The sequence below is a fragment of the Vulpes lagopus genome, chromosome 6 (assembly GCF_018345385.1).
Source record: "Vulpes lagopus strain Blue_001 chromosome 6, ASM1834538v1, whole genome shotgun sequence".
Taxonomy (NCBI): domain Eukaryota; kingdom Metazoa; phylum Chordata; class Mammalia; order Carnivora; family Canidae; genus Vulpes; species Vulpes lagopus.
This window is the reverse complement of record NC_054829.1, coordinates 469,519-596,534: the sequence shown is the minus strand read 5'-3', so window position 1 is coordinate 596,534 and position 127,016 is coordinate 469,519. Positions and strand designations below refer to the sequence as shown.

At 63.0% G+C, this 127,016-nt stretch overlaps 5 protein-coding genes, 1 long non-coding RNA gene and 2 gene segments (V, D, J or C); 5 read left to right on the top strand and 3 right to left on the bottom strand.

Moving 5' to 3' along the window:
- The first annotated feature begins 983 nt into the window (after positions 1-983).
- CRIP2 (cysteine rich protein 2) lies at positions 984-6,382 on the top strand. Of its 2 annotated transcripts, none has more exons than XM_041758618.1 (8): positions 984-1,497; positions 4,528-4,622; positions 4,739-4,796; positions 5,000-5,140; positions 5,216-5,284; positions 5,363-5,457; positions 5,678-5,735; positions 5,820-6,382. In XM_041758618.1, exons 1-8 carry the CDS (start codon positions 999-1,001, stop codon positions 5,885-5,887), a joined length of 1,083 nt encoding a protein of 360 aa, XP_041614552.1. In that variant the 5' UTR covers positions 984-998; the 3' UTR covers positions 5,888-6,382. The 2 variants fall into 2 exon arrangements, with proteins under 2 accessions (XP_041614552.1, XP_041614553.1); XM_041758619.1 differs by lacking the exon at positions 984-1,497 and adding an exon at positions 1,963-2,101.
- Positions 6,383-12,082: 5,700 nt separating this feature from the next.
- Positions 12,083-13,403, top strand: CRIP1 (cysteine rich protein 1). Its single transcript, XM_041759388.1, has 5 exons — positions 12,083-12,232; positions 12,829-12,923; positions 12,998-13,055; positions 13,127-13,173; positions 13,277-13,403. The coding sequence occupies exons 1-4, from the start codon at positions 12,193-12,195 to the stop codon at positions 13,165-13,167; spliced, it is 234 nt and encodes a 77-aa protein (XP_041615322.1). The 5' UTR covers positions 12,083-12,192; the 3' UTR covers positions 13,168-13,173; positions 13,277-13,403.
- A 139-nt stretch (positions 13,404-13,542) lies between these two features.
- Positions 13,543-22,853, top strand: TEDC1 (tubulin epsilon and delta complex 1). Of its 2 annotated transcripts, XM_041759385.1 has the most exons (8): positions 14,171-15,125; positions 15,201-15,297; positions 15,677-15,879; positions 16,072-16,227; positions 17,352-17,450; positions 19,849-19,935; positions 20,286-20,453; positions 21,239-22,853. In XM_041759385.1, exons 1-8 carry the CDS (start codon positions 14,985-14,987, stop codon positions 21,560-21,562), a joined length of 1,275 nt encoding a protein of 424 aa, XP_041615319.1. In that variant the 5' UTR covers positions 14,171-14,984; the 3' UTR covers positions 21,563-22,853. The 2 variants fall into 2 exon arrangements, with proteins under 2 accessions (XP_041615320.1, XP_041615319.1); XM_041759386.1 differs by having other exon boundaries at positions 13,543-15,297.
- Positions 22,854-23,966: 1,113 nt separating this feature from the next.
- LOC121493486 lies at positions 23,967-26,711 on the top strand. The gene is made up of 5 exons (XM_041759387.1): positions 23,967-24,282; positions 24,756-24,905; positions 25,132-25,191; positions 25,663-26,016; positions 26,163-26,711. The coding sequence occupies exons 2-5, from the start codon at positions 24,882-24,884 to the stop codon at positions 26,466-26,468; spliced, it is 744 nt and encodes a 247-aa protein (XP_041615321.1). The 5' UTR covers positions 23,967-24,282; positions 24,756-24,881; the 3' UTR covers positions 26,469-26,711.
- A 5,413-nt stretch (positions 26,712-32,124) lies between these two features.
- On the top strand, positions 32,125-38,189 carry TMEM121 (transmembrane protein 121). 3 transcript variants are annotated; one of them, XM_041757959.1, is made up of 2 exons: positions 32,125-32,214; positions 36,793-38,189. In XM_041757959.1, exon 2 carries the CDS (start codon positions 36,947-36,949, stop codon positions 37,901-37,903), a length of 957 nt encoding a protein of 318 aa, XP_041613893.1. In that variant the 5' UTR covers positions 32,125-32,214; positions 36,793-36,946; the 3' UTR covers positions 37,904-38,189. The 3 variants fall into 3 exon arrangements, with proteins under 3 accessions (XP_041613893.1, XP_041613892.1, XP_041613894.1); XM_041757958.1 differs by lacking the exon at positions 32,125-32,214 and adding an exon at positions 34,942-35,049; XM_041757960.1 differs by lacking the exon at positions 32,125-32,214 and adding an exon at positions 35,196-35,286.
- Positions 38,190-80,852: 42,663 nt separating this feature from the next.
- Positions 80,853-82,204, bottom strand: LOC121493640. Its single transcript, XR_005988518.1, has 2 exons — positions 81,247-82,204; positions 80,853-80,974 (listed from the first exon to the last, which is right to left on the bottom strand). It is a non-coding gene; the product is annotated as an uncharacterized LOC121493640 (long non-coding RNA).
- A 1,478-nt stretch (positions 82,205-83,682) lies between these two features.
- Positions 83,683-99,487, bottom strand: LOC121493310. The segment is given in 11 exon segments: positions 83,683-84,074; positions 84,276-84,608; positions 84,842-85,147; positions 94,230-94,315; positions 94,751-94,830; positions 94,919-95,058; positions 97,015-97,347; positions 97,422-97,742; positions 97,834-98,157; positions 98,353-98,687; positions 99,477-99,487. Coding segments are annotated over 11 exon segments (2,661 nt in total).
- Positions 99,488-116,768: 17,281 nt separating this feature from the next.
- On the bottom strand, positions 116,769-121,594 carry LOC121492980. The segment is given in 6 exon segments: positions 116,769-116,852; positions 118,474-118,604; positions 120,034-120,357; positions 120,460-120,789; positions 120,915-120,956; positions 121,264-121,594. Coding segments are annotated over 6 exon segments (1,002 nt in total).
- Positions 121,595-127,016: the final 5,422 nt, after the last annotated feature.

Genomic DNA, 127,016 nt, shown 5'->3' with positions numbered 1-127,016 from the left:
CCCTCTGTGGGACCTGTCCCAGTGACCCCTTGTCTCCCGTGGGGGTAAGGTGCAGAGCTCGGGGCCCTCACACAGCGGAGCTGAGACCCCCTGTGTCTGGTGGAGTCGGGGGGTGGCCTGGGCCTGGCCTGGGACCCAGGCGGCCAGGTGCCTGGCTCCGGTGGTCCTTTGGCTCCTCTCCCACCAGGGCGGCCAGCATAGCTGGGTCAGGCTGGCCCCCCACCCAGCTCCTGGCACAGCCCTGCCCCAGCTGTCCGAGGATTTCTGCCCAGAGCCGCAGGGCCAACCAACCCCCAGCAGGTGTGGAGTTTCCAAAGTGAGAATTTGCTCAGATTTCAGCAAATACGTTGTTCTCAGAAATTCTACCTCTGGGCATACCTCTGCACCCACCCCTGCAGGCCGGCAAGACGGGGGCAAGCTGTCTGGCCACCGGAGAGAAGGGTCTGGGGGGACACCTCTCACTCTGTGCCACGCCAGCTGGCCTGGAGGAGGCGAGGCTGGGCCGGGCACTCCTGGGGTGGGGCCCCCTCCACCTTCCTCCCCGAGCTCTGCCTCCTCCTCCCCCAGTCCCAGCCCTGATGCGTGCACATCTCAGCCACGGAATTAAAATAGAAACTACTTGTGCTCCCCCGCTGGAGACCGATAAGGGAGCCCTGGCCTCCCTGGAGCCCGTGATGGGGCCCCGTAAGGTGACAGGCCGGGGTGTTGAAGATATGGCCCACTGGCCGTGTCGTCTGTAGCCCGGGTACTCCCACCCTGCCGGGGACAGTGGTGGTGGCTCAGCTGGGAGCTGAGCTGACAAAGATGAGCTTCCTGGGCACCTCTTCCAAACCCCGGGGGGTCTGAGAATGGGGTCGGGATCCCTCGGGCCCTCTCCCCCCCCCCGCACACAGACCCGCAGAACCTCCAGAGCCCCCGCCCGCCGTCGAGCCCAGCCCGGGGTCCCTGCAGCAGAGCCTAGCCGGTCCTGTGTGCTGTTTACCACCAGTGTTGCCAGGATGCCGAGCCACTGTGGCCCTGGGAGTGGGGGGACCCCGGGGGTCTCTGTGGGCCCTGCCTGCTGCTCTGCACCCCTGCTGCCCTCCTCCATCCCGCTCGCTGGGAGCCTGTCTGCCCTGGCCCTGCCCTTGCTGCGGCCCTTGGTGTCCATTGGTCCAGAATGGCCCTGTCACACCAGGGAGCCTCTGCTGGTGCCCTGGGACTGCAGCTGGGGCGGGCGCCTGTCCCAGGGGAGTCCCCTCCGAGCTGTGCCCCATGGCTCCCCGGGCAGGGCTGGGCCCTGGGCCCCTTGCACACATTCCCTACAGCAGCCCCCTGACGCCCAGCCTCCGCGGGGAGGGGCACCGCTGAGGCCTCCCCACCCCCATCCCCCGCCTTGCCGGGCACGGGCCAGAGCCAGGGTGCGGCCGGGAGGGGGCCGGTCAGGCTGGTCGGTCAGGCTGGAGGGGACCGCAGGGTTCTGGGCTGTTGTCCTCGGGAATGGCCGTGGCCGAGGGGGTGAGTGCGGGGGGCGGGGGCCGGGAGCTGGGCCTGAGGTCTGGGTGTCAGGCCGGGAAGGGGCTGGGGGCGGGCGCCGGGCTGGGCTGCCCGGGCTGGGTGGGGTCGGCGCACCCAGTGCCCCCGCGTGTGCGCCCCGCGGCGGGTGGGAGCCGGGGGCAGCGCCCGCCCCGGTCCGGCCAGGTCCCCCCGCGCCCTCCGGGACCCGCCCCCCCCCGCCCCGTCCCGCCGCGCGCGTCGCTATGGAAACCGAGCAACAAAGGGACGCGGGGCGGGGGGGGCGGGTCCCGCGCGGGGTCCGGTGCGCGTCCCGGAGCCGGGGGCCGCGGACGCGCCCGTTGCCATGGACACGGCGCCGCGCGGGCCTCGGGGCGCGGGGCGGGGCGGCCCCTCGCGGCGGCAGGTGCGCCCCCGCCCCCCCCGCCCCCCGCCCGGCGCCGCGGGCTCCCGAGGCCCCGCCCCTGCCGCGGAGCCAATGGGGCGCGGGCGGCGGGCGGGGGGCGGGGCGGCGCGGCGGCGCGGAGACGGGCGCGGGCGGCGGGCGCGGGCGGCGCAGGGACCATGGCCTCCAAGTGCCCCAAGTGCGACAAGACCGTGTACTTCGGTGAGTCCCGCGCCGCCGCCGAGCCTTCGCCGCCCGCCCCGAGCGCGGCCCCGAGCGCGGGCGCCCAGGCGGGGGCGGGGGCGGGGGCGGGGGCCGGGGCGGGGCGGGGGGTCGGGGCGCGGGGTCGGGCCGGGCGGGGGGCGCTCCGGGAGCCCCTGCGCTGCGGCTCTCCTCGGCCCCCGCGGACACGTGGCCCCGCCCCGCCCGCGACCCCGACCCCGACCCCGACCCCGACCCCGACCGCGCCCCGACCGCGACCCCAACCGCGACCCCGCCCCGCCCCGACCCCGACCCCGGGTGGGCCAGACGCTGCGCCGGGGCCCGTCCGTGCGGGGGCGACCTCGCCCGCAGGCGCTGCGAGTCCCAGCGCGCTCCCCGCCCCGCCCCGCCCCGCCCCGCCCCGCCCCGACCTCCGCGCGGCCGCAGCAGCCCCGGGCCCTGGCGCCCCCCCACCCCGGTGCCCGCGCACAGCCGCTCTCGGGGCTCCCTCCCTCCTCCCGACGTGGCCTGGGCGGCGAGGTCCTGCCCTGATCCTCCCGCCGACCCGGCCCCAGAGGGACAAGCGGTGTCGGGGCCGCCAGGGGACCCTTCCCCGGTCGCTGCGGGGCCGGCGGGTCTGCGGTGGGCGCTGGCCAAGGTGGAGGAAGCCACTTGGCCTCCCTGCCCCGGGCGGGAGAAGGAGGTGGAGGGTTGTTTGCTGTTCCCAGAGGGGAGGGACCGGATTTGGCCGCGAGTGCTTCTGCCCTGGCTGGGAGCCGAGGGGCTTCCGGCTGCCTCCCCGGGAGCTGGCCCAGCCTCCGTCCCCGTCCCCGTCCCCGTCCCCGTCCCCATCCCCGAGGGGGCTCGTCCCTGGGGGGCAGCGTGCAGGGTGGCCCCAGGGCCCTCCTGCCAGCCGCACTGCCCCCGAGCCTGCCCCCGAGCCTGCCCCCAAGCCTGCACCCGGCCGGGGCCCTCCAGGGCTGGGCAGACAGCCGTGTGGACAGGACGGCCGTGTGGACAGCCCGGAAAACGCTTCTGCCTGCTTGGGCGGTCGCCGGTTCCCAGCAGGAAACAAAGGCAGCTCAGACCCGGCTGGCTTCTGTCCTGGGCGGGAGGCACTGGCGGAGGGAGGGGGGCCTTTGGGCTGGGATCCTGCCCATCCCCCAGTCACCCCCCCCAGCACCAACACCCTTGAGCTGAATGGAACCTGGGCCAGGACACCCAGAGTGACCTCCGAATGCCTCGCCTTTGTGTCCCGAACAATGTGCAGCAGCCCGGTGGGGAGCCGGTCCCTTCCATGCCACTGGACCCAGTCCATTCCGTCCTGGCAACCGGGCTGCTAGTGTGCGGCCCCCTACCCACCCGGTGGCTCTCAGGGTCGTCCCCTGCCCCCACGTGGCCCTGTGCTCGAGCTGGCCAGTGTGGCCTGGCCCTGGCGGCCCTGGGCTGCAGCTGCCACGGCCGCCGCTGGCCAGCAGGAGCCCTGGGAGAGGGAGCGGGGCTGGCAAGGGACCCAGGCCCGCCCTGGACACAGGACCCCATGGGCAGAGCGGCCTCGGGGAAAGGGGTAGGGCGGAAGGGGTCCCGGAGGCTGGCCCTAGCCTGGCTGGGCCCAGCAGGTCCTGCCAGGACCGTGGGGAGCTAGCACCCAGGGCCCCGAGCCCGGGGCGCCAGCAGCAGCACCCATGGGCGTCTGGGGGCAGGGAGTGAGCCAGCCAGGCTGTCGCTGCCCACCCTCGGGGAAGCCGCGGGCAGCGTGCGCAAGGGGGGCCCAGGAGGCATCTGCGGGGCCTCGGCCTCCTGCTGGAGGGCCCAGGCCGCCTCACCTCCTCCGCCCTGAGGCTTCTGCTCAGACCCCTTCCCTTCGGAATTCCGGCTTGGCTCCGGCCTTTCTTCCTGCCCTCTCCTCCACCGCCCTTCCTGCCCCGCTCTCCTGGGGGGGCCCCCACGCTTCCGCGCATTGGGAGGTGGCGCAGCGGGTGGGGTGGGGAGACGGGGGGTGATCGAGCCCTTAGTGGCCAGTCTCTGACCCTGAACGTCAGCCAGCAGCTGGACGCGGTGTGGCGAGGGTTCTCCCCATCTAGACAGGTGGACATCCTGTCCCCGGGGGTGGAGCATCCAGAGGCTCCGCAACCCCCCACGCCCCCTGCTTGCTGCCGGGCGGGGACCTCTGGCAAGTTAGGGCCCAGCTGGAAGGGTTCAGGGACCTGTGGGGGGGGCGGGGCCAGGTGTGTGAGTGTGAGGCAGGTGTTTGAGGGAGGACTAAGGTGCTAGGGCTGGGACCCCGCGTGGGCAGCGAGGGTGACCAAGACCCAGCAGGGGAGCAGGGACCCTGAGGAGCAGAAGGTGGTTCTGGCGAGGGGCGGGTGCTCCGGGGCCCAGGTGGGGGGCGGGGCAGGACGAGGGCAGTGCAGCCTGACCCCCCCCCCCGGCCCCCCTGCCCCCAGCGGAGAAGGTGAGCTCCCTGGGCAAGGACTGGCACAAGTTCTGTCTCAAGTGTGAGCGCTGCAACAAGACGCTGACTCCGGGGGGCCATGCGGAGGTGAGCCCCCTGCCCTGGGGCTGCGGGGAGCAGGGCGGGGAATCCGGGCTCCCCCACCCTCAGGCCGGGCCTGTGGCTGCGGGGGCCCAGCCCTCACCCGGTGCCCCCCTGCCTAGCACGACGGGAAGCCGTTCTGCCACAAGCCCTGCTACGCCACGCTGTTTGGACCCAAAGGTGAGCTTGGGTCACCCTCCTCAGCCTGCGAAGCCTTCTGGCTCCGGGAGGCCTGGCCCCTCCCCGCAGTCCCCCCCTTCCTCCGTGCCCTTCCCAGGAATCTACCCCAGCCCTCGGCACCCCCGCGAGGGCCCTTTCCCGAGCGGGTCAGTGGGGTGCGCCAGGCCGCCGGCCACTCACCCCACAGCGCCCGCCGCCCGCAGGTGTGAACATCGGGGGTGCCGGCTCCTACATCTACGACAAGCCCTCTGCCGAGGGGCCGCAGGTCACCGGCCCCATCGAGGTGCCTGTGGTCCGGGCTGAGGAGCGCAAGGCGACTGGTCCGCCCAAGGGGCCCAGCAAAGGTGGGCTGGGCTCGGTGTGGGGGGGCGGGGGGGTCCTGGGGGGCTGCCCTGCCCTCACCGCTCTTCCCCCCCCAGCCTCCAGCGTCACCACGTTCACGGGGGAGCCCAACATGTGTCCTCGCTGTAACAAGAGGGTCTACTTTGGTGAGTGACCTCGCTACCGCCGGGGGGTGGGGGTCTCCCCAGGAGGGTCTCCGGCATCACCGTCTCCCCCCTTCCCAGCCGAGAAGGTGACGTCCCTGGGCAAGGACTGGCACCGCCCGTGCCTGCGCTGTGAGCGCTGTGGGAAGACACTTACTCCAGGCGGGCACGCGGAGGTGAGGGGCCGGGGCAGGGGTGTGGGGCCGGGCAGGGGTGTGGGGCAGGGCGGCGGGCGGGTGCTGCCCCCGCTGCAGAGCCGCCAGAGGCACCTGGGCCTCCACCGAGCCGGCTGCAGGTCGCGGCTTTGAGATCTTGAAGGCCGCGGCCGGGGGGTCCGAGGGGTGTGTGGAGGCGGCAGGTGCGGGACTGGCCGCCCACTGCCCGTTCCGCCCGCAGCACGACGGCCAGCCCTACTGCCACAAGCCCTGCTACGGGATACTGTTTGGACCCAAGGGTGAGTGTGGCCAGGAAGGTTGGGGTTGGGGTGCCCTGCCCCGCCCCGCCCGGCTCCCCGCCACCTTGCCGCCTCTCCCCGCAGGAGTGAACACGGGAGCCGTGGGCAGCTACATCTACGACAGAGACCCCGAGGGCAAAGCTCAGCCCTAGGGCGAGGGCCCGTCGGCCTCCCGCCGGCCTGCTCCGGAGCCCGCTGCTCGGCCCGGGGGCAGCCGCTGCCCAGTCCGGCCCGGCGCGTCCTGCCTGCAGGCCCAGGGCCCGGTGCCGCGGGTGGCGGCCTGCCTGCCCACGCCTGTTGCTCTGGCCGCCCCTTGCCCTCTTGTGTCCTCAGGGTCTGTGCCCCTCCTCTGTGTGTCTCGTGTCCCTGCGTGTCCCTGTGTGCCCGTGGCCCTGGTGGGTCTCCCTGGGGTGGCCACCCCACACTCCCCCTCTCGCGGCCCCAGGCCTGCCCCACAGTATTACTTCTGCTTCCCTTGCCAGTGACGGCCACAGCCACGCTCTTCACGGTGTTCCCGGGGGGGCACCGAGGGCGTCCCCGCCAGGAGCCCTCCGCCCACCTCCCGCACTGCCTTGCAAGCGCTTGTCTGACACGCGGCTCACGCTTACCGCTGAGATTTGCTGTCAATAAAAGGTTTGAGGATCGGGGGACCTAGTGCTGTGTGTCTGGCTGTGGGATGGACGTGAACCCAGGACGGCATCTCTGTGTCCCATCCACGGGTGCTCCCGGCACCTGCGGGCGGGCTTCTGCTGGCGCTGGGGTCCCGCTCCCCGGGAATGCCAGCCGTGGGCACCGGGGCCCGGAGGGGTTAGCGTGGGAAAGAGCCCAGGGCCTGGCACGCGGAGGAAGGGGGGCAGGTGGCCGGAGGAGGGGCCGTCTGCGGGTGTGAGGGAGCTGGTGGGGGGGACAGCGGGCCTGGATGGGGAAGGGGTGTGGTCATTCGTGGGGGACAGAAGGCAGCGCGGGGCTAGGACCCGGGGCCTTGAGTGCCCTGCTCAGGGGCTCCTGCCCGAGCAGCGTTCCTGTGTCTGGGTCGGCAGGGAAACTGCAGTCACCCCGCTCCCCAGGCAGGCCCGCCTGCGGCTCTGAGGACCCCGCGCCCGCCGGCTCCTCCTGTCTGCTGCCCAGCAGAGGGCGCACTTGTCCTCGGCTCCGAACCGGGCTGGGCTGGGCCCGAAAGCGGGCGGGCGGCGCCGGCCCTGCTGGGCCCTTGTGCCCTGCACCCCAGGACCAGCTCCCCGCGTCCCAGCCCTGGCCCGGGCGCCTCCCTGGCCCACCTTCCGGCCCCAGGCTCCACGTAGCTGAGCCTGGCTGCGGTGGCCATTGTCCTGCGGGCAGCCAGCCGTGTCCCTGGGGGTGGATCGGCGGGATCCGGTGTCCGGCGATGCCAGGCCGCCCTCCTCCCAGGCGGTCCAATCCCGGGCCCACCGTGGGCCGCAGTGTCTCCTCCCACCTGGCCAGCCCGGGAGCGCAGCCAGAATGTGCAGGGCAGGTGGCCCGCGGGGGGCGGGGGCGGGGGACACGCTGGAACAGGTACCCCCAGGGCAGCCGGGGAGCCTCGGGCGGCCACAGGGCCCTCGGGGAGCTCCGTGGACGGCCCCCACCTACCGGCTGGGGGAGGCATCCTGAGCCCCGCCCGCCCGCCCTCGCTGCTGGGTCGGACGGGAAGCGCCTGCCCCTCCCCGAGCGGAGCTGCTGAGGGCACGGCCCGGGCCTCCCTCGGGAGCCTCCAGTGGAAACTATGCGGGGACAGACGGGGTGGGCGGCGGGGACGGCCCCGGGGGAGACGGGCCCCAGGCCTGCCCGGGACACCGCGCGCCCCAGCCCCGGCGGGGAAGGCGCGTCCCACTTCCTGCGGGCGACGATGACGCGCGCCCTGTTTGTTTCCCAGCGGTTGTCACGGAGACCGGGGCGGCGCCACCCTCGGCCTGGCGCGTCGCTAGGCGTGTCGGGAGGACGCCCGAGCCCCTGCGCTGCCCGCCGGCGCCTCGGTGGCACCCGCTCCAGGAAGCTCGGGCGAGTCGGGCCCTCCGAGGCCGCAGCCCCTCCGACGGCCGCCAGCCAGCCACGGCGCGCCCGCAGAGGCCAGCGCGCAGCCCCCTCCCCGTGCCAGCCTGCCCGCTTCACGCTCCGGCCCGCGGCGGGGCTCTGCAGCTTGGGGAGGCCCGCCCGTGTGCCCTGGCCGCTGTCCCCGGTCTGCTGTGCAGTCTGCTGTCTGCACCTCCCTCGGCCCCGCCCCCTGAGGGCCTAGACCCCCGCACGTCCCCCTCCAGGTTCCCGACGGTCCCCCTGCCGCCCCTGTAGCATCACATCCCCCTTTCCCCTGCCCGAGGCTCCCTGAGGACCCACCCAGCTGAGGCCCGCTCCCGACATTTCTTTAGGACCTGCCTAAGGACCCCGGGTCACAGCCCCTAGCCGTGGGCCCCGGGATCGGGTGTCAAGAAGTCAGCAAGCGCCGGTGACCTTGGCTCTGGGCTGCCGGGGCTGGGCCGGGTGAAGACTGGCAGGGCACCAGGGCCGCAGGTGTAGGCAGCCACTTCCCGGGGCCTGGCCGGCTGCCGGGGTGGGAGGCTGGGGCTCGGGCCCACCGAAAGGCTCAGCTGCTGGACTCGTGAGGCCAGAATTTGAGGCAGTTCTGCTTGGGCTTTGTCTCCAGGACATGGATCCTTGGAACGAGGCTCAGCTTCCGTGGGGGACGAGGGTCACCCCAACTGGCCAGACTGGTGCCCATGCGGGGCTGACTGAGGGAGCTCAGGGCTGGCGCTGCCATCCTCCGTGCCACTCCCGCCTCCAGGACAGGAGGAGCGGGCGGCCCTCTCACGTGGCCCGGGTGAGGCCCAGGTGGTCAGGAGCAGAGTCCTCCTGCGAAGGTGCAGGGCCCCAACCCCTCTCCTGCCTCAGGGCCAAGGAGCGGCCACGGAGGGCCCAGCAGACCCGCTCTGGGGCAGAACCTCAGAGCAGGCCGGGGGTCCCGGGGGACAAGCTGCTGAAAATAGGCCCTGGGAATGTCTGAGCGTCCATGACTCAGCTGGGCCTGGGGAGGGCAGGGGAGTGCACACTGGGGAGGGAGCCAGCAGCTGCCCCGGGGCACTTGGCCCTTGAGCCTTAGGAGGGAGCAACCTGGGCAAGGCAAGGGTGGGGCGGGGGGTGTGTGTGGAGGGAAGGGCAAGCGGACGGAAGGACAGAGGTGGTCTTGCTTGGTGCACCAGAACCCCGCAGCTGCCTCCCCCAGGTCTCAGGGGTCCTGGGGTACCCCCATGCTGTCCTGGGGCAAGGCGGGGCTTTCTGGGCACAGAGGCAGCCTGGGGCCAGCAGGCGTCTGCGTCCTGGCCACTTTGTGCCTCCCGCTCGGACACGGCCCCTGTGCCTGCTGGTAGCACCGGGGCGCAAGGTGGGGGAGGCCCACGGTGTCCTCCATTGTTCAGGCACCAAATGCCATAGCGCCCCCCAAGGAGCGGGGCCAGGGGGTGGGTGTCTGGGCAGGGCAGATTTGGGTCTTGAACTGGCCCCCTGAGCCAGGTCAGCGCTCCGACCCCCCACAGGTGCGTCCTGAGCCAGGTGAGCTGATGGGAGTAGGAGGCCTTGCACCTGGGGGAGGGGGGCAGATCTCCAGGGGAGGCTGTCAGGGCCCTGACTGGTACCCAGCCGAGCCCAAGATGGGGGTGCTCCCAGACATAGAGTCTGGGGGGTGATGGGGACTGCAGCTGCTGAGGGGTTCCCAGCCCCGCCCCGGGGCCCAGCAAGGTGGGTGGGAAGCTCCGGGGACTTGAGGATCATGCCGGTCTGTGGCTGATGATTTTCGAGGGTTCCAGGGAGTGTGTGTGTGTGTGTGTGTGTGTGTGTGTGTGTGTGTGTGTGAGTGTGTGAGTGTCTGGAAAAACTGTGCTGTATACGAACTGGAGGGCCAGGCGCACGGCCCTTGGCCCCCTCTGGCATCCTCCCGTCACTCTGCAGTCCCGTGACCATGGCAACGGGGAATAACAGCAAGGCAAGCTAGCAAGAACCTCATCGACCGTTTTCAAAGGGGGGGCCTCCCCCATGGTGGGCGCGGTTGGAGTCGCAGTGGGGGTGGCAACCCTGGGGCGCGGTGGGTGGAGAAGCGGACAAGGCTGGCTCATGGCCTCCCCCCGCCCCCGCCTGGAGCCTTAAGGTGGGCTGGGGGTGCAGGCTGGGTGGAAACATGGGGAAGCAGCCGGGGTACCCAGACAGACGCACTCATACACGGCTGTGTCCATGGCACCGGGACACACGTGGGCACAGCCTGGCACCCTGTGCGTGGCCCATCATCGGGGCGGGGTGGAGGCAGCCCTGCCCTGGAGCCCCAGGCCTGCAGCCAGCACCCCCGTGCAGGGCAGCCTTCTCAGGAAGCTGCAAGGGGGTACACGTGACATGAGTGGGAGTACGCACGTGGCTGGAGCCCCGTGATCCTCTATGAGAGAACCCCCCACACCGTGTCAGCAGTGGTCTGGGGCCTAGGGCCCTTCTGCTGCAGCCCCTGCCCCGATGCTGCACCCCCATGTCTACACTGCTGTCCTCTGCTGTGTCTGTTTCTGAGTGTCCATCTTCCCGGCCTCCACGTCCTGCTCTTCCCCATCTCGGCCTCTCTCCAGCTCCTGGAGCCGGGAGACGGGGAAGTCAGCCCCCCACACCCCCACCCCGTCACCCCTCCTGTCTGCAGCAGCAACAGGCCAGGCCAGGGAGACACCAAGGGACGGGTGGGGCCGTGGGGGAGGGCGGGCTGGTGGGCTTACCTGCAGAAACCGTGCCGAGGTGCCCCAGCGCCGGGCACAGGGGCAGCGTCCATGGGTGGGAGTCTGGGGGCTCTGCCAGTGCGTGGTGTACACCCCTGCTCCTGAGGGCGATGGCCAGCCAGCCACTGAGGGGTTCCCAGATGTGGTGCCAGGTGTGCAGAGTCCAGCTGTGGCTTCAGGAAGGGAGTCGGGGGCGGGGGGGCGGAGCTGGGGGTGAGTAGAGGGCAGCGTGAGGAGCAGGAAGTGAGGGTGTGGGGTATAGGGCGCCATCCTCATGGGGGGCTGGCCCTGGAGGTGGTCTCCAAGGCCCTTGAACCACAGGAGCTGCCACCCCCACCCCAAGCCAGGCTTGGGGGGGCAGAGGCCAGGCGGGTGGGGGCCGGGAGTGGGGGCGCCCCTGGTTTCCTTCCCGTCCCCCAGCGACAGCCAAGGGGCCTATGATGGGTCGGTCGGCAAAGCTGCAGTCACCATGTGCTCTGTGGGGAGGCAGGCGCCCCGGGTCCCCTTAGAGGATGGTCTCCAGCACCTTCCATGAAGATGCGGCCTGGAGAGGCCCAGGGCCTGTTTTGTTTTGAGAGACGGGTGTGTCCAGGGTAGCCAGAGGGAGGGACCCGTGGAGGAAGGGCAGGAGGGGCAGACTGGCTGGGGTCCGGGCAGAGAGTGACCCCGAAGCCCTGGATGGTGCTGCTGCGGCCCGAGGTGAAGGGTCCACAGAGCCCCGGAGGGAGGGCGCCGCTCCCCAGCAGCTAGAGAGGGAGGTGGAGAGGCTGCCAGTGACCCGCAGGGAGGACAGGGCAGGGATTCCCTGCAGGCCAGGCCCTGCCCAGGCCGGGGCTACAAGGTGGACAGGAGCCCGCGCCCCTGGGCGCTCCCACCCCGGGTGCGTGGAGGCCGCCGTCTCCACCCGGCGCCAGCCCCCACCTTCCCTGGGCGGCGGCCCTGCACTGCCCCCGCCGTGCCCACTCGTGCGCTTCCCACAGAGATAAGGAGCCCCTCCCTGGACGAGATGCCCTGGGCGCGGCCGGTCGCGCCTTCCCCGACCAAGCCCGGCCCGCACAGATCGCGGTGACACCGACGCAGGGGACGCCCCGACTTGGAGCCCCCTCGTCCAGGTCCCCGGGGGCTGCTGTCCTGTGGTCTCGCCGGCAGCGGCGGGGTGGGGGGGTCCAGGCTCCGGGAGTGAGGAGGCCGGAGGGGTGGTCTTGGAGCCGCGGCCGCCAGGCTGAGATGCCCCCGCAGCTTGTCCCCGACCCTCTGCGGGGACACGGTCGGGGCGGAGGAGCGGGCCCACGCCGGTTTGCGGGGATTTGCACTTTAGCGGTGACTCGGCCCCTCTCTGGCTCCCAAGCATCTGGGGGCTCGGGCTGGGAGCGCCTTCCCGACCTGGGGAGCCCTCTCCCTAGACCCCTGCAGCCCCCGGAGGAGCCGCCCCCTCGGTGCGTCCCCAAGGACCCCCGCGCGCCCCCCGGCCCCGTCGGCTGGCCCGGGTGCTGCCCCGAGGCGGGGGTGGACCGATGACCTTTCCTAGCTGCTTGGCCTGGAACCAGGCCCTCGGGTCCAGGTCCTCGACTCGGGGGCGGGGCGCGAGGGGGCGGGTCTCGAAGGGGCGGGGTCTTGGAGGCGCTGAAAGGCGCGCGCCCGGCCGCACCCACCCAGTCCCGCTCTCCCCTGCTCCTGCCCTGACGTGCGCGCCGGACCGAGCCGCTATGCCTAAGTGCCCCAAGTGCGACAAGGAGGTGTACTTCGGTGAGCGCCCCCGCCCCCCCACCCGGGCCCCTCCAGGGCCGAGCGGGCGGTCTCCCTGGAGGGCGGGCGCGCCGGGACCCTGGGGCCGCCGGGCTGTGCGGGGGACCCGGCGTCGGAGCCCTCTGCCCCCCGCGCTGTGTCCCCCCTCGGTCCTGCTGCTCCTCCCTGGCCCCGGTCACCCCGTTCCCTGCCGTCCCCCCGCGGCGCGCCCTGGGTGGGGACCGCGCTCGAGCCGCCCCTCCCATCGCTAAGTGGAAGCAGACGCGGAAACCGGCGCTCGGGGCGCGATCCCGGGTGCCGCCTCCCCGCCCCGCGCCCCGGGGCCCACCCGGGAGGGAGGAAGTGGGAAGTGTCTTCCCCGCCTCCGCCCCAGAGAAGGGCGCCCCGCAGGCCGCACCCCTCCGGCCGCCCAGCCAGGCCCCCAGCCCTGGCCCCCCAGCGCCCCCTCTTAGTTTGCCCTGGGGACTGGAGGTGGGCACAAGGGCCAGCTGGGACCCTGGGCGGGCGCGGGTGGAAGCAGGGGCAGGTGGGGGAGGCTGGTGTGCCCTGTGACCCCGTAGCAGGGTCTCACCCTGGGGGTGTCTGTGCCTCTGCAGCTGAGCGGGTGACCTCTCTGGGGAAGGACTGGCATCGGCCTTGCCTGAAGTGTGAAAAATGTGGAAAGACGCTGACGTCAGGCGGCCACGCCGAGGTAGGTGGGCGCGCAGGGGCAGGGGCTCAGGGCTGGGCAGCGCCCACAGCCCCTCACGGCCCTTCTCTTTGCAGCACGAAGGCAAGCCCTACTGCAACCACCCCTGCTACTCGGCCATGTTCGGGCCTAAAGGTACGCTTCGGGCCCCCACCCGCCCCCCAGCCCCTGGCTCCCCCTAACCTGCCTACTCTGTTTTTCTGCAGGCTTTGGGCGGGGCGGAGCCGAGAGTCACACTTTCAAGTAAACCCAGGTACACCCCCACGTCCCCCAGCCTTCGGGACGCGGCCCCCACTCCTCAGTGAGCTCCGAGGCTCGCGGGGCCCGCTCTCACCTGTCTCCGTGTCTCTGCACAGGTCATGGAAAGGCCATCCCCGCTGCCCACCGGGCCACACCCTTCCAGGCAGACGGCGGGCCTCATCCCCTGGCACCCGGGGCTCCCCTGTAGACTCTCGTGCCCTCAATAAAGCTGAACGCTCAGAAGCCCTGCCTGTGTGTGCTGAGGAGGTGTGGGGGGGAAGGCTGCAGCTGGCCCCTGTGACCCCAGGCCCTGCCAGGGACACTAGCTCTTCCTGCTGCGGCCAGCCTTGCTGCCCCCTGCCCTGGTGGCTGCTGTGCGGGGGACCGCCGCAGGCCGAAGCCTCCTCCACGGGGCAGGCGGCTGTGTACCCTGGAAGGCCCCAGGCGGCTCGGCTGTCCAGCGCCCGGACCCGCAGAGGTTCTGGGATGGGGCCGAGGTTAGCGCCCACACTTCAGTGGCAACATGAGGCCTCCAGCCGGTGGGCGGTGGCCACAGGGTGCATCTGCTGTGCTCACACAGTTCCGGTTTTTGAGAAGCTCTGGGGGAGTTGGGCTGGGGAGTCCCTGCGTGCTCTCCCCGCTTCCTGCCGCACCCTGTCCCCATTACCCACCCGCCCTGTGTGCCAGGCGGGCCACGTTCCCGCGGGGGTACCGCCTGGACACCACCACCGCTCTCCCCCACAGCCCTCCACTCCGAGGCCCAAGCGGCCGCCAGCCACCAGATGGGGAATTTGAGGACTGGCTGGGCAGTGTGCAGTTGGGGGGTTTCTGGAAACTCTGTCAGCTCTGGGGGCACCTGCAGGCTGGGCCACACGGGAGCCTCCACATTCCCCGCCCCCTCCCAGCCCGTCGGACTCCGGCCGGGCAGAGGCCACCCCTCCTAGGCCTCGGCCCTACCCCAGGGATTTGCTGGTGGCCGTGGAGGCCTGAGCTGGACAGTGTCGGGAGGTTTCAAGGGCCAGCTGTAGGGGGGCTCACGGGGCCTCGGGGGTGGAGCCAGAGCCCGTCTGGGGGGACGCGGTAGGAGGGAACAGACGGTGTAAGGCGAGGCAGGGTTTCTCCGGGGACCGCGGGGCGGGGGCCGGGGCGGGGGCCTTGGAGACTCAGCGGGGGCTCCGCCTCCTGCGGGTTCAGGGGCTCACAGCCAGGTGGGGCGGATGCAGGGTGACGGCTGAGCCTCCACGCCTGTGGCCAGAGGGCGGCCCAGCAGCGCAGGACACGGGTGGGGGAAGAGCCTCCCACGGGAAGGCGCAGAGCGGAGCCGCGCGGCGGGGGCGGGGCCAGGGTGTGCTCCTTGTCCCGACGGCCGCAGGGCGGGCGGCAGCCGAGGGGGCGCGGGCGGGCGGGAGCGGGGCCCGGCCTCCGGGGCGCGGGGAGGGGCGCGGGGGTCACGCCCGGGGCCCGCGTACCGCAGGCAGCTCGCCGGCTCCCAGACCAGGGCCCGGGCGCCGTCCGAGACACCGGAGACGCGGCCGCCCCCCGCGCCGGGACGTCGGGGGCACGGCCGGACCCGGGCAGGGGCGGGGCGGGGCGGGGCGGGGCTGGGAGCAGGGCGGCCCGGGTGCGCGGGCGCTGCTCGGGGCGGGCGGGGCGGGCGGGGCTGCGGCCGCCTCCGGGCTGCAGGGGGCGGGCCCCGCGGAGCCGCCGACGCGCATTGGCCGCTGCGGCGCAGGAAGCGCGTCCGCCCGGGGGCCGCGGGCGCTGGGGGCGTGTCCCGGGCCGCGCCGCGCCGCCCGCCTCGGACGCCGGGACCCCGAGGGCCGCATGGGGCGGCGGCGGGCGGAGCAGGCGCGGGCGGGCGCGGCCGGGGCCCTGCCGGACGCCGTCGCCGCGCTCAGTCGGACGCTGCCCGCCGGGCCCAGCCCCGAGACCTTCCGCCGCGCCAAGTTCGACCGTCCGGAGGCGGTGAGGCCGCGGGGCGGGCTGGGGGGGCGGGCGGGGCGGGGCGGCCACGCTGACCGCCGCCCTCCGATCGCTCAGGCCCCGCCGCTCTGGCGGACGCTCTTCCTCGTGCTCTCGCCGCTGCCGGGCGACTGCGCGCCTGCGCCCGGGGCCCCGCCGGCGCCCCCGGCCCTGGGTAAGCCCCGCCCCCGCAAGTCCCGCCCCCACAGGCCCCTCCTCCCGCAAGCCCCGCCCCGCAGCAAGCCACGCCCCCGCAGCCCTGGCCCTGCCCACTCACCGCGGGGGCTCCGGCTCCTGTGGCCCCGCCCCCTCAGCAAGCCCCGCCTCGCGGCCCTGGCCCCGCCCACCCCAGCCAAGGGCCCCGCTTCGGCAAAGCCCCGCCCCCTCGTGAGCCCCGCCCCCGAGCCCTGGCGCCCCTCTCCTCCGCCCCCAGTCCCCTGCGGTCCCCTGCGACCCTGGCCTCTGCTCGGTGGCCGTGGCCCTGCGGGGCCCCCGGAGGCCCGGGCGGGGTGGTGCCCAGCGGGCGCCCCCTGAGCAGCCGGGCCCCTTCCCAGAGGCCCAGGTCCGCCTGGTGAAGAGGGCGCTGCGCTCCCAGGGCTACCCCCGGCGGGCGCTGGCACAGCTCCCCGAGGACGGCGCCCGGGGCAGCCGCGAGCTCCTGCTGGCCCTCGCCTGGCTCCTGGCCCGCGGGCCCCTGCTCGAGCGGCTGCTGGGCCGGACACGCGTGCGGCTGGGCGACGAGGTAGCCCTGTGCCAGGTGCGTGTGGGGTGAGCGGGCATCGGGGGGCCTGGGCCAGCCCTCGGGGCCGGCCTCCTGCCCTCCCCCTTTCCGGGCAGCCCCGGGGGGCCCACGGCTTTCACTCGGGGTGGGGGGGGCGTCTTTTCTCTCTCTCCCTCGGGGTCCCCGCAGGGGGTGGGGGAGCAGGGCTGACCCCCGTTCCCTCTCCAGTGCGAAGCCCCGGCCAGTCCTGGCCCGCCGGCAGCCTGCGGGGGTGCAGATGGCCCTGTGGACATACGCCACTTGCAGTGGTTGATGGGAAAGCTGCGGTTGCAGTGGCGAAACCTGATGACCAGCCAGCAGGAGCACTGTGCCCTCTTGGGCAAGGTATTGGGGCTTGCGGGTTGGCCCCGGGCCCGCGGCCTCTCTCTGCCCGAGGCCTGTCCATCCAGGAGCCCGGGTGTGCCCTGCAGTGGCCCGGATCCTGAGCCCCAGGCTCCAGGTGTTCCGGGGGAGTCCAGGGCAGGTGGACCTGGGCATCGCTGGGACAGGGAGCCATGGGGCAGGGAGCCTGTTCCTGGAAGTCGTCAGGGGCCTCAGGCTCCGTCTGGGCCCTGGGGGAGGCGCGGCTGCCTGGGTGTTTTTCGGGGAGGAAGGTACCCTCTCCTGCCACATCCTGGGTGCGGGCTCGTGGGCAGTGGGCAGCTTCTGTAGGGTTCCTGGAGGCAGGTAAGGCTCCGCGGTGGGGGCACAGGTCACCCTTACAGGCCCACTGCAGCTAGGCTCAGAGGCCACTGGGCAGGGACGCTCAGACTCCCACTCCCACCAGTGTGGGCCCCGCCACCCAGCATCCCTGCACCCCTGTATCCCTGTACCCATGCACCCCACACCCCTGTATCCCTGCACCCTTGTGTCCCTGTAGCTCTGCATGCATGCACCCTGCACCCCTGCACCCTTAAACCCCTATATCCCTGCCCTCCTGTGCCCCTGCACCCTGCACCCCTGCAGAGAGCCTTTTGCTCCCTCAGCCCTTCTTAGAACCTGTCTCTTGCTTGGCCTGGGCTCCAGTTACTCCTCCTGCGTGGGCCATGGCCACTCATTAACCTCCGTGATGCCTTCAGGCCTCACCTTGCCGAGAAGCTTCCCTGCCTCCCAGACCCAAATGGTCACTCTGTGTCCCTGCTGTTGGCTCCGCCGGACCATGTAGCCTGTCCAGAGGCTGTTTCTCCCCCCACGTAGACCTGGCACTCAGTGAACTTAGGGAGAAGCAGGGGTGCCCCATTCGATTCCCACCATGCCCCTGGGAACTGGGTGGGACGGGGAGGCTACAGGGGGGACTGTCCAGCGCCCCTCCCACTGCAGGGGTCTCCGGGAGGGCCCTGGGCCACCACCTCCACAGTGCTGACTGCTCTCTGAGCCTGACCATGGCCTTCCCTGGACCACCTTGGCAAGGTGAGACCCGTTTCCTTGCTCCCTCCTGCTCAGCCTGGGGTTGGCACTGCCTGTTTCAGATCCACTCGTATACCCGTGGCTGCCACAGTGACCGAAGCCTCGGCCACCTGTCTGTTGCTGAGACCGAGATGCTCAGGGACCCGGAGGGAGGCCGGCAGGTGAGGGCTGGTGTGGGTCCCCCTCTTGTCTGAGCCAGCTGTGTGTTGGTGCCGTAGGACTGCAGAGACCAGAGGTACCGGGGTTGAGGTGGGCAGGGGGCTGCGAAGGAGGACCCAGCCGACCCGCTTTGATCTCTGGGTGATTGCCCAGCTCACCATCTTGCTGATGTGGGGGACAGGCACGTCCAGAGGGCCTCCCCTGGCGCCCTAGACCAGGATGCAGACCGGCTGTTGTGTGTGCCTGTGGCTGGGCGTGGTTAGGGCCCCAGGGGCACAGGTGTTTAGGCTGGACTGGCAGCTGGGGGAGGAGGCCCTTTGGAATTAAGGAAGACTGCTTGAGGGCCAAGGTCACGATGGGGGTGCCTGGAGCCCGAGCAGGGGTCATCTGGCGATGGAGGTGGTGGGCAGAGGGCTGGTCTAGCATGGCCCGACTTTGCTGACTTTCGTTTCGGTGGCCCCGATCTGTCATGATTGTTTCCTTCCCTTGGGCTGGCATGGCCAGGGTGTCCTGGGCCAGGCCCAGGGCTGGCTGTCACTTGAGGGCTAGACTCTGGCTCGTCCAGAGTGTGAGGCTGGCACCGTGCAGCCTGGGGGGCACTTGGCCAGGCAGGAGGGCTGAGGCTCAGGGCTGGTGTGGCCGCTCTTTCCAGGCCCAGCAGATCCCAGCCTTGGAGTCACGTGCTCCCAGAAGGTCCTGCATCCCGTTAGTGGGGTTGGGGTGGCCACCTGGGGGTGCCTGCCAGGCCCACATCCCTGGCCAATACCTGGCTGGCCCCGTTCAGGCAGGGCTGCACTTGTCCCTGGCCATGAGGAGGCAGTAGTATCTCGGCGACCCGAGGTGTCCTTTTGCGGGTGACTCAGCGAGGCCGGGCCTCCTGCCCCTGGGGGCCCCGGCCTGCATGCCCCCCCTCCTGTCTGACGCTGGGGCGTGTTGCAGCTGCAGGACCGCAGGTGGCGTGGGGTGGATGGGGGTCACGATCGGCTTCCTTCCCGGGTCTCTGGAGGGCGAGTGGCAGAAACCTGGGCCAGTGTACCCAAAGGACCTGCACTCCTGGGATGGGTCCCAGAAGCTTCTGGAGAGATCTGTGGTTGCTGTGGGTGGCCAGGCATGCCGCGGAGCAGCTGGGCAGCACGCGTGCTTGGCTCCGGGCTGGGCCTGCAGCCCTCTCGTGTCCCCGTGCCTGGCCACAGGCAGCGGGCTGCAGCGGGGGTGGGAGGGACTCCAGCACCGGGCCGGAGGTGGGGGGCAGCGGGGACTCATTGCGCCTTCCTGTTGTGCCTGCCCCCCTTTCCCTAGCCTGGGAGGTGGGGAGCCCCCGCGGACTGTTCTCGGAAACCACAGAACTGAGCTCGCCTGCGCACACGTGGTCTGCAGGGCGCTCCTCTCGGCCTCCGGGGCTGTGCTCCGCTAGGCCCCCCCGCTGGAGGGGCAGGGGGCGAGGCTGTCCCCATCTGGCCCTTGGAGCCCCAGGTTCCGGCTGTAGGAAGTGGACTCCTGGTTGCCTGCTGGCCGTCTGCTGCCGAGCGGGGGCAGAGCAGGGGCCCCTCCCGGCGGGGAGACCCGGGCCCCCCGCCCCCCGCCCCGGGCCGGTGTGTAGGGCGTGTGCACCGGCCCTTCCCGCCGGCAGCGTGTAGAGCTCTTCACTGGCCGCTGTGCTCTGGCCCCTCGTCCTGCCGCACAGCGCGCCTCTGGGTTCCCAGGAAGCCCGGCAGGTCTGCCTTCTAGAAGGAGCCGTGGGCACCGCCCGGCGGGTGTGCTGTGTTCAGAGAGGAGCCACAGCAGGTGCAGGCCTGTGGCTTCCTGGTGGGGGTGGCGGGGCGTGCTGGGGCCCGGGAGGGGCTCGAGGAGGCCTGACTGCGCCGCCCCAGTGACCAGCGGGCCCCCCAGTGTGGGACTCCTGGCCCCCGCCAAGCTCCTGGAGGCCGAGGCTGGGGCAGGCACTCCGCGAGCGGCAGCAGCCCTGGGGGCCGTGGCCGTCTGTGGGTCCACCTGTTTGTGGGGGGGCGCAGGTTCGGGGCTGTGTGACCCGGCCTCCCTGCCGCTGGGGTTCCCAGGTTGCCCAGGAGGGGTTCCCTCCCCCGAGAGCCCGGCAGGCTCCCCGTTCTGGGCTCCCTCACCTGCCCGCCGTCTCGGGCTGCAGCCCCCAGTGAGGGTTGTGGGGCAGAGGTCCTGAGTCCAAGGTGCTTGATGTCCGCTCCTGACTCCATGGGGACCGTGGGCGTGTCGGCCCCGTCGCGTCTGGAGGTGGGGCTGCCCTGCCTTGCCTGCCCGGAGATGGCCAGGCTGGCGGTGGTGGTGGTGACGGGCTTGCGGGCCAGAGGGACGGGCGTTGGCGCTGGGGGTCCCCGGTGGGCAGGTGGGCTCTGACCTGGCCGTGGTGTGTGGTTTGCCTTGCAGCTGCTCCGGAGGCTGGAGAGTGAGAACGCGCGCCTGGAGGCTGCCCTGGCGTGGCGCCGCCGGGAGCTGGTCTTCTGGCAGTGGATGGTACGACGGGGCCCCCCAGCCTTGAGCGCAGCCAGCAGCCCTGGGGGCACCTCCCTACTCCCAGACGGGAAGGGGTGTCGGGGGTGGGGGGCGCATACACACCCGGCCCTGAAGCCAGCTTCAGACCCGGGGCCCTCTCCAGGACTCTGTCCCGTCCCCGTTGCTGCCCAGCCCCCGGGAGCCCCGACTTCTCAGCATCCAGCCTGCCCTGGTCTCTGGCCTGCTGGGGTGACAAGCAGCTGTCCACCCATGGTGGTGGGCGCTGGCCCCATGGGCTGAGGGGCTGGGCCTGTGGTTAGGAGGCCTGGGCTCGCTGCCTGCCTCTTACGGGGGTGGGTCTCTCTCTGCAGGACACCGTCCTGGGGGCCTGCCCCCTGGAGGCCGCACAGCCCCCGTTTCTGCCCAGGATCCCTGAGTCCGGGGCTGACCAGTTGGAGATGGTGGCTCAGCAGCTGCAGGCCCTGCACGAGGAGCTGCAGGGAGCCGTGGAGCCCCGGCGGGCGGCCTGGGAGGCCAGGGTGAGGGGGCGCTGACGCAGGGACTGCGCTCTGTCGCCACGTAGCCCCTCCCGGCCCCCCAGCCCCGCCCGTGCCCTGCCCTGCTCCCCGGGAGCCACCCCGGTTGCCTCGCCTTTTCTGAGGCACCTTGAAGTAACTTGCAGGCAGGGTTTCCCCTAAAGTCTTCAGGACCCCGCGGGGGTGTTCCCAGCAGCCTGCGGCCCCTCCCGTCCGTGGTGGTGACCCCTGGAGCGTGTTTGATGTTTGCAGGGGTTTCTCCCAAGCTGCCTGCAGCGGAGCCCGCTGAGGGCCAGGGTCAGGGCCACGACTGGGGACACAGCCTCTTCTCACTCCCCCGCCCCTGGGCTGGGCTCACCTGGAGCACCAGTGCTGGGCAGGCGCTGTCCCCCTCCTGGGAGCACTGGGAAGGCAGTGGGTGTGGGAGGCCGAGCCTGACCCCGGCACGGTGGGTGGGGGTGGGGGTAGGTGGCTGGAGGGTCGGCCCTCGGCTCTGAACAGGCCCCGGGGACCTGGTGAGCTGGCTGGGCCTGCCGCTGGGCGGTGCTGCAGGCCGCCGGGTGCTCAGGTGCTGGCCGTGTCCCGGGCCCACTGCTGGCTCAGGGCTCAGGTGCTCGGGGAGGGTGATGTAAAGGCTGGACGGCCGGCACCGGGGTTGGCCCCTTCCCCGGGGAGGAGTGGGATCCGGGCCGGCAGCCCGGCCCAGGGGGCAGCTGGGGGCCTGCAGCCTGTGTCCTGGCCAGGGGGCGGCCACCCCTGGCTCACGAGCCGCCTTATCCCCAATGCAGGTTGGAGGCTTGGGGTCCGAGTGGAGCGCTCTGCAGCGGGCCACCCAGGAGGCTGTGGGACAGGAGCTGGCGGCGCTTCGGCAGGCCTGGGAGCAAGGTGGGGCCCCGGCCCAGCCCCACGGATCCTGCCGGCTGGTGAAGAGTGACGCCAGAGCCTCGGGGGGCCCGGGGCTGCGGGCTGCCGAGGTGATTGGGGAGCTGCGCAGCCGGGAGGCCTGCCTGGAGGCGGTGCTGCGCCAGCTGCAGAGCCAGTGTCGGCAGGAGCTGGCCCGACTGGCAGCGGCCCTGCCCGGCCTCATCTGGATCCTGCCGCCTGGTCATTGAGGGGCCGCGGGTGTGCCCTCCTCCAGGCGGGGGGCTCAGGGGGGGCCGGGCCCCGGGGACGAGGCAGACACAAAGCCCGTGGCTGTCCTCACCGGGCACAGCCCAGCCCCCTGGCTGGCAATACCGGGGCAGGATGACAGGCCCAGCGAGGTGTCCTTGGGCATTCAGGACCAAGAGAGTACGCACAACTGGGTTGTAGAGGCCTCCCTGCAGGGGCGAGGCCCTGTCCTGCCCCCCCCGCCCCGCCCCCTTCCAGGTTGCCGTCTGGGCGGGGCTGGGTCTGCTCAGGCCTGGGGGAAGGGGCCCCTGGGTGTCAGGCATCAGGGTCGCCGGTGCCCCTCACGCACTGCATCCGGGCCCCCACCACGTGCCCCGCCTTGTTGGGCCCGGTGTGTGCGTGTTGGGCAGGGACGCTGGCTGGGAGCCTGGGGTGGGGGGCTCTGTTCCTTTCCTGGGGGCGGTGCTGGGAGTGAGGGGGAGGCCACCGTGGACAGAGGGGGCTTTGTTCGTGAGTCCGATGGGGGAGCTGGGCTCGGCCCTGACAAAGAGCCATCTGTGTCTGGGGGACGTGCCCCCAGCGTGCCGGAACAGGCCCCCTCCATCGCAGGGGCCTCAGCCTGTCGGCACCCCTCACCCAGCGGGCGCAGACGGCCTCATCCTGCCTCCTGCCAGGCTCCCCTTGGCCCGGGGCAGCTGAACCCCAGCCTGCTGCTGCCAGCCGGTTCAGGCCCGGGGACACTTCCAGAGCCTGAGTCCCCAGCAGAACGTCCTCGGCTTTTCCTGCTGCTGAGGGTGTGCTGGAGCAGCGGCTCACGCTTGGGGCGCCGGGCTGGGCCAGCCTGGTCCCCACCCCCACCCTGGGGGACACGCCGGGGCTCCTTCTGCGCTGTCACACCAGCCAGACTGGTCAGGAGCACGGGCCAGACCAGGCAGTGGCCGGCAGGTTCCCCCTTCAGGAGAGCCTCTGGGCCTGCGCCCCAGCTTCCTGGCCCGGGGTCCCTCCCTCCAGCCACAGGCCCCCCTGCTCCTCCTCGGGGCTCTGGCTGTAGGCCAGGCACACGGGCCTCGACCCTCCGCCTGCCCTGCCCTCAGCCATCACGACCACCGGGTGGGACCCTTCGCGTCTCAGAAACGAGTCCACTCAGAACTGCCCGCCTTGGAGGACCGCGTCCGAGCCAGGCCGCCCCTGGCCCCCGAAGCTTGGCTTTTACAGGCCCAAGGAAGCTCGGTCTTACGGAGCTGTCACTTCTCAGACCGGTCTGTAGGTCCAATACAGCCCCACTGAAAACCCCGAGTGTGTCTGTGACGTCTGTGAGAGGTACTCGGGGAGGGACGGCCCCGGGCGGCCAAGTCGGGGGAAGCTGCCCGGGAGCAGGTGCGCTCTGCTGGGCTCCTACAGGTGCCGCCGTAAGCTCGCACCTGGTGGCTGGGGAAGCGCGGCCCGGCGGCCCGGCCGTAGGCGGGCAGGGGGCGCAGGGCCGTCGGCGAGGTCCATCTCCCATGGGCAGCCTCTGTGACGCTCCTCTGCCTCCCCTGCAGCCCCAGGCTGGTCGGTGACAGTCCTGAGATGCACATGACAGGACCGGCCCACAGGTGGAGGCCGGGTTCCCCACCCCCGAGGCGCCAGGTGCAGGCGCAGGCGCAGGCCGGCGGAGCTCATGTGCACGCTACGGGCCGGCCCGGCCAGCGAGGGGCAGTGGGGGCTGCTCTGGGCAGGCAGGTGTCTGAGGCTGGCTCAGCGGGGCAAGGACACCACGCTCCACTGGCCGCCACCGACGCCAGAAGCCGGCTTCTCTGAAGACTCCATCTTACGGACAAGGGAGGATGAGGCAGCCTAGAATCCCTTTGTGACGCTTGTGACCTGCGGAGACTTGGCGTAGAGGACACAGAAGGGAGGGGGACCCTGGGGAGAGGAAGCGGGTCACCATGGGACCTGGACGGGAGAGGTGGGAGGTGGCACTGGCCCGCCGGGTGGGCGCAGGGCCCTCGCAGGGCAGGGCTGGGCGGCTGGAGCCCAGGCCGGGGAGGCCCTTCCCCCCGGGGCTGGGAGGAGGGGGGACCCGCACGGCAGCCGGCCGGTAAGTGTGGCCACGGGCCCCGCTGTGACCAGGCCTCCTGGGTCCGTGAGGGAAGGACACACGGGTCACGAGGGGACCTACGAGGAGACCTCAGAGGAGGCCACACAGGCGTCACAGGGTGGGGGCCTTGGTGGCCTGGGCCCGCGGGCTCCAGGACCTGCGTCTGCTGTCCCTGCCCGCAGCCGTGCTGGCCTCTCGGGTGTTTGACCAACTACGGCGCCAACAGGGCCCGCGGGCAGCCGTGCACACAAGTGCGTCTGTGTCCTGCGCCCACGGCGACCTTTCCCCGCCCCAGCTCCCGGGTCCTGGCCCTGACCTCCGCGCCCACCGGCCGCTTCCTCTCCTTCAGCTCAGGGCCTCCGGGGCCATTGGCCCACCTTGGCTGGACCCACGCTTGGGGGCGCGGCTGGCGGGGCTGCAGCCGGTCACGTCCACATTCCGGGGCTGCGACGCTTCTCCGCGGCACTCGGGACGGAAGCCTGGGTGGGGGGCGTGGCTGGTGACCTGGCCCGGGTGCTCCCCTCATGTGTCCCCAGCCCCCGCGTCCCCCGCAGGGTGTCTGACCGCCTCCCCGGCCCTTCCCGGCTGCGCTGGCCGCCCCCCAGCATTCCCGCAGCGTCTACACACCGCCAGCGCCGGAGGGTAACCGTCACCCCGGGGGCTGGGCGGCGGGTCGAGGTGTCAGGGTGGTGGGCAGAGCCGAGGACGGGCTGGGGGACCCGGAGCCAGGAGGGCGGTCAGACCGCGGAAACGGGGTGTGCATGGGGGCGGGGCAGCGCTCGGGAGGGTCGGGGCGCAGGGGCTGCACTCTCCCGCCGAGCCGCCGATGGCTTTGTTCCAGAAAGCCCCCGTGGCCCCGGGTGAGCCGAGCTGGGCTCGGGAGGTGGTGGGGGGGTGGCCGCAGGCTGGGCCCAGGCGGGTCCAGGTGGATACGGGCTCTGGGCTCTCGCTGTCTTGGTTCTGGGGCACGTGAGCTGATGGCCCTCATGTGTTTCCCTCTGGTTTACTCAGATTCTTTATAACACCAAGGTCCCCCCCACCCCCATTTTGGGGACCATTTATATTTCTTGGTGGTAAAAGGCTAACATTCAATTTCCGACCTTAACCATTTTTAGGTGTATGGGTCAGTGGTGTTACGCACTTCCCCACCGTTGGGCAGCAGATATCCAGAACCTTCTCACCCCGTCAAGCTGAAGCCCCGGCCCCATCCGCACTCACTCCCCGGCCCGTCCGCTGCATGGATGAGGCTCCTGAAGGGCCCTCAGGTGAGCGCGCCACACGCGCTCGGTCCTGTGACGGGCTGAGGTCACCCAGGGCCCGGTCCTCATGGCTCGCCCCTGTGGGAGCCGGGGTCAGGCCCTCCGCCCTTACCCTGAGACTGAGTCCCGTCCATCTGTGGACACACGGCGCTGTGTTTGTCCTCCTTCCAGCTGTGGGGTGTTACGGATGATGTACCAATATCCCTCCTCTGGGGGGACCCCGCCTGTCTAGGTCGCCGTGGGCCAGACGTGGATGCGGTGGAGACACCTGTGCAGCCCCCAGACCTGGGATGTGAGCGGGTGCAGGGAGCACATGGGCACGGGGCTGCTCTCCTGGGGCGGGTGGGGGCTCAGCAGCGGCAGGCGGGTCTCCCCGGGTCCCGTGCTGGGGTCTGGCGTTGCCCCCAGGGCTCTTCACAGGACCCCCCTGCTCAAAAGAAACCTCTGACAGTTCCGTTTACGAATATGCATTTGGGTCCTAACAACTTGGCAGTTCAGAACAAAAACCAGAAAAAAAACCCAAGTACCCATCCACTGAAAAAAAATTTTTTTTCAAGATTTTATTTATTCATGAGAGACACACAGAGAGAGGCAGAGACACAGGCAGAGGGAGAAGCAGGTTCCACGCAGGGAGCCCGGTGTGGGACTCGATCCCGGGTCTCCAGGATCAGGCCCTGGGCTGAAGAAGGTGCTAAACCGCTGAGCCACCCGGGCTGCCCGAAAATGTTCTTTTTTTTAAAAAAAGATTTTATTTATTTGACAGAGCACGAGAGCAGGAGCAGGGCGAGGGGCAGAGGTGGAGGGGGAAGCAGGCCCGGCCGAGCAGGGACCCCAGTACCCCGAGCCGGTGGCGGACGCCCCGCCCACCGGGCCCCCGGGCGCCCCTGAAAGCCGTGATTCCCACATAACCGCACTTTCGTGGACTGCCGGACACCGTGAGGCCCCGCGCACCTTCTCCCGCCCGAGACTGCTCTGCCCTCTGGGCCGCCTCGGCCCGGCCGACCAGCTGCTGTTGCCTTTGACCCCGAGTCGGGGCAGCTCCAGAAAAGCCCGCTTGGCAGAGACCCCTGGAGGGGACGGCAGGGCAGCGCCCCGACTCCCGGTCACCCGGCAGGCCGTGCGTACCCGTGTCCTGGAAAAGCTCAAAGTGCCTTGTGGTGCCCCTGAGAATGGGCCGTGGCACCCTCGGGTGCCTCGGCACGACCCTAATGCGCGGAGGTTTTGTTGCGTTCTGCTCCCCTCCGCTTGGTGTTACGTTTTCAGGGCTCCGTCCTTGGAGCTGTGTGTCCAGCTCGTCACTGCTTCTGTCCAGTGGGTGCGTGTCCACGTCCTTCAGGCTCACTCCCCTGCCGCCCCCCGGCTCTGGCGTCACAGACTGGCCGGGGACCGGGTGCGGGGGTGACCCTCCACCTGGCTGTGCTCGCTTCCAGCCCACAGTCCCACCGGCGGGGACGCTCCCGTCCCCGAGACCCTCCCCAGCTTTGTGTGGCGTCCACAGGTTTGCAGTGCAAGGGGCACCAGGTGCCACCGTCGTCGCCTGCGCTCGCTAAGCTCTTCGGGCCCCTCTGATGCGACCGCCTGGTCGTATCCCTTCATCACTTGTGTTGGGGACTGTGCGTCTCTCGCTGGGTTGACTCATCGTATCCTCTCCATCCTGTCACCTGCTCACACGCTTGCTCGTGGGCAGGGATCTCGACTCAGGACTCGATCCCGGGTCTCCAGGATCACGCCCTGGGCCAAAGGCGGCCCTAAACTGCTGGGCTACCCGGGCTGCCTGGTTTTGTGACTTTTATTTTTTATTTTTTTATTTTTATTATTTTTTAAAGATTTTATTTATTCATTCATTTGAGACACAGAGAGAGACAGACAGACAGACACAGGCAGAGGGAGAAGCAGGCTCCATGCATGGAGCTGACATGGGACTCGATCCCGGGACCCCAGGATCACGCCCTAGGCCAAAGGCGGCGCTAAATCGCTGAGCCACCCGGGCTGCCCGGTTTTGTGACTTTTAGAAGGTTTCCTTCCACTCTTATTTTTCCCACGAGCTGTTTCAGATCATAGATTTCAAACTTCCATATGGCTCACCCCGAAGCCCGCACCTCTCAACGCGATAACCTACCTCCGCCTTGTTTTGGGGCTTCATGAAGTCTTCGTTTCCTACGCTCGTGTCTGGCTTCTTTCCGCGGCCTTGGATTCGTGAACCTCACGCGGGTTGGCTGCACGGAGCTGTCATCCGCCCGCTCTTACTGCTGCCCGGAATCCATCGTACAGACGTCCTGGCTCTGCCCTGTGTCGGGGGCCGCGGGGCTGTCGCAGCTGTTTCAGGTGACGCTTCCCCGGCCATCTGTTGCTCGCGTGCACGCTCCGTACAACCCTCCAGCCGCAGAGCGTGTCTGTGCTCAGTGGCAGGAGCCGAGGCCCGTTTCCTAGGCTGGTGCCCCGGCTCGCACCCCGCCAGCAGGGCAGAGCCGGGGGGCTTCAGCGCCTCCACGCACACTCGGCCCCGCGGCCGTGCCCTTCCCGATGGCGAGAGGGGCTGGCCACCTCGTTGCTGCCCTTTGGGAAGTGCCTGTTGGCATCTCCCCCCGTGTTTCCCCTCGGGGTGTCGTGGTTCTTACCAACATGTAGAGGTTCTTAGTGCGTCCTGGATGGGAGTCCTCCGCCCGTCGTTGGAGCTGCAGGAAGCACCTCCCTGTCTGTGATTTGCCTTCGCACACTCTCGGTGATGGCGCTCGCTCTCTCTCTCTCTCTTTTTTTTAAATTTATTTATTCATGAGAGACGCAGGCAGAAGGAGAAGCAGGCTCCATGCAGGGAGCCCGACGTGGGACTTGAACCTGGGACCCCGGGATCACTCCCGGAGCTGAAGGGGGACACTCCACCGCTGAGCCACCCGGGCGTCCCTCAGTGATGTCTCTTGATGAGCAGAAGCTGAGTCTGGGTTATACTATATGTTGGCAAATTGGATTTAAATTAAATTAAAAAGAAAAAAAAAAGAAGCCAAGACCCACATAATCCAGTGGATCACTCTTTTCTTTTTTATGGCCACTGCTGTTTGTGGCCCATTTAAGCTTTTTTTCCAACTCCAAAGTCAGAAAGATTTTTCTCTCTAGATGAGTCTCTCAGGGCTTTCTTCCTTGCTGACCTGTCCCGTGACATTGCTCTCACCTTCCTTTTTTTTTTTTTTAAAAAAAGATTTTATTTATTATTTATTCATGATAGGCAGAGAGAGAGAGAGAGAGAGAGGAGAGAGGCAGAGGGAGAAGCAGGCTCCTTGCCGGGAGCCTGACATGGGATTCGATCCCGGGTCTCCAGGATTGTGCCCTGGGCCAAAGGCAGGCGCCAAACCGCTGAGCCACCCAGGGATCCCCCTGCTCTCACCTTCCTAAACATACTTGTTAGTTTAGAGCATCGTTCGCTCCCACAGCGCTCGGGTGTCTGAGTTGTGGCTCTTCGTGCCCACGTGGACGACCATGGTCCCGGCACCATCTGTGGGAAGACCACCAGCTCCACTGCTGCAAGGTGGCACCTGCCACAGACGGCGTGCTCTGTGCCGCGGCCCTCTGCCCGCCTCCGTGAACGCACACGCTGACACTGGAACTCCTGCAGCCTCACCATAGGTCTGCGCCCGTGGTCGGTCAGTGTGTCGCCCTGTTTTGGGACACTTGGGTGACTCAGCAGTTGAGCCTTCAGCTCAGGGCGTGATCCTGGGATCGAGTCCCACATCGGGCTCCCTGCGTGGGGCCTGCTTCTCCCTCTGCCTGTGTTTCTGCCTCTCTCTCTGTCTCTCTGCCTCTCTCTCTCTCTCTGTGTCTCTCAGGAATAAATAAAATCTTTAAAAAAAATTTTGTCATCCTGTTTTACTTCACGAAGCCTTTATTTATTTATTTATTTATTTATTTTTATTTTTTTTTAATTTTTTATTTATTTATGATAGTCACAGAGAGAGAGAGAGAGGCAGAGACACAGGCAGAGGGAGAAGCGGGCTCCACGCACCGGGAGCCCGATGTGGGATTCGATCCCGGGTCTCCAGGATCGCGCCCTGGGCCAAAGGCAGGCGCCAAACCGCTGCGCCACCCAGGGATCCCACGAAGCCTTTTTTTAAAAAAAATATTTTATTTATTTTTTTAAGCAGGCCCCATGCCCGCTGTGGAGCCCAATGTGGGACTTGAACTCACGACCCCGAAATCGAGGCGTGAGCTCAAGAGTCGGGACACTTCACCGACTGAGCGCCCCGGGCGCCCCCTTCCCGACGGTCTTGACTCTTCTTGGCCCTTTGCACTTCGGTACACATTTTATCATCAGTTTGTCATGTATTGGGGACGAACTGTTGGCATTTTGCTTGCAGTTACACAGAGTGTATAGATTCGTTTGAGGAGACGGGACAGCTTTATAAATATTGATTCTTCCAATTTATGAACACAGGTCTGTCTGCTTAGGTGTAACCTATTAGTGTTTTCTGGTTTTCTGGCTGGAGGTATTATACTTGCTTTGTTAGATTTATTCCTCGGTATTATAAACACTGCGTGCAAACACGTGTGTACAGGTGTCATATATTACATACACATATATGCATGTTTTGTTTTATTTTATTTTTTTAAAAGATTTTATTTATTTGAGAGAGAGAGACGGATAACAACAGAGAGCAGGAGCTGGGGGAGCAGCAGAGGGAGAGGAAGAAGCAGACTCCCCCCTGAGCAGGGAGCCCAACATGGGGCTCGATCCCAGGACCCCGAGATCATGACCGGAGCTGAAGGCAGACACTTAACCAACGGAGCCACCCAGGTGCCCCATATGCATGTTTTATACACAGAAATTTCATTTTCTTTTCTTTTTTAAAGATTTTATTTATTCATTCATGATAGACACAAAGAGAGAGAGGCAGAGACACAGGCAGAGGGAGAAGCAGGCTCCACGCAGGGAGCCTGACGTGGGACTCGATCCCAGGGCCCCAGGATCACGCCCTGGGCTGAAGGTGGCACTAAACCGCTGAGCCACCCGGGCTGCCCTATGAATAAAATCTTTAAAAAAAGGAAAGAATTTCAAATAAAAAGCCCACAGAAGTGGTATCCATAGCTCCCCTGTGCCTTCACGGGGATTCCTCACTCGTTGACGCTTTGCCCCTCTGTTCTCCGTCTGCACGTGCACGTAACACATACACGTGTCCTTTGTGCGGTGCACGTGTTCCCCTTCTGTGCCTTTAGAGAGCAGGCGGCAGACACACGCCTGTTCCCCTTATACCCCTGTGTATTCCCGAAGCAAAAGGACGTTTCTCCCACATAACCTCAGTTCCACCTTCAGAATCTGGAAACCACTCCTGCCCAGCATCCCTGTCTTTTTTTTTTTTTTTTTTTTAAGATTTATTTATTTATTCATGAGAGAGAGAGAGGCAGAGACACAGGCAGAGGGAGCAGCAGGCTCCATGCAGGGAGCCCGACGTGGGACTCGATCCCAGGACCCCAGGGTCATGAGCTGAGTTGAAGGCAAACGCTCAACCACTGAGCCACCCGGGCGCCCCCAGCATCCCTGTCTAACGGGCAGATGCCACGCAAACCTCGCCACTGCCCTATGACGTCCTTCATGGGTCCCTGACCAGGCCTGGCTCGTGTGTGCATTTGGCTGCCACCTCTCCTGAGTCCTCTTCCATCTGGAACGTTCCTCTGTCTGTTCCTGACTTCCACGGCCAACCTGTAGAATGCACCTCTATCGTGTCCCCCGACCGGTGGGCGCGGATATTACACACGGGGTGCTGTGCCTTCTCGGCGCCTCACGCCAGGAAGCCCACGAGGCCCATCTGCCCCGCTGTCGGTGCCTCTAATTTTTATTACTCGGTCAGAATGGCACCTGCCAGATTCCTCTACTGTAAAGTTACCGAGGACGTACGTTGTCCTCATTAATTCATACCTGACTAAGGCGAAGCACTCAGTCCTTCAGTGTTATGTCAACTGTAGGGTTTTTGTTGTTGTTGCTTCTTTCTGTAGGTGCCCTTCGTGACAGTAAGTCCCTTCTGTTTCTTGTTTGCTCAGAGCGCTCCTCATGGGTGGATGCTGATTCCGTCAAATGCTTTCCCTGCATCAACTGATACGATCTTCTTCAGGCTTTTAGCTTGGTGGATGACGCTGATTTATTTTCCTGGGTTGAACCAGCCTTGCATTCCCGGGGCACCCTTCAGGTGGTTGTAGTTTTTTTTTTTTTTTTTTTTTTTAATGTTGATCAATTCTACTTGCTAATATTTTGTGGAGGGTTTGTCATGTTGGCACTAGATTCATTTCCCCTTGTGGGTTGGATTCTCCTGGTTGTTGTTGTTGTTCTTCTTCTTTTAAAGATTTTATTTATTTATCCACAAGAGACACACAGAGAGAGGCAGACACAGGCAGAGGGAGAAGCAGGCCCCATGCAGGAGCCCGACGTGGGACTCGATCCCAGGACCCTGGGATCATGGCCTGAGCCCAAGGCAGATGCTCAACCGCTGAGCCCCCCAGGGGTCCCTCTCCTGGTTCTTCATATGCAGAATAGTTTTGGATTGTGTCTTGCACAATCAAATATTACTTCGTGAATACCTGGTCTTCTAAAAATCCCACTGAGAATGCTGATATTTTTGTCTCAGAACGCGATGAACCCAGCCTCCTGGAGGGTGTGCTTTCAGCGTCGGCTGTTTTCAAAGCCTTCACAGTGTCACATGGATCGCCCTGAGTGAGCACTACCCTGTGGCCCGTGGGGGACTGTCCTGTAGCTCTACGTGTAGACTTTGCACACACGCACAGCTTCCCCTCACGCAAGAGGGGAAGATCGTCTAGGGACCACGTCTCCTCCCACAGGAGAGGAGGTCTCCCCGCTGCAGGCACTTGTGAGCCTGCGTGTCCACTGCAGGCGGGGGCAGGTGTGCGGACAGGAGGGCCACCCCAGCCCACCCTCTGCCCGAGGCTCCCTCAATCCCCGTGAGCATCAGGACGCCTGTTTCTTCCCTGCCCCCTGAGCCACAACTAGAGGGCTTCCCGGAGCTTTCTCCGTCCAGGTCCCCACCCCATTCTGGCCTTGAGGCTGGCTTGAGTCGAGGCTGGGGATACGGAGGAAGATCCTGAGACCCACCGCTCGTTCGGTGGTGCTTCCAGCTCTGGCTTTCACCACGGTCCACCTGCTACCGTTTACTTCTCAGAGCCCTCGAGCTCCACGCACTGTAGGGTCGACTGTGTCTGCTCTGTCTCCCCAGGACACGAAAAGAGCAAACCTCAGCCCATGGCCTGGGCTCAGCAGCTCTTACCCACGAGCCACACACGGCTGAGCTCTGCCGGCATGCGTGTCCCAGGCCGTCTGGAGGTAAAGCGCAGGCTCCGTGACCCGTCACCCTGAAAGCCCATCACGCACCCCGTGACAGTGGGAGCGCTCTCCTAAATGGGCCGGAGGCCGTCCTTGCACCGCCTCGCTGCCACCCTGCTCAGAGTGCCGCTGTGCCTTGGTGGGGGCCCTGGGCTTGCAATGACACGCAGGGTCAGGCTTCCCACCACCCCTCTCCGCCCTCTCACCTCCGTGGTCCCCGCCTCTGTCCTCCATGCCCCAGTCTGCTTGGCTCCCCCACCGCCCTCCATCCTCAGGGCTCCCCCAGGGTGTCCACTCTGCTCCTTTGGTCCTTACTTTAGTCCTATGAGGCCTGCTTAGCGCTCTCCCCCATCCGCTCGGTGGCGCTGCTGTTTCCAGGGCCCCGTCTCGCCCTGCACCCGGCACCTCCAGGCTCTGAAGCGTCAGGGTGCGTCTCAGTCGGGTTCAGTGTGTGTCTCTGCTGGCTCCTGCAGTCCAGTGTGGTGGCTTGTTGTGTTTGGAAAATCACTTGTGGGACAACTGAGGGCTGCAGTGCAGATCCCTGCCTCCTTGAGGTTTCCACGTGCTTCTGCTGGGCACTGGAGGTGAGGCCTGCTCGGCTCCCCTGCCGCCAAGGTCGGAGCCAGGGACCCCAGCCCCTGTGGGCCGAGCTGCCGCCCCCTCCAAGAGCTTGAGGACCAGCACACAGCTCATGGCGCAGCTGCCAGGAGTGTGAAGTTGCTCTGTGTCCGGAGGGGATCCAGGCACTGTGAGGCTCCCACGGTCCGTCTGTGGATTTGGTTCAGGCCGGCCAGGGGCATGGAGCCCAGCCTGGTAACTGCACCCGAGTGACAGCCAGAGGGGAGGGGCTGCGGCTAGGGCAGGTAGCCAGACCCCAGAGTGCAGGTGGCAGCTGGATGGAAGCCTGGCCTGGCGTGAGGTGCGTGGGGTCGGGCTCGCCATCCTGCTGGCGGCCCGGGGAGCTGGCAGGACGATGTGCACGGTGGGGAAACAAGGCCTGGCCTGGCCGTGAGGGGCTGTCTCGAGAGACACGGCTGGGTGCTGGCAGGGCCAGAGCTGGGGCAGGGCGGAGGGCGCTTTACAGCCAGACCTAGGAGCTGGGGAGGCACGGCAGTGAGGGGGGCACAGACTGGCAAGTTGGGGAAAGCGTTTGTGAGTTGAACTATGTCCCCCCGAAGGTATGTTCAAGGCCTGAGCCCTAGCATGTCCAAATGCGACCTTATTTGGAAACGGGGCCTTTGCAGATGTTGTCAAGATGAGGTCACTAGGGTGGGCCTTTCCAACATGACACGTGTCCTCATGAGAAGAACACAGACACACAAAGGCCCCATGACGTGCGCGAGCCAAGGAAGGCTAAGCATTGCTGCAGTCACCACAGGCCGAAGAGGCAAAGAACGGACTGTCCCCTAGGAACCGCCCGCCCGCCCGCCCAAGGTCCCAACCCCAACCGCTCTGGGGCTGCCCTCAGGGCTGCGGCCCTGGTGATGGAAACACCAGGAGGCAGGGGCGTGAGCCCCAGGGAGGTCAGCGCAGAGACACATGCCAGGGGTTCTCAGGCCTGGGCTTTGCTTCACTGGAGGCAAGAAGTGGGTGCGGGGTGGTGTGCGGAGCACCGAGGCAGCCTTGCAGCTCTGGGGCTGCAGACTGGGCTTCCTGAGCATGCCCTTGGTTGACGTCAGTGAGGGCGGAGGGAGAGAGGCTGTGGAGAGGGGCAGGGTGGCTGGGGGGGAGCCGGCCCCCGAGGCAGGAGGACACAGGGAGGGGCTCCTGGCTCTGCCTCCTGAGCGGCCAGGGTGGGTCTGCGCGGAGTGCCCACTTCCCCGAGTGGGACCTGTCTGCCGTCAGCCTGCTGCCCCCTCCCTCCACGCTGCAGGGGTGGCCTTCAACTCAGGCCCCTTGTCCCTTGAGGCAGGGGGCTTCTGGAGGCTTCCCTGGGGGAGCTGAGCCATCCCCGAGGCAGGTGGGCCCTTACCTGGGGGCGTGGGAGTGGGCATGGGGATTGCTGTCCTAACCAGCCCTCCGGAGGGTCTGCCCCCACGATCTCAGCACCTCATCTGGGCTGCGCCTGGGTGGCCACAGCAGCCTGCTGTCTTTGCTCCCATTGGCACGACATGTCCCTGGCCCCGTGCTGAGGGCGGGTGCCAGTCGGGGGTCCCCTGCACAGACCCCCTCAGCTGTGTGGGCCTGGGAGCCGCTCAGGGGCTCAGGTGCGAGTCAGGCTTCACCCCTCCGCATCAGGGGGATCCTGGTGACCTCCCTGACCGTGCATCTCCTCGTCTGTGGGCGCAGCTCTGCAAGAGCCGCAGCTACACGCCCCTCCTCCGCCCTAAGGGTGGACAGGCTGGCCTGGTGCGGGGCTCAGGCTGGGCTTGGTGGGGGGGAGGCTGAAGAATCCGGGACTCGGGGCCTCTTGGGGATGCGGCGCCCAGAGGCGCACGGCTCTTTCCCGTTCCCACCGGCCGCTTGCAGGGGGCCGGCGCTCAGCCGGGGCTCCGCGGCAGGGAGCGGGGTCCTCAGGCTGCCCGTGGAGGGCGCGTGGGGTCACCGAGGTGGCGGCCCGGGCGGGTCGGAGGCCCGGGGCCACGCTCCGCGGCTGCGGGGGAGGCAGGGCAGAGGCTTCCCGGTGGCGCTCGGGTCTGGGGGTCCAGCTCGGCCGCGGTCCCGGCACCTGCACGGCGCAGGGCGGTCGCCGTGGCAACCGGCGCCGCGGGGGGCGGGGCGCGGGGACCCCCACCGCGCGGGGCGGGGCCTCGGGGGGCGGGGTCTCGGCGGGGGCCGACGGAGGAGCGAGAGGAGCGGGCAGAGCGGAGGGAGCGAGGCCTCGGCCCGGAGTGGGTAGGCGCGGGGAGGGCGCGGGGCGCGGGCGCTGGGCGCGGGGAGGGCGCGGGGCGCGGGGCGCGGGGAGGGCGCGGGGCGCGGGCGGGGGCGGGGGCGGGCTGCGCAGCGATGCTGCAGGGCCGGGCGCGGGCGGTGCGGGCCGAGGCGCTGAGCCGCAGCCTGTCGGGAGCAGCCTGGGTCTGGCCGGGGCTGGCGGCCGCTTCCTGCCCGCCCCCACCACTGGGCACTGAGGAGGTGGCGAGGGGGGGCGCGCGCAGGGGCACGCGGGGTCCAGGCCGGCCCAGGACCCAGGGCCGGGGGCCAGGTTCCCCAGGGACAGGCCGGGGAGGCTGCGCGCGCGGGGGGGGGGCCGGCTGTGGTCCTTGGGGCGGGGGCGCGGGCCCCCCGGGAGCTCCCGCCGGGATGGGGTCTGCCTTGGCGTCCCCGGGCCGCCTTTGACGAGTGGCCGGGAGGGGACCGCGGGCGCCGCGGACTGGATGGGGAGGGCCTAGCGGTGCAGCGGCTCTGGCCGTTTGGCCTGGCAGGAGGGCCCTCCCCAGGCCGCGGCCAGAGGCCCGGGTGGGACGGGGTTGCGCCTGGTGGGGCAGCACGGGCTGGGGTGCGGGTGGGCCCCGGGAGCCCCTGGTCCCGTGCAGGGCGGAGGGGCAGCCCCTCCAGCACCCGCCAGGCGCGCGAACTCGGTGGGGCCCGAGTGTGGCTGCGGGGGGCCCTGGGGGGGGCAGCGGCCTTGCTGGGGCGGGGAGGGGAGGCGCGGGCTTGCAGGCGGCCCCGCTGCCCTGCCCCAGCCTTGGGGGCGCTGGTGCCAGCAGGGGAAGGCCGAGCCTTGGCTTCGCAGTCACGGGTGACATGAAATTTTATGTCCTTGTCTAGACAGGGCAGTAAACAGCCCGGGGCCAGGGGTGCGGGGCTCGGCGGGCTCCGGGCGAGGGCGCGGGGGGCGCCGCGGGCCCCAGTGCGCTGCCGGCGATCAGATCAGCGCGGAGCTGCCAGCCGCGCCCGGGCCGCGAGAGGGGCAGGGGGCCCGTGGTCGGGGGCGGGGGCTGGCGGCGGAGGGCGACCTCCGGAGGGGCCCCCAGGGAGCCGGGAGGCAGCGGCAGGCGAGCGGGCGGTGTGGGGCTGCGGCCTCGCGGCCGGGGCAGCGCTCCTGGAGGGACGCGAGCCTCCGCGGGCGACGGGCGGGGTCGCCGAGGCGGGGGCAGCAGGTGCAGGGGGCGGGCGCCGGGAGAGGATGCTCCTGGGTCGTGGGCCGCGGCGCGGGGTGGGGGCAAGGACGCCGGAGGGCCCGGCGGGGACGCACCACGGGGGCCGCGGACGCGCGTGGCGGGCAGAAACCACTTCCGCCCCATTTCCTTCCTGGCGGCGGCGGGAAGCGGGTCTGGATCTCGGGTGGGGCCGCAGCGCCCCCTGGAGGCCCCGTCCGGCTCCCGGCCCCCCCCCTGCCCGCCCGCCGCCCGCCGCCCGCCGCCCGCCCCCTGCGCGCTTGGGCGCGTGCGTGCCGCCGAGGGCCGGGGAGGCGGGGGAGGCGGGGGGGTGCCGGGGGGGGGCCCGGGGAGCCCGGGGAGGCGGGGGAGGCGGGGGGGGGGGCCCGGGGAGGCGGGGGAGGCCGAGGGGGTCCGGGGGGGCCGGGGGAGGCCGGGGGGGTCCGGGGGTCGGGGGGGGGGGCCCGGGGGTACGGGGGGGGTCCGGGGGGCCCGGGGCTGGCCCGCGGCGCGCCCTCACTGTGCCCTCTGGTCTCCGCAGGTCCCGAGCTCGCGGCCGGCAGCGGTGGCGCCCCCGGAGCGGCCCGACCGGCCCCGGCGCGCCATGCCCGCGGGCTGAGCGGCGCCGCCGCAGGGCCTCGTCCCGCCGCGCGTGGGGGCCGGGCGCGCCCAGGCCGGGGCCCCGGCGGCCGACCATGGTGCTGCCGCCCCCGGACCGGCGCCACGTGTGCCTGACCACGCTGGTGATCATGGGCAGCATGGCCGTGATGGACGCGTACCTGGTGGAGCAGAACCAGGGCCCGCGCAAGATCGGGGTGTGCATCATCGTGCTGGTGGGCGACGTGTGCTTCCTGCTGGTGCTGCGCTACGTGGCCGTGTGGGTGGGCGCCGAGGTGCGCACGGCCAAGCGCGGCTACGCCATGATCCTCTGGTTCCTCTACATCTTCGTGCTGGAGATCAAGCTCTACTTCATCTTCCAGAACTACAAGGCGGCGCGCAGGGGCGCGGCCGACCCGGTGGCGCGCAAGGCGCTGACGCTGCTGCTGTCGGTGTGCGTGCCCGGCCTGTTCCTGCTGCTCGTGGCGCTCGACCGCATGGAGTACGTGCGCACCTTCCGCAAGCGCGAGGACCTGCGGGGCCGCCTCTTCTGGGTGGCGCTGGACCTGCTGGACCTGCTGGACATGCAGGCCAACCTGTGGGAGCCGCCGCGCACCGGGCTGCCGCTGTGGGCCGAGGGCCTCACCTTCTTCTACTGCTACATGCTGCTGCTGGTGCTGCCGTGCGTGGCGCTCAGCGAGGTCAGCATGCAGGGCGAGCACATCGCGCCGCAGAAGATGATGCTCTACCCCGTGCTCAGCCTCGCCACCGTCAACGTGGTGGCCGTGCTGGCGCGCGCCGCCAACATGGCCCTGTTCCGCGACAGCCGCGTCTCGGCCATCTTCGTGGGCAAGAACGTGGTGGCGCTGGCCACCAAGGCCTGCACCTTCCTCGAGTACCGCCGCCAGGTGCGCGACTTCCCGCCGCCCGCGCTCGCGCTGGAGCTGCAGCCGCCGCCCGCGCAGCGCAACTCGGTGCCGCCGCCGCCGCCGCTGCACGGCCCGCCCGGCCGCCCCCACGGGCCCTCGCCCACGCGCGACGCCCTGGGCACGTGACAGGGCCCGTGCGGCCGGATGCGGTGGGGCGCGCCCCCAGGGCGCCGGGGCCGCCGCGGCCGCTTCTTCATCTCAGGAATCCCCCGGACCGCGGACTCGCCGCGCGCCCCGCGCCCCCGCGCCCCAGCGCGCGGACGGTCCCCCAGCCCGTGGCCGGTGCGCGCGGGAGGACGGAGCGGGCGGGGGCCTGGTCCCTGGGGGTCCCGTGGTGGGGAGCCCCTGGCGCAGAGTCTAGGCCGGAGGGGGGGCCTCTGGCATTTTAAAGACTCGTGTTTACAGTTTTGTATCCAAAGCCGCCCTGCGCTGCCTGTTTCCTGAGTCCTGCTTCCGACGGCCCGCGCGGGGCTGGGTGGGGCGGGTGGGGCGGGTGGGGGCGTCTGGGCCAGCTCCCGGGGTCGCTGGTGCACCGGCTCCACCCGCACAGACGCCTTGACGGGACTCTGCGCCCCCCCCCCCCCCCCCCCGGGAAACCTCAGCCAGGCGCCTGCCTGCGGCCTGAGGCCCAGGTGACCCCAGGGCCCGCGGCCAGGGTGGGGTGCAGGCGCAGGTGGGATGGGGAGCAGGAGCGGGATCAGGTGGGAGCTTTGCTCCCAGGTGGACATTGTAGCCTGGGGAGCCGGGGAGCCGGGGAGCTGGAGCCCCTCGGCTGGGCCCACAGAGACAGACCCCGGGAAGCCCACCGCGCTGAGGCCCAAGCAGCTTGGCGCCCTGGTGGGGTCGGGAGGGTGCCTGATGCAGTCTGGCCTGTCATTGGGAGCACACGGCACCAAGAGCAGGGGTTGGGGGGGGCTGTCCCCTGGCCCCATGCACTTGCCACGTGGCCCCGGCATCCACCTGCCAAGGACGATTCTGTAGCATTTGGGGAGGGGGCCCTCTGCCTTAGGCCTCAGGAGGCTGTCCACATGGCTGTTTGAGGATGCCTCGCGAGCCTCCTGGCTGGCGGATCCACACGCGGCAGGTGGCACGCGTGGCACCGTGCAGCCCGCGTCGTGAAGCCCTGTGGCGTGCCAGGCGTGTGCTCCATGCATTCACCCCCACCACCTGGTCACGACGCCCGCCGTCCCTGTTGCCTGAATGTGTCTAGAACCAACGGCTCCCAGGAGGGCTCCGGGCTGTGGGTGCAGGGCAAGGCCCTCTCTGAGCCCCTTCCGGCCATCTGCCCCTCAGGCTGTGGCTGGCTGGTCACCGGGTCCCCTCCGCAGGCTGTGGCTCCCCGCTCACCTCTCTGGTCTCCCCCAGCTTGAGGTTGCCTGGCGTCTGGCTTTTGGGAGTTTGCGTGCTTCCCAGCCAGGAGCCCGGGAGACCTCTGTCGTCAGCGGCCCAGGGACGACACGGTGGCTGCAGCCCTGCCCTTCCGAAGTGGACACCTGGCCCCACTCTCTGACCGCAACCTCGGCAGTATCTCTCTGAGCTTGGGGAGCCCTGGTCTGGAGCCGGGGGTGCTGTCTCCTCCTGCGTTGGCAAGTAGAGGGTGGGAGGGGAGGAGGGAGGAGGAGGAGGAGCAGAGGGGGTGCTGGGGGCAGCTGCCCTGGAAGGGCCACAGGTGAGGGGCTGCAGGGGGTCCAGCCCTCTGGGGGCAGGGGGTGGTGGGGCAGGCTGTGGGGTGGGGTGGGGGCAGTGGGTGAGGCTGAGGGCCCAGCTGCTGCACCTGAGCCAGTGCTGCTCATCCTGTCCCCACGTGGTCTCTTGGGGTATGTCCTTGGCAAGTCCTGTGGAAACAGGGATGCTGGGAGGGGTGCGTGGGAGAGGGGGTGACACCTGGCCTCTTTTGGGTTCCCCCCTGTTTTGACTCTTGCCCTGGAAGCCTGTTCTCAGAGGAACCCCTTCTGGCCCTCGGGTTGGGGAGGCGGTGCGGGGGAACAATTCGTGGGGTCACCTTGCTGTCCAGGGTCAGAGGTGGGAACTGGTCAGACTCAGCGCTGGTCACAGCCTCCCATCTCTGCCTCCACTGGCCTCCCCTGGCCGTTTAGTGCGGAGGACACGGGCCCCACCCTGTCCTGACTTGGATTAGGGGCCCGTGTGTCCTTTCGACGGTCTCTGAGGGCATCTGGACAGATGCGGAGGATGCCAGCGAGGGACCCCGCTTTGCAGCGAGGGCTGTGGCCGGCGCCCACTGTTTCCATGACCGAGCTTGGCTCTGGCTGCAGCGGGGCGGGGAACCAGGGGCGTTTGGCAGGCGTGTGGCCCGAGGTGTCTGTCCTCAGGAGTCGGCCTTGGCAACAAGGTGCACGGACCTGGCCACACTCCAGCCTGTCCTCCCCTGGCTTCCCGAGTGGCCTGCGATGGCCAGACGTGGCAGAGAAGCCAGCCACTGGTCCCTTGTGCCCCGTCACCTGGCCCCCGTGGGTCCTGGAGCTGAGCCCAGGCAGAGACCATCGCTGTGCGGGCGGGGGGCGGACCGGGCCCCGCGGGAGCCTTGCTCAGGCAGGTGGTGGAGGGGCCTCGTGAGGGTGCTGGCACTGGGCCACAGGGCCGGGCCTGAGACACGGGCTGGGTGGAGACGCCCACGGGCCACGTGGGAGGCCATTGGCACCGGGACAAAACAGCATCCCTAGGTTGTGGGCGGCAGCGGGGCGGCCAGCTGGGGCGTGAATGGGAAGGAGAGCGAAGAGGGGTGTGGGCAGCTCCCTGGGGAGGGGCGGGGGGGACCTGGGCAGTGAGGTCCAGGGAAGGGGGGTTTCCAGGAGCCGAGCGCCTCCCGTGGGCCCAGCTGCCTGTCTTGCGGCCCCTCCCAGGCAAGGTCGGATGCTGCGTCCTTCCTCTGCCCCCTGCCAGCAAGTGTCAGCTGAGGGTCCCGGGAAAAACTGCGGAAGGGTAACCGCTGGACTGTGAGCCGGGCTGCGGCCCCAGACGGGGTGTGCCCTTCCCCCTACACGGGCGCCCTGGCCAGAGAGCCCCCATTCCAAGATGCCCGGGGAGCCGCCCCCTCCCGGGATCTGAGGTGCCCTCCCCAGCGCCCCGGATGTCTCGTGCCCACCCCCTAGCTCACCCCACCGCCCGGTCCTGTCCTCAGAGGGCTCCAGCCTGAAACCTCCAACCGAGAGCTCAGCCTTGCCTCGGCGCAGGCAGTGGGGGGGGCGGGGCAGGCTGGGACCTGGAGGGCATTTGGCGCCCTGCTCAGCATGAGGCAAGCCCTCCCAGGGTGGCCTCAGCAGGTTGGCCATGTCGCGCGGGACCGGGCTCTGTCTGCGTGTTTTTCCCACCTTGGAGGGTTGGTGACGGCTCCCGGCGTGGTCCACACAGCGCCACGCTCACGTCGTCTCTAACAGCATCCACCTGCCGGAAGAAGAGGGCTGGGCCCCTCCTGTTGGCTGGAAAACCTTTCTCTGAAGTCCCCGGCGTGGGTCCCCTCAGGCCCCGCTGTCCAGGTCTGGCTCCCATGACAGTCCCTCTGCTGATGGCTGACCGCGGGGCCTGGGGCCATGACCTGTCGGGCCTGGGGTTCCACGGCGCCCCGGGTCTGAGACACGGGACTTTGTCACGGGGGCACAGCGGGAGCCCCGTGCAGGCTGCCTGGTTCCTCTGGCCACCAGCCGCGTGGGGACATGGGGAGGCCGGCGGTGTGGCTCGCACGGCTGAGGGCGCACCCTCCCTCTGCGGCTACCGGCCTCTGCAGCCACGTGGGCGTAGCTGCCCCGCGGAGGCCCTTCGGCCGAGTCGAGGCCGTGTTCATCCCAGCTCCGTCGCCGAGCCTTTCTGCGTGACGCGGGCTCGCTTCCAAGCCCCCAGAGAAGTGACACCCCAGGAGGCCACTGCGTCTCCAGGTCTGCACCATCCTCTTCACCGTGCACCTTCCCAGGTGCTCACCCAGCAAGACTCAAGCTGCTCCCGAGCCTCTGGGAAGTTCCAGGGTGTCCCTTGGCCCAGGCCACCCTGGCCGGAGCCCCGCCTGGTGCCTTCCCGGGTCCCCCCGCCCCGCCCCGGTGGGGTCAGGCCCCTGCACCTGCTTGTGAGGACCACCGCGCCGCAGACACAGACAAAACCTACACACTCTGACCTTCCTCTTCCGTCCAAAGCACAGTCATGTTTGCTGTAGCAAAGCGGCCTCATGACAATAGAACACAACTTTGCGGAATGGAACCCACGCGTGCTAGGTGATAACCTCACGCGGTAAGGCTCGTTTTGTCCCGTAGGGTGGCAGGGCGCGGTGACGGGGAGTAAAGGCCGTCAGCACCGCTGTCCCGGTCAGGATGGCCGTCGTGTCCTCTGCTTCCCGGGGCTGGGACCGTGAGGGGCGGTGGGGGGGCGGCTCGGGCTGATGGCCCCAGGCCCAGGACCGGAAGGACGCCACAAAGTCACTCGTGGCACAGTCAAGGTCAGTGTCATCTAACCAGAGGACAGAAGAAGCGGGATCAGAGTAGTGCCTGGGGGCTTCGGTCTGGGGGGGCCCTGATGCTCCAAGGAGCAGCCGGGGGCAGAGGGGTCCCCGCACGCCGGGGAGGCAGGGAGGCGCTGCAGGCAGGCTGTGCGTGCTGCTGGGGGCAGGGGGCGGAGGCCGTAGGGGCGGGCTCTCCGGGTTCTGCAGAGAAATGGGGCCGCTAGGACTGGCTGAGACACAGGGAGGCCAGGGCCCTGGGAAGCCCCACCCTCTGGACCCGCGAGCAGGACCAGGGGCGCCCCCCAGGGTCAAGGGACCGCGGGCAGACCAGTCCCCCTCCTGGAGCCTCCCAGAGGCCGCCTGTTTCCCTCCGTCCTCCGAGTGATGCCGTGTCTTCGGGAGGCAGCCGCGCACGCCCCGCAGGCACGTCTGACACACCGCGCTCACGTCCCGTGGCCCCGTCCTGTCGGCCCAGCGGTGCAGAGGGGGGACGGTGGGGTTGGCGGCCGCAGAGAGGGGACCGGGTGCTGGAGGGAGGTGGGCGCGGCTGGGCAGGACGCCCTCTGGGCCGGGAGCAGGCACGGCCGTGGAGGCCCATGGTCAGCGTCCCTCGTGCTGCTGCCCGCCTCTGTCCGCCCGTCCCGGGGAGGGTGAGCTACTCCCACTGACCGCGGACTCGGCCGTGTGCCCCGGGATGGTGGTCACCAGGGGACACCTGTGGGTCTGGCGGGCTGTCCTGGCGGCTGGGCCAGCCCGGCCTGGCGAGGCCGTGCTCCTCTGTGCGAGTCCTGCTCCCCCGGGGCACCTGGAAAGGGACCCTGGTGGGACGTCTGCGCGGCTGCCCGGCTTTCCCTCGGGGCTCGCCGAGCTGCGGGGCGCCCAGGTGTCCAGGTGGCATTCGGCTTCCGTGGACGGAGGGGCCGCTTCCTGGACTCCAAAACGGAAGCACCTAGGAGTCTGACTACAATTTTTAGTTTCCCCCCCAAACCTTTGCCGTCCCCGACGTTCCCTGGGAAGCACCCCCGCCCCCACGGGTCCTGATAACAGCCACCGAGGCCACGGCGACGTCGGCCTGCGTGCACTCCTCCCGGGCGGGTGGGGGGTCGGGTCTCCTGCTCCCAGCTCCGCGGAAAGGGGGTCGCGCTCTCCGTGTTCTTCGGCGGCTCATTTCTTCAGTTGGGGCTGTGCTGAGGGTCCCCGGTGCTGCCTTGCGTGTGGGTTAATCCCCCCGTGTGAACGCCGCCGGGCACGACGATCACCCCGGGGTTTTGCCCGCGTCGCCCTCCGGGGTGAGCTTTCCTGGGGATACGCGGGGCAGGACGCAGGGAAGGGGGTGTTCACCGTCACCACGAGAGGCCGCGCGGCTTTCCACGGGCGCCGCGTCCAGTGATGCCCGCATCCAGCCAGGAGCCCGTGGGCCCCGGCCGCGCTTCCACCTGTGCGGTTTTTGTCACCAGTGTTGCTGTCGGAAAATCTGCTGTTGGAAAAGTCCTGAGTGTCCGTGTGTGAGCCCCCCCCTCCCCGTGGGTTCGTCCGCCGTGTTCTGGAACGCGCTGTGTCCGGGTGGGCAGCGAGGCTTCTCCGCACCGGTGGGCCCAGCATGCGGAGGCCCCTGCCCTCCGTCTCCGGCCGGGAAGCCAGCGGCGCTGGGTGGGCAGGGGCGGTGACACGGTGCTTGTCTGTGCCCCGCACACCTTCGTGCTCGGTGTGCATTGCTGTGAGCTGTAGCAGGGCTGGCCTCCAGGTCCTGGCTGTGTCTGCCCGATAGGCCGGCCCCTGAGCTCTGCTTCCCTCGTGTGTTCACTGCACACGGGCCCCCCACCCCGACCTTGTGCTCTGGGCAGAGCGTGTGCGGCCCCACAAGCCGCAGGGGATGCGCTGACCGTCTTGGACGTTCTCATTTTCACCGGGTTCGGGAGAGAACACGAACGATGCACATGCTCCAGCCTTTCCACTTCGCTGGGAGTCTCAGAAAGCAAATGTTCAACCTTTTATTATTATTATTTTTAAATATTTCATTTATTTATTCATGAGAGACACACAGAGAGAGAGAGAGAGGCAGAGACACAGGCAGAGGGAGAAGCAGGCTCCATGCAGGGAGCCTGACGTGGGATTCGATCCCGGGTCTCCAGGATCATGCCCTGGGCCGAAGGAAGGCAGGTGCTCGACTGCTGAGCCGCCCAGGTGTCCCTTCAACCTTTCACTAAATCAAACAGGAATATCGTGCGTGAAATGACGAAGGCACGGAGCGGCCGGCGGAGCGTGAGGGTGCGGCCCGGAGCATGTGCCTCCGCCCGGCCTGGGCACGGAGGCCACCGTGTCCTCCCAAGAGTCAGTTCTGCAGGGTTTTACCAAGGCAGGTTGCGCTTGACGGTCACCGTGGCCGCAAGAGAAAACTGACAGTGACAGAAGCCTCGAGAGGGGACGTGAGCGAGCCACATCTTCGCGGCCCGTTTATGAGGAAAAGAATCTTTACTGTCTCGGCGACATGCGGCTGAACACGGGGGCTTCGGGAACGGCTGGCGGGCAGTGTAGACAGCCAGCAGGGGAGGCTTTGGGCGGGGCCAGGAGGCCAGGAGCGCGCGGGTCCTGCCCCGACCTCCCGCCGGGCCCAGGTTTTGTGAGCCGCACGCACGCACATGCTCCCCAGGTCACGGGGCTGTGACACGGAAGGGTGCAGCAGGACGGACGCCCCGAGGGCGCTGAGGATGTGCTGCCACTGCCTGGGGTGAGGCTCTGGGCAGGTGCTGTGCGGGCGGGTGGTCGGCACGGGGCAGAGGACAGCAGGTGGCCTCCCCGCCGGGGATGCTTGCTGGGGCTTGGCCCGCCAGTGAAGGTCACCTGGGGGGAGCCCCAGGCGCGGGCACAACGTGCAGCGGCGCAGATGGCCACTAGGGGACTCCCAAGCCTCACCTGTGCCAGGCCGGCGGGCGCCGTGGGCACCTCGGGCGGGACTCTGGCTCTGGCCGGTAGAGGCCTGGGGCGGTCGCCGACCCCCTGTTCTGGGAGGCGCCGGCCAGCGGGCTGAGGGCGGGAGTGTGTTGTGGCACCCGCCGTCCTGTGGTGCCCGGCCGCGCGGTGGGCTTGGGGTTCAGCTGGCCAAGGCCGGCCTCTTCCTGGGTGCCCGAGCGGCCGCGTGGAGCGATCCCGCAGAGCCAGACGCGGAGCGACGGCAGGTTGCTTCTGCCCCTGACTGCGGGCTGCCCGGCCGGGCCCACCTCGCTGACCCTCCAGGCCGCAGCTCGAGCCCCGAGCTCAGCTCCACGTGAGCCTGAGGCCCGTGTCGCCTGAGCCGGAACCCGGGCCCGGGCCGCGGGCGTCTGGCTGGGGGTGCGCTTCAGGGCCGGCCCCGTGGTGACACTTCAGGGCCCTCTGTGCCCGGGAAGCGTCCCGCTGGGGGAGCGTGGCCTGGGATGGTGCAGGGCGTCCTCTCTCACGCCCTGACCCTGTCACGGTGGGTCTGGGTGGGGGCAGCCGGGGCCTGCAGCCTGTGCTGTGGGCACCCGCATGGGGGCCGCCAGCCCTGCCTGGCAGGGTCGCTGGGAAGGTGGCCAGAGGTGCAGTCGGGCGCCCGAGGGTGGCTGGGCCTCTCGTGCTCACACGCTGTCCAGATTCAGTCCACATCCCGAGACACGGGAACCGGATTGCTCAGGCCCATGAGCTGCGGTGAAGGTGACAAGGCGCCAGCGTGCACGACCACCCGAGGAAGGATGGCACCGTGTCCAGCAGGTGCGGTCGGAGGCAGGAGCATTGGCACACCCGGACCCCAGGGCAGGGGGTAAGTGTGTTGGTGTCGCCGAGGGTCCGGACGACTTGAACAGCAAAACACAGAACACACAGGACCACGAGCAATACAGGGCAGGGGACAGGAGCCGCAGAAGAGCCCCGCAGGGCACGGGGCGGAGGGGCGCGGCCGCACACAGGAGCCACGGGCCTGCGGAGAGGGTTGGGGTTATTGTCAGGTCTTCAGAAATTTTAAGAAATGTTGTATTTACGAGACTTTTAGATTCACAAATCGGAAAGGCAGCCCGGTTGCTCCTACTGCGAACATCTCGTCACCAGGCGAACTCTGTCACCGTCTCCCGACTGGTATTGGAACGCTGTCCTCAGCGGACACCCGCACTTCGTTCGGATTGTCCCCTCTCTCTGTTCCGGGACCCACCCGGGACCCGCGGGACATCCAGCTCCGCTGAGGCTGCTCCGGGTGGGACGGTGGCTCCGAGGCTCCTTTCTGATGGCCTGGATGTTTGACGACAACGGCAGGACCAGGCTCCATGGGATTTGTCTCCTTTTCCTGGCACACGGGGTCACGTGTGTGGACAGTGTGGGTCCGCGGGGTCCAGGGGGCGAGCCACGGGGCGGTCCCGTGGCTCACCTGGCCGAGGAGTGTGTGCCAGCCTTGTCCCGGGAAGCGGACCCTTCGCTGCAACCCCCAAGTCTCCTGGGAGGACCCACCTGCAGGCCTGCGGTGCCCCCTCCAGTGGCTCACCCCACCCCGGGCGGGCGCAGGACCCACCTCATCACTGGGATCCTCTGCCCTGGACACTGCTGCCTCCTCCCTCATGTGTCCCTTTATTCCCCAATTGGCTCCCCGTGGAGCGGGCTCAGGGGTGCACTGAGGCTCCGGGGGCCCCCCCAGCACGCGGGGCCAGACGTGTGGGGCCCAGCTCTGGTCTCTCCGAGGGGGCTCTTGGCTGGGACACGAGGCGCAGGTGGGACGAGGTGGGTGCCCCGTGGCCCTGTGGGCTCCCCGCCAGGAGCGGGGACGGTGACCGTCCCTCCGGGGTGCGTCCAGGCCTCAGCCCAGGGCTGTGCTGCCCTGTGCCGCCCCGCTGCCCCCTGTGTGCCCCTCCAGGTGCTGGGCCTGTCCTGTGCCTGCCTGGTGTCAGGGCTTCCCCCGGGACGGCTGCCTGGCTTCGGGCACCCCCCCCTCATGTGGGATGTCCCCTCGGGGCGCAGGCGGCTCTGGGGGGTGGAGCCATGGCCTGGGGCCCTGTGACCTGTCTGGCGCAGGACGGCCACCGGGGGGCGCCCGAACCCCACGCTGTGGCCGCCCTGGGGCTGTTGAGCAGGCCCCGGGGTGGGTGACCCTGGGGAGCTGAGCCCTGTCCCCAGGCTGAGCCCCGCCCCTCACGGCCTGCGCCCAGAGCCTGACGTGGGGGCAGCTTCCCGTCGGCCTGTCCTGGCTTCGGAGCGGGGACGCTGGGCGTGTGCGGCCACGGCTGTCACCTGCGGGTCTCTCCCGGGGCTGAGAGCCGGGGGGAGGGGGTGCATCCAGGCCAGGGTCACAGCACCGTGAGACCGTGGGTGGGGAGGGGCCGGGGAGGGCTCGGGGCTCCTGTGCGGGCACTGCCAGTCCCGGGTCCTGCCGAGGGCCCCCACACCCGGTGTCAGAGCCCTGTCCTTCCTCTGGCCTTGCCACATGTCCTCCGCGGGGACGCCCGGCCATGACCGCTTGCCTGGAGCCCGTGCACCTGAAGGCGGCACAGGCATGCCCAGGAGGGCCCGGGGGTCGTTGCGGGGGCCGAGGGCTGTGAGGGGCCTGTCCTGGCTGTGGTGACACTTGCAGCATCCCAGCCACCAGGTGGGGCAGCGGCCCTCAGGCCGGGCTGGGCCTGGAGCCACCTGCACAGCGGGCGCACCTGCAGCGCCTCACTTGGCCACGAGGGTGCAGGCGCAGGACATCCCCCGGGAGCCCCTCCAGGGTGCCTGGCACCCGCTGTGGCCCGTTGCTCAAGGCTGCCTGTCCCCAGGCCCCCAGGGCCACCTCCAGTCAAAGGGCGGGGGCAGGCAGGGATCCAGGAAGCGCACGCTGCGTGGGCCAGCCCTGGGCCCCAGATGAAGGCAGCACAGCGCCCGGGGTGGCGGCCGTGCCCCCCGCCCCCTCCACCCTGCCCTGTGCCCAGTCTGGGAACAGCCTGTCCCTGGCAGGGTGGCTGTGGTGCTGCTGACAGCCCCAGGGGGGCAGCAGAGCTTGGCGGTGCAGGTGCCTGAGGCCGGGCCCTGGGTGCTGTGCTGGGGCCAGGCTGGGAGTGGGCGTGAGGGGGAGCCTGCGTGAGGCCAGTCCCGGGCACCCTGACCCCGCCCCAGGTCACCTGACCCCAGCCCCAGGTCACCCTGACCCCAGCCCCAGGTCACCCTGACCCCGGCCCAGGTCACCTGACCCAGGCCCTAGCTCATCTTCAACCCTGGGGCCCCAGGTCACTGCTTCAGGTCCCAGGCTCACTTGACCCAGGCTTCAGGTCTCCCTCATCGTGTCCCCAGGTCACCTGACCCCGGCCAAGGACACCTGACCCAGACCCTAGGTCACCGGCCCAGGCCCCTGCCAGGCCAAGCTCACCTGCACAGCCCTGGCCGTGGCCCCAGGCATCGGGGGCGCTGGCTGCGCTCCTGAGGAGCACCCTGAGGGCAGTGGTTGGAGACCTCGGGGCCTGTCGGGCGCCCACTCCTGGCCGCCTGTCCAAGCTGGGCCTGCAGGGAGGCTCTGGTTGGTCAGGCCCAGACGGGGGCCAGCGCCTTATGTGGTGGGGGTGCTGGGGCCCCCGGGACCGCCACGTCTACACACAGTGGTGGGATTTGCTGCCCACGAGGATCCACAACTCAGGGTGAAAAGGTGGCTCCTGGTTTTCGAGTAGTGACAGTAGTAGGTTCGGGGATGGCTCAGGCTGCTGACGATGCAGCACGCTGGGTTGGCGCGACCCCGAGGACCCTTCAGGTTTTCCGAGCAGCCACGAGCTGACGCGTGGTGAGGCCCCTGGCTGTGAGCCCCGCGTGCCCCGGCCCACGCTCCCGCCTGAGCGCTGCCCTCGTCGTGTCCGGCGTGTGGCCAGGGCTCCGGGCTCAGCCAGCCTCGACCGCAGGTGTTCGCTGGTGGCCGGGCTCCTCCTGGAGCACGGATGGCTCTTGGGGGCCCCCAGCCCGGGTCTCTGCAGCAGCCAGGCTGGGCGGCGTTGCCTGCCGTTCTCCGTTGGGGACCCCGGCGGCCCCGGCCCAGGAGGGCACAGATGCCAGCGCCCGCCTGGGCCACGGGGGAGCCCCCGCGGGGTGTCGCAGTCGCGGTCTTGCTGCTGTTGTGTGCGAAGGCCCCCTGTGGGCCCCGGGCCCCGAGGAGTGGCGGGGCCCTCGCGTCAAAGTCAGGGCCGCTGCGGGAGCATCGCAAGCGCCCCTCTGTCCACATACGTGCTGTTTACTTATTACTGCCCCCACCTCCAGGGGCAGAGCCAGGAGGTACACAGACGCCCGCACCTGCCCTCCCCGCGCCCACAGGTGCCTGCCCGCCGGCCGCACCCCTGCCTCCCCGCGGGGTGACCGGGCGTGCAGGGACGGGGAGGCCCCGGGGCCACAGGAGCACATTCCAGGAGCAGCGGCCCAGGTGGGAAGCCGCACACCTTCGGGATGCGCACACCAAGGGGGAGCCTCGTGAGGTCGCACCCACAGCCCCAAGGCCTCGTAGCAGAAACGTCGGAGCCACGGATGCGCGGCCACCCCGGACCGGCTGCACCAGCAAGGTCCTGCATGGCGCGCGGGTGGCGAGGAGCCCGGTGTGGCCCCCGCAGCTTGGCCTTGCTCCGCCCTGAAGCCCGGGGAACAGGAGAGCCCGCGCCGTCGGGGTCCAGGCTCGCAGAGGTGTCAGCGCGAGCAGCTTGGCTCGGGGTCCCGTCCCGGAGACCCGCGGGGTCGCGGCCCCTGAGACCCCTCTGCCTCCGTGGGCCTTCGCTTCTGGCTATTGCTGGGCCAGACCTGGCCGCGGGCTGGCTCCGGAGGGGAGGGCCTCCAGCCTGCTCTCTGCCCTGTTGTGTAGACCGGGTTGAAATCCCAGGGAACCGGCTGAGTCCCGGTGCGGACCGTGGGCGCGAGCGTGGGACCGGCTGCCCGGCTCCGGGGGGGAGAGCGGGTCAGGGCCCAAAGCGTGGCTTCCCCTGAGTGTGTGTCACTGTTGCACCAGCACAAAGTCGGAACAGCTCAGGTCAGGCCTCGGTCGGAGGTCGGGGCCGGCGGTGTGTCCTCTGCACGCGCTCAGGGCACAGGTGAGAGGACCGCTCCGCCCGTCCAGCCCAGCGGGAGCAGCAGAAGTGGGGCTCACAGGCCCGCCCGGAAGCAAGACGACGGGGGCGGCTCCTGGCGCCCGGATCCACCCTGGGCGACGGGGAGAAATGCAGGGAGGACCCACCGGGGAGCGGCCACCTGGGAGGACCCACCTGCAGGCCTGCGGTGCCCCCTCCAGCGGCTCACCCCACCCCGGGCGGGCGCAGCGCCCACCTCATCACTGGGATCCTCTGCCCTGGACACTGCTGTCTCCTCCCTCGTCCTTTATTCCCCGACTGGCTCCCCGTGGAGCGGGCTCGGGGGTGCACTGAGGCTCCGGGGGCCCCCCCAGCACGTGGGGCCAGCCACGCGGGGCCCAGCTCTGGTCTCGGGGCTCTCGGCTGGGACACGAGGCACAGGTGGGACGAGGTGGGTGCCCCGTGGCCCTGTGGGCTCCCCGCCAGGATGGCCCGGCCCCCAGTGACCGTCCCTCCGGTGCGCGTCCAGGCCTCAGCCCCGGGCTGTGCTGCCCTGTGCCCCCCCGCTGCCCCCTGTGTGCTCCTCCAGGTGCTGGGCTTGTCCTTGTTGGACCCTGGCTCATGGGTGCCAACGTGTCCCGGTGGACGCCCCAGAGACTCAGACCCCAGACAGGCAGATGCAACAAGCAAGAGGGTTTATTGGACGTTTGCGCAAACGGGCTCCCCCCCTCAGAGGTGGCAGAGCCCCGATTAGCAATTACAGGCATCTTTTAAAGGCAAAAAACCGCGGGAGTAGCATAGCATTCGGGTTATGACATGATTGATTTCTTTGAAGGTCAACACGACCATGTTCAGGGACTTTTCCAGTCAGGGCGAGGGGGGATAGTTTTTTTATCTCGGAAAAACAGAATGTTTTTGTTGCTTGAATTCATGGGAGGCGCCTGGATGAGCTGCCTCAGGGTTAGGCCTGGTCCCACTCACGGGGGGGGGGGGGGTGGGGGGGGGGGGGGGGTGGGGGGTTTCTTCATTCCCTCCTCTTTGTTTGGACTGATTTTAACCTTAAAATCTTAGGGAACTTTTATTTCTTCAGTTTGAAGGGCCCGATATTGTTGAGTTAGTACCAGAGCTTGGGTAATGGACAATCTGTCTCAGATGAACTGGAGCAGCTGGTTGAGGATGCAGGGGCCGAAAGTCAGCAGCAGGAGCAGGAGAACTAGAGGGCCCATAATGGTAGAGATTAGGGTGGTCATCCAGGGAGACCGGTTAAACCAGCCTTCAAACCAACCCTGCTGGGCCTCTCGGTCCCTTTGTCTTTTATTTAGTCTATCTCTGAGTTTGGCCATGGAGTCCCTGATGACTCCAGAGTGGCCTGCATAGAAGCAGCATCCCTCTCCCAGGGCCGCACACAGGCCTCCCTCTTTCAGGAATAGTAAATCCAAGCCTCTCCTGTTTTGAAGTCCTACTTCTGAAAGTGAGGTGAGGGACTGTTCTAACTTAGAAACGGACTGCTCTAGTGTCCGAAGATCCTCATCTACAGCAGCTTGGAGTTCTAAATAATGTCGTGAGCCCTGGATCAGAGCAGCTGCGCCAGTACCCACCCCAGTTGCGACCCCTAGTCCCAGCATAACGGCTAGGGTTAGGGAGACAGGCTCGCGCTGAAAACGGGTGGGATGTCTGTCATATTGATTTTGTAGAGTTTCAGCAGGGTGACAGAACACCCTGGGCATAATCTGCACCATAACACAGAAGTCCTCAGAGTCATTTAGGACCTGAGCAGATACACAGGGGGTGAGGCCTTTGTTGCATGCCCACCAGGTTCCTGGCTGGGGCACCAGGTAAGAGTCAGTCCCTAAAATCAGGGCGGCAATATTGCAGAGTTCCTGGTAACAGGAACAGGGTGAGTACAGTTAGCCTTGACAGTGATGTAATCCCAGGAGGAGGAGGGCCTCTCATCCTGTGTCTCCCGTAGTCTCGCACCCCCAATTTTTACAATGGCAGTGTTCCCCCCCCTCCACAGGTGGGATTTAGCCTGCGATCTCTGTGGTACTCGGGACAGACATAGAAGGGGAAGGTGCGTTAAATGGCCCTCCTTAGGCGTCCCACATCCTCCCCAGGGGTCTAATCCTTTTCGTCCGGGGGACTTTCTCGGTTGGGGGCTTTAGAGGTGTCGGAATACCCCTCTAGGTCCCATGGGCTGGGGGCCCCTATGGTTAATTTACATAAGTCAGGATATAGGTTGGGCCACCAGGTTCCCATGGGAGTAGTTTTTGTTATTGACCTGACCTTGTCCCCCTCAGACGTTAATACCTGCCAGGTTAACTTTTTGGGGGCATGACGGTTACATTTGGTGGGGGTGAAAAGCGCTAGGAGAGGTAGGAATATAACAATTGTCATTGAACAATTTTTGAAAGTCTTATCTTGAACGGGTTTTGGGTGCGGTGGAGCTTCCATTGGAGTGGCTCGCCCGGTCCGTCCTGGCTGGCATCAGCGGTGCTCGTTGATGGGGCGCACTTGACGTGTGAGGCTTGGACCCAAGCAGCAATTCCGTCTACTTTTAGGGCGGTTGGGGTGGTTAGTAGTACGGTGTATGGGCCCTTCGGCGGGACTCAAGGGTCCTGGACTGATGTCTCCTGACGTGGACGGAGTCACCGATCTGGAACGGGTGTGGGTCGGTTGCATCTCCGGGGCGGTAGACAGCTGCCAGGGGTCTCCAGATCTGGTGCTGGATAATCTGGAGCGCCTTTAGCCTGTCCTGTAAACCGGGAGTGTTAGCAAGAGGGTTAATAGCAGAATCTAGTAAGTCCGTCACTGGTGGGGGACCTCCATAGAGAATCTCGTAAGGAGTTAGTCCATGGTGTGCGGGAGTGTTCCGGACTCGGAACAGAACCATAGGGAGGAGTTGGACCCAGTCTCTAGTGCCAGTCTCCAATGTCAATCTGGTTAGGGCCTCTTTAATTGTTCTATTCATTCTTTCTACCTGTCCTGAGCTCTGGGGTCTGTATGCGCAATGTAATTTCCAATTTATCCCCAGTAATCTGGCCACCAACTGACTTACCTGGGAGATGAAGGCAGGGCCGTTGTCCGACCCTATTACCTTGGGCAGTCCAAACCGGGGGAAAATTTCTTCTAGGATTTTCTTGACAACCACCTGGGCAGTTTCTCGTCTGGTGGGGGATGCTTCTGTCCATCCTCCTGTGGGCCTAGTGCAGCGGCTCGTGCTGTTTCATCGGCCATCCTGTTCCCTTCTACGGCTACTGGGTCGTTGCCGTGCTGATGCCCAGGACAGTGAATTATACTCAATTTTCTGCTGTCAGTATAAATGTTGACCTTTTTGTCCTTAGTCTTTTTAGGGCCTGAGTTAGGGCTATAAGCTCCGCCCTTTGAGCTGAAGTTCCAGGCTCTAGGGCACTGGCCCAGATGACAGTTTTTTGTTTTTTTTTTTAAATTTACCACGGCCGCCCCGGCTTTACGTTCACCATTTCGTAGAAAGCTACTCCCATCTGTGTACCAGGTTGCTTCAGCATCTGGCATAGGCTGGTCCGTCAAGTCCCCTCTGGTGCCATGGACCTCGGCTAGGATCTGGTGGCAATCATGCATTATCAGGGAGGGGGACTCGGTTTCTGGAAGCAAGGTGGCCGGGTTTAGGGATGTAGCCGTTCTGAACCGTATCCGCTCGGAATTCAGTAACATGGCCTGATAATGGGTGACCCGAGCGTTTGAGAGCCATTGATCAGGGGGCTGGCAGATGACTGTCTTTATGGCATGGGGGGGGGGTCACCACAGTGAGGGGTTGGCCGAAGGCCAACTTATCTGAGTCTTTTACCAGGACTGCCACAGCCGCTATTATTCAGAGACATGGGGGCCATCCTGCAACCACGCTGTCTAATTTTTTTGAAAAGTATGCCACGGGCCTTTTCCAGGGTCCCAGTTTCTGAGTTAGGACCCCTTTGGCTATTCCTTGGTGTTCATCAGCATATAGCACAAATGGCTTGGTTACATCTGGGAGGCTCAGGGCAGGGGCAGTCAATAAGGCCCTTTATATTTTGTCAAAAGCCAATTGTTGTTCCTTTCCCCAGTGGTAGGGGGTGTTGGATTTCGTGAGAGGATATAGGGGAGCCGCCAGCTCTGCAAACCCGGTATCCAGAGGCGGCAGAACCCGGCACTGCCAAGGAACTCTCGTAGTCCTCTGGCATTAGTGGGTGCTGGGATCAGGGCTACAGCCTTTTTGCGGCCCTCCATCAACCACCTCTGGCCTCCTTCCAGGAGATATCCCAGATAGGTCACTTGTCTCTGGCCTATTTGGGCCTTTTTGGCGGAGGCCCTATATCCCAGTTCTCCCAGTCTCTCGAGCAGGGCCCCCGTACCTTTTACACAATCCTGTTCTGTCTTAGCCGCTAGGAGCAAATCATCCACGTACTGCAGGAGGATGAGGTCCGGATGTTCAACTCGGAAGTCTGCCAAATCCTGGTGCAAGGCTTCGTGGAACAAGGTGGGGGAGTTTTTGAATCCCTGTGGCAGCCTTGTCCAAGTGAGTTGTCCTGAGAATCCCGTCTCAGGATCTTTCCATTCAAAAGCAAAAGTAGGCGGCTTTGAGAGCTTAATCTTATGCAAAAGAATGCATCTTTTAGATCTAACACCGTATACCAGACGTGGCTCAGGGGCAAGGTGCTGAGTAAGTTGTAGGGATTCGGCACCGTGGGGGTGTATGTCCTCTGCCCTTCGGTTAACTTCCTGTAAATCTTGTACCGGCCGGTAATCTGTGCCGGTTTTTTTTTTTTTTTTTTTTTTACGGGCAACAGAGGAGTGTTCCAGGGCGACTGACAAGGTATTAAGATGCCCAATTGTAATAGTCTCTGTATGTGTGGCCGAATGCCCTCTTTGGCCTCTTTGCTCATTGAATATTGCCAGATCGATATAGGGGTGGCCGAGGATTTTAGGTTTATAATTATGGGTGGCTGGTTAACAGCTAGTCCCATTCCGGCCGTTTTCACCCAGGCCTGAGGGTAGTTAGTGAGCCATTCAGAATTTAGGGGCTGCACGGACGGTGGAGAGTCCTCGTGCAGCCGGTGTTCATCCTCTGGGCGCAAGGTCAATACCTGGAGGGGCTGCCCTTCTGCGCCAGTAATGGTGGCCCCTTTCTGATGAAAATAGCTCTGAGCCCCTACTTTTGAAAGAAGGTCTTTGCCTAGGAGGGGGTAGGGGCAGTCTGGGACCAGTAGGAAGGAATGTGTTACTTGCCCAGTGCTCAGGTGGACCTTCCGTTCGGTTGTCCATCGATATAACTTGCCTCAGTTGCTCCCTGAACCCAAGACGTTTCAGAGCTCAAGGGTCCTTTTGCCTCAGTTAAAACTGAATGTTGAGCTCCCGTATCAACCAAGAAGGTCACTGGCTGGCCCCTCACTTTAAGGGTTATCTGAGGCTCGGGGGGGGGGGCTCCTGGCCCTGACACCCCTAATCTTTATCTTTTAGGGACAGAAAGGCAATGGGCTTCTTTTTAGGTCCCTGCGTTTGGCCCTTCTTTGGACAATCTTTAACCCAATGTCCTTTTTCCTTGCAGTCGGCACACTGGTCTCGTTCAACCCGTGGTTTTCTTTTGTCTCCCAGGTCCTTACTCTGTCCTGACTTACTCTGCCCTGAGCCCTGTACTATGGTGGCCAGTATCCCAGTCAGTTCTTTACTACGTCTTTTATCTCTCTTATCCTCCCGTTCCTCTTGCTCTTTACGGATTCTTTCCTCCTTCTCCTCTGGGGTTTCTCGCTTGTTAAAAATCTTTTCTGCCTCTTTCACTAAGTCCTGTAAGGTGTATCTCTGAAGTCCCTCCAACCGTTGTAACTTATTACGAATATCCGAGGCCGACTGTCCGATGAAGGACATGATTACATCTGGCTGGCGATCGTCAGCCAAGGGGTCAAAGGGAGTATACATACGGTAGCCTTCCATTAATCTTTCCAGAAAACCTGCCGGCGCCTCATTTTTTCCCTGCACTATAGCACGTACCTTTGCCAAATTGGTGGGGCGATGCCCTGCCCCTCTGAGACCCGCTAGGAGTACCTGGTGATAGAGACGGAGCCGCTCCCTACCAGCAGCAGTGTCGTAGTCCCAGGTCGGGCAAACCAAGGGGAAAACGTCCTCGATTTCATTAGGCAGCTGGGTCGGCCTCCCATCCGCCCCCGGGACGCTTTTCCATGCTTCAAGGTAGACGCGCTGTCTCCTCCGTGGTGAGGAGAGTCTGCAGGAGCTGTTGGCAGGCATCCCAGGTCGGCTGGTGGGTCAACAGAATTGACTCAATTAACCCGGTTAGCGCCTGGGGGTCTTGGGAGAAAGTGGGGTTATGAGTTTTCCAGTTGTAAAGGTCAGAGGCAGGGAACGGCCAGGATTGCATCTGGCCGCCTACTGATCGGAGGGGACGTGCCCGGGAGGTCCGGACGTCTTCCGACTCCCCCCCCCCCCGCGCTCTCGTCGAAAGCGGAGGCGACTGGCGAGCGGGGGTGAAGCAAGGGGTCGCCTCTCTACCCCAGTAGAGTCGGGGACGGGGCTGAGGGAGCGGAGGGAGAGGTAGGGCGGGGAATAAGGGGAGTGACGCAGGGAGGGGGTGGGGGTCTTGGCCCGATCCCCCCTGAGAAGGGGTGAAGCATTTTATCCAGGGGGGTGGGTTTTTAGCGAGATCCTCCCAAACTATGATGTACGGCACCTGATCAGGGTGCCCATGGGGTCCTGGCTGAAAGACCAGGGCCTTCACCTGCAAGATAACACCAATGTTAAAAGTTCCGTCCCTGGGCCACCCGATGTTGAGAGTCGGCCACTCTGAGGAGCAGAAGGTGACCCATCTTCGTCCTCTGACTTCGACCGAAAGGTTGTGTGCCCGGCCGGCGACTTCTTTCCAGTGATCTAGAGTGAGGCTTAAAGGGGTGGTTACAGTCTGTCCCATGGGTGTAGAGAAGAGGTGAGCGGTGAGGAAGAGGACAGAGAGAAACACAGAACAGACAGACGCACACAGATGACAGGACCAGTGCGGCGGATTCAGATGGGAGCGTCTCAAACAATGACCCTCCCTGAAGAGGAGGGAGTGCCGGGCTCCCTCCCTCTTCCAGACCACTCCGGAGTCCAACTCCAGAGCAGGACCAGAAAGACACAGAACAAACAGACACACACGAATGTCAGGACTGGCCCGGCGGTTCAGATGGGAGCAGTCGCGAACAGCGACCGTCCCTGAAGAGGAGGGAGTGCCGGGGCTCCGTTCCCTTTCCAGACCACCCCGGAGTCCGACTCCGGAGGGGGACCAGGGGTCTCAGGGCACGTCTGCCTCCCCCGCTGGTCCAAATACAGAGTACAGCGTCCTGCAGGCACAATACAGACCCGGCACAGACCCGGCCAGACAAACGGACGAGACAGATATGACATTTAGCGAGCTCGGTCTTACCTCCTACCTGTTTTAGGATTGAGCCTGGGGGCGTCTCGGATCCCGGACGAGCCCCCAAATGTTGGACCCTGGCTCACGGGTGCCAACGTGTCCCGGTGGACACCCCAGAGACTCAGACCCCAGACAGGCAGATGCAACTAGCAAGAGGGTTTATTGGACGTTTGCGCAAACGGGCTCCCCGCCTCCGAGGTGGCAGAGCCCCGATTAGCAATTACAGGCATCTTTTAGAGGCAAAAAACCGCGGGAGTAGCATAGCATTCGGGTTATGACATGATTGATTTCTTTGAAGGTCAACACGACCATGTTCAGGGACTTTCCCAGTCAGGGCGAGGGGGGATAGTTTTTTTATCTCGGAAAAACAGAATGTTTTTGTTGCTTGAATTCATGGGAGGCTCCTGGATGAGCTGCCTCAGGGTTAGGCCTGGTCCCACTCACGGGGGGGTGTGGGGGTGGGGTGGGTTTCTTCATCCTGTGCCTGCCTGGTGTCAGGGCTTCCCCCGGGACGGCTGCCTGGCTTCGGGCACCCCCCCCTCGTGTGGGATGTCCCCTCGGGGCGCAGGCGGCTCTGGGGGGTGGAGCCATGGCCCGGGGCCCTGTGACCTGTCTGGCGCAGGACGGCCACCGGGGGGCGCCCGAACCCCACGCTGTGGCCGCCCTGGGGCTGTTGAGCAGGCCCCGGGGTGGGTGACCCTGGGGAGCTGAGCCCTGTCCCCAGGCTGAGCCCCGCCCCTCACGGCCTGCGCCCAGAGCCTGACGTGGGGGCAGCTTCCCGTCGGCCTGTCCTGGCTTCGGAGCGGGGACGCTGGGCGTGTGCGGCCACGGCTGTCACCTGCGGGTCTCTCGGAGGGCTGAGAGCCGGGGGGAGGGGGTGCATCCAGGCCAGGGTCACAGCACCGTGAGACCGTGGGTGGGGAGGGGCCGGGGAGGGCTCGGGGCTCCTGTGCGGGCACCGCCAGTCCCGGGTCCTGCCGAGGGCCCCCACACCCGGTGTCAGAGCCCCGTCCTTCCTCTGGCCTTGCCACATGTCCTCCGCGGGGACGCCCGGCCATGACCGCTTGCCTGGAGCCCGTGCACCTGAAGGCGGCACAGGCATGCCCAGGAGGGCCCGGGGGTCGTTGCGGGGGCCGAGGGCTGTGAGGGGTCTGTCCTGGCTGTGGTGACACTTGCAGCATCCCAGCCACCAGGTGGGGCAGCGGCCCTCAGGCCGGGCTGGGCCTGGAGCCACCTGCACAGCGGGCGCACCTGCAGCGCCTCACCTGGCCACGAGGGTGCAGGCGCAGCACATCCCCCAGGAGCCCCTCCAGGGTGCCTGGCACCTGCTGTGGCCCGTTCCTCAAGGCTGCCTGTCCTCGGGCCCCCAGGGCCACCTCCAGTCGAAGGGCGGGGGCAGGCAGGGATCCAGGAAGCGCACGCTGCGTGGGGCAGCCCTGGGCCCCAGATGAAGCCAGCACAGTGCCCGGGGTGGCGGCCGAGCCCCCAGCCCCCTCCACCCTGCCCTGTGTCCAGTCTGGGAACAGCCTGTCGCTGGCAGGGTGGCTGTGGTGCTGCTGACGGCCCCAGGGGGGCAGCAGAGCTTGGCGGTGCAGGTGCCTGAGGCCGGGCCCTGGCTGCTGTGCTGGGGCCAGGCTGGGAGTGGGTGTGAGGGGGAGCCTGCGTGAGGCCAGTCCCGGGCACCCTGACCCCTGCCCCAGGTCACCCTGACCCCAGCCCCAGGTCATCCTGACCCTGCCCCAGGTCACCATGACCCCGGCCCCAGCTCACCTGACTCTGGCCCCAGGTCACCTGACCCCAGCCCAGGTCACCTGACCCAGGCCCTAGCTCATCTTCAACCCTGGGGCCCCAGGTCACTGCTTCAGGTCCCAGGCTCACTTGCCCCAGACTTGAGGTCTCCCTGACCCAGCCCCAGCTTGGGTGACCCAGTGCTAGGTCACCCAACGCAGACCCCAGCTGACCTGACCCTGGCCCCACGTCTCCCTGACCCAGGCTCCAGGCTCACCCCCCCTCCCAGGCCTCTGGTTGCTCCGACCCAGGGCCCAGGTCACCAGACCTTTGCCCCATGCTCACTTGAGCCCGCCCTGGGAGGGGGCCCCAGGCCGTGGAGTGTGGGGCTGGGTAGGGGGCTCCCCCAGAGACCCTGCTAGAGACATGTGTCCCTCCCCGTGTCTAATTGTATTTGGAAGGTAACACACTTGTCCATGGGCGGTCGTGCCCGCGTGCCCCTCTCCACTGAGATCTCGCCCCCAGGAGCTCGTGCTCCTGTCACGTCAGGACAATCCGGTCGCCCAGTGTGCGAGTGTCTGCAACATGTGGCCCGGCCTCAGAGATTTTTGAGTGCAGGGTTAGAAGTCGGTGTTTTCAGCACAGGAGAATACAAAACGGCATATTGCTCCCGCCGTGGAGGGAGAACCTGGGCGAGGCCCGGGCAGCGGCAGGGTGGTGGCGTGTCCCCTGCAGTCCTGGGGGACTGGTTGCAGCCCTCCTCCTCCTCGGCCGGGCAGGGCTGGGGGCTTGGCAGGTGTTCTGGAGGGGAGTGCCCTCCACCCCGGGGGGCCAGAACCCCTCCCACCAGCCGAGGTCGGAGGAGGGAGGGAAAGCTGCGATGGCTGAGACCCTTCTGCGGCTCCTGCACCCCAGGCTGCCCCCCTGCCCCTCCTGGCCCCCCGCCCCCGCCCCGCCGGAGCTCCTCACCACTGGCCTTCCCTTCTATTTGGACTGAATTCCCTGGGGGGCACCCAGGTTCGCTGCCCCCTGCTTCTGCTCTGCCCAGGATGGGCTTGTCTTCCTTTTCTCTGAGAGAAAGAAAGTCCCTTTTTATTGTGAAATGTCACATTCTGAGAGCAAAGTCCCCCAAACCAAGATGCACACCCACCCCAGGCCCAGGAGAGCAGCCCCTTCCTCCCAAAGGCACCGGAGCCTGCGTGGCCTCACGTTCCGAGGGGGACTGTCCCCCACCAGCCCCAGAGCCTGGGGCACAGGTCACCGCGGGGTAGCTCAGCCTCTGCCTGTGCAGTGTCCAGGCTGGCCCGAGGGCTCAGCAGGCGGGGACAGGAGGCCCTGGGGACCTTGCCTGCACCTGCTGCCCTCGGGCCGGGCCCTCCCAGCTCCATGCACCCCCTACCCCAGAGGGCTCTCCAGAGCCTGTGTTGGAACCAGGGGCCTGAGCGGGGCTGGAGGCCGGGCCCGGGCAGAAGGTGGCCGTGCAGGCGGCCGGGGGACTTGGCCGGGACTCACCCTGAGAATGCGGGAGGCCACGGTTGGCTGTGGGTTCTAGAACAATCCCCAGGGTGGCAGATGGGGATCCGGGGGGCTGCAGGCTGGGAGACCCACAGGGGAGGGGTCGGTGTGGGTCTCTGCAGAAGGCCGGGCCTGGTAGTGGGGGCCCGCGCACTCAGGGACTGGCAGGGGACGCTCAGGCTGCGGACGGGGAGGCTGCCGGGCCCGGGCCCTCGGGGCTGCGGGCTCTGTGGGAGCTGCTGGCTACAGCCCCCGGGCCGTGTGCGTGCCCGCTGGGTCTGTGTGCCCAGCTGCACCATCTGCTCCTCGACTCCGGGCTGGGGGCACGTGTCTAGGGGCTTTGGTGTGGGCCTGGGGAGCAGGTGTGTCCTTTCTGGAAGTGCACCTCTGCGCAGAGCTGGGGTCCCCATGTTCCCAGGATGAAGACCAGAGGAGGGTGCTGGAGGACAGACCTGGGGGCTCTGGGCGCAGCAGCTGCTCCTCAGGCTTCTCAGGGGAGCCCTGGGTCCACCCAGCCCCATGCTGCCTCTGGGAGAGACCGTCCCCATGAGCCCGTGGGAGCCCGTGCGCGGGTTTGTGGGACACTGTACACCCCTGAGAGCCCATGTGTGTGGATTGTGAACACTCCTGTGGGCCCCTGTGTGTCTGTAGGATTGTGTGCACTGTGTGGGGCCTGTGTGGGGCTGTGTACACCCGGGTGAGCCTGTATGTGTGTGGATTGTGGACACCCCTGAGAGCCCGTGTGTGTCTGTGGGACACTGTGCACCTCTGTGAGCCCATGTGTGTGTTTGTGGGACACTGTACACCCGTGTGAGCCTGTGTGTGTCTGTGGACTGTATATCTGTGGGATCCCAGGTGTGTGGGACTGTATAGACCCATGTGAGCCTGTGTGTGTGCACTGTGGACACCCCTGTGAGCCCGTGTGTGTTTGTGGGACCCTGTACAGCCGTGTGACCTTTGGTGTATGGATTGTGTACACCCCTGTTAGGCCCTGTGTGTTTGTGGGACTGTGTACACTGTGTGAGCCTGTGTGTGTGTGGATTTTGGACACCCCTGTGAGCCCATGTGTGTTTGTCGGACACTGTGCACCTCTGTGAGCCCATGTGTGTGTTTGTGGGACACTGTACACCCATGTGAGGCCATGTATGTGTGTAGGACTGTGGACACTGTGTGAGGCCTTGTGTCTGGGACTGTATATGCCCATGTGAGCCTGTGTGTGTGTGTGGACTGTATATCTGTGTGAGCCCATGTGTGTGGGACTGTATACGCCCATGTGAGCCTGTGTGTGTGGACTGTGGACACCCCTGTGAGCCCGTGTGTGTCTGTAGGACTGTGTACACAGTGTGAGCCTGTGTGTGTGTGTGGATTGTGGACATCCATGTGAACCTGTGTGTGTTTGTGGGACATTGTACACCCGTGTGAGCCCATGTGTGTGTTTGTGGGACACTGTACACCCCTGTGAGGCCGTGTGTGTGTGTATTGTGTACACCCCTGTGAGCCCCTGTGTGTTTGTGGGACATTGTACACCCCTGTGAGCCCCTGTGTGTTTGTGGGACATTGTACACCCCTGTGAGCCCCTGTGTGTTTGTGGGACACTGTACAGCCCTGTGAGCCCATGTGTGGGACTGTGCACACCCCTGTGAGCCCCTGTGTGTCTGTAGGACTGTGTACACTGTGTGAGGCCCTGTGTGTGGGACACTGTACACCCGTGTGAGCCTGTGTGTGTGTGGATTGTGGACACCCCTGTGAGCCTCTGTGTTTCTGTGGGAATGTGTACACCATGTGAGGCCCCATGTAGGACTGTGTACACTGTGTGAGGCCCTGTGTGTGTCTGTGGACTGTATACCTGTGTGAGCCCATGTGTGTGGGACACTGTATACCCCTGTGAGCCTGTGTGTGTGTGTGTGGATTGATGACACCCCTGTGAACCCCTGTGTGTCTGGGGAACTGTGTACAGTCTGTGAGCCCATGTGTGTGGGACTGTGTACACCCATGTGGACCTGTGTGTGTGGACTGTGAACACCCCTGTGAGCCCATGTGTGTTTGTGGGACACACTACAGCCGTGTGAGCCCATGTTTGTGTAAATTGTGTACACCCCTGTGAGCCCTTGTGTGTTTGTGGGTTTGTGTACACTGTGTGAGGCCCAGTGTATTTGTGGGACACTGTACACCTCTGTGATCCTGTGTGTGTGTGGATTGTGGACACCCCTGTGAGCCCCTGTGTGTCTGTAGGACTGTGTACACTGTCTGAGGCCCTGTGTGTGTCTGTGCACTGTATATCTGTGTGAGCCCATGTGTGTGGGACTGTATACACCCAAGTGAGCCTGTGTGTGTGGACTGTAGACACCCCTGTGAGTCCATGTGTGTTTGTGGGACACTGTACAGCCTTGTGAGCCCCTGTGTGTCTGTGGGACTGTGTACACTGTTGAGACCCTGTGTGTGTGTGTTGGACTGTGTACACTGTGTAAGGTCATGTGTGGGACTGTGTACACCTGTGTGTGTGGATTGTGTACACCCCTGTGAGCTCCTGTGTGTCTGTAAGACTGTGCACACTGTGTGAGGCCCTGTGTGTGTCTGTGAGACTGTGTACACTGTGTGAGCCTGTCTGTGTGTGTATTGTGTACACCCCTGAGAGCCCCTGTGTGTTTGTGGAACTGTGTACACTGTGTGGGTCCATGTGTGTGGCTGTGGGACTGTGTCTACCATGTGAGCCTGTGTGTGTGTGGATTGTGGACACCCCTGTGAGCCCCTGTGTGTCTGTAGGACTGTGTACACTGTCTGAGGCCCTGTGTGTGTCTGTGGACTGTATATCTGTGTGAGGCCATGTGTGTGGGACTGTATACGCCCATGTGAGCCTGTGTGTGTGTAAATGGTGTACACCTCTGTGAGCCCCTGTGTGTCTCTGGGACTGTGTAGACTGTGTGAGCCCATGTGTGTGTCTGTGGACTGTATATCTGTGTGAGCTCATATGTGTGGGACACTGTACACCCCTGTGAGCCTGTGTGTGTGTGTATTGATGACACCCCTGTGAGCCCCTGTGTGTCTGTAGGACTGTGTGCACTGTGTGAGGCCCTGTGTGTGTCTGTAGACTGTATATCTGTGTGAGCCCATGTGTGTGGGACTGTATACACCCATGTGAGCCTGTGTGTGTGGACTGTGGACACCCCTGTGAGCCTGTGTGTGTTTGTGGGACACTGTATACCTGTGTGAGCCCATGTGTGTGTGAATTGTGCACACCCCTGTGAGCCCCTGTGTGTCTGTGGGACCGTGTACACTGTTGAGGCCGTGTGTGTATGTGTGTGTGTGGGACTGTGTACACCGTGTGAGACCATGTGTGTGTGGATTGTGTACACCCCTGTGAGCCTGTGTGTGTCTGTATACTGTGTACACTGTGTGAGGCCATGTGTGTGGCTGTGGGACTGTGTACACCGTGTGAGACCATGTGTACGGCTGTGTACACCCCTTGAGCCCGTGTTTGTGGGACACTGTACATCTGTGTGAACCCCTGTGAGTGTGGATTGTGTACACCTCTGTGAGCCTGTGTGTGTGTGACTGTATACACTCATGTGAGCCCACGTGTGACTGTGGATTGTATACACGTGTGAACCCACATGTGTGTGTGGACTGTGTACACCTGTGTAAGCTGCTGTGTGAGCCTGTGGCACTCATGGTCCTGGTGGAGTATGTGCTTCCACTTCTGTGGGAGCCTCTGGAACGTGTGTGCCTAAGTGCGTGTGAGTGTGCGCAGGGTCGACACGGCTGTGAGTGAATGTGTCTCTGCAACACTGTGAGTGGCTGGGAGATACCTGTGTGCTGTGTGTCTGGCTGTGTCCATGTGTCTGTGTTTGGCAGTGTGGCCACGTTTATCTGGGGGCCACATGTGTCATCTGTGGGGCCAGTGGGTACTTCTTCAGGTCAATGCCTGTGTGTGTGTGTGTGTGTGTGTGTGTGTATCTCTAAGAGTGTGTCTCTCTGTCTCTGTGTGTCTGTGTGTCTGTTTGTATGTCGCTGTGGCTGTGATTCTTCGTGACCATGTGTGCCGGACCGTAGGAAGGGCCACCGCGCTGACCCCTGTCACCAAGGCCACGCCCTGGAGCCTTATTGATTTTATTTATTTATTTATTTTATTTTATTTTATTTTATTTTATTTTATTTTATTTTATTTTATTCTTTTATTGGAGTTCAATTTGCCAACATTTAGCATAACACGCAGTGCTCATCCCATCAAGTGCCCCCCTCAGTGCCCGTCCCCCAGCCCTCCTGGAGGCCTCTCTAAACTGGAGCCTCTCTGGAGGCTTCTGGCCTGGCTTGGGGGGTGGGTACGGGCAGGGTCCCTGCTCCGGGGAGGCCGCTCTACTGTGTCCCAGAGGGGGGCACCCACAGGGGGGCCCTCAGCCATGGTCATCACCCCCCTGCTGCCCTCCAGGCCTGTTGGTCCAGGGTGTCTGGCCATGGAGGGGGCAGCCCCCGCCTGGGCACAGCAGGGACGAGGGTTGGCAGGACGGACTGTGAAGGGTGGATGGGACCTGGCTGCGACCCGGGGGCTTTGTCCCCCTCCCCGCCCCCCCCCATAGGAGGCCCCTTCCACCAGGCAGGCCTCTGGAAGGCACCGTGGGGCCTGGCCACGCTGGACCCGGTCACGTGGGGCGATGGCCAGGCAGGGGGACGATGGGCAGGAATGGCCCCAACCACAGCCAGCTGGCACAGCCGCCCCTCCCCCACAATGCAAATGCTGGAGGGTTCTGCCTGGGCTGCCTCGCTCTCAGGGGCCCGCGGGGCTTTCCACCCCGGCCCCCACCTGCTCTGTGGTTCCCGTCCTTGGTGTTTTTAGAAATATTTGCAAGTGGATGTTTGCGCCTGTGTAGGGTGGGGCTGGGAGCCGCTCCAGCGCCCCCGGGTCATGTTTTTCAGACTGGGCTGGGGGCGGGGGCCTGCGTCCAGCTTCTGCGCTGAGGGCCCTGAGGGTCCTGGTGGGGCCCCAGGGTGTGCGCCTCCACTCTGGCGGACGTGGAGCCCAGGCCCGGCTCATGTCCTTGGGGGCGCCCCAGTGGCCAAGGTGCCGTCTTTCTTTATTTTTTAATAATACATTTATTTTTTATTGGTGCTCAATTTGCCAACATACAGCATAACACCCGGTGCTCATCCCGCCAAGTGCCCCCTCAGTGCCCGTCACCCGGTCACCCCCACCCCGCCCTCCTCCCCTTCCACCACCCTAGTTCGTTTCCCAGAGTCAGGGGTCTCTATGTTGTGTCTCCCTTCCTGATATTTCCCACCCACTTCTCCCTTCCCTTCTATTCCCCTTCCCTATTATTTATATTCCCCAAACGCGTGAGACCACATAATGCTTGTCCGTCTCCGACTGACTTATCTCACTCAGCATCACACCCTCCGGGGCCCTCCACGTCAACGCACATGGTGGGTATTGGTCGTTCCTGATGGCTGAGGAACATCCCACTGTACGCACAGGCCCCAGCTTCTCCGTCCATCATGTGTCGATGGACGCTGAGGCTCCTTCCACAGTGTGGCTCTTGTGGACGTTGCTGCTGTAAACATTGGGGTGCAGGGGTCCCGGCGTTTCACTGCATCTGTATCTTTGGGGTCAATCCCAGCAGTAAGATGCGGGTCTTGAGTGTGACCCGAGGCCCTGCCATCCAGAACCTTCCAGAGCTGCAGTGTCCCTGGGCTGAGGGGCAGGTGGACAGTGAGCCTCGGTGACAGGCAGGCTCCACACTCACACCCCGTGCATGTGCACACACTCGCTGCACTGGCCTCCTGCGTGTCCTGGAGGTAAGGGTGGCAAGAAGACCTGGCCCTTGCCGCACTCCATGTGCCACACCGTCTCATCTCATGGCCTCACAGCTCTCACCACGGAGGCCCAGGGTGGCCAGCGTGCCCACTCAGGCAGACGTCCTACCCCAGGGACAAAGCTCAGCTTCACAATGCTGCTCACGCTGTGAGTGTGAGCATGTAGTAAGCACATGAGTGTACGTGAGGAGAGTGGGGTGAGTTGGGCCCATGGGTGTGTGTGTTCAGGTGGTTGCACAGGAGCACATAGATGTGTGCAGCGTGAAGCTGTGTACTGTGTGCACGGGGTGTAAGTGTGTGGGTGTGTGCAGGTTTACACACAGAGGTGAGTAGGTATGCACAGTGTGTCTAGGTGTGTGTAGGGTTTGTGGGTGTGTACAGGGGCCTGCACACGTGTATACAGTGTATGGATGTGTCCAAGTGTATGCACAGGTGTGTGTAGACATGTGCAGTGTGTGGGTGTGCACCAGTGTGCAGTGGGTGCTCCCCAGGAGATGGGTCGGGGCCTCTCACTGTCCGGGCCTGGCTGCTCATCATGTGCCTCTGGCACAGAACCTCGGTCCGCTGTCTGGGTGTCTCCTGGTTCTCCCCAAGGCCCCGGAGCCCTGTGGGCAGGGACAGGCTGGGCTGGCAGTCAGGGCCTGCGCCGGGCAGGGACACAGAGGCGGCAGGGAAGAGTGGTGCTTGGTCACCCGAGGGGCCCGCTGGGGGCACAGTGAGTGGAAAGCGTGGGACGGGGAGCCCATGGTCAGCCTCATGCAGGAGCCAGGGCCCCAGGGAGGTGGCCCCGACCTACACACAGAGGGACTCTTGGAACCCACTCCCCCTCAACACACAGGGACACTGCACACCACACACTCACACGCACTGAAGGCCATGGTACCCACGCTCTGCTGCAGGCTCGCACAAATCAACACACACACACACGGTATTGAAATGCACGCTCCCCCCCCCCCACACTCAGAACACACAGACATGCTCACTGGGACCTGGGCAGATGGCCTGGGGCCTGAGCGAAGGAGGTTCCCAAACATGCAGACCGCCCCAGCCCCCACCTCATGAGGGTCCCCATCGGCCAAGGTCTGTCTGGGGTCAGTACGGATCACCTGGGACAGCCAACATCAGCCTGGGATCAGCCAGGGTCAGCCAGGGTCAGGCCTCAAGGGGCCAAGGTCAGCCAGATTGACACAAGAGTCATCCTATGTCGGGCAGGGTGAACCAGGGTCAGCCAGGGTCAGACTAGGGTCAGCCAGGGTCAGGCCAAGGTCAGCCAGGATCACAGTCAGGCCAGGGTCAGGACTCAGAGAGGCCAAGGTCAGCCAGAATGAGACAAAAGTCATCCTAGGTGGGCCAGGGTCAGTCAGGGTCAGGCAGGATGAGACAGGGTCAGACTAGGGTCAGCCAGGGTGAGGCCACAGTCAGGCCAAGGTCAGTCAGGGTCAGTCAGGGTCAGCAGGATCACAGTCAGGCCAGGGTCAGGCCAGGCTCAGCCAATTTCAGGCCTCAGAGAGGCCAATGTCAGAGATAATTAGACCAAAGTCACCCTAGGTCTGCCGCAGTCAGAACAGGGTGAGGTCAGGGTGAGGGCAAGGTGAGGTCAGAACAGGATGAGAGCAGGGTGAGGGCAAGGTGAGGGCAGGGTGAGGGCAAAGTGAGGCCACGGTCAGAACAGGGTGAGGTCAGGGTAAGGCAGGTCAGAACAGGGTGAGGTCAGGGTGAGGCAGGGTCAGAACAGGGTGAGGCAGGGTGAGGCAGGTCAGAACAGGGTGAGGTCAGGGTGAGGTAGGGTCAGAACAGGGTGAGGTCAAGGTGAGGGCAGGGTCAGAACAGGGTGAGGCAGGGTGAGGCAGGTCAGAACAGGGTGAGGTCAGGGTGAGGCAGGGTCAGAACAGGGTGAGGTCAGGGTGAGGCAGGTCAGAACAGGGTGAGGTCAGGGTGAGGGCAGGGTCAGATCAGGGTGAGGCAGGGTGAGGCAGGGTCAGATCAGGGTGAGGCAGGGTCAGAACAGGGTGAGGTCAGGGTGAGGCAGGTCAGAACAGGGTGAGGTCAGGGTGAGGCAGGGTCAGAACAGGGTGAGGTCAGGGTGAGGCAGGGTCAGAACAGGGTGAGGTCAGGGTGAGGCAGGGTCAGAACAGGGTGAGGTCAGGGTGAGGCAGGGTCAGAACAGGGTGAGGCAGGGTCAGAACAGGGTGAGGCAGGGCCAGAACAGGGTGAGGCAGGGTGAGGCAGGGTCAGAACAGGGTGAGGTCAGGGTGAGGCAGGGTCAGAACAGGGTGAGGTCAGGGTGAGGCAGGGTCAGAACAGGGTGAGGTCAGGGTGAGGCAGGGTCAGAACAGGTGAGGCCAGGGTGAGGCAGGGGTCAGAACAGTGAGGTCATGGAGAGGCAGGGTGCAGATACAGGGTGAGGTCAGGGTGAGGCAGGGTCAGAACAGGGTGAGGTCAGGGTGAGGCAGGGCAGAACAGGGTAGGCAGGTGAGGCAGGGTCAGACAGGGTGAGGTCAGGGTGAGGGCAGGTCAGAACAGGGTGAGGTCAGGGTGAGGCAGGGTCAGAACAGGGTGAGGTCAGGGTGAGGCAGGGTCAGAACAGGGTGAGGTCAGGGTGAGGGCAGGGTCAGAACAGGGTGAGGTCAGGGTGAGGCAGGGGTCAGAACAGGGTGAGGTCAGGGTGAGGGCAGGGTCAGAACAGGTGAGGTCAGGGTGAGGCAGGGTCAAACAGGTGAGGTCAGGGTGAGGCAGGGGTCAGAACAGGGTGAGGTCAGGGTGAGGCAGGTCAGAACAGGGTGAGGTCAGGGTGATGCAGGGTCAGAACAGGGGGAGGGGTCAGGGTTGAGGCTGGTCAGAACAGGGTGAGGTCAGGGTGAGGCAGGGTCAGAACAGGGTGAGGTCAGGGTGAGGCAGGGTCAGAACAGGGTGAGGTCAGGGTGAGGCAGGGTCAGAACAGGGTGAGGTCAGGGTGAGGCAGGGTCAGAACAGGGTGAGGTCAGGGTGAGGGCAGGGTCAGAACAGGGTGAGGTCAGGGTGAGGCAGGGTCAGAACAGGGTGAGGTCAGGGTGAGACAGGGTCAGAACAGGGTGAGGAAGGGTGAGGCAGGGTCAGAAGAGGGTGAGGTCAGGGTGAGGCAGGGTCAGAACAGGGTGAGGTCAGGATGAGGCAGGGTCAGAACAGGGTGAGGTCAGGGTGAGGCAGGTCAGAACAGGGTGAGGTCAGGGTGAGGCAGGGTTAGAACAGGGTGAGGTCAGGGTGAGGCAGGGTCAGAACAGGGTGAGGTCAGGGTGAGGCAGGTCAGAACAGGGTGAGTTCAGGGTGAGGCAGGGTCAGAACAGGGTGAGGTCAGGGTGAGGCAGGGTCAGAACAGGGTGAGGTCAGGGTGAGGCAGGTCAGAACAGGGTGAGGTCAGGGTGAGGTAGGGTCAAAACAGGGTGAGGTCAGGGTGAGGTAGGGTGAGGCAGGTCAGAACAGGGTGAGGTCAGGGTAAGGTAGGGTCAGAACAGGGTGAGGTCAGGGTGAGGCAGGGTCAGAAGAGGGTGAGGCAGGGTGAGGCACGGTCAGAACAGGGTGAGGTCAGGGTGAGGCAGGGTCAGAACAGGGTGAGGCAGGGTCAGAACAGGGTGAGGCAGGTCAGAACAGGGTGAGGTCAGGGTGAGGCAGGGTCAGAACAGGGTGAGGTCAGGGTGAGGCAGGGTCAGAACAGGGTGAGGCAGGGTGAGGCAGGGTCAGAAGAGGGTGAGGTCAGGGTGAGGCAGGTCAGAACAGGGTGAGGTCAGGGTGAGGCAGGGTCAGAACAGGGTGAGGTCAGGGTGAGGCAGGGTCAGAACAGGGTGAGGCTGGGTGAGGCAGGGTCAGAACAGGGTGAGGTCAGGGTGAGGCAGGGTCAGAACAGGGTGAGGTCAGGGTGAGGCAGGGTCAGAACAGGGTGAGGCCAGGGTGAGGCAGGGTCAGAACAGGGTGAGACAAGTCAGAACAGGGTGAGGTCACGGTGAGGGCAGGGTCAGAACCGGGTGAGGCAGGGTCAGAAGAGGGTGAGGTCAGGGTGAGGCAGGGTCAGACCGGGTGAGGCTGGGTCAGAACAGGGTGAGGCAGGGTCAGAACAGGATAAGGTCAGGGTGAGGCAGGGTCAGAAGAGGGTGAGGCCAGGGTGAGGCAGGGTCAGACCAGGATGAGGTCAGGGTGAGGCCAGGGTAGGAACAGGGTGAACCAGGGTCAGCCATGCTCAGACCTCGGGGGTCCAAGGTCACCCAGATTGAGATGAAGTCACCCTAGGTCTGCGGGCTCAGCCAGGGTTCTGCTCGGATCCGTGCAGGACACTGTGACACCCACACCTTCAGGCCAGATCACTGGGGCTCCCGGGGCCACAGGACCCGCGGGCGTGCAGCCCCGAGGGCTGAGGTCTGTGCCCACAAACAGCCAGGCGGGCTGGCACCCCAGCAGCCGTGACCCCCGGGCTGTGCACCAGGACAGGCGCGCTTGCTCCGCGGGGCTTATCCTGCGTCGGGGACCCCGGGTGTCCGGAACGGGGGCGGTGACCATGGCAGAGTCGGGAGCGACACAGACGGTGGGAGAGACAGAGACAGAGGGCAGGACACGACCCGGCCCAGGGGCCCAGCCCGTCACACACGCACCCACGGCCGGGCCCTGACCACCACCGCCCTCCGCACTCTCCACCTAACTCACCCCCTCACGTCCGCAGAGGGGGGCGGCCGGACGCCCACGTGCCTATGTCCCCACGCCCACCCACACTGCCCCCTCCTGTGCCCTGGGGGCTCGGGGTCCCTGCCGTGCCCTGTGGGGCTGAGTGGCACACCCGGGTGCCTGGGTCCCTAGACCAGCGCCCCGTGCAGCCTCGGGGGCGCAGCAGGGGGGGGGCACGTGCCCTGTGCTCCACGAAGGCCCCGGATGGTGCAGGGGCACGAGGGCGGAGGTCAGCCACCGCGGGAGCAGCCGAGCAGTCCTGGGCAGAGGCGGGCGCGCTGTGCGGGTGCGGCAGGGCCGCTTGGGCACCCACGTGCCCCTCGGGGGTCTGTCCCCCACGGCCCCTGGGATGCCCACCCGGCCCTGCACACTGTGCCCTGTCCCTGTGCAGACCCGAGCAGGCCCCTGGGCCTCGGGGGGGAGCCTGCAGGCTGCATGGGTCCCTAGCAGGGGGCTGGGAAGAGGGGGCCCCTGTGGCAGGGGATGCGGGAGCTCTGGTGCCCTGAGGCCCTGGGATCCCAGCTGCTGGGCTCAGGCCTGGGGCTCATGCAGGGGCCCCCACAGGGGGCGGACACCTGGGGTCCGGCCTTGCTGCCCTGGGGCCGGTGCCTGGGGGACGACCAGAGAGCAAGAGCAGCACACGGCACAGCCCGAGGACACGGGTGGACACTGGGAGGGCCTCAGGACAGGGGTGGGGAGTTCCAGAGTGGCGGGGGCCCTGCGGGGTCGCGTGTGGGTTCGGGGTCTGCGGGAGGGGTCCCGGAGCCGCCCAGAGAGGCCGGGCTGCGTGGGGAACGGGGACAGAGGAGCCGTGAGGCGGGGGCCTCTGGGGGAGGCGGGCTCTGCTGGCACCGAGCTCAGGCCCCGAGGGGCTGCCCCCTGGGGAACGGGGGTCGGGGTGCGGGTGGGCCACGTGGGGCGAGGCCCGCGGCTCTGCTGCGAGGGAGCGTGGAGGCCGCGGGGCGTTTGGATGCTCACAGCAGGAGTCTCAGACGCGAGCAGGGTAGACGGGCGGCTGGCGAGGCCGGCGGGCCGGGGCGAGGGGCGGGTGGCCGGGTGCAGGGCCCGGGGTACCCACTCCCGGTTACGGGGTGAGAGCGCCGCTCGGCAGCGGGGCCTGGCGCTGGGATGGCGTCGCGGGTGACGCGGGCTGTCGGCCCTCCCCGGGCAGCAGGAGCGACGTGTAGACGTGTGGGGTCACCGCGTCCCTCACCTGACCCTAACACCTCTCTCAGGGACCAGGGCCCCACGCCGCCTCCGCCCGGGTCCCCCACACACGCCAGAGGCACGAGCGTCCTGCCCCCGCCGCCCCTCCTGTCCTGCTCTCCATGCGGGGCCCCCCGACAGCCCTGGCGGGGGAAGGCGTGCGGCGGGGCTAGGGGTCAGGGGACGCCCGGGCTCACCCCGCCTGGCAGCTCGGGACACCCAGACCCGCCTGCACATCCTCGGCCTGGGCCCCTAGAGGCAGCCAAGCTGTGCTGTCCCCACCCCCCCGCGGCTCCCGACTCCTCCGCGCCCCCAGACCCGCTCACGGTCGCCCTCCCTCTGGATGGAGTCACGTGCCCGCCCCCCCAAGGCTTCGTCCCCTGGCCTTGGCGGTCCCACCTGGACGCTCGCCCCGGCCCCCTGCCGAGGGTCTGGGTGTGGGGGCAGCAGCCCCAGCCCCCGGGACCCCACCCCCCCGTGGTGAGCCCCCGGCTCTCTCTGGAGCTCAGGGAGCTGTAGGTTGGACGTCGCGACCACTGGCCATCGCTGCCCCGGTGCCCCCACCGGCCCCCACATCTGGAGTCACTGTCAGCACCACTGGCCTCGGCGCCCTCTCCCCGCGGGTCACAGGGGCCCTGGCCGTGACCCTGCCGAGGTCCCATCCCCGGGCTGGAGTAGGGCCCCAGGGTCCCGGCCGAGGCGGGGTTGGGGTGAGGCGCACCAGGAGGGTCCTCCCACGTCCTCCTGTGTCAGCCGGGAGCCCCCCTGAACGAGCGGGTCCCTCGCCTGCTGCGTGGCTGGTGATGGCGCAGCTCGGCTCCTTCTGGAAGGAGCCCCGTGAGCGTTTGGGGGTAAGGCTGCCGGCCCCCCAATTGTGTTTTCACAGTAAGGAGTCAAGGCCCGAGTCCAGGTCCAGGGGTCTTCCTGGGGTGTGAACCTCGGGGGCCCCCACCCTGCGGCCATGCGGCCCGGCGCCTGCAGGCCAGGGACCCTGCTGCCTGCGCTCGCCCCAGTGACAGCCTCGGCCTGCTGGGGCCTGTGAACCCCCACGCTGAGCCCGTGCTACGAGCCGTCCCCAGCCTCTGGCCTGGTGTCCTCGGCCACCTCCGGCAGGCACCCCACGTGTTTGCGCCCTCACTGGTCACGCACTCCTGGGCTTCGCACCCTCAGGCTGCTACACCCCAGCTGGCCAGGGCCGTCGGCCGCGTCACGGCCCCCTGTGACCTGTCCCAAGCTGGCCTCCTAGTCCGGGGGCCGAGCCGCACGGCTGCGGGGGGCTGGGGGTGCACCGTCAGCGGCTCCGGGCCCCAGCGCGGCCGCCACTCCGTGCCCATCCCGCCACCCCCACCCCCACACAACACAGGTGCGCGGGGCTCCAGTCTCCGTTTCTCCCCAAATTACTCATTTCGGGCAGATTTGGCCCTGAAGGGGACATGCAAATGGCTGTTTGTTCCACACTGAAAAACATCTTTCTCACCCACCAGGGCCGTTTCCAGAAATAGCTTGCCTCGAACCCCACCTGCGCCCGGCCGCCGCCCCCACAGCAGGCCAGGTGGGCCCAGGCCTCGCTCGGGGCCCTCCGCCCCACCCCCCGCCGGCGGAGGCCCACCTGGGTCAGTGACCCGGTGACGGGCCTGCAAATGGTGACTTCAGTGAATCAAAATGGTTCTCAGCTTGTCCATCCCCGGCCTCTGTCCCCGGTCCCCAGGGACGCGGCCTCGCAGGCCGGCCTGGTGGTCCAAGCCCCAGGGCTGGCGGGGTGTAGAGGGAACAGGAGGGCCCGGGGGGAGGTGTGCTGAGGACACCCCCGGGGACCTCGTGTCCCTGCACTGGCCGCCCCCCACCTGGCAGTCCCCCCACTACACACCAGGACAGGGCGGCTCGGCTGGGCCAGGCAGCTGCGGGTCACCCGGGGCTGGGCCTGTGGAGTGGGCCTGGGGCCACGGGTGCTCACGGCACCTCAGCCCTCGTCAGCCTGCGGCCTCCCCCTGCCTGGGCCTGTCCACGTCCCCACCGGCCTTCCTTGTCCCTACCTACCTGTCCACATCCTCACCTGCCTGTCCTCATCCCCACCAGCCTGTCTCTGTCCACACCTGCCTGTCCATGTCCCCACTGGCCTGTCTAGGTCCCCATCTGCCTATCCCCATCCCCACCTACCTTGTCCTTGTCTGCACCTACCTGTCCCCGTCCCGATCCTGCCTGCCCCCATCACCATCTACCTGTCCTCGTCCCCATCCTGCTTGTTCTTGTCCCCACTTGCCTGTCCCCATCCCCACCTCCCTGTCCCCATCCCCATCCTGCCTGTCCTCATCCCCATGTACCTGTCCTCGTCCCCACCCGTTGCTCCCTGAGTTTTTCATCTGTGTGTCTTTGTGTCTCTCTCCCAGTCTCTGTATCTCTATCTTCATGTCTCTCTGTCTCCAGCTCCTGATGTCTCCATCTCTCTCCACTTGTGTGTCTTCACAACTCAAACTGCTGCTCGGGGCCGGCAGCCTTACCCCCAAACGCCCTACTCCAGCCCAGGGATGGGGTCTCGGCAGGGTCACGGCCAGGGCCCCTGTGACCTGCGGGGAGAGGGCGCCGAGGCCAGTGGTGCTGACGGTGACTCCAGATGTGGGGGCCGGTGGGGGCACCGGGGCAGTGATGGCCAGTGGCCGCGACGCCCAACCTGCAGCTCCCTGAGCTCCAGAGAGAGCCGGGGGCTCACCACGGGGGGGGTGGGGTCCCGGGGGCTGGGGCTGCTGCCCCCACACCCAGACCCTCGGCAGGGGGCCGGGGCGAGCGTCCAGGTGGGACTGCCAAGGCCAGGGGACGAGGCCTGGGGGGCGGGCACGTGACTCCATCCAGAGGGAGGGCGACCGTGAGCGGGTCTGGGGGCGCGGAGGAGTCAGGAGCCGCGGGGGGGTGGGGACAGCACAGCTTGGCTGCCTCTAGGGGCCCAGGCCGAGGATGTGCAGGCGGGTCTGGGTGTCCCGGGCTGCCAGGCGGGGTGAGCCCGGGCGTCCCCTGACCCCTAGCCCCGCCGCACGCCCTCCCCCGCCAGGGGGCCCCGCATGGAGAGCAGGACAGGAGGGGCGGCGGGGGCAGGACGCTCGTGCCTCTGGCGTGTGTGGGGGACCCGGGCGGAGGCGGCGTGGGGCCCTGGTCCCTGAGAGAGGTGTTAGGGTCAGGTGAGGGACGCGGTGACCCCACACGTCTACACGTCGCTCCTGCTGCCCGGGGAGGGCCGACAGCCCGCGTCACCCGCGACGCCATCCCAGCGCCAGGCCCCGCTGCCGAGCGGCGCTCTCACCCCGTAACCGGGAGTGGGTACCCCGGGCCCTGCACCCGGCCACCCGCCCCTCGCCCCGGCCCGCCGGCCTCGCCAGCCGCCCGTCTACCCTGCTCGCGTCTGAGACTCCTGCTGTGAGCATCCAAACGCCCCGCGGCCTCCACGCTCCCTCGCAGCAGAGCCGCGGGCCTCGCCCCACGTGGCCCACCCGCACCCCGACCCCCGTTCCCCAGGGGGCAGCCCCTCGGGGCCTGAGCTCGGTGCCAGCAGAGCCCGCCTCCCCCAGAGGCCCCCGCCTCACGGCTCCTCTGTCCCCGTTCCCCACGCAGCCCGGCCTCTCTGGGCGGCTCCGGGACCCCTCCCGCAGACCCCGAACCCACACGCGACCCCGCAGGGCCCCCGCCACTCTGGAACTCCCCACCCCTGTCCTGAGGCCCTCCCAGTGTCCACCCGTGTCCTCGGGCTGTGCCGTGTGCTGCTCTTGCTCTCTGGTCGTCCCCCAGGCACCGGCCCCAGGGCAGCAAGGCCGGGCCCCAGGTGTCCGCCCCCTGTGGGGGCCCCTGCATGAGCCCCAGGCCTGAGCCCAGCAGCTGGGGTCCCAGGGCCTCAGGGCACCAGAGCTCCCGCGTCCCCTGCCACAGGAGCTCCCTCTTCCCAGCCCCCTGCTGGGGCCCCATGCAGCCTGCGGGCTCCCCCCCGAGGCCCAGGGGCCTGCTCGGGTCTGCACAGGGACAGGGCACAGTGTGCAGGGCCGGGTGGGCATCCCAGGGGCCGTGGGGGACAGACCCCCGAGGGGCACGTGGGTGCCCAAGCGGCCCTGCCGCACCCGCACAGCGCGCCCGCCTCTGCCCAGGACTGCTCGGCTGCTCCCGCGGTGGCTGACCTCCGCCCTCGTGCCCCTGCACCATCCGGGGCCTTCGTGGAGCACAGGGCACGTGCCCCCCTCCAGCTGGGCCCCCGAGGCTGCACGGGGCGCTGGTCTAGGGACCCAGGCACCCGGGTGTGCCGCTCAGCCCCACAGGGCACGGCAGGGACCCTGAGCCCCCAGGGCACAGGAGGGAGCAGTGTGGGTGGGCGTGGGGACATAGGCACGTGGGCGTCCGGCCGCCCCCCTCTGCGGACGTGAGGGGGTGAGTTAGCTGGAGAGTGCGGAGGGCGGTGGTGGTCAGGGCCCGGCCGTGGGTGCGTGTGTGAGGGTCTGGGCCCCGGGGCCGGGTCGTGTCCTGCCCTCTGTCTCTGTCTCTCCCATCCCCCATGTTACTCCTGACTCTGTCATGGTCCCTGCCCTCATCCCGGACCCCGGGGTCCCCGGCGCGGGATGTGGGTCCTGCCGTGAGCCCCGTGGAGCAAGCGCGCCTGTCCCGGTGCACGGCCCGGGGTGCACGGCTGCTGGGGTGCCAGCCAGCCTGGCTGTTTGTGGGCACAGACCTTAGCCCTCGGGTCTGTACGCCCGCGGGTCCTGTGGCCCTCGGGAGCCCCAGTGATCTGGCCTGAAGGTGTGGGTGTCACAGTGTCCTGCACGGATCTGAGCAGAACCCTGGCTGAGCCCGCAGACCTAGGGTGACTTCGTCTCAATCTGGGTGACCTTGGCCCCCCGAGGTCTGAGCCTGGCTGACCCCGGTTCACCCTGGCCGACATAGGATGACTTTTGTCTCAATCTGGCTGAACTTGGCCTCTCTTAGTCCTGACCCTGGGTGACCCTGGGTGATCCCAGGCTGATGTTTGCTGTCCCAGGCGATCTGTGCTGACCCTGGACAGACCCTGGCTGATGGGGGCCCACATGAGGTGGGGGCTGGGGTGGTTTGCAGGTTTGGGGAACCTCCCTTGCTCAGGCCTCCCGCCCATCTGCCCAGGTCTTGGGTTTCGGGCCTGATTCTTGGAATAGCAGTGTCTGGTGGGGACACCTGGCCTGGGTTGCGCTGTGCTCACAATGACTCAGCCCCCTCCTGGGGCTATTTTGGGTGTTCAGCAGGTGAAGACTGACAAACATGAGAAAAACAAGAGATCACAACACCATCGCCTCTACCCCTGTTCCCACTCCTGTGCCTGAGCCCCCTCCCCCTGGCACCCCTGTACTGGTGACCCTCATGGCCTGGGGTCTAGCTCATTCATGCCTCCCGGGCCCTGGACATGGGCTGATTCTCTTTCCTTCAAGTCAGCATCTTTATGCCCCTCTGGGCCCTGGAAAAGATGAAACCGGACTTGGGGGTCACTATCTCATCCTCTGTCCAGTGCCCATGCCAAGAGGGTCTTGGATTGTCTGAGGGGCTCCCTCTCCTTACTGTGGGTCACTTCTGATGAGGGTTAGCACTAAGGACCCAGAACATGGGAACAGGACTCCAGATCTAAGTTGTAATGCAGGCCATGAACAAGGGCTCCAACTCAGAATAAATGGGCACTGGGTCACTTCCTGCATATGTAATGAACACTGTGACGCAGATTTTAGGACAAGGGTTCAGTGACCAGGAATTGGGATTAGTGATCGGGACCAGGGCAGAGTGACTGGGACCAGGGCCCAGTGATCAGGAGCAGGGTTCAGTAACTAGGACTGCTGATAAGTAATCAGAGCAAAATGCTAAGGACCAGAGCCCAGTGATTAGATCAGGCCACAGTAACTGGGACCAGGGCTGAGTGGTAAGTACCAGGGAACAATGTAAGGACCAGGGCTCAGTGACCAGGGCTCAGTGATCATGACCAGGACCAGGGCTCAGAGGCCAGGACAAGAGACCAGGGCCAGTACACCGTGATGAGGACCAGAGCTCAGTGATCATGACCTAAGCCCAGTGTTCTCTCGTGGGGCCACCTGGCCTGGGTTGCACTGTGCTCACAATGACTCAGCCTCCTCCTAGGGCTAAGACCAGGCCATGGTGATTAGGACCAGGGCTAAGTGACTAGGACCAGGGCTCAGTGATCATGACCTAAGCCCAGTGACTAGGACCAGACCATAGTGATTAAGACCAGGGCTCAGTGATGAGGATCAGCGTCTAGTGATTAGAACCAGGGCTCAGTGACCAGTACCAGGGTCCAGTGACAAGGACCAAGGCCCAGTGATGAGGACTAGGGTCTAGTGGTCAGCACCAGGCCTCAGTGATCATGACAGGGCCTAGTGATGAGGACCAGGGCTCAGTGATCATGACCAGGACCAGGTCTCAGTGACCAGGATCAGGGCCTAGTGATGAGGACTAGAGTCCAGTGATCATGATCAAGACCAGGGCTCAGTGATCATGACCAGGGCCTAGTGATGAGGACAAGGGCTCAGTGATCATGACCAGGACCAGGTCTCAGTGACCAGGATCAGGGACCAGTGATGAAACCAAGGTCTAGTGATTAGAACTAGGGCCCAGTGACCAGTACCAGGGTCCAGTGACAAGGACCAAGGCCCAGTGATGAGGACTAGGGTCTAGTGGTCAGCACCAGGCCTCAGTGATCATGACCAGGTCCTAGTTATGAGGACTAGAGTCCAGTGATCATGATCAGGACCAGGGCTCAGTGATCATGACCAGGACCAGGTCTCAGTGACCAGGACCAGGGACCAGTGATGAAACCAAGGTCTAGTGATTAGAACTAGGGCCCAGTGACCAGTACCAGGGTCCAGTGACAAGGACCAAGGCCCAGTGATGAGGATTAGGGTCTAGTGGTCAGCACCAGGCCTCAGTGATCATGACCAGGGCCAGGCAGGTCTCAGTGACCAGGACCAGGGACCAGTGATGAAACCAAGGTATAGTGATTAGAACTAGGGCTCAGTGACCAGTACCAGGGTCCAGTGATGAGGACTAGGGTCCAGTGGTCAGCACCAGGCCTCAGTGATCATGACCAGGGCCTAGTGATGAGGACCAGGGCTCAGTGATCATGACCAGGACCAGGTCTCAGTGACCAGGATCAGGGACCAATGATGAAACCAAGGTCTAGTGATTAGAACCAGGGCCCAGTGACCAGTACCAGGGTCCAGTGACAAGGACCAAGGCCCAGTGATGAGGACTAGGGTCTAGTGGTCAACACCAGGCCTCAGTGATCATGACCAGGGCCTAGTGATGAGGACCAGGGCTCAGTGATCATGACCAGGACCAGGTCTCAGTGACCAGGATCAGGGACCAATGATGAAACCAAGATCTAGTGATTAGAACCAGGGCCCAGTGACCAGTACCAGGATCTAGTGACAAGGACCAAGGCCCAGTGATGAGGACTAGGGTCTAGTGGTCAGCACCAGGCCTCAGTGATCATGACCAGGGCCTAGTGATGAGGACCAGGGCTCAGTGATCAAGACCAGGACCAGGTCTCAGTGACCAGGATCAGGGACCAATGATGAAACCAAGGTCTAGTGATTAGAACCAGGGCCCAGTGACCAGTACCAGGGTCCAGTGACAAGGACCAAGGCCCAGTGATGAGGACTAGGGTCTAGTGGTCAGCACCAGGCCTCAGTGATCATGACCAGGGCCTAGTGATGAGGACCAGGGCTCAGTGATCATGACCAGGACCAGGTCTCAGTGACCAGGATCAGGGACCAATGATGAAACCAAGGTCTAGTGATTAGAACCAGGGCCCAGTGACCAGTACCAGGATCCAGTGACAAGGACCAAGGCCCAGTGATGAGGACTAGGGTCTAGTGGTCAGCACCAGGCCTCAGTGATCATGACCAGGGCCTAGTGATGAGGACCAGGGCCCAGTGACCAGGACCAGGCTCAGTGATCATGACAAGAGCCTAGTGATGAGGACTAGGGCTCAGTGACCAGGACCAGGGCTCAGTGATCATGACAAGGGCCTGGTGATGAGGAGCAGGGCTCAGTGACCAGGAAAAGGTCCTGGGTGCAGTGCTTAGGAAGGTTTTGTTTCATACTGTCCTTGGTGAAGGACGACTTTTGTCCTAAGCCTGTGGCTTATGCAGGACCAGATCAGGTAGACTATAGGTGAAGGGAGCCTCAATCTGGGTCATGAGGCTGATGTCCCCCCTCTCCCAAGCCTCTATCCCTCTCCTCTCCCCTCCTCTCATTTAGAGTCTGAGAACCTTTGCCTTTGAGATCAGTTTATTGCACCAGCAAGGCTGTGTGGGGGGCGGGTGGGCAGCTTCTGAGCAGGGTTGAGCTCTGACATCCAGCTGGGCTTCCAGGAGGCTCCTCCAGACTCCTCCCTGCAAACACAGTGGGATCAGGGCCCAGGGGAACTCCTCGCCAATGCCCTGTCCCCCACCCTGCCTGCCTCAGGGGAGATGGATCGAGTCCTGCTGTGACTGGAGCCCAGGGGAAGCTAACTCCCAGATGCTGCTGGGAGACATCTAAGCTCTGACCCCAGGACTGCCCATAATCCTCAGTGTCAGACCCCCAGGGGTGGGGAATAGGCAGGTGCCCTGGTGGGCGACCTCCCTGCCCCAGTCAGCCCAGCACTCTGCCTCCTTGCCCCTACCTGTGCCTGGCTGGCTTCTGCTCAGTACTGGGGGCCCTCTCTGCTGTCAGTTGGGCCCCGCACGCTTGTCACAGTCAGTGCTGTGCTGTAGAAGAGACTCAGTAGGAAGAGGGTGAGAAGGGTGACGGTAGTGGGCCACAGGCTGGCTCCTGGGGCATCCTCCTCCAGGTCCTCCTGCGGCAGGTCCAGCACCAGCCAGGGAAGTGGCTCCCGGTAACCTGCAAGACACTGTGAGTCTGCCAGGCCCATGCCTGCATGGACGGGGGCTGAGCCAATGCCTTCCCCTCCCACACACTCTTAGGGTCAGGACAGGGGCAATGGGGGTGTCCTCTCTGAGGTCTGAGGCTGCCTTGGGGAGGATGAGGTGACAGGTGCCCAGGGAAGGGGCTGGGGCCCTTATAGCAATTTAGACACCCAAAGGACCCACATCTCTAAAGGAGTCCTGGCAGGACCATAGGGAGAGGGACCTGGCAAGGCAAGAGGGTGGGCACTGGCTCTGCTGCTGTAAACAGCTCAAACCCAAAGCCTCCTGGATCCCAGCTCCATGTGTTTGCTCACCAAGTCCTCACTCTTGGCTTGGCCTTGGTCTGGACCCTGAGTGGCGCCAGAGAGGACCAGACTTGCCACCCTCAGGGTGCTCCAGGTTGAGACATGAATCTGGGTCTGTAGTTCAATGTGTCAAGGGCTAGACAGGCACGTTGCCTTCCCAGGGAATGTGGCTGATAAGCTACAAGGAGCAGGAGGGAGGCCCAGGTGAAGGCCACCAGCACAGGCTATTTTCAGGATCCCAGGGCACAGACCTTCTAGGTTAAATGGGATTTGGACTTGCTTGTCATTGCTGACACATCCAATTATCCATCCATCCATCCATCCAACCATCATCTATCTGTCCATCCATCCATCCACCTGTCTGTCCATCTGTCCATCCATCACCATCATACAACCATCCATCCATCACCCACCCATCTACCCATCCGTCCATCCATCCATCATCCACCCATCCACCTACCCCTCCTTCCCTCCATCCGCCCACCTGTCCATCCATCCCTTCTTCCCTCCCTCCATCCACCCATCTGTCCATGCTTCCATCCACTACATGTCCTATGATCTGTCCATCTACTGACTCTTCTCCCCTCCCCCTCTCTAGAATACTCCTGCTTCGGGCTGGGTGCTAGGTCCCTTGGTGGCTGGCATACCTTCTCTATGGCAGCACCTCCCCTGCAATGAACCTGTTGTTCCCTCTATTACCCTTTGGTGATTAGACCCTTGAAAGGGGAGCAGTGAGCCTGTGGGTGGGTGTGGGGGGGTCCCACCTCACTTTGGCCCTGGGAGCAGAGAGAGGAGCAGAAGGCCAGGTCCCACCGGGAAGCCCAGAGGTGTCTGAGACAAGAGCAGGGGCCCCGCTGCCCCCTTGTGGGAGGGTAAGGCCAGGTGTCCCACAGTGTCCCGGTACCGCCTCTATGCTGTCTCCTCAAACCTCCCTTTCTACCAGACCATCCAGGAGCAGCTGCACAGGGGCCCTGGGTAGGAGTTTTCTCTGCTGACTCCTCTCTAACCTGCCCCCAACCCCTACCCTATCTGTGGTTTGGGCTATCCTCGGGCTCAGGAAGGGATGGGAGACTTGAGTCTGGGGGTCAGGCGGGGGGTAGAGGCTGCCTGTGTGGGGTCAGTGGGGCACACAGGGAAGGCCTGGGGCAGTGGCCCTGGGCCTGGGAAATCTTGCTGGGGCTAGGGTGGGGATCCCCCTCACCTTCCTGGGGCTGGAGCTGGGCTAGGAACTTCCTGCAGCTGGAGGGCTCCGGCGTGTGTACAGATGTGTGAGCGTGAGCATAGAGGGGGTGGCTGTGTGTGTCTGTGAGTGAGCCGTGTACAGAGCAGTGTGGTACAGGGCAGCTCCCTGCCCAGTGCACCAGTGGGGCAACTGCATGCACCGCACCCACCAAGGGTGGTGTGGGTCCCTCTGGAATCCTGCCTCGACCCTGACAGTGACACCAGCCTCTTCACTGGTCACCGGCTCCCCTGCCTCCCTCTGGTCCCTCAAGGCTGCCCCTAGAGGCATTTTCTGAGACACAAGCAACCGCATCATTGCCCCCAGAGGACTTACCCACTATGCTGTGCCCCCCCCGACTGTCAACTGCAGGTTTTGCTCCCAGCTTGTCTAACTACCATGCACACCATACGCTCACACTAATGCTCACACTTACACACACACACACACACAAACCCATGGGTGTGAAAGGCACGTTGAGGTGCCAGGCTGAGCAAGACAAGTGAGGGCCAAAAGGGTCAGGGGCGCAGGTGCCCTTTCCTCTTTGGGCCCTACCCCTGCCTCAGTATGCCACAGACCCCGAATATGGACAGACAGGCGGCCTGATGGAAGCACGGGGCTGCTTTGGGCGAGCATGGAGTTTATTTAGGGGGGGAAGGCTGGGCGGTTCAGTAGCAGATGCCGTCCACCTCTGCCATGACCACAGACACGTTGACGTGGGTGGGTTTACCCGCCAGGCGGTCGATGGTCTTCTGGGTGAAGGACAGGGGCAGGCCCTCGTGGCCCACCATGCAGGAGAACTTCTCCCCCTGCTTCCAGTCTTCGGCTGTCACCCTCAGCATGCTGGTCACGGCAAACATCTTGGTCTGGTCGGGCTCCTTCAGGGGCTCCCAGGTCAAGTACTTCTCTTGGGGTAGCTCCTGGGTCCCTCGCAGCCATCGTACGAGCACATCTTTTGGGTTGAAGCCCCTCACCAAGCACGTCAGTGTCACCAGCTCATTGAGGGCCAGCTCTTCCGACGGCGGCGGCAGCAGGTGGACCTGGGGCGGGAAGACGTTCTCTGCAGGACAGAGAGCCAGGTCAGGGATCTGGGGTGGAGGAAGAGCCTTCTTCCCCACAGCACCCCATGCCACAGTTTCCCTTTGTAAAATGTGGGTGGGAGCACCCAAGCCCAGGGGCTAGAGGAAGGAAGCAGGCTTAGGAGTTGCCTCACAAACTTTTGTGTGCCAAGCAGTGCCTCACGGGCAGGGTCTGGGCCCACCTGTGGGTTTGGTGATGCTGGCGGTGATCGGGCTCTTGGATTCAGGGTGGGTGGCTGTGCAGGAGAAGGTGTCCCCACGGTTCCATGGATCAGCACAGCCTGGCAGGACACTGGACACACTGTAGCAGCCACAGGAATCACGCTCAGGAGTCTTCTGGATGGGTTTCTTCCCGTTGGAGGGGTTCCAGGTGAAGGTGGCACCCTTGGGGTCTTTCAGGCCACTCAGTGTGCATGTGAGGCTGGCATTGGAGCCTAGAAGCAGATCCTCGAGGGCTGGCTGCTGTAGTGACAGGCGGAGCTCATTGCACGGGAGACACTGATAAGGGCAGTTACCTTCAGGAGCAGAGAGAGAGAGAGAGATTGGAACGGGTCAGTGTGCACCCTCTGCCCGCCTGCCCCCTGCCACCCTCCAGCTCCTTCATGGGGGTCCCACCTTGGCCACTTGCTGGGAGCTCAGCCCAGCAGCCCACTGTCCTCCCCGTGGAGTGCCCTTGGGGACACGGCTCCAGGTGGAGGATCAGAGTGAGGATGTGGGGCCCCTGCCCCTCCCCAGCCTGCCCTCTGACCTTTGCAGGGCACAGACACCGCCTCGCTGGGGCTGGAAGCGTGCTGCACTTGGCATTTCACAGACGATTCATCAGGGCACTGGGAGGCTGGCAGGGTCAACTGGCTGCTCATGGTGTATAGGCTCCCGGTAGCAGCCTTCACGGGGGGGAAGTTCTTGACAGATGTGCTGTCCTTGCCGGCGTTCCAGGTCACGTTCACAGGCTCTGGCGGGAAGAATCCCTGCACCAGGCAGCCGATGACCACGTACCCTTCTGACTCCTGGTGGCAGAGGCTCAGCGGGAACACACTGGGGCTGGTTTTGGACTCTGTGACACAGGACACTCTGTGAGCCCGTGGGCCAGTGCTGCCTGGACCCCTCACACGGCCTCACAGGCCAGGGTGAGGCCTATTTTTAATTTGCACTAGAGGAAACTGCACAGAGATGGTCAGTGACAGCCCCAAGGTCATGCAGCTCATATGCCGGGGACTCAGAACGACACGCCTGAGTCCAACTGCACTGTTTCTGGACATGCTCGTCAGGGTTCTAGCATGACCACCTGGACAGGTTCCTCGGGGAGGGCCTCTGGTCCAAGCCACCCCCAGATTGGACTTGTGGTTATTGAACGTGGCTCTTCCACTCACTGAGTCTGCAGGTACTCCTGGAGCCTCAGTTTCCCATCCATGCAGTGGGCCCAGACATGCTCTCTGCTGGGCTTTGGGAATCACCAGAGATGGGCCCAGAGGGAGAGCACGGGCCAGGACAGAGCAGCCCAGGCTTGAAGCAAGGCTGTGTAGGGGGTGACACAGGGGAGGAGAAGGCGCCGGCTCCTTCTGGGACCCCCTTCCTCTTACCAGTCAGGGTCCCAGTCAAACCACCCACCCTCAGTAGTCCCATGTCTAGCCTCCCTGTTACTGACAGGTGACATCTGTGGCTTATGAGGTTTTGGAGGTTAGAGGCCCAATTCCAACTCCATCCAAAGGTGTCCCTGCTGAAAAAGCCAGAAATACAGAGTGTGGTCTACCCACATATACAGGACCAGTTCCCTGAAGTGATGGTGGGGAAAGAGGGCATTATGGGTACAACCTAACTAGCATGACCCCATGGACCCCTAAGAACACACAGAAAAATGGGGCTGAGGACTGGATCTCTGGGGGGTGATACAAACCCAACCTATTCCTTTACATTCACCTCAGTCACTAGCCTGAACAGCCCAGCTCAACCCAATACAGTCCAGTTTAGACCAGCTCAGTCCAACTCATCCTAGTGCAGCGCAGTTCAGCCCAGCTCAGCTCAGCCCAACTCAGCTCAGCCAAGTTTAGCCTGGCCCAGTTCAGCTCAGCCTAGCTCAGCCCAGCCCAGCTCAGCCCAGTTTAGCCCAGCTCAGCTCAGCCTTGTTCAGCTCAGGTCAGCTCAGTCCAGTTCAGCCCAGCTCAGCCCAGCCCAGCTCAGCTCAGCCTAGTTCAGCTCAGCCCAGCTCAGCCCAACTCAGCCCAGCTCAGCCCGGCCCAGTTCACCCCAACCCAGTTCAGCCCAGCCCAGCCCAGCTCAGCTCAGCCCAACTCAGCTCAGCCAAGTTTAGCCTGGCCCAGTTCAGCTCAGCCTAGCTCAGCCCAGCCCAGCTCAGCCCAGTTTAGCCCAGCTCAGCTCAGCCTCGTTCAGCTCAGGTCAGCTCAGTCCAGTTCAGCCCAGCTCAGCCCAGCCCAGCTCAGCTCAGCCTAGTTCAGCTCAGCCCAGCTCAGCCCAACTAGCCCAGGTCAGCCCGGCCCAGCCCAGTTTAGCCCAGGTTGGCCTGGCCCAGCCCAGTTTAGCCCAGGTTGGCCCATTAAGTTCAGCTCATCCCAGCCCAGCCTAGCCCAGCCTAGCCCGGCCCAGTTCAGCCCAGCTCAGCCCAGCCCAGTTCGGCCCAGCTCAGCCCAGCTTGACCCAGCTTGGTCCAACTCAGCCCAGCTCAGCTCAGTTCGGCCCAGCTAAGCCTACTTTGGCCCAGTTCAGCCCAGTTTAGCCCAGCTCAGCTCAGCCCAGCTCGGCCCAGCTCACCCCAGCCCAGCCCAGTTCAGCCCACCCCATTTTAGCTCAGCTCAGCTTGACCCATTCAGCTCAGCTCTTCCCAGGCCAGCTCAGCCCAGGTCAGCCCGGCCCAGTTCACCCCAACGCAGTTCAGCCCAGCCCAGTTCAGCACAGCTCAGCTTGGCCCATTCAGCTCAGCTCAGCTCAGCTCAGCCCAGCCCAGCCCAGCTCAGCCCAGTTCAGGGCAGGTTAGCTTGGCTCATTCAGCTCAGCTCAGCCTAGTTCAGCTCAGCCCGGTTTAGCCCAGTTTGGCCCATTCAGTTCAGCTCATCCCAGCCCAGCCTAGCCCAGCCCAGCCTGGCTCAGCTTGGCCCAGCTTGGCCCAGTTCAGCCCAGCTCAGCCCAGTTCAGTTCAGTTCAGTTCAGTGCAGCTCAGCTTAGCCCAGCCCAGCCCAGCCCAGCCCAGCCCAGCCCAGGCCATCTCAGCCCAGCTCAGCCCAGCTTAGCCCAACCCAGCCCAGCCCAGCCCAGCCCAGCCCAGTTCAGTTCAGTTCAGTGCAGCTCAGCTTAGCCCAGCCCAGCCCAGGCCAGCCCAGCCCAGCCCAGCCCAGGCCAGCTCAGCCCAACTCAGCCCAGCTTAGCCCAACCCAGCCCAGCCCAGCCCAGTTCAGCTCACCCCATTTTACCCCAGCTCAGCTTGGCCCATTCAGCTCAGCTCTTCCCAGCCCAGCTCAGCTTGGCCCAGCTCAGCCCAGTCGAGCCCACCCAGCTCAGCCCAGTCCACCCCACCTGGCTGAGCCCAGTTCAGTGCAGCTCAGCTCAACCCCGCTCAGCCCAGCCCAGCCCAGCTCAGTTCAGCCCAGCTCAGCCCAGCTCAGCCCAGCCCAGCCCAGCCCAGGCCAGCTCAGCCCAGTTTACCCCAGCTCAGCTTGACCCATTCAGCTCAGCTCTTCCCAGCCCAGCTCAGCCCAGGCCAGCTCAGCCATTTAGCCCAACTTAGCTTTGCCCAGCTCAGCCCAGTCCACCCTGCCCAGCTCAGCCCAGTTCAGTGCAACTCAGCTCAGCCCAGCCCAGTTCAGCCCAGCTCAGCCCAACTCGGCTCAGCCCAGCCCAGCTCAGCCCAACTTGGCCCAGCTTGGCCCAACTCAGCCCAGCTCAGATCAGTTTAGCCCAGCCCAGCTCAGCCTAGTTCGGCCCAGCTCAGCCCAGCCCAGCCCATCCCAGCTCAGCCCAGCCCAGTTTGGCCCAGCTCAGCCCAACTTGGCCCAGCTTGGTCCAACTCAGCCCAGCTCAGCTCAGTTTAGCCTAGCCCAGCTCAGCCCAGTTCGGTCCAGCTCAGCCTAGTTTGGCCCAGCTCAGCCCAGCCCAGCCCAGTTCAGTCCAGCCCAGCCCAACTCAGCCCAGCTCAGCCCAGCCCAGCTCAGCCCAGCCCAGCTCAGCCCAGCCCAGCCCAGCCCAACTCGGCCCAGCTCAGCCCAGCTCAGTCCAGTTCAGCCCAGCTCAGCCCAGCTCAATCCAGTTCAGCCCAGCTCAGCCCAGCTCAGCCCAGCTCAGCCCAGCTCAGCCCAGCCCAGCTCAGCCCAGCTCAGCCCAGCTCAATCCAGTTCAGCCCAGCTCAGCCCAGCTCAGCCCAGCCCAGCTCAGCCCAGCTCAATCCAGTTCAGCCCAGCTCAGCCCAGCTCAGCCCAGCCCAGCTCAGCCCAGCTCAATCCAGTTCAGCCCAGCTCAGCCCAGCTCAATCCAGTTCAGCCCAGCTCAGCCCAGCTCAATCCAGCTCAGCCCAGCCCAGCCCGGCCCGGCCTAGAGTAGCCCCCGGTAGTCTAGACAACTGTGCTTCTCCCAGCTCTCTGTTCTGTGATTCAATGGCTTCCAGGCCCATCTTCCCCCTCTTCCTCTGCTCGCTGTCCCTCTGCCTTCTCCAACCTCTTGGGCCCAGCAGGGTTCAGGATGGTCTCACTGAGGAGAAAAGGTCTGGACCACGTTCGGACCCACCTGCTGTAGGCCGCCCGGGGGTCTATTGCATCTGAGAGGCCCGGCCTCCCTCTGCCAGGTGGTGCACTGCTGCATGTCCCCCAGCCTGCCCCCCTAGGGGACTGGAGTGAGGATGGGGCCAAGGCCTCCTGTCAGCCTGCCTGACGGCCCTGTGGTCTCAGCAGCCCCCTGCCCTGCTCTGGGGCATTTGCCGCTCTAGGCGGGCTGAGGCTGTGAGGGGTGGGCTGGGAGGGATTGCATGACTGTGCCTGGCCCACAGACGGGGTCACTTGCCCACTTCCTGTCCCACAGTGGTGGCTGCTTGCCTCCACGTCATGTCTGGTCTGTGGTCTGGCTGTGGTGGGGCCAGGTGTATGTGGCCTGGCCTGTGAGACCCCCCAAGAGTCTGACTCTGGCTTGAGGCCATGTGGGTGCGAGGCAGGTGCCCCAGTGGAGGTCATCGCTTCGTGTGGCTGGCTGGAGGCCGAGGTGCAAGGAAGCGAAGGCTGAGGTGGACGTAGTGGGGGGCTCAGGGACACTGACGTAGAGATGGTCTGGGAGGTGGAGATGGAGTGAAGGCTTGCAAGCGCGCCCTGGAGGAAGAAGGCTTGCCCAGAGTGACCCCTGGGGGACCTGCGGGCCTCAGTAGGCCTTATGGCCACAGGGGCGGGTGTGAGGGTGAAAAGCCAGTCCAGTCTGGCCATGACCAGTGGCTGCCTTCCTCAGCCAGGTCTATGAGCAGGTGGCGGGGGTGGCAGGCTGTACCTGTCTGGGCCCCTGGAGCCCAGGGGTAGGGGGCAGCTGTGGGGCCACCCATGTCCTACCCTCCCAGCCCAGGGCTCTCCTGCTGGCGCCCGGGCGGCACCCACGTGTCTGCTCCCCTGCACACTGTGTGGCTGTCCCTGGTGCAGATCAGGCCCAGCTGGTGTCTGTGCCCATCTGATCCTTCACTCCTTCAAGCAGGGAAGGTTCTGGAGCCACACACAGGAGCCCTTGGTCCGTCCCCAGGAAGGACACCACCAGGGGGAGTGGCAGCAAGCTGCAGGCTGAATGGAGGTGTCTGCCAACCATGCTGCTTCCCTGTGGGCTGGGGCGGCCCGGGGATGGGGAGTCCGGGCAGGCAGAAGAGGGAGGAGGAGGTGGATGCAGGGAGGGCGGCCCAGGGTGCTGCATACACTGCGGCCGGCTCCAGGAGTGGGGGCCTCACTAAGAACCCCGGGGTCCCTGCAGCAGCATCACCTGTGCGGGATGTTTCCTCCCAGGACGCCTGCCACTTGTCCCCCACCTCCACCCTGTGAACACTGCTGTGCGGATGACGCCCCTGGAGCTTTCCCTTTTTGCCTGCCTGTTAGAGCCTGGATTCTGCAGCCTCTGAGGGTCTGAAGCAATGGAGTCCCCCCAAAGCAGGCCCGGGCACAGGGAGCAGGAGAAATGAGAGGCGGGGGGGCAGCACCCACAGGTCCGGCAGACGGTCCACCTTCTCCGTCAGCCGCCCTGCTCCTCAGCCCAGGCACCCACCTGTGGGCATCGTGGGCACAGGCAGCCTGGAACACAGGGCAGAAGAGGTGTCGTTTGGCCCTGGAGGTGACGTCACAGTATTGCCCACCTGGCTGCAGCCGTGAATGGAGTCCCTGGAGCTCAGGAAACAGGTCTGAAGTGCACTCTGCTGACACTGACCCAGCGCCCTCCATGGTCAGGCCTCTGGGTGTCAGTGGCTGTCCCCAGGGTGACTCAGCCACCTCAGGGTTAAGGGGATGTGCCCTGTGTGACCAGTACCCTGCAGGGGCAGGGGCTCTGGACAGCACTGGGCCCATGTGGCTTGAAAAGACCCAGGAGTCTCCTGAACCTCCTCTTGGCCAAGCCCTTCTGGCTGCGTGTGCAAGTGTCCTGGGGCTGCTGTGACAGGGGCCACAGATGGACTTGAGCAGTGGAAATTTCCCTTCCCAGCTCTGGAGGCCAGATGCCTCAGGTCCGGGGAGGCAGGACAGCCCTCCCCCCACAGGCTCCACGGAGGGTCCTTCCTGCCTCTTCCAGCCTCTGTGGGCCCCACACGCCCCGGGTTGTGGCCCCGTCCCTCCGGCCTCTGCCTCTGTCTTCATGAGGCTTCTCCTCTGCGTCTGTGTGTCTCCTTGTGTGCGTCTTGTAGGACACCTACCATCGGGTGTAAGCCTGGAACTTCTCATCTTAAGCTCGTCGACTTGAATCAGATGTGCAAAGACCCTTTTTCCAAACAAAGTCACATCCACAGGTGCCACGGCATTGGGGGTGGACATAGCCTCTGGGCGCCAGCGTTCAGCCCACTGTGCTGGGTTCATAAGAGAAGGAGAGAGAGAGGGACAGAGGGACCTGACATGGTGGCCTCTTGGTGCCCGAGGGCATGTAGGTAGCATCCCTGGTACTGTCCCCCACGGCCTGCTCTCAGGCTGTGCCCCCGTGTGACAGGCTTCTGCTGGCCCCACTTGACCGGTGACTGGCACACCTCCTCCCAGGCTCGGGGCAGATGCCTTCTTCCCCTGTGCAGGGGTCTCTGGTGCTCGGGGCCTGTGTGAGCCGAGCCCAGGTTGTCCTCGAGCTGGGGTCCACAAGGCAGGTCTCCTGAACTGGGGCACCAGTCAGACAAGGGAGATGCTCAGCGCTGCCCTGAGGGACCCCCAGGCCAGGGGATGGGAGGAAGGCCCCCAGGCCTGGGCCTCTGAGAACCTGGCAGGTGGGGGTGGGTCTTGTGGCAGGAAATGAGTCATGTCTCTTGTAACATTATCTATCATCTATTCATACATCTTTCCATCTCATACCTACCTACCTGTCCAACCATCGTCGTCATCTGTTTATCTTCGATTCGTCTCTCTAGTCATGTTTACCCATGCACTTATGTATTGTTCATCCATTTATAAAACTCTATCATGTATCTATTATCTATCCATTCTTCTATCATCGATCAACTTATCCTTCTATTATCTATCTCTCCACCATCCATCCATTGATCTGTCCATGTATTATCTATTGGTCTACCCTTTATCTATCTATCTATCTATCTATCTATCTATCTATCTATCTATTATCTATCTATCTATCATCTATCTTTCCATCTGTCCATCCATCCATGCATCCATCCACCTACCCAACCATCCTTCCATCTCTTTCTTTCTTTCTTTCTTTCTTTCTTTCTTTCTTTCTTTCTTTCTTTCTTTCTTTCTTTCTTTCTTTCTTTCTATCCTTCCATTCATCCCATCCTTCTATCTATCATCTATCTATCATCTATCATCTATCATCTATCTATCATCTATCATTTTGGATGATACTCAGGTCCCAGGGCTGCCATATACTCTCGCCTCCTAGCTATGCCTCTGCAGGGCCTAGGCCCATGCAGGGAGAATACAGTTCCACCCTGCACCCTCTGCAAATTTTTTTATTTATTTAAAGCTTACTCAGTTCACATGCAGTGCAATATTGTTTTCTGGAGTAGAATTCAGTGAATCATCACGTACATACGACTCTCGGTGCTCATCACAAGAAGCCTGCACCCTTTGTGAAAATTGTAACAAAAAAGGAGAAGGCAGTGAGGACGGTGGCCGGGGCCCTGCCTGCCCGGGGAGCAGTATTTCCTGCAGGGTCTGTCTCCCATCAGGAGTTACAGATCATCGCGACCAAGGTCATTTCAGAAAGCGACAGATCGCCTCCTGGTTTTGGTACATGCAAGGCTGCGTGATGCCACCCAACGGGGACTTGGGGTGGCCTTCCCCTTATCTTGGCGTCTGCACTGTTTCCTGCAGGTCACCCACAGCTGAAGCAGATGGACAGCATGTGCTGGGGGCGGCGATAGAGCCCCTGCTCTGAGGTCTGGTCGCATCCCTGTGACCTTGGTCACAGTCGAAGTAGAGCCTTCCTGGGAGCTCAGGAATGGCCTTAAAGCTGAAAATCTCCTTTACTTTACCAGCGTGGGGCCCGGGTTCCTGAGGGAGTGTGTGCCTGTGTGTGAGCACCGTGTGGGGCTGCAGCGTGGCCTCCTCCAGTTCTTAGACCCCGCACCGGCTTCCTTCTGTTTAGACCAAATCCTCCGAGGCTGGAAGGAGCCCCCGAGCCACCCGATCCTGGGTGGTCCCCCCCCCCCCCGTGGGAGGCCAGTAGCCCAGGTGTGACCCCCACAGGCTGCAGGCGAGCCGTCACTCACTTCCATTCAGATCTGTGTGACATGAGCCAGGGATGGGGCCTGTCTCAGAGGGCCACTGGCACGTGTGCCGCCTCCTGTGCAGAGCATCCTGGGCATTTGTACACTGGGCATGCGGCCAGGGCCTGAGCGATGGTGCTAACAGTTCACACGGCCTCAGACGGGCTGAGAGGGCTGCCTCTCCCTGGCCTCCCTCTTAGTGTAGCTTTCATAGCTATTTTAACGTTTTCTTCCCATAGTGGACCACTTGGTTTTCCCTTTCTGCAGAGGACCCACGGTTCACTTTCTTTCCTTGCATCGGTTCCTGAGCACTCTTTGTATATGAGGGATTAATCCTCTCATCACATGTGTGCACATGTTGTCCCCCCTTTTCCAGGGCACTTCATGCAGACCCTAGAGGGAACGTGTCTCCAGCCAGGGAACCACCTCTTTATTCTGAGGAGGGGCACAGCCTCACACCCAGCACTGTGCTTGGCCAGCTGGCCGTCTCTCCAGCCCCTGGGCTCCCGCCTTCCAGGCTCGTTGGGTTTCTTGTTGAGGACGGCGCTGGCTGGCCCCCAACAGCTCTTGCTTGCACGTCTGACTTGCTCAGCTCGCTGGGCATCCCAGGCTGGCTGGTGGGGTGGGGCCCAGGATTGGCCTGTGTGTGTGCTCAGGGGGTGGACAGTCTGGGGTGGGTGCCCGGTGTCCCTGGAGGCTGATGGAGGCCCTGTGCTTGGTGATTGTGCAGCTGTATTCCTATGGCCTCCTGCACTGACCATGGAAGTAGCTACTTTGGGTTTGCCGGGGGAGACTGTTGTTTTTGTGTTAGCGTGGAAGGGGCAGTGAGCCCTGCTGGAGGCCAGCAGAGGTGTGAGGGACTGAGCTGGGGTGTCTCTGGGGGGTGTCCAAGGCAGCAGGGAGCAGCTGGCCGGCCCCCTGGTCCGTCAGGGTCAGACCTGACCCTTGCTCCTTTCCTCGGCCCCTTGTCCAGATCCTGCGGGAGACTCTGCCTCGTGGCCCTTCGCAGGACTGTCAGGACCCCTTCCAGTGCTTGCTCAGGTGGCACGAGGTTTGTAAAAATGAACTTTACTAAGAAACTCAGAAGGAAGGCAACAGGGCTGCCAGGCAGGGAGCGAGGGTTCAGGCGAGGCCAGGGGGCACGGGGTGGGCAGCTGTGGGCTGAGGCGGGACCCCTGGGAAGCTCCTTCTGCTGGGCGCTCCCTCGTCCCCCAGCCCCGTGCAGTCCTGCGGCCTCTGCCCAGCCATGCTTCTCTGTCCTGGCCTTCTGCAGGGACGGAGCTGCCAGTGGATGGCAGGAAGGTGGGGTAGGGGGCCTGGGGCTGGGCACAGGGCCGGGGGTACTTGGAGCTGGTGCCAGGGAGGTGGACTGAGTCTGGGTGCCGAGGTCTTGCCCTGGACTTGGACTCTGAGTCGCGGGGTTGGCTCTGGGCCAGGCCATGGGCTTCCCCCTCCCTGTGCTTTGGGGGGAGCTGCTCAGGGAGATGAGGAGTGGTCCTGACCCTAGGACAGGGAGGAGCCCGGGGGTCAGCGCCCAGCCCCAGCTCAGGTCACAGTGGCAGGGACAGATGCTCTTCTGAGGCTTGTTGCCAACGGGGGGGGGGGGGCAGGTCCCATTGGTGCCTTGGAGCTGAGCCAGAAGCTTCTGGATGCCTGTGTGCTGGGCGTCTGGCTCTGGCCCGTCCGGGGCTTTGTCTGCTTCCTCCTCCCGCTCAGGGCCAGCAGATTGCCCTCAGCCAGGGGGAGGGAGAAAGCAAGGCCTCGTCGCCGTGTCTCTGGGCCTACTGTGCCGGCCGCACGATGTTGGCGTAGTCTCGGGCGGCCTGTGGCTTCTCCTGCAGGACGGTGGCGAGTACCCACTTCACCTGGGGGGAGGGCACGTGTGAGGACAGCTGTGCCGGGAGCTCTCCCTCCGTCTGGGCCGCCCCCGCCCCCGGCACAGGGGCTCTGCACGCCCACCTTGAAGAGGGTGCTGGTGGCGCCGTAGCTCACGCTGAGCAGGAAGAGGGTGATGAAGATGAGCAGGCTGGCCCACAGCTCGTCCAGCTCCTCGCTCTCAGTGGCGTCCGCGCACAGCTCCTGGAGCTCTAGCTCTGCGGGCACCGGCCAGTCAGCCCTCCCCGGTCCAGCCGCTTCATGTGCTGGTGGGGGGAAGGCAGGCCCGCCCCCACCCCGAGTGGACACGAGAATGATGCCCTGGCCTCGGCAGCCCTGCTGGCGGCTGGAGTGGCAGGCCGCCTGGTCCAGCCCGTTCTGAGGTGCAGCTGCCCCCAGAGGGTTGGTGTCTGAGGCCCTGCGAGGTGGCCGGTGGCTGTGGGAGTGCCCTGCCCTCTCTCACCCACCCCCCCGCCCTCTGGGACGGCTCTGCTGTCTGCTGCATGGCCTGGGGCCACCGGCCTGGCCACCCCAGCCCTGTGCCCACTTCCTTTATACTCCTGCCAGCCTGAGGATGTGTGTGAACTGTCCTGGGATTGCCGCCCTGCCAGGAGCCCTGAGGAGCCTGAGCTCGGGACCCCAGCTCAGAGGACCTGGAATAACCCCAGGAAGCAGTGGACTGGGTGCTCTGAGGTGCCGGGTGGGCCATGTGGACCTGCTGAGGCCTGACAGTGCCCAGGGCTGCCACCTGGCCACACACCGGGCTCATGGCCGTTCCCAGCCTCCTGGCCCTCCCAGCCTTGCACAGGTGGGCTTCCACTCTGCAGGGTGACAGTGGGCCACGTGCATTGCCCCAGGGCTCCCGTGGGGAATGCGGGAGCTGGTGTTTCCCGGCTTGTCTTCAGAAGGTGGGCCGGGTGTGTGTGTGTGTGTGGGATGCATGCCTGGGCCGGGGGTCTAGGGCTAGCAGAGACCTGTACGCAGGCTTGGCGCTTGGGTAGGGGAGGGCTCGGGCCCTGAGATGGGGCCAGTGCCTGTTCTGGGTCCAGTGGGAGAAGAGGACAGAGCCCACGCTCTAGGCATGTGCATGCGTGTGTGTGTGTGTCCTGGAGTGTCGGTGTGTGTGTTCTTTCGTCCTTGGGGTGCAGCCTACAGGGGGTGTCTGGACTAGGGAGGCCAGGGACACAGAGGAGGCTCCCGGGCTGGGGGGGCGGGAGGCCTCTCCATGTCCATCCTGGATGCAGTGGTCCAGGTGGGACAGGGAGGTAGGAGCCACGTGTGTCCCTGTAGGGTGCGTCTGCCCTATGGTGCTTGGTGGTGGTGGTAATTGTTGGGGCCACTTTGCTACTTGGTGTGCCTTGAAGGATGGCTGAGGTGTGTGTGACCTCGTGTGAGGCTCATGGGAACTTTTGTGCAAGGGCTGGGGGCTTCCCTGGGATCAGTTCAGGGTGGAGTGAGGCTGAGCAGCAAGACAGGGCACTGGGTGCTGACCCCCCCTGGCGTGGCCGAGTAGGCAGGGGGGTGATTAGAGGGGCCGTGTGGGAGTAGGTGTGCAGTGGCCCCAGTGTGGGGTCAGGGGGCTATCTGGCCCGTGTGTACGAGGGAGGTGACGCTGAGAGCCCGCTGGGGTGGGGCTGTCTGGGTTTCTGTGTGCAGGCACCCGTGTGGGGGTCTGACTTGGCTGATTTCTCCTCTCAGAGGGCCTGCGTGCGTGTGTGCAGCTGGACCTGGTGATAGGTCCATGTCCGGAGCGGCTGGCAGGAGACTTGGTGAGGGTGGAGGCTGAGACCTCGGGGGCCTTCAGGAGAGGGAGGGGCCCCGGGCTGGCTGGGGTGTCTGTGGTCCCTCCCCTGGGACCCCTCTGAGCGGGTGTACTCCATAGAGGGGTGGCAGGGAGGGCCGCCCACATGGATGGCTATGGTGGACAGAGCCGTAGCCACACCCCTGCCCTGCCTGGTCCCCTCCTGTCCCCTCTCCTGGGGGTCCCTTCTGTGCCAAGACATCCCTGCTCTGCAACCCTGCCCACCCCCAAGAATGGGTGTGCCCAGGGCTCTGAGCAGACACTGGAGTGTTTATTGACAAGGACAGATGGAGGGTCTTGCCAGCCCCCCTCCCCTGCCCCAGCAGGTGGAGCCCTGGGGGGTGGCGGCAGGAGGAGGGTGGGCCTCATTTACCGGGGGTTTTGGACACCCATTTCTGGAGGATCCTAGAGCCGGTCAGCGCCTCATGCACCACTTGGCAGGTGAATTTGTTCTTCTGCTCCCAGTCCGCCCGGCTAACCTCCAGGCGGCTGAAGATGAAGAAGGCAGGCCTGGAGCCCGAGACCTTGTGGGGCCCCGTGGTGGTGTACTGGTCTGTGTGGATGGGGCTGTCGTTTCGCAGCCATTGCACCGAAATGTCCGCGGGGAAGAAGTTTTGGATCAGGCACGTGAGGGTGACTCTGTCCTTGGTCCCCTGCTCCTCCTCCGGTGGCAGGAACAAGTACACATCTGGGGGGGCACGCTTGCCTGTGGACAGGTGTGGGGTCAGCCCAGGCTCCGGCTCAGGAGGCCCGCCCACCTCCCCTGGGCCCGTGGCTCACCGGGGGCCTTGGCAATGGAGCGCACGATGTCCTTGGGCAGGTGCGGGTGGGTCACCCTGCAATAGTAGGTCTCGCCCTCGATCCAGTCATTGGTGTTCACTGGCAGGGTGGACGTGACTGTGATCGTCCCATTGAAGTGATCCTTCCTGTTCAAAGGGCCCGGGTTCACGGGTTCATTGCTCTCCCGGGACCAGGTCAGGCTCATGCCGTCCATGCTGGCCAGGTCCACTACCAGGCAGGTGATCTTGGGCGCCTTGTGGACATACAGGTCAAGGGGGCTGGGTGGGCTCAGGTAGCTGCTCACGCCTCGGGGGTCGGACTCTGCAGTGTGTGAGAGGCTGCATGAGGGCGTGCCTTGGCCCTCATCTCTGAGCCCGCGCATCTGGGTGTCGGGGGGACAGGGGGGCCATACCTGTGCACTTGCGAGCCTCATCTTTAAAGGTAAAGCCTTGATAGGTGACCTGGCAGGTGTAGGTTTTTTGGGATACCCACTCGCCCTGGGTGATGTTGAGCTCGCTGTGGGTAGAGGTCACGTTGCCCTCCTTTGTGCCTGGCGCAGTGTATGGGAATATGTTTGTAGGCTTTTGCCCATCCACCAGCCAGATGACCTCCATGTCACCTGGGACGTAGCCAGAGATGAGGCACAGGAGCTGGATGGTGGTGTGGGTATCACCGACGGGGTTGCAGGAGGAGTGGAAGAGCTTCACGGTAGGCGGAATGAAGTTTAAGGCACATGCTAGGAGTAGAGGCAGCCATGTGGCAGTGGCGTCTCTGAGCCCACGGGACTCATGTGTCAGCCCCAGCCCCACATGTGCTGGGCGTTACCAGCCACGGCGGCATTCGGGCCCGCCCACCACCCCTCTCCTACCGCTCCCGCCCAGCCTGGCCCTCCTCCCTCCGTGTCATGTGGGCCAGCCCAACCCTGGCTCACCACTGAAGGTCTTGTTGATGGCGGTGGACTCAGCGTGAGCCACGCTGCAGGTGAACCTCTGTTTGGCCCACTCGCCCGAGGCGGTCACCTGGCTGACGGTGCTGTGGAGGCCGGAAGTCTTGTGGAAGGTGGTGGGGAAGGTCGTGACATTCTTATTTAGAGACCCCGTGTCCCAGGTCACAGTTGTCGACATGGGGAGATAGCCGGTGACCAGGCAGCCCAGTGTCACAGAGGTACTGGCAATGTTGTCTTTACAGCAGGAGGCCAAGGGGAACACAGACAGGCCCTGGCTGGAGGCTGTGGGGACGGGGCCAGTGTCAGTGCCTGCCTTGGGACTGTCACCCCATCATATGCCAGGCCCGCTGTTGACCTGGGGTATCCTGCTCCTGGCCCCCTGGGGGGGCATCTGAGAAGGAAAAGCATGGGGGCAGAGATGGAGGGTCACTGGGACCCCTTCTCCAGCCTTGGGGGATAGATGCTCGTTTTGGACTCTTTCCTTATTCCCTGATTCTGCTTGGAACACTTTCTGATGAACCGCTTGTCGGAAGTAGTTGCTGCCCTTACCTTTGGCCAGGACTCCCTGCCCTCAGCCCTGAGAGGCAGGAACGTGGGGTTCTTGGGGACTCCTCCTCTCCTGACCAGACAGCCCTCTCTGCTTCTCTACTGTCCCTGCAGAGCTTCCAGGAGGCCTGACAATGGGCCCCATTCATACAAGAGGAGACCCCATCAGAGCCCAGGTCAATCTTCCCCCAGTTGATGACTTGGGTTTGCACACCTGCCTGTGCTCCCTTGGCCTAGGAGCCCAGACCCCAGGTCATGTTGGTCCTGCCTCTCAGCTCCACTCTGCCCAGCCAGTCCAGTGAGACCAGTCCCATGGCCTTGTGTCAGGACAGAGGCCGCCAGGGACACAAACCAGCTCCACACACAGCCTCACCAGCTCTGCCTAATCAGATTACCTAAGTTCAAGGGGGCCACCTTGGCCTAGCCTGGCCCAGGTCAGCCTAGGATAACCCATTTCAAGCAGCCGACTCATCTGATCAGTCTACAAGTTCAACCAAGTTCATCCAGCTCAGCTTAGCCTAGCGTGCCAGCCAGGCTTGTTCCACTTGGTCAGTTCCACTCACGTTATTCCCATGGACCCCTGCCACTGGGCCTAGGAACACCCTACATGACTCAGGGCCAGGCCAAACCAACTAGCGAAATAAATTTAGTCTTACTCAGCTCAGCCCGGTTTAGCCCAGCTCAGCCCAGTTCAACCTAGTTAAGCCAAGTGCAGCTCAGCTCAGCCCTGTCCAGCTCAGCCTAGTTCAGTCCAGCTCAGCCTAGTTAAGCTCATCCCAGATCAGCCCATTTCAACCCAGTTCAGTCCAACCCAGCTCAGCCTAGTCCAGTCCAGCTCAGCCTAGTTAAGCTTGTCCCAGCTCAGCCAATTTCAGCCCAGCTCAGCTCAGTTCAGCCCAGCTCAGCCCAGTTCTGCCCAGCACAGCCCAGTTATGCCCAGCACAGATCATCCCAGCTTAGTTCAGGTTGGTTCAGATCAGCTCAGCCCAGTTCAACTCAGCCCAGTTCAGCTCAGCCCAGCTCAGTTCAGCACTGCTCAGCTCAGTTCAGTCCAACTCAGCCTAGTTAGGCTCATCCCAGCTCAGCTAATTTCAGCCCAGTTCAGCCTGGTTCAGCCCAGCCCAGCTCAGCTCAGCCCAGCCCAGCTCAGCCCAGCTCAGGAGAGCTCAGGCCAGTTCAACCCAGTTCAGCCCAGCTCAGCCCAGTTCAGCCCCGTTCAGCTCAGCCTCAGTCCAGCCCAGTTCAATTCAACTCAGCTCAGCCCAGTCCAGCCCAGCTCAGCCCAGTTCAGCCCAGCTTAGCTCAGCCCGGCTCAACTCTGCCCAGTTCAGCTCAACCCAGCCCAGTTCAGCACTGCTCAGCTCAGTTCAGCCCAGCTCAGCCTAATTAGGCTCATCCCAGCTCAGCCAATTTCAGCCCAGTTCAGCCTGGTTCAGCCTGGTTCAGCCCAGCCCAGCTCAGCTCAGCCCAGCTCAGTCCAGCTCAGGAGAGCTCAGGCCAGTTCAACCCAGTTCAGATCAGTTCAGCCCAGCTCAGCTCAGTTCAGCCCCATTCAGCTGAGCTTAGCCCAGCTCAGCCCAGTTCAGCCCATTTCAACCCAGCTTAGCTCAGGCTGGTTCAGGTCAGCTCAGCCCAGCTCAACTCAGCCCAGTTCAGCTCAGCCCAGCCCAGCCCAGTTCACTTCTCAGCTCAGCCCAGCTCAACTCAGCCCAGTTCAGCTCAGCCCAGCCCAGCCCAGTTCACTTCTCAGCTCAGTTCAGTCCAGCTCAGCCTAGTTAGGCTCATCCCAGCTCAGCCAATTTCAGCCCAGTTCAGCTTGGTTCAGCCTAGCCCTGCTCAGCTCAACCCAGCTCAGGAGAGCTCAGGCCAGTTCAACTCAGTTCAGCCCAGCTCAGCTCAGTCCAGCTCAGGAGAGCTCAGGCCAGTTCAGCCCAGCTCAGTCCAGCTCAGCCCAGTTCGCCCCAGCTCAGATCAGCCAAGTTCAGCCCAGTTCACCACAGCTCAGCTCAGCCCAGCTCAGGCCAGCTCAGCCCAGCCCAGGTCAGCCTAACTCAGTCCAGCCCAGTTCAGTTCAACTCAGCTCAGCCCAGTTCAGCCCAGTCCAGCCCAGCTCAGCCCAGTTCAGCTCAGTCCAGCCCAGTTCAGCACTGCTCAGCTCAGTTCAGCCCAGCTCAGCCTAATTAGGCTCATCCCAGCTCAGCCAATTTCAGCCCAGTTCAGCCTGCTTCAGCCTGATTCAGCCCAGCCCAGCTCAGCTCAGCCCAGCTCAGGAGAGCTCAGGTCAGTTCAACTCAGTTCAGCCCAGTTTAGCCCAGCTCAGCCCAGTTCATTTCAGCCCAGCTCAGTGCAATTCAGCCCAGCTCAGCCCAGCTCAGCCCAGCACAGCCCAGTTCCGTCCAGTTTAGCTCAGGCTGGTTCAGATCAGCTCAGCCCAGCTCAACTCAGTCCAGTTCAGCTGAGCCCAGCCCAGTACAGCACTGCTCAGCTCAGTTCAGTCCAGCTCAGCCTACTTAGGCTCATCCCAGTTCAGCCAATTTCAGCCCAGTTCAGCCTGGTTCAGTCCAGCTAAGCCCAGTTCAGCTTTGCCCAGTTCAGCCCAGCTCAGCCCTGTTCTGGCCATTTCAGCCCAGTCCAGTCCAGTTCAGCCCAGCTCAGCTCAGCCCAGTTCAGTCCAGCTCAGTGCAGTTCAGTAGAGTTCAGTGCAGCCCAGCTTAGGCCAGTTCATCCCAGCTTAGCTCAGCTCAGCCTGGTTCAGCCTAGCTCAGCTCAGCCCAGCTCAGCCCATTTCAGCCCAGCCCAGCCCAGCTCAGGTCAGCCTAGCCCATTTAGTCAAGTGCAGCTCAGCTCAGCTCAGCTCAGCCCAGTTCAGGGCAGCTCAGCCCAAGCCAGCCCAGCCCAGTCCAGTCCAGTTCAGCTCAACTCAGCCCAGCTTAGCCTAGTTCCTTCTAGCTGAGCCAAGATCAGTCCACTTCAGCCCATCTCAGTTCAGTTGCTCAACTCAGCCCAGTACAGCCCAGTTCAGCTTAGCCCAGTTCAGCCCAGTTTATCTCAGTACAGCCTAGCCCAGCTCAGCCCAGTTCAGCTGAGTTCAGCCCTGCTCAGCCCAGCTCAGCTCATCCCAGTTCAGCCCAGATCAGCCCAGCCCAGCCCAGTTCAGCTCAGCTCAGCCCTGCTCAGTCCAGCTCAGCCCAGGCAAGCCCAGCCCTGGTCAGTGCAGCCCAGTGGAGCCTAGCCCTGTCCAGGTCAGGCAGGCTTAGCTCATTTAGGCACAGGTAGCCCATCTGTTTGCCAGCCTGAATCTTGCTGGTCTGGTCAGGTTGCCCAGGTTTTCCTGACTCAGCTCAACAATGCTGCGTGCAGTGCAGCTCAGGTTAGCCTAGTTCAGCTATTTGAGCCAAGGTGAGTCAACCCAGGACAGTCTTGCCAGGCTGCCTCAGATCTGCTCAGTTGGACCTGCTTGCCCAAGCCCTTTCCATCCACATCAGCCCAGCCCAGGACAGTCCTCACTGAAGAGAGCATTTCACCTGACCCAAGTCTCCCTGACTCCCTGAGCTGCTCAGCTTGGCTCAGATCATCTTGGCTCAGGATAGCCCAGCACCGCCACAAGTACCCAGACTGGTCAAGCCTGTCCTATGCTCTGTCCACCAAGCTCACCCCAGCTTAGCTCACCCCAGCTTTCCCCATCCACCCTGGTTCTGTAAAGTCAGCCCAGCCTGGCCCATCTCAGTCCACTCACACAGTGGAGCCCAGAGAGACCAGCCTGGTCCAGCTGAGCCTGGAGTAGTTTGACCTCTTTCATTTAACTCCTTCCCCTCAAGCTGTATAGGGCAGACCCAGGCAACCTGGCCCACCTTATTCAGGCTGGCTCAGGCAACCCAGCTCACACACCTGAGGATGTGGGCCAGTCCAGCCTGCCGCCTAGTCCACCATAGGGACAGCTCCCTGGTGCTTCCCCCCGACCTTGGGCTGGTGGTCATTGCCCTGCTGGCTGCAGGCAGCTCCATGCTCAGGCCCTCTGTCCATGCCCTCTGCATGGTCCTGGACCTTCTCAGCCTCGGGCTCTGCCCCAGTCCTGTCGTGTCTTTGATTCTTGGCCCCTAGTCTTCTCCAGATCAGCTTTGGGCAGAGTCTTGCTCCTGTGTGTCCATGTGCAGGGAAGAGACATCTGGGAGATGAGCAGTGATCAGGAAGCTCTGTTCCTCCTGGCTGCGTAGTGGACTGCAGCTTGGGACAGCTCGAGTGGCTGGGATACCTGGTGCTCCAAGAGGGGTCCTGGCCTGGCTGTCTGCAGCTCCCTGGATAGGCTCCTGGACAGATGAGGTGAATCATTAGTACAATGGCTGTTATTTTTGTGTCCAGATAATAGGGCCTGGGGGGAGGGGAGCTCTGCCTCAGTGCCCTGGCTAAAAATGGGGTGGGAACCCCCAGGGCCTCAGCAGCCCTGGAAATTCCCTTTCTTTATGTTCTTGGGAAGTCTGCAGCAATGGTGGGGTTGCAGGTGAGACTCCTGTGCCATGGGTGAAGTGGGCTCCTCTCTGAGGCCCCTGCTGCCCAGCTCATGGCCTCTCTCTTGATACCATGGCTGACTCTGTGCACTGCAATATGGTGGTGGCCATCCGGATGCCCCAGGAAGGGAGAGGCTCCGGGCACCACCACCACTGCCTTGAGGCAGCCCTGTGAGGAAGGGGGGCTGTTGTGTGCATGAGAAGCCAAAGCCTGCATGGCCACGTGTCTGAGACATGGATGCAGGGCTTCCCCGTGGCATGCCACCCTTGTTCCTGTGTCCCACTGCCTGGAAGATCAGGTTGGCGGCTGGCCCCGTGGGAGGGGCTGTGCGTGTGAGTGTGCAGGGCCAGAGTCCCCAGTGGCCTTTGGGGACCAGGAACCTCACCCATTGCCCATACACTTGTTCCCATACTACATCTCAGAGCTGGGCCTCTTACTGGGGCTTCAGCTGGGTGGTGTGGCCAGTGAGGGCTGGCAGGGACCTTGGGGGGTCTGGGCCTGGCTGTGAAGTTGGCCCATGTGTCTGCAAGTCCTCTGTAGCTGCTGGAGGCTGGGGTGGACTGTGCCGTGGATCTGTTTTGTGGTTGCCCAGCATGGGCTGAAGACCGTGGAGTGGCTTTCTGGAGGTGCCCTGGCATCAGATTCTGGGCTGTCGGGGCAGCTGTCCAGTGATGACACACCACCGATGTGTATGGAGCTGTGATGGGCTGGGTCTAGGCTTCACCTTCACCCAGTGCAGACCTGGGTGCCCCCCCAAAGCCCCGTAGGCCTGAGAGCACATGCCACCCCAGCTCATCCATGTGAGTGCTGGGAGATGTTGTGCAGAGTTTTGGAGAGGGGGGCATCAGGATCCCACCATATGGACCCAGGATACCAGGGCCAGCATTCCCATGCTGGGAGGCTGTGTGGAGGTGGTCTCTGGAAGGTCTGGTGCCCTTGGGGGGACATTCGGGCTCACCTAGGAGACCGAGAAAGGCTATTGCCCACTGGGGCTGGGTGGCATGGGGTGGAGCCAGGCCCTGGAAGGCCTGGATGTGATGTCTGGAGGAGGCAGGGCCCAGCCTGGCCCCTCTGCCCTTCAGAGCTGTCTGTCACAGTTTGTCCTGCTTGCCCTTGTCCCTGGGGACAGGTGCTGTGTGGGAGGCAGAGGGGGAGTACCCAGTTCCCTGGAAGGACGCGTGATTCTGAGAGAAACCACAGGGCTGAGAGCCCCACCTGGGAGCCTGTTGCCCCTGAGGGCCCAGGACAGGTGGTGCCAGGCCCGGCAGGTGCACATAGGTGAGCATGCTGGGCTAAGGCTCACTGGCAGCCCTGGCTCACCCTGGTGTCCCCCTGTTCATTCTTCCCAGGCTGTGGGGCAGGGGCTTCAGCGCCCAGCTGGTCTCCGGGCTCTATGCTGACATCCCAGGATGTGCCATGCTGCTGGTGGGCCCCGTCTCCAGCCTGGGCCACCCGTGGGGAAGAGAATGGCTCTCCTCTCCTCTCCTCCCCGTTCCAGTAGGCGGCTGAGCTCTGAGCTCCCAGGTCTGTGCTGTCCCACTCACCAAGGTGCCTGCCTTGATTCCATGCACCACCCTTGCCCCTGCCCCCTCCTGTCCAGGGGCAGGCCTGGCAGCTGCAGGCAGCAGGCATGGGGCACTCAGGTCCAGGCTGCTCTGCTCTGGCCTTCACAGCTGTCCTGCCTGCAGAGTCCCCTGCCTCCCCACAATGTTGCTCCTGGACAACAGTGACCTGGGACAGACAGTAAACGGACTGCTTCTCAGCTGTGCATGTGTGTGTGTGTGTGTGTGTGTGTGTGTGGCTAATGCCCCCGTGGGTGTGTATGGGTGTCTCCATGTGCCTGTGTGTGTGTGGAAGCCCTTATCTGGGTGTGTCTACATGTGTGTGTGTGCGTGTGCGCATGGCCCATGTCTGCATGTGTGTGCATGTGTATCTCCATGTGCATGTGTGTGCATGGGGCCCGTGTTTGCATGTGTGTCTCTATGTTCTTGTATGTGGGCTCATGACTGTATATGTGTGTATGTGTGTCTCCATGTGCATCTGTTTGTTGGGGGGTCTGTGCCTCTGTGTGTGTCCCAATGTCTCCATGTGCATGTGGATGAGTGGGGCCTGGGTCTCTGTGTGTGTGGATGTGTATCTCCATGTTATTGCATGTGGGCATGCATGTGCATGTGCATCTCCATGTGCATGTGTGTGTTGGGGGTCAATGCCTGTGTGTCCCAGGGTGTCTCTATGTGTGTGTGTGTGTAGGCCTGTGTCTGCATATGTGTGCATTGTGCCTCCCTGTGTGTGTATGTGGAGACCAGTGTCTGTGTGTGTGCATGTGTATCTCGATGTGCATGTGTGTGCATGCATGTGTGTGTATATATGTGTGCATATATTTCCATGTGTTTGTGTTTGCATGGGGGTCGGTGTCTGCATGTGTTTGTTTATTTTATTTTATTTAATTTTTTAAACATTTTATTCTCTTTATTTTTTAAAATTTTTATTTATTTTATTTTATTTTTTTTATAATAAATTTATTTTATTTTATTTTTTTAAATTAATTTTTATTGGTGTTCAATTTACCAACATACAGAAAAACACTCAGTGCTCATCCCATCAAGTGTCCACCTCAGTGCCCGTCACCCATTCCCCTCCAACACCCGCCCTCCTCCCCTTCCACCACCCCTAGTTCGTTTCCCCGAGTTAGGAGTCTTTATGTTCTGTCTCCCTTCCTGATATTTCCCAACATTTCTTTTCCCTTCCTTTATATTCCCTTTCACTATTATTCATATTCCCCAAATGAATGAGAACATACACTGTTTGTCCTTCTCCGATTGACTTATTTCACTCAGCATAATACCCTCCAGTTCCATCCACGTTGAAGCAAATGGTGGGTATTTGTCATTTCTAATTGCTGAGTAATATTCCATTGTATACATAAACCACATCTTCTTTATCCATTCATCTTTCGATGGACACCGAGGCTCCTTCCACAGTTTGGCTATTGTGGCCATTGCTGATAGAAACATCGGGGTGCAGGTGTCCCGACGTTTCATTGCATCTGAAGCTTTGGGGTAAATCCCCAACAGTGCAATTGCTGGGTCGTAGGGCAGGTCTATTTTTAACTCTTTGAGGAACCTCCACACAGTTTTCCAGAGTGGCTGCACCAGTTCACATTCCCACCAACAGTGTCAGAGGGTTCCCTTTTCTCCGCATCCTCTCCAACATTTGTTGTTTCCTGCCTTGTTAATTTTCCCCATTCTCACTGGTGTGAGGTGGTATCTCATTGTGGTTTTGATTTGTATTTCCCTGATGGCAAGTGATGCAGAGCATTTTCTCATGTGCTTGTTGGCCATGTTAATAAATTTATTTTTTATTGGTGTTCAATTTACCAACATACAGAATAACACCCAATGCTCATCCCATCCAGTGCCCCCCTCAGTGCCCATCACCCAGTCACCCCCACCCCCCGCCCTCCTCCCCTTCCACCACCCCTAGTTCGTTTCCCAGAGTTAGGAGTCTTCATGTTCTGTCTCCCTTTCTGATATTTCCCACTTATTATTTCTCCTTTCCCCTTTGTTCTCTTTCACTATTTTTTATATTCCCCAAATGAATGAGACCATATAATGATTGTCCTTCTCTGATTGACTTATTTCACTCAGCATAATACCCTCTAGGTCCATCCACGTCGAAGCAAATGGTCCGCATAATTTTCCAGAGTGGCTGCACCAGTTCACATTCCCACCACCAGTGTAAGAGGGTTCCCCTTTCTCCACCTCCTCTCCAACACGTGTGGTTTCCTGCCTTGTTAATGTTACCCATTCTCACTGGTGTGAGGTGGTATCTCATTGTGGTTTTGATTTGTATTTCCCTGATGGCCAGTGATGCGGAGCATTTTCCCATGTGCATGTTGGCCATGTCAAAATCTCTGTGAGATTTCTCTTCATGTCTTTTGCCCATTTCATGATTGGATTGTTTGTTTCTTTGATGTTGAGTTTAATAAGTTCTTTATAGATCTTGGAAACTAGCCCTTTATCTGATACGTCATTTGCAAATATCTTCTCCCATTCTGTAGGTTGTCTTTTAGTTTTGTTGACTGTATCCTTTGCTGTGCAAAAGCTTCTTATCTTGATGAAGTCCCAGTAGTTCATTTTTGCTTTTGTTTATTTTGTCTTTGTGGATGTATCTTTTTTTTTTTTTTAATTTTATTTATCCATGATAGGCACACAGTGAGAGAGAGAGAAGCAGAGGCACAGGCAGAGGGAGAAGCAGGCTCCATGCACCGGGAGCCCGACGTGGGACCCGATCCCGGGTCTCCAGGATCGCGCCCTGGGCCAAAGGCAGGCGCCAAACCGCTGCGCCACCCAGGGATCCCTTTGTGGATGTATCTTGCAAGAAGTTACTGTGGCTGAGTTCAAAAAGGGTGTTGCCTGTGTTCTCCTCTAGGATTTTGATGGAATCTTGTCTCACATTTAGATCTTTCATCCATTTTGAGTTTATCTTTGTGTATGGTGCAAGAGAGTGGTCTAGTTTCATTCTTCTGCATGTGGATGTCGAATTTCCCAGCACCATTTATTGTAGAGACTGTCTTTCTTCCAATGGATAGTCTTTCCTCCTTTATCGAATATTAGTTGACCATAAAGTTAAGAACTCAACGAAATCGAGACCAGAAGAACTGTGGAACAGATCAACAAAACCAGGAGGTGGTTCTTTGAAAGAATTAATAAGATAGATAAACCATTACCCAGCCTTATTAAAAAGAAGAGACAGAAGACTCAAATTAATAAAATCATGAATGAGAAAGGAGAGATCACTACCAACACCAAGGAAATACAAACGATTTTAAAAACATATTATGAACAGCTCTACGCCAATAAATTAGGCAATCTAGAAGAAAAGGACGCATTCCTGGAAAGCCACAAACTACCAAACTGGAACAGGAAGAAATAGAAAACCTGAACCGGCCAATAACCAGGGAGGAAATTGAAGCAGTCATCAAAAACCTCTCAAGACACAAAAGTCCAGGGCCAGATGGCTTCCCAGGGGAATTCTATCAAACGTTTAAAGAAGAAATCATACCTATTCTACTAAAGCTGTTTGGAAAGATAGAAAGAGATGGAGTACTTCCAAATTCGTTCTATGAGGCCAGCATCACCTTAATTCCAAAACCAGACAAAGACCCCACCAAAAAGGAGAATTACAGACCAATATCCCTGAAGAACATGGATGCAAAAATTCTCAACAAGATACTGGCCAATAGGATCCAACGGTACATTAAGAAGATTATTCACCATGACCAAGTGGGATTTATCCCTGGGACACAAGGCTGGTTCAACACTCGTAAAACAATCAATGTGAAAAAAAAACCCAATCAGTGTGATTCATCATATCAGCAAGAGAAAAACCAAGAACCATATGATCCTCTCCATAGATGCAGAGAAAGCATTTGACAAAATACAGCATCCATTCCTGATCAAAACACTTCAGAGTGTTGGGATAGAGGGAACTTTCCTCAACATCTTAAAAGCCATCTACAAAAAGCCCACAGCAAATATCATTCTCAATGGGGAAGCACTGGGAGCCTTTCCCCTAAGATCAGGAACAAGACAGGGATGTCCACTCTCACCACTGCTGTTCAACATAGTACTGGAAGTCCTCGCCTCAGCAATCAGACAACAAAAAGACATTAAAGGCATTCAAATTGGCAAAGAAGAAGTCAAACTCTCCCTCATTGCCGATGACATGATGCTCTACATAGAAAACCCAAAAACCTCCACCCCAAGATTGCCAGAACTCATACAGCAATTTGGTAGCGTGGCAGGATACAAAATCAATGCCCAGAAGTCAGTGGCATTTCTATACACTAACAATGAGACTGAAGAAAGAGAAATTAAGGAGTCAATCCCATTTACAATTGCACCCAAAAGCATAAGATACCTAGGAATAAACCTAACCAAAGAGGTAAAGAATCTCTACCCTAAACACTATAGAACACTTCTGAAAGAAATTGAGGAAGACACAAAGAGATGGAAAAATATTCCATGCTCATGGATTGGCAGTATTAATATTGTGAAAATGTCAATGTTACCCAGGGCAATTTACACGTTTAATGCAATCCCTATCAAAATACCATGGACTTTCTTCAGAGAGTTCGAGCAAATCATCTTAAGATTTGTGTGGAATCAGAAACAACCCCGGATAGCCAGGGAAATTTTATTTTATTTTATTTTTTAATTTTTTTAATTTTTTAAATTTTTTTAAATTAATTTTTATTGGTGTTCAATTTACCAACATACAGAAAAACACCCAGTGTTCATCCCATCAAGTGTCCCCCTCAGTGCCCGTCACCCATTCACCCCCACCCCTCGCCCTCCTCCCCCTCCACCACCTCTAGTTCATTTCCCAGAGTTAGGAGTCTTTATGTTCTGTCTCCCTTCCTGATATTTCCCAACATTTCTTTTCCCTTCCTTTATATTCCCTTTCACTATTATTTATATTCCCCAAATGAATGAGAACATACACTGTTTGTCCTTCTCTGATTGACTTACTTCACTCAGCATAATACCCTCCAGTTCCATCCACGTTGAAGCAAATGGTGGGTATCTGTCATTTCTAATGGCTGAGGAATATTCCATTGTATACATAAACCACATCTTCTTTATCCATCATCTTTCGATGGACACCGAGGCTCCTTCCACAGTTTGGCTATTGTGGACATTGCTGCTAGAAACATCGGGGTGCAGGTGTCCCGGCGTTTCACTGCATCTATATCTTTGGGGTAAATCCCCAACAGTGCAACTGCTGGATCGTAGGGCAGGTCTATTTTTAACTCTTTGAGGAACCCCCACACAGTTTTCCAGAGTGGCTGCACCAGTTCACATTCCCACCAACAGTGTAAGGGGGTTCCCCTTTCTCCACATCCTCTCCAACATTTGTGGTTTCCCCTGGCTATTCGGGGTCTTTTCTGATTCCACACAAATCTTAAAATAATTTGTTCTAACTCTCTGAAGAAAGTCCTTGGTATTTTGATAGGGATTGCATTAAACGTGTAAATTGCCCGGGGTAACGTTGACATTTTCACAATATTAATTCTGCCAATCCATGAGCATGGAATATTTTTCCATCTCTTTGTGTCTTCCTCAATTTCTTTCAGAAGTGTTCTATAGTGTTTAGGGTAGAGATCCTTTACCTCTTTGGTTAGGTTTATTCCTAGGTATCTTATGCTTTTGGGTGCAATTGTAAATGGGATTGACTCCTTAATTTCTCTTTCTTCAGTCTCATTGTTAGTATATACAAATGCCATTGATTTCTGGCCATTGAGCCAGGGAAATTTTAAAAAAGAAAACCATAGCTGGGGGCATCACAAGGCCAGATTTCAGGTTGTACTACAAAGCTGTGGTCATGAAGACAGTGTGGTCCTGGCACAGAAACAGACACGTAGATCAAGAAGTTCTTTATAGATCCTGGAAACTTGCCCTTTATCTGATAGGTCATTTGCAAATAGCTTCTCCCATCTGTAGGTTGTCTTTCCGTTTTGTTGACTGTTTCCTTTGCTGTGCAGATGATTTTTATCTTGATGAAGTCCCATTAGTTCATTTTTACTTTTATTTCCCTTTACTTCATAGATGGATCTTGCAAGGGTTGCTGTGAGAATGACCTCTCATCATTCTTCTCTTGTTTGTGTGAATCTGGGTCTCTATCTCTTACCTCTAATTAATCTCCTCCTGATTCTGTGATACTGAAACTATCTCTTACCTCTCATCATTCACCTCCTGGTTATGTGATCTGGGTCTCTATCTCCTACTTCTCATCCTTTCCTTCCTCGTTTTGTGACTCTAGGTCTCTCTCCTACCTCTCATCAATGTCCGCCTCATTCTATGACTCTGGGTCTCTATCTCTTACCTCTCAGTTTTCTTTCCTTGCTCTGTGACTCAGTCTCTATCCCTTACCTTATCCTTCTCCTCCTGGTTCTGTGACTCTGCGTCTCTCTCACCTCTTATAATTCTTCTTGTTTTCTGACTCTGCAACTCTATCTTTTTTTTAAATAATAAATTTATTTTTTATTGGTGTTCAATTTACCAACATTCAGAATAACACCCAGTGCTCATCCCGTCAAGTGCCCCCCTTAGTGCTATCTCTTATATCTCATTATTCTCCACCTGATTCTTGACCCTGGGTCTCCATCTCTTACCTGTCATTCTTCTCTTCCTGGTTCTGTGACTCTGGGTCTCTATCTTATTTCTTATCATTATTCTCCTTGTTCTCTGACTTTGCAACTCTATATCTTATATTTCATCATTCTCCACCTGGTTCTTGACCCTGGGTCTCTATCTTTTACCTGTCATTCTTTTCTTCCTGCTTCTGTGACTCTGGGTCTCTACTCTAACTTCTCATCATTCATGTCCTGGTTCTGTTACTCTGGGTCTCTATCTTACCTCTTATCAATCTTTGCCTGGTACGGTGACCCTCGGTCTCAATCTCTTACCTCTCATCTTTCTCTTCCTGGCTCTGTGACTCTGGGTCACTACCTCTTTCTTACCTCTTGACATTCATCTCCCATTTCAGTGTCTATGGGTCTCTATCTCTTTCTTCTCATCATTCTCCTCCTGGTTCTATGACTCTGCATCTCTCTATCTTACCTCTCATCATTCACCCGTAGCTTGTATGATTCTGGGTCTCTATCTTTTACCTCTCATCACTCTCCTCCTGGTTCTGTGACTCTGGGTCTCTACTTCAACCTCTTATCATTCATGTCCTGGTTCTGTGACTCTAGGTCTTTATATCTTACTTCTCATCATTTTCCTACTTGTTCTGTGATTCTGGGTCTCTATCTCTTACCTCTTATCATTCATGTCCTGGTTCTGTGAATCTGGGTCTCTGTCCTTTACTTCTCATATTTCCCCTCCTGGTTGTGACTCTTCATCTCTATCTCTTATCTCTCATCATTCACTTCCTGCTTGTGTGACTCTGGGTCTCTATCTCTTACATTCATTTTTCATGTTCAGGTTCTGTGACCTTGATCTGTATATCTTACCTCTCATCATTCCCCTCCTGGTTCTGTGATTGTGGGTCTGTATCTGCAACCTCTCATCATTCAACTGCTTGTTCTGTGACTCTTGGTCTCTATCTCCTACCTCTGATAACTCCCTTTCTGGTCTGTGACTCTTCATCTCTATCTCTCACTACTCATCATTCTCCTGCTTTTGTGACTCTGTGTCTCCTTTTCTTAACTCTCATCCTTTTCTTCCTAGGTCTGTGACCTGATTCTCTATCTCCAGATTCTCATCTATTTTCTATGGTTCTTTTACTTTTGAGTGTTCCAGTACATAGTCTATGCTTGTGTAAATGTCAAATAGTATGTGTGAGTCACTGGGGTCACATGGTAGTTGAGGGGTGTCCAAGTATGAGGACAATATTGGAGGCTTACAATTGGGAGCCCCAGAACCTCTTGGGTGGTAAGTCTCACAGAGTAGGTGTTGTAGCCCCAAGGGTGAGTGTATAGCTTGACTTGTTTTTGGTGTCAGTAAAGAGGACATGGGCTCCTCCTGATGTAGGATGTCCAGTTCTTCCTTTGGGTGTAGTGGACAGGATGTGGGATCATTGGTCCAAGGAATGAGACAGGGGCAGGTGCTGGCACACAAAGTAAGAAGGAGAAGGGCAGGCTGTGTGGCGCATTGACAAATTGGCTTCTCAGGTAGATGTATAGTGTGAAGGGGATGGAGGGTGTGGCATGAGCCTCAGGATGGTAACCTGGAGCCTCCAGGGTACCTGAGGACTGGCTCATTCTCCTGGATGTGCTCTCTGTGCCACAGCCATCATGGGGCCCAGGCCAGGAGTCTGTGGCTGCCCCTCCTGTTGCTCTGGCCACTGGTGAGACAGACCATTTTCTGCAGACAATTCCCTCTCAACCACAGGGAGCTGGAAGGGTGTTTCCTTTTTTAAAAGGTATTAAAAATTGCACTGTTGGGGATTTACCCCAAAGATACAGATGCAATGAAACGCCGGGACACCTGCACCCCGATGTTTCTAGCAGCAATGTCCATAATAGCCAAACTGTGGAAGGAGCCTCGGTGTCCATCGAAAGATGAATGGATAAAGAAGCTGTGGTCTATGTATACAATGGAATATTCCTCAGCCATTAGAAACGACGAATACCCACCATTTGCTTCAACGTGGATGGAACTGGAGGGTATTATGCTGAGTGAAGTAAGTCAATCAGAGAAGGACAAACATTATATGTTCTCATTCATTTGGGGAATATAAATAATAGTGAAAGGGAATAGAAGGGAAGGGAGAAGAAATGTGTGGGAAATATCAGAAAGGAAGACAGAACATAAAGACTCCTAACTCTGGGAAACGAACTAGGGGTGGAAGGGGAGGAGGGCGGTGGGGGGTGAATGGGTGACGGGCACTGAGGGGGGGCACTTGACGGGATGAACACTGGGTGTTATTCTGTATGTTGGTAAATTGAACACCAATAAAAAATAAATTTATTTATTTACTTATTTTTTATTTTTTAAAATTTTTATTTATTTATGATAGTCGCACAGAGAGAGAGAGAGGCAGAGACACAGGCAGAGGGAGAAGCAGGCTCCATGCACCGGGAGCCCGACGTGGGACTCGATCCTGGGTCTCCAAGGATCGCGCCCCGGGCCAAAGGCAGGCACCAAACCACTGCGCCACCCAGGGATCCCAAAAAATAAATTTATTATAAAAAAATAAAGATTACTATCTCTTGGGATAGTACCAACCACACCTCAGAGCATCACTTTCTTCTTTTTTTTTTTATTAGAGTCAATTTGCCAACATATAGCATATCACCCAATAGAGCATCACTTTTGAAGCTTTGAATGATTGTTGAAAATTAGGTTTCTAGCTTATCTTACACTTGACTAGAATTCATCATCTGAGATTTTATTTCTGAGATTTTTTTTGTATATTTTTTTTATTGGAGTTTGATTTGCCAACATATAGCATAACACCCACTGCTCATCCCGTCAAGTGCCCCCCTCATTGCCTGTCACCCAGTCATCCCATCCCCCCTTCCACCTCCCTTTCCACTTCCCTGGAAGGGTGTTTCCTGACCAGCCCCGGGGGCTGTGGCCATGCTGACCAAGATTCTGTCTCCTTCCCAGACCTCAGGCTGCACTGTCGCTTGCAGACTCAGAGTCGGGCAGAACAGACGGTGGCTTGGCTCCTGGCCTCTCAGCCTCATGCTGGCCTGGGGAAGCCCAATGCTGCCAAAGACCCTGCCTACCTTCTCTGCAGATTTTACTGGGAAAGGCTAGCAGGTGTGGTCCTGCCTCTGCCTCTGAGTCGTGTGTGTCCTTTACTTCAATCCAGGGGCATCTCTCTTGGACCTGAGACTTTCCAGTCACCAGAAGGACAGAATCTCAACTCTGTAATCATTGGCCCTGGATCCATGGCCTGAGTAGACCTGTGTGTGCACAACCCTTCTTGAGTCTTCATTGGTGCCCTGCCTGCCCCCACTCCTCGTTTACCTGGAAAACACGGTCACTCTGTCCCCAGGTGAAGTTCACATGACATCCCCTGAGGGTCTCTCCTGACCCAGTGCCCTGATCACTTGACCGGCATCCTGCTTTGCTGACCTTTGCCAATGTTCTCACCATGGCCTCGCCTGGCCTGGCCTTCACCAGTGATCCCATCTGGTCCTTGTGCCTCTACCCAACCGGCCTGTGTTGGCCTAAATGTATCCCTCAGATTCAAGTCTTGTGCCCTGACCCAGGACCTCAGAATGTGGCTGTATTTGAGATGGGTTCTTTGAGAGGTAGCAAGGTGAAAGGAGGTCATTAGCCCCATCAGCATTGCTGGTCCTCCATATGGACTCCTGTCCTTGTAAGAGCAGGTGTCAGGATACAGGCAGCATAGGAGTTTAGCCAGGGAGGACACGGGGAGGGGCCCTGTGAATCCTGCATCTCCCACTGCTGGTTACTAGGACTGTGAAAGCATAAATGCATGTGGTTTAAGCTGCCAGAATGGGGGTATTTGTCTAGAAACCTGCACTGACTAATACACACCCAACACATGCCCTTTGCTCTGTCCACGGCCAGGGCGGGCAGCCACTGTGCCTCCAGCCCCAGGCTGGGTCTGCTCCCCACCCGACTCCCATGGCTGGAGGGAGCCAATGCATAGTGTGGCATGGCTGTGGATTTCACCCACCCATCAACATAGGAAGACTTTCTCCAGTGATTTCTGGAATTTTTAAAGCTTTTATTGTCTTTAAGAAAAGAAGGAAACAGTAATAGAAATTAATGAGCTCCAGAAATGTAAAGAGATTAAAACAAGCTAGCCAAGCTACAACAGTGGCTTTCATTGCATGATCCCTGCACATTCTCTCCCAGCGGGCACAGGGGCTCTGTTTCTCCTCCCCGGCACAGCCATCTGAGGCCACGTAGGGGCTCCCACCTGGCACTAGCTCCAGGACAGGCAGAGATCCAGGCCTAGGGGTTCTCTGGCCATTACCCATAGCTGTAGGCTCTGTCTCTGACCTCTGCTACTCCCTGGAATGGCAAGCTAGCAGGAGTTCCTGCCCCATGGGACTCAGGTCCAGGCCGCAGGACAGAGTGGGCTGGGTCTGCTGTCTTGGCCTCTCAGGACCCTCCAGCTCTGTCCATGGAGCCTGCGTCCCCCTGCCTGGGACCAGGTCAGCAGGCCCCTCTCCAGGAGGGGTGTCTGGGTGACATCACTGCTTCCCCAAGTGTTGTCGTCTAGCCTTGTGGGGCTCCTGCAACAGCCTCAGGCCCAGACCCTCTCACTGTGGTCTCCTCTGGTGGAGAAGACCTGGTTGACCATTAGCGACATGTCAGGGGTTTCCCCATTGGGTGACAGCAGCCCATGGCTTCCTCTTGACGTGCCAGAACGTGCCTGTCTGGGGACATCCTGAATTCTGGATCCTGGTCTGGATGGGGTGTGCACAGAGGCCATACCCTGCCCAGATAGACACTGGACTCACAGCCGTCTGCCTCTTGGGGGATCAACGTGCTGGTCTACCTAGGGGCCATCCCCTGAGGGCCATACCGCCTGATGCCTCAGTGTCCACATGGCCCAAGGCATATGTTGGTGGCTGCTAGGAGGGGCCAGCAGGTGTCCATCAGCTCAGGTTGGAGGCATTCTTGGTGTTCTCTTGATTCTCCAGACAGTGGGCCAGGGGGCAGGGACAGCCCATGGTGGCCACGAGGCCAGATGGTGGAGGTGCAGGCCCAAGATGACTGTGAGGTCAGAGCTTGGTGAGGTAAGAGGGCATAGGAGCAGGCCTGGAAGCAGGCTGAGTGACACAGATTGAGGCACCTGGATCCTGCATTGGATCTAGGGCAGTGCTGGACATCCTTGCCAGAGGGCTGGCCCTAAGCCCCCTCTCCGATCATGTTCCTGTAGTCAGGGATAATTGACCGCTTCAGCTCCACCACTGACGAGAAGATCCACTTCACCTGCATCAGGGAGGGGAGGGTGTGAGCTTGGCCTGGACCTCCACAGACCACCTCCCTCCATGACCAAGCTCCTGTCCCCAAGGCTAGGTAGTGTGAGGAGATCCTGGAGGGGACGGTGTGGGGGAGAGGGAGCAGACAGTGAGAGGACAAGGGTGGGACAGAGAAGGGACCGTGTGGGGGTAGTGAGGGGATAGTGAGGAGACTTTGTGGGCACAGCGAGGGACATTGTGGAGATAGTGAGGAGGCAGTGAGGGCACAGTGAGGGACATTGTGGAGATAGTGAGGAGGCAGTGAGGGGCCAGTGAGGAGAGAGTAGGGGACACTGAAGAGTCTGTGTGGGGACACTGTGTGGACAGCAGGGACCATGAGGGATAGATAGGGCAGAGTGTGGGTATCGTGTGTGGACAGTGATGAGACAAGTTAAGATAGTGAGGGGCAGTGTGGGGACAGTGACGGTGTAGTAAAGAGACATAGTGAGGAGACAGTGAAGGACAGTGAGAGGATTGCAACAGAGTGAGGGGATGTGAAGGGGATGTGAGGTGACTGTGAAAGGACAATAAGGAGACAGTGTGGGTACAGTGAGGGTCTGTGTGGGGAAATTGTGTGGACAGTGAGGGACCATGAGGGATAGAAAGGGCACAGTGTGGGTATCGTGTGTGGACAGTGATGAGATAGTGTGGGGACAGTGAGGGGAGAGTGAAGAAACATTGTGGGGACAGTGCAGGGAACAGTGAGAGACTGTGAGGAGACAGTGAAGGATAGTGAGGAGATAGTGAGGAGGCAGTGAGGGGATGTGAAAGGCTGTGAGGAGACTGTGAGGAGACAGGAGACAGTATGGAGACCGTGTGGGGACAGAGAGGAGACAGTGATGACAATGTGAGGACAGTGAGGGGACAGGGTGGAGACAACAACGGGACGATGAGGGGACAGTGAGGAGACTGACAGGACATTGTTGGGACAGTAAGGAGACAGTGAGGCAACAGGGGACTGTGAGGGGACAATAAAGGGATAGTGAGAGGACAGTGAGGAGACAGCGAGGGTACAAGGAGGGGATAGTGAGAAGACATTGTGGGGACACTGTGGGGACAGTGATGGGACAATGAGGGACAGTGAGGAGACTGTAAAGAGACAATGAGGGGACAGTGAGGAGACAGATCAGTGTTGAGATAGAGAGGGGACAGTGAGGAACAGGAAGGGGACAATGAGGGAACATGAAGGAGACAGGGAAGGTACTGTGAGGAGGTAATGAGGACACTGTGAGGAGATAGTGTGGGACAATGAGGGGACAGTGAGGAGACAGTGACAGGTCTGCAAGGAGATGGTGAGGAGAAAGTGAGGAGACACAGAGGAGACATTGGATAGACAGTATGTGGACAGTGAGGAGACAGTGAGGGCACAGTGAGGGCACAGTGAGGTGATAGTGAGTAGATAGTGAGGGGACAGTCATGGGGCAGTGAGAGAACATTGTTCCAATAGGAAGAGGACACTGAGGAGACAGCAAGGAGACAACGCGCCACAGTGTGGGATAAGCATGTGTTCTGTGTGTGGACAATGTGGGGACATGGTGGAGACAGCGACGGGACAGTGGGCCACAGTCCGGGGACAGTACGGGTGTGCCCACCTTGAAGAGGGTGACAGTGGCGCTGTAGCACACGCTGAGCAGGAAGAGGGTGATGAAGATTGTGATGGTGGTCCACAGCCCGTCCAGCTCCCCGTCCTGGTCCTCAGCACAGCTGTCATCCAGGATCAGCTCTGGACAGGAAGGGGGTGGTTAGTCTCATGCATGCCTGAGGGGCAGATTCCCTGAGGGACAGTCACAGCCCTCTGCAACCCTGTGCCAGCCTCAGCACCCCAGCCCTACCGCTTGGACCAGGCCAGTGGGGGACCCGCTCCCTCTCTGCTCTGCCCTGTGCTGGGACCCTGTGGGGAGAAGGGTGCCCACCCCCTCTTTCCCTGGGGGTCAGGCTCTGTGGGAGGGTCAGCGGAGCCCAGGGAAGGGCCTAGAGTGACAGGGAGTGTCCCTAGTGAACAAGTGGGTGGGAGCATCAGGATAAGCTGGGTTGTGGGGGTTTTGTGCACTTCAAGAGGTGGTGTAGGTTCCCTGGGGCAGAGGAGGGCAGGTCGGCGTGGTCAGTGTGTGGATGAGCTGCTGAGCAGCTGATGGGTATTGGAGGGGGTGGGGACCGGGGTGTTGTCCATGGCGAGGGTTCCCAAGACTGGCTCTGCTCTGGGCACTGCAGTTGGTCCTGTGTGAGGCCTAGGGTAGGCCTGTGTGTGTGTGTGTGTGTGTGTGTGTGTGTGACAGAGAGAGAGAGAGAGAGAGAGAGAGAGAGAGAGAGAGAGAGAGAGAGAAGGTGGCGGTGCTCAGCACGATGCGTTTTTTTCATCGTCCATGTGGAGGTCTCCAATGGTCCCTCCCCTGGGCACTCAGGGCCACCTGCCTCTGCCCCACTGGGGCATGGGCGAGCGTCCCCATGAGTGGACAGGCCTGGTCCCAGGGGGGATGAACTCAGGTGGGACCTCCTCACTGGAGGTAGGGTGGGGGACTGTACATGGATGGAGTGTCGTGTCTGAGGGCAAACAGGGCTTGTCCCCTCCCGACGGGACAGGCATGGCTACTGCGTTGACACAGAGCTACCAAGCAGAGCTCTCCGCAGGCCCAGGGGTCAGGGAGCCCAGGGCATGAGGACAGGCCAGTGTCCCACAACTCGGAACAGAGGCGGGAAGGTCTGTGTGCTCATTTCCCTGAGGGGTCCTGGAGGGGACAACTCCTGCCGTCCCTGTCCACACACCCCAGCCCTGGCTAGCTTCTGGTTGGATTGAGGGCCCACAGGGGCTGGACCTCTGGCAACGTGCACTCCCCAGCCTCAGGCAGCTCCTGGCCCCACGTTGTGGCAGCCTGTGCAGCCCTCCCCACTGGAGGTGCAGAGCCCACCCACCAATGGTGACACCTGAGACCCAGAGCTGGCCTGCCCATACCACCCAGGGCCCGGGTGTCCCGAGCTCTACCTCGGAAAGAACCATGACAGCGTGCAGGGCCCAGGGCAGTACTGGGTGCTTTATTTCATGATGGGTGCCTACCCGGGGTTATGTACACAGGGGCGGGGGCTCAGGTGTCCTCAGGGGATCCCGAGAGCCAAGGTGGGGGGCTTGCTGGGTGCCGGGCGTGTTGCTCATTTACCCGGAGAATGGGAGAGGGATAGATCTGTGTAGTGGTTCTGTAGAGTTTCGTGCATCACCACACATGTGAAGGGGTCTCCCTGCTGCCAGCGGCTCTTGTCCACAGAGAGTTTGCTGTACAGGAAGTAGGACCCGTCCTCATCCAGCTGGGGCGGGGTCATGCGGTGCTTCCTCTCGGGCTCCTGCTGTCCATTGCTCTGCCACTCCACATCAATCTCAGGTGGGAAGAAGTCTTTGATCAGGCAGGTGACGCTGACTGTGTCACTGGATGACAACTCCTTTGGGGATGGCGGCAGGACATACACACTGGGCCTGTGGGCCCTCCCTGTGGGGTAAAGGGTCAGCACAGGTGGTCACTATCAGGGTGGAGGACTGGACCCTACAGGGGAGCTCTCCTTCCCTGCAGCCCCTCTGCCCTGCTGCCCACCTCTGGCCTTGGAGATGGTCCTCTCAATGGGGGACGGGAGGCCTATGTGGTTGACTCTGCACGTGAACTCCTTCCCGGTGAGCCAGTCCTGGTGCTCGATGGGGAGGACGCTGACCACACGGTAGGTGCCGTTGAACTGCAGCTCACGAGGCTGGGTCTTGGCTGTGTGCACCTGCTTACCGTCCACGAACCAGCTGATCTGCACCTCAGCATCCTCATGGCCCAGATCTAACACCACACAGGTGACTTCGGGTGTTCGGGTAATCCTGAGGATGTCCTTAGGTTTCGGGGGAAAGATGAGGACCGAAGGCCCTCCCAGAGGTTCAGGGACTGGAATGGGAGACAGTTAGGGTCAGCATTTGGGTGACTTCCTTTTGAGCACCCATTCCCCCATTAGTCTGTGCCTGGATGTGCACCATCTACTTGGGGTGCAGAGCGGGGCCCTGCTGACTCACCTGGGCATGGGGGTATATCACTGCATCTGCATTCATTGACCACTGCAGAGAGAGCAGACTGGGGGTTATTGGGGGCCTGGGGTGGGCACAGGTCATGGGGTGAACTTAGGTCAGGCCAGCTCATGAGGGGATCCCCGACCAGTGGCACTCAATGGGCCCCAGGAATGCAGTGGGGAATGCAGCTTGTGGTCATCTGGACCAGGCAGCCACGCCCAGAGGACACCTTCCCAGAAAGGGGAGGCCTTCAGGGTGGGGATACTGAGGTGACTCCCCGGTGACGTGGGTCCGGGAGGGACAGCTGACCTGGCCTGTCCCCGAGTGGACCCCTCTCTGAGGTCCGACGTCTCACCTGGCTTGTCTATTTTAGTGTTGCTGGGCGGATGGGCCACGTTGCAGGTGAAGGTCTCGCTGGGCCACCTGCTGGAGGGCACTGTCACCATGCTGCTGAGGGAGTAGAGCCCTGAGGACTGCAGGACGGACGGGAAGGTGTGCACACCGCTGGTCAAGGAGCCGGAATTCCAGGACACAGTTACAGGCTCGGGGAAGTAGCCTGACACCAGGCAGGCCAGGGCCACCGTGGAGCCGGAAGTGGACCCGCAGCTGGGGGCCAGTGGGAAAACCGAGGGGGCCGTGGTGGAGGCTGCAAGAGAGGAGGCTGTGTGACCCCCAGGGTCTCAGGGGTGCGGGCCTGGGGTGGCTCTGGGCACCACGCCCACGTGCTTCAGGGAGGCTGCACACCAGGTGCGCGGCCCAGCTCACTGTGGCCACAGAAGCTGGACTCATTGGCCTGGTCGGTGCTGGGTGACCACCTGGATCACGTCCCCACTCAGGTTTCCTCTGGCTGCCCCACCTGACCACGGCCTCTGTGGCAGCCCCGATTCGAAGCACCCGGGCCCCGGATCCTGTCCCTGCCCGAGCAGTCGGGACTGCCCCAGGCCTTCCAGGCATGGCTTCCTGACGTCCCTCAGGGCAGCTCCCGCCTTGGCCCCGGCCTTTGCCACCCCTGCTCTGGAGCCCTGGCCTTTGCCACCCCAGCTCCCACAGGCCTCCCACACCCAGGGCTGCCCTGAGCCTGTGCGCCCCTCAGGGTGGGAGGGAGCGCGGCCCTGCCCTGGCTGTCCCCTCCTGTGTGGTGACAGCAAGTAGGCTGCAGCTCAGATGCCACCACCCGCCGGCCTGTCCCCTCGGACCTGGGCCCTGCTGCTCAGCTCAGGGCCCTGAAGCTGCCCCTCGCTCGCCCACCATGGCTGGCAGTCCTGCCAGGGCTCCCCACGGGCCCCTTGTTCCTCCTGCCTCTGGATCCTTGGCCCTGCACCCCGGGACCCGGCTGGCCACGACCCCCCTCCCGGGCGGGTCTCAGGGGCCTGCAGTACCACGCTGCTGCCCTGACGGGAAACCTGTGGCTCCCTCCTTCCTAGAGTGGCCCCCCTTCCCCTGGCCCCAAGGCCTTCCCAGCGAGGCTCTGCTCCCCACCCGGCCTCACCGCCTCACACTCCCCGGGTCCAGGAGGCTCAGCTGCCCCGACCCTCAGCCCCTGCGCGGGCGGCATCGGCTAAGCTGCCGTCCAGTCCAGCCCCTCTGGGGCCTCTGGCCTCGACCCTGAGCTTCTGGAACAAGGCGGCACCTCCCTGCCCCCCTGGGCCTCTGAGACGGGGCAGGGTCCTGGGCCTTGCTGAGCTGAGATCTGAGCGCACCCCTGCCCCTCCTTCTCTCCACCTACCCTGCTCCCCTGCCCCTGCTCCCCTGCTCCTGGGCTCCTGGGGTGACCCCTGGCCCCCTGCTCCCCACCTGCCATGCTCCCCTGCACCTGCTCCCCTGCTCCCTGGGCTCCTGGGGCGACCCCTGGCCCCGTGCTCCCCCACCCGCCCTGCTCCCCTGCACCCACTCCCTTGCTCCCTGGACACTTGGGGTGACCCCTGCCCCACCTGCTCTTTCACTGGCTCCTGGCTCTCCTGTACCAACTCCCCTGCTCCCTGGGTTCCTGGGGTGATCCCAGTCTGTCCTGCTCCCCCACTTGCCCATTCATCTTCTCAACTTCCCTGCTCCTTGGTCTTCTGGGGTGACTACTGCCCCTCTTGCTCCCCCACATGCCCTTGCTCCCCTGCACCAGCCACCCTGCACCCTGAGCTCCTGGGTGACCCCTGCCCCTCCTGCTCCCCCACCTGCCCTGTTCTCCTGCACCTGCTCCCCTGCTGCCTGAGATCCTAGGGTGACCCCTGCCCCCTTGCTCCCCCAGCTGCCCTGCTCACCTGAACCTGCTCCCATGCTCCCTGAGAACCCGGGGTGACCCCTACCCCTATGCTTCCCCACCTGCCCTGCACACCTGCAACAACTCCCCTGCTGCCCGAGATCCTGTGGTGACCCCTGCCCTCCTACTCCCCCACCTACCCCTGGTCCCCTGCACCAGGTCACTTGCTGCCTGTGCTCCTGGGATGACCCCTGCCCCTCCTGCTCCCCTCCTGCCCTGCTCACCTGCACAAGCTCCCTTCTCCCTGGGCCCTGGGGTGACCCCTGACCCTCCTGATCCCCCACTTACCCCTGGTCCCCTGCATCAACTCACCTGCTGCCTGTGCTTCTGGGCCGACCCTTGCCCCTCCTGCTCCCCATCTGTCCTGCTCACCTGCATCAGCTCCCTGATCCCTGAGCTCCTGGGGTGACCCCTGCCCTTCTTGCTCCCCCACCTGCCCCTGCTCACCTGCACCCGCTCCCTGGGTTCCTGGGGGTGACCCCCACCGCTCCTGTTCCCCCTCTTGCCCTGCTCACCTGTACAGGCTCCCTGCTCCTTGGGCTCCTGGGGTGACCCCTGCCCGTCCTGCTACCCCACTTGCCCCTGCTCTCCTGCACCAGCTCCCCTGCTCCCTGAGCTCCTGGGTGACCCCTGTCCCTCCTGCTCCCCCACTTACCCCTGGTCCCCTTCATCAACTCACCTGCTGCCTGTACTCCGGGGCTGACTCCTATGCCTCCTGCTCCCCACCTACCCTGCTCCCCTGCACCTGCTCCCCTGCTCCCTGAGATCCTGGGGTGACCCCTGCACCTCCTGCTCCCCACCTGCCCCCTCCCTTCCTCCTGGGCTCCTAGGGTGACCCCTGGCCCCCTGCTCCCCCACCTGCCCTGCTCATCTGCACCCTTTTCCTTCTCCCTGGGCTCCTGGGGTGACCCCTGCTCCTCCTGCTCCCCACCTGACCCTGGTCCCCTGCACCTGCTCCCCTGCTCCTGGGCTCCTGGGGTGACCCCTGCCCCTCCTGCATCCCTACTGCCCTGTTCACCTGCACCCGCTCCGCTGTTCCCTGAGACCCTGGAGACCCAAGAACCACCTGCACCCCCACTTCCCCCTGTTCCCCTGCACCAGCTCACCTTCTCCCTGTGCTCCTGGGTTGACCCCTTCCCTCCTGCTCCTCACCTGCCCTGCTCCCCTGCACTAGCTCCCTGCCTCCTGGGCTCCTGGGGTGACCCCTGCCCCTCCTGCACCTGACCTGTCCTGCTCCCCTGCACTAGTTCCCTGCTGCCTGAGCTCCTGGGGTGATCCCTGACCTTCCTGCCCCCCTACTACCCTGCTCAACTGCACCAGCTCCCTTCTCCCTGGGTTCCTGGAGTGACCCCTGACCCTCCTGCTCCCCCACCTGCCCTGCTCCCCTGCACTAGCTCCCTGCCTCCTGGGCTCCTGGGGTGACCCCTGCACCTCCTGCTCTCCACCTGCCCCTGCTTCCCTGTACCCAGCTGTTCTTCTCCCTGAGATCCTGGGGTGACCCCTGGCTCTCTTGCTCCCCTGCTGCCCCTGTTTCCCTGCACCAGCTCCCCTGCTTCCTGAGCTCCTGAGATGACCCCTGTCCTTCCTGCTCCCCACCTGACCTGCTCTCCTGCACTTGCTCCCCTATTCCCTAGGCCTTTTGGGTGACACCTGCCCCTCCTGCACCCCACCTGCCCTGCTCCTCTGCACCAGCTCCCCTGCTCCTTGGGCTCATTGTGTGATCTGTGTCCCTCCTCCTCCCCCACCTGCCCCTGCTCACCTGCAGCATATCCCCCTGGGCCCTGGGATCCTCAGGTGACCCCACCCTCCTGTTCCCCCGACTTCACCTGCACACACCTGCACCAGCTCCCTGCTGCCTGGGCTCCTCGGGTGACCCCTGCACCTTCTGTTCCCCCACCTGCCCTGCTCCCCTGCACCAGTTTCCCTGCTCCCCGAGGTCCTGGGGTGACCCCTGTATGTGTTGCTCCCTACCTGCCCTGCTCTACCGTAGTAGCTCTTCTACTTGCTGAACTCGTGGGGTGACACCTGCCTCTCTTTCTCTCCACATGCCCTGCTACCCTCCACCAGCTCCCCTGCTCCCTGAGTTTCTGGGGTGCCTCCTGCCGCTCCTGCTCCCCCACCTGCCCTGTTCATCTGCAACAGCTCGCCTGCTCCCTGAGCTCCTGGGGTGACCCCTGCACCTATTGCTCCCTACCTGCTCGGTTCAACTGCAGCAGCTCCCCTGCTTGCTGACCTCGTGGGGTGAACCCTGCCCCTCCTGTTCCCCCACCTTCCCTGTTCACCTGCACCAGCTCCCTTGCTCCCTGGGCCCCTGGGGTGACCCCTACACCTCTTGCTCCCCATCTGCTGCTCCCCTGCACCCAGCTGTTCTTCCCCCTGAGATCCTAGGGTGACTCCTGGCTCTCCTGCTCCCCTGCTGCCCCTGCTCCCCTGCTCCCCGAGCTCCTGAGGCAATCCCTGACCTTCCTGTTCCCCACCTGACCTGCTCTCCTGCACCTGTTCCCCTGTTCTCTAGGTCTCTCGGGTGACTCCTGCACCTCCTGCATCCCAGCTGCCCTGCTCCCCTGCACCAGATCCCCTGCTCCCTAAGCTCCTGGGGTGACCGCTCTCCCTCCTGCTCCCCCACCTGCCCCTGCTCACCTGCAGCATATCCCCCTGAGCCCTGGGATCCTCAGGTGACCCCACCCTCCTGTTCCCCCGACCTCACCTGCACACCTGCACCAGCTCCCTGCTGCCTGGGCTCCTGGGGTGACCCCTGCACCTTCTGTTCCCCCACGTGTCCTGCTCCACTGCACCAGCTTCCCTGCTCCCTGAGGTCCTGGGGTGACCCCTGCCTCTCTTTCTCTCCACATGCCCTGCTACCCTCCACCAGCTCCCCTGCTCTCTGAGTTTCTAGGGTGCACCCTGCCGCTCCTGCTCCCCCACCTGCCCTGTTCACCTGCAACAGCTCGCCTGCTCCCTGAGCTCCTGGGGTGACCCCTGCACCTCCTGCCCCCTACCTGCTCGGTTCAACTGCAGCAGCTCCCCTGCTCACTGACCTCGTGGGGTGAACCCTGCCCCTCCTACTACCCCACCTTCCCTGTTCACCTGCACCAGCTCCCTTGCTCTCTGGGCCCCTGGGGTGACCCCTGCACCTCCTGCTCCCCATCTGCTGCTCCCCTGCACCCAGCTGTTCTTCTCCCTGAGATCCTGGGGTGTCCCCTGGCTCTCTTGCTCCTCCGCTGCCCCTGCTCCCCTGCCCCTGCTCCCCTTCTCCCTGAGCTCCTGAGGCAACCCCTGACCCTCCTGCTCTCCACCTGACTTGCTCTCCTGCACCTGTTCCCCTGCTCTCTAGACCTCTCGGGTGACTCCTGCACCCCCTGCATCCCAGCTGCCCTGCTCCCCTGCACCAGCTCCCCTGCTCCCTGAGTTCTGGGGGCTGACCTCCGCTTGTGCTGCCCCCCGTGGCTCCTGCTCACCCAGGGCTGCTCTCTCCTGGTCCCAGGATCTCACAGACACAGGCACTCCTGCCCTCCTGTCCTAGGATCTGTCCCCAGAGCTCCATGAGCCGCACCCCAGTCTCTGTGTGTTCCAGGTCTGCCCCTGCCCTGCATCCCACCCCTCACCCTGTGTCCCGGATTGGATCCTGCCCTCACCCCTGAGCTCCTGTCCATGTGGATCTGCCCCTCAGTCCCTCTGCTGACCTGGGCTCTGGGTCCCACGAGCCTATGATGGTCCCCCTGCTCCTCTCCAACTCACCTCTGCTCATCTGATGAAGCTCAGGGATGCTCGGCCCTCACCTGTGACCCTCCCAGGGGCATGAGCTGCTTCGTTAACCTGGACAGGCCCCGGGCTCCCTGGGGTGTCTTCCCCTC

What these genes read in the sequence shown, in the direction of transcription:
- CRIP2 (XM_041758618.1), top strand. Translation starts at nt 999, where the DNA reads ATGCCGAGCCACTGTGGCCCTGGGAGTGGGGGGACCCCGGGGGTCTCT. An exon ending in GAATGGCCGTGGCCGAGGGG is followed by an intron (nt 1,498 to 4,527) that starts GTGAGTGCGGGG and finishes CCCTGCCCCCAG; the next exon opens with CGGAGAAGGTGAGCTCCCTG. An exon ending in GCCCAAGGGGCCCAGCAAAG is followed by an intron (nt 5,141 to 5,215) that starts GTGGGCTGGGCT and finishes TTCCCCCCCCAG; the next exon opens with CCTCCAGCGTCACCACGTTC.
- CRIP1 (XM_041759388.1), top strand. Translation starts at nt 12,193, where the DNA reads ATGCCTAAGTGCCCCAAGTGCGACAAGGAGGTGTACTTCG. An exon ending in CGTCAGGCGGCCACGCCGAG is followed by an intron (nt 12,924 to 12,997) that starts GTAGGTGGGCGC and finishes TTCTCTTTGCAG; the next exon opens with CACGAAGGCAAGCCCTACTG. An exon ending in GGCCATGTTCGGGCCTAAAG is followed by an intron (nt 13,056 to 13,126) that starts GTACGCTTCGGG and finishes GTTTTTCTGCAG; the next exon opens with GCTTTGGGCGGGGCGGAGCC.
- TEDC1 (XM_041759386.1), top strand. Translation starts at nt 14,985, where the DNA reads ATGGGGCGGCGGCGGGCGGAGCAGGCGCGGGCGGGCGCGGCCGGGGCC. An exon ending in GCCGGCGCCCCCGGCCCTGG is followed by an intron (nt 15,298 to 15,676) that starts GTAAGCCCCGCC and finishes GCCCCTTCCCAG; the next exon opens with AGGCCCAGGTCCGCCTGGTG. An exon ending in TGGTCTTCTGGCAGTGGATG is followed by an intron (nt 19,936 to 20,285) that starts GTACGACGGGGC and finishes CTCTCTCTGCAG; the next exon opens with GACACCGTCCTGGGGGCCTG.
- LOC121493486 (XM_041759387.1), top strand. Translation starts at nt 24,882, where the DNA reads ATGAGGCTCCTGAAGGGCCCTCAG. An exon ending in GCAGCCCCCAGACCTGGGAT is followed by an intron (nt 25,192 to 25,662) that starts GTGAGCGGGTGC and finishes TTTATTTGACAG; the next exon opens with AGCACGAGAGCAGGAGCAGG. An exon ending in TCCCGGTCACCCGGCAGGCC is followed by an intron (nt 26,017 to 26,162) that starts GTGCGTACCCGT and finishes TTACGTTTTCAG; the next exon opens with GGCTCCGTCCTTGGAGCTGT.
- TMEM121 (XM_041757959.1), top strand. Translation starts at nt 36,947, where the DNA reads ATGGTGCTGCCGCCCCCGGACCGGCGCCACGTGTGCCTGACCACGCTG.